Source organism: Salvia miltiorrhiza, chromosome 8 (genome assembly GCF_028751815.1).
Source record: "Salvia miltiorrhiza cultivar Shanhuang (shh) chromosome 8, IMPLAD_Smil_shh, whole genome shotgun sequence".
Classification (NCBI taxonomy): domain Eukaryota; kingdom Viridiplantae; phylum Streptophyta; class Magnoliopsida; order Lamiales; family Lamiaceae; genus Salvia; species Salvia miltiorrhiza.
In genome coordinates, this window is record NC_080394.1 from 23,708,254 (window position 1) to 23,852,432 (window position 144,179).

General features: G+C 37.9%; 10 protein-coding genes, 1 long non-coding RNA gene and 1 pseudogene across 18 annotated transcripts; 9 read left to right on the forward strand and 3 right to left on the reverse strand.

The window, feature by feature from the left end:
• Window positions 1-6,373: 6,373 nt before the first annotated feature.
• LOC131001996 (sister chromatid cohesion 1 protein 1) lies at window positions 6,374-11,691 on the reverse strand. 4 transcript variants are annotated; one of them, XM_057928665.1, is made up of 20 exons: window positions 11,547-11,691; window positions 10,962-11,030; window positions 10,818-10,876; window positions 10,694-10,738; window positions 10,552-10,571; window positions 10,342-10,421; window positions 9,976-10,096; window positions 9,786-9,858; window positions 9,598-9,676; window positions 9,350-9,459; window positions 8,638-8,711; window positions 8,377-8,529; window positions 8,025-8,193; window positions 7,867-7,949; window positions 7,569-7,779; window positions 7,397-7,475; window positions 7,139-7,281; window positions 6,971-7,061; window positions 6,778-6,890; window positions 6,374-6,697 (listed from the first exon to the last, which is right to left on the reverse strand). In XM_057928665.1, exons 1-20 carry the CDS (start codon window positions 11,597-11,599, stop codon window positions 6,615-6,617), a joined length of 1,908 nt encoding a protein of 635 aa, XP_057784648.1. In that variant the 5' UTR covers window positions 11,600-11,691; the 3' UTR covers window positions 6,374-6,614. The 4 variants fall into 4 exon arrangements, with proteins under 4 accessions (XP_057784648.1, XP_057784651.1, XP_057784649.1 ...); XM_057928668.1 differs by having other exon boundaries at window positions 8,377-8,526; window positions 11,547-11,690; XM_057928666.1 differs by having other exon boundaries at window positions 6,971-7,058; window positions 11,547-11,687.
• Window positions 11,692-18,422: 6,731 nt separating this feature from the next.
• LOC131001997 (protein VAPYRIN-like) lies at window positions 18,423-22,647 on the forward strand. The gene is made up of 2 exons (XM_057928670.1): window positions 18,423-19,996; window positions 21,931-22,647. Exons 1-2 carry the CDS (start codon window positions 19,049-19,051, stop codon window positions 22,351-22,353), a joined length of 1,371 nt encoding a protein of 456 aa, XP_057784653.1. The 5' UTR covers window positions 18,423-19,048; the 3' UTR covers window positions 22,354-22,647.
• Window positions 22,648-24,625: 1,978 nt separating this feature from the next.
• LOC130998217 (peptide-N4-(N-acetyl-beta-glucosaminyl)asparagine amidase A-like) lies at window positions 24,626-26,317 on the forward strand. The gene has a single exon (XM_057923646.1). It carries the CDS (start codon window positions 24,626-24,628, stop codon window positions 26,315-26,317), a length of 1,692 nt encoding a protein of 563 aa, XP_057779629.1.
• Window positions 26,318-40,447: 14,130 nt separating this feature from the next.
• On the forward strand, window positions 40,448-42,483 carry LOC131001998 (peptide-N4-(N-acetyl-beta-glucosaminyl)asparagine amidase A). The gene has a single exon (XM_057928671.1). The coding sequence runs from the start codon at window positions 40,571-40,573 to the stop codon at window positions 42,368-42,370; it is 1,800 nt and encodes a 599-aa protein (XP_057784654.1). The 5' UTR covers window positions 40,448-40,570; the 3' UTR covers window positions 42,371-42,483.
• Window positions 42,484-45,541: 3,058 nt separating this feature from the next.
• Window positions 45,542-50,173, reverse strand: LOC131001999 (eukaryotic translation initiation factor 2 subunit alpha homolog). Its single transcript, XM_057928672.1, has 7 exons — window positions 49,543-50,173; window positions 47,984-48,040; window positions 47,798-47,884; window positions 47,566-47,712; window positions 47,354-47,458; window positions 46,183-46,281; window positions 45,542-46,006 (listed from the first exon to the last, which is right to left on the reverse strand). The coding sequence occupies exons 1-7, from the start codon at window positions 49,924-49,926 to the stop codon at window positions 45,851-45,853; spliced, it is 1,035 nt and encodes a 344-aa protein (XP_057784655.1). The 5' UTR covers window positions 49,927-50,173; the 3' UTR covers window positions 45,542-45,850.
• A 2,011-nt stretch (window positions 50,174-52,184) lies between these two features.
• LOC130998218 (protein DMP9-like) lies at window positions 52,185-52,541 on the forward strand. Its single transcript, XM_057923647.1, has one exon. It carries the CDS (start codon window positions 52,185-52,187, stop codon window positions 52,539-52,541), a length of 357 nt encoding a protein of 118 aa, XP_057779630.1.
• Window positions 52,542-53,531: 990 nt separating this feature from the next.
• On the forward strand, window positions 53,532-58,105 carry LOC131002000 (probable apyrase 7; annotated as a pseudogene).
• Window positions 58,106-72,642: 14,537 nt separating this feature from the next.
• LOC131002001 (F-box protein SKIP23-like) lies at window positions 72,643-78,764 on the forward strand. 3 transcript variants are annotated; one of them, XM_057928673.1, is made up of 3 exons: window positions 72,643-73,349; window positions 76,111-76,986; window positions 78,506-78,764. In XM_057928673.1, exons 1-2 carry the CDS (start codon window positions 72,907-72,909, stop codon window positions 76,979-76,981), a joined length of 1,314 nt encoding a protein of 437 aa, XP_057784656.1. In that variant the 5' UTR covers window positions 72,643-72,906; the 3' UTR covers window positions 76,982-76,986; window positions 78,506-78,764. The 3 variants fall into 3 exon arrangements, with proteins under 3 accessions (XP_057784656.1, XP_057784657.1, XP_057784658.1); XM_057928674.1 differs by lacking the exon at window positions 78,506-78,764 and adding an exon at window positions 77,302-78,250; XM_057928675.1 differs by lacking the exon at window positions 78,506-78,764 and adding an exon at window positions 77,305-78,250.
• A 499-nt stretch (window positions 78,765-79,263) lies between these two features.
• Window positions 79,264-80,970, forward strand: LOC131002003 (uncharacterized). Its single transcript, XR_009094100.1, has 2 exons — window positions 79,264-80,531; window positions 80,657-80,970. It is a non-coding gene; the product is annotated as an uncharacterized LOC131002003 (long non-coding RNA).
• A 10,273-nt stretch (window positions 80,971-91,243) lies between these two features.
• Window positions 91,244-92,276, forward strand: LOC131002004 (secreted RxLR effector protein 161-like). Its single transcript, XM_057928676.1, has one exon. The coding sequence runs from the start codon at window positions 91,673-91,675 to the stop codon at window positions 92,249-92,251; it is 579 nt and encodes a 192-aa protein (XP_057784659.1). The 5' UTR covers window positions 91,244-91,672; the 3' UTR covers window positions 92,252-92,276.
• Window positions 92,277-94,244: 1,968 nt separating this feature from the next.
• On the reverse strand, window positions 94,245-101,283 carry LOC131002005 (uncharacterized). 2 transcript variants are annotated; one of them, XM_057928678.1, is made up of 11 exons: window positions 101,083-101,283; window positions 100,583-100,670; window positions 99,708-99,995; window positions 99,187-99,345; window positions 98,022-98,162; window positions 97,879-97,935; window positions 96,495-96,633; window positions 95,460-95,564; window positions 95,172-95,362; window positions 94,776-94,817; window positions 94,245-94,699 (listed from the first exon to the last, which is right to left on the reverse strand). In XM_057928678.1, exons 1-11 carry the CDS (start codon window positions 101,196-101,198, stop codon window positions 94,550-94,552), a joined length of 1,476 nt encoding a protein of 491 aa, XP_057784661.1. In that variant the 5' UTR covers window positions 101,199-101,283; the 3' UTR covers window positions 94,245-94,549. The 2 variants fall into 2 exon arrangements, with proteins under 2 accessions (XP_057784661.1, XP_057784662.1); XM_057928679.1 differs by lacking the exon at window positions 101,083-101,283 and adding an exon at window positions 100,262-100,376.
• Window positions 101,284-129,374: 28,091 nt separating this feature from the next.
• LOC131002006 (ferritin-2, chloroplastic) lies at window positions 129,375-133,008 on the forward strand. 2 transcript variants are annotated; one of them, XM_057928681.1, is made up of 8 exons: window positions 129,375-129,939; window positions 130,048-130,131; window positions 130,232-130,292; window positions 130,377-130,464; window positions 132,133-132,194; window positions 132,323-132,388; window positions 132,488-132,551; window positions 132,725-133,008. In XM_057928681.1, the coding sequence occupies exons 1-8, from the start codon at window positions 129,641-129,643 to the stop codon at window positions 132,769-132,771; spliced, it is 771 nt and encodes a 256-aa protein (XP_057784664.1). In that variant the 5' UTR covers window positions 129,375-129,640; the 3' UTR covers window positions 132,772-133,008. The 2 variants fall into 2 exon arrangements, with proteins under 2 accessions (XP_057784664.1, XP_057784663.1); XM_057928680.1 differs by having other exon boundaries at window positions 132,488-133,008.
• The last annotated feature ends 11,171 nt before the right edge of the window (window positions 133,009-144,179 follow it).

A 144,179-nucleotide genomic window follows, 5' to 3' on the forward strand; every position in this document is an offset into this window, starting at 1 on the left:
ACGCCACCACCACCAGCGTCCTAACCCCCAACTCTCTCTTTCCCCCTTGGCAACGACGAGCGCCGCCGCCTCCCTCGGTCTCTCTCTCGGCGACAGCAGCAGCAACAGCTCGTCACTGCGCCGTCGACGCACAGCCAACCTCTTCCCACCCCTGACTCGACTCATACAAGCAGCAACAACAACCAACCGATTCGACGCCTCAAACTCGAAAGCAAGCTAAATCAAGATCAAGACTCCTCTTTTCTTTCTTTCGTTTATTCACAGACTTGAAAAACTATTTAGTACTTGCTTATGCACATACATGAATGTATATATATATATATAAATATATGCATATATCTGTGAGATGATGAATATGGATTTGTTTCTCTGCTTTAGGCTCAATTAGCACAGGAAGAATTGGGCATAAACTAATTGAGTTAGAATTATAACCTTTTGGTGAGGTTTCGGCTGGTGTTTGTTGTTGTATTTGTTGTTGTTTACTAAGCTTCTGTGAATGGAGTTGTACAAGAATTTCAGATGTTGCTTTATTCAAAATTTGCAAGAGAGACAAGGAAGAAATGAAAGAATTTCAAAGTTCCAAACTTACATGGGCAGTGGCGTTTTTTTTTTTTTAGAGAGAGAGAGCTTGGGAGTTGCTGAAGGTTGTAAGAATTAAATTATGAAATTATGATTGCAGTTCTTACCTCTGCACTTGTTCCTTGGTATGTAGGAGAAATGGTGAGTGGAAGGGAATGGGGGGCAAGGTATCGTGTGTAGTGTGGGTGGAAAGTGTGAGTGAGTAGTGATGTTAACGTTGGTGGTGGAAGTAGTGAATTGGTGAGTAGTGTAGCACCATTGATGAGTAGTGGATTGAGGATGAGATATGGGAGGATTTTATTAGTCTGCATAAATACATGTATGCTATAAATAATCATGATATAAGGTGGCTATTAGGAACATAGATAAAATATTGGGACTGTAATAAATACTTCAGGGTTCGTTAAATAAATAGCTCGTGAAAATACTTAAATGCTAAATTAAATAAATATGCAATGCATATAAATTCAATAACTAAATTTACAAATGTTTTTGTAAATCATTTTTGTTGGAATTAAAAATAAATTCATTTTCTTTATATCCGGCGTGAATCATCTTACTTCTAAATTCGAAAAATTATTCTAAACTTAGCAAAAAGGAACGGGGTATTACAATGATGCACTCGACTCTCAAGTGTTTAGAATGGACGTGTTTACACTCAATTCGAAACAATGCATGCAATCTACCATAGGCTTGCCATTTGTCCTAACTCTCTATGCTTCAATGTGTTATAAATAGAGATCAAAAAGGGCTTTCATTGGGTTGTAATGAGGGCTCTTTGGTAAGGTGAGTAGTTTTTTTAGGCAAAGTGACTCATCCCACAATCTATCAATCACAATGAACAAATCAACTTCACCATTTCTCTTATCAATCAAAAACCAAAATCCCTACATTTCATCTTTTCATCCTTAGTGATATCTATCATGGCTATGATTCAAAAGGCAAATCACTCCCCTTTATGCTCTTTTATTCACATTCATTTTCATTTCTTTTTCTTTTTGAGCTCATAGGGGATTAGTGATTTTCACACAATCAAAGCTTGATAAGCAATTTCAATCATTTCCCAAACTTTTTTCTTCATCAAAGCAACCACTAACACTCTAAGTTCTACCCCTTTATCATTGGTTCATTCAAAGAAAGGCTACAAGGCACAAAAGGGGTAAACTAGGATCATATGAGAATTTGGCACAATTGGGGTCAAGTGGCTAACAAAGATGGCCTTAAATCACTTCAATATTAATAACACATCTACTTTTATTTTCAAGAGAGGACTCATGGCAAGTTCTAGAGACCAACATACATGCTCAATCGATTTACACTCAAGAACAAAATGAGATTGTGATAATATGACAATCAATGGCTCAAATCTTACAAGCTCATTATCAAGTTCTTGGAGGCAAAACATTTAACTCACTTGTCACAAGTTCAAACTTTTCATGCATAATCTACAAGTGATACACACAATTTCTTTTCAAAAGCAACATTCATATCATAAGCCCAACACACATTTCATCCAACTCATGTTTTTCAACAATCAAGCTCAAAAACAAAAGACAAGGAAAAGCTCAAAAACAGAGACAAAATCTCATTATTCGAAAACTAAACTAACTAAATAAATAAACAACGGATAAACGAGATAAGTAACCCATCTTCACCCTCCCCCCAAACTTATTTCACACAAAGGAGAAATAAGTTTGGATGAAGGAGAAAATGGTTACTTGTCTCGTACTCACAAACGAGGTGGAGGCTTAGGCGGTGGCCATTTCTCATCAAATTTGCATGCTCCATCCACCGCGACCCAAAAATATGGTGGCTTTGCAATTCTTGAGACATCCCGGGCGTCATGGTAATCTCGTTCACCATCTAGAGTACCACCACACTCAAACAATTCCTTATTAGACAAATCAAAGTGAAAATCAAAAGATGAAGATAAATAAAAGTGAAAGAAGCAAGCCTTCATAGAATCGCCTGTGGCGAGGTAAGGATCGACAAAATTTTTGACTTTGCTTTCTTTAAAGCTTGTGAAATCTTCATCTTTTTGAAATTGTAGAGGTTGTGTCGGAAAAGTTGGGCTCTCGACTTCAAGGGGTTTGGAGAATTGATCCTCATCTTCTTCATACTCTTCTTCAACTTCTTGAGGCTCTTCACTTAGCATTGGCATTGGTTCCTCATACAAGGTTCCATTTTGAAGGTTAATGGCCATGCACAAATCATCAATTCGCTTTTGATTTTCCATAGTGGTAGCCAAAGACCTTCTTTGCTCTTCTAGCATAACCTCCGATTTTGCTAGACTTTTTTCTATCCAAGCTTGTGTAGCTATGAAGCATTGAAGGAGATCGTCTTTTGAATTTGATTTCTCCTCTTGATAGTATCGATTTCCCCCTTGGAAGCCTTCTTGAGTGGAATAAGAAATTTCATAATTCCAACTATTGAAATGGTCCTCATACTCCAATGGTGATTGCCACTCCATGGCATTGCACCCCATGTCATAAAAGTCACCATAGGAAGGTGTTGGTTGGAAGGCTTTTTGGATCATTGGTTGCCTACAATTTCTTTTGGCTTCCAAAACACGCAACTTAAGTTGCATCAACGCCAATTGTAGTTGGAGTTGCTCAACCAACTCATTCCTTCCATCATCCATTTTTGGTGCCGCTTTTACGGTTGTGGAGCAATTTTCTCTAACAAAAACAAATAAACATATAAATAAACAAACATAAAAACAATATCTAAATTAGATAAAAACAACTTTTCACAATATCAAAAGTAAAAACTCAACCATTCCCCGGCAACGGCGCCAAAAACTTGTTCGCTAATATTTTCACCACGCCGCAAGTATACGGTGTAGTTGCAATATAAGGGAAGCAAGGTCGTATTCCACAAGGATTGGTGAATTTAAACTTCTTTACACTATTAATAAGTTGTTTTTAATCTATTTAGACAACCAAAGTTCAAGAGGTGTTGATAACTAAAACAAAACTAAATAAAGCAAGAAAAGTAAATAACAATAACATAAACTTAGTGAATAAATTGGGGAATGACTTGAATGAAAGTTATCCTAGGGACTAGATTTCGATGGATCGTAATGAACTTCAATTTAAATCAATATAAATCTTGTTATGACTTACTTATCTAGGGCGATCTCCCCACTAGTTTTAGCCCCCTCCCGGACGACTAAAACAGTAGATTACGGGTCATAATTGCCGTCCCCGGTCAATTTCTAACCTATAACTCCCAATAGCACAAAAGATCAATAAGCCCTCACCCACCTCTCAACCTCCCGGTTTATTGAGATGATATGTATCAAACTCCTAATCTATTGTAATTATCCTCTCCCGATTCAAATCACAAATTAGAAATGCACAAAAGGTGGCCAACCAATCATACAAGAGATAAATCTAGGACTTGAAAAGATAACAATAAGCACAATCAAGATATATATTGAACAAAGAAATCAATCCATTACAAATCCATCTAATCTAATCCCTAAGATAAGAGATTTTAGCCAAGCATATTCATAATAAAAGCAAATCTCAAGTCATAAGAAAACATAAATAAAGATATAGAGAGATAGAGATTCATAGACAAATCCTATAATCTTGATCTTCAATCATGTAGTCTTGATGAGCTCCTTTCCAAGTCTTCCCCTTCTTTATTTGATTTTGGTGTTGTTTTTGTGTGTGGAAGAGAGAAAAAATGGTAGAGAATGGAGGCTAGGGTTTGGAATTGGAGAGTTGGGGAAGATGAAGTGGGTGTGTGTGGTGAATGAATGGGGAAAAGAAGAGAAAAATGGAGTTTTGAGGCTAAAATCGCGTTTGGGGTCCACTTGGGGGAGCCCCGCCCTTTTCCCGCGGTCACGGCCCGCGTCCGCGGCCTTCAAACGTGGGGCATGCTCAGGGGACCCGCGGTCCCGCCCCGCGGCCGCGGGTGGTGACCGCGGGTGTCTCCTGAGTCGGGAACAGCTGACCCGCGGTCTTACCCCGCGGCCGCGGGTGGTGACCGCGGGGTACTGGGCGTTTTGCACAGTCCGCTCGTTTTGCTCCGTTCTCCCTCGTCCGGACTCGGATTTGGTCGCCGTTTGCGCTCACGGATTCCTCTCGAGACGTACTTCGATCTCATGTCTTCAAAATCCTCTAATTAATTTTTGATTTTCCCTGAAATCACTCCAAAACTACACCAAGGAATTAAAACTCAACAAAACTCAAAATTGGGATACAAACACATATTAGCAATCAATTCATGGGGGAAAATGACAACAATTCATGCGATATTGAGGTACGAAAACCATGTTTGTCAGTCATTTCGTATCATTCGTCCCAAATGCTGGCGCGACAGAGAATGGGACAAATGGTACGAAATAGCATATTCATACAATTCATCCCAAGAGTTATCGTGACATATCTTGGAATGAATATTATAAAATGACCTATTCGTACCATAGCTTTGCAGTTTTCGAATCAACAAAAAATAACACGAGATAACACAATTTCGAATCAATATTTTATTCATCTTATTTATTTTACTGCAAATCCAACTACAAATACAAGTACAAATCTCACATAATCTTGCAAATCTAACTAAATACCTGAACTAAAAATACCATCGACTGCGGTGGTAAATCCTTTGTTATGGGCACATATTATGGGTAGATTGGAGATTAGTTTCTTCACCAACCCAAAAAGTATTCGCCGATACATTTGGTTCGAATGGTGCGAAATGAAATATTTCGTACCATTCGTGTCGCGTATATGTGTGACGGATCTATGAACAAAAAGAATGGATGGTTCTAACGGGTGCATTTGCACCATCCATTTCTTTGGTTGGCGCGATAGATCTTGAAATGAATTGTACAAATTCATTCCATTCGTATCATTTCGTTCCAGATCTTCGTAGATCTGAATTTACATCTCATAACTCTCGTAGATTTGAAACTCTTGGAACTCATAGATCATGGAGGAGAGAAGTAGATATGAAGAAGATATTGACAATGGCGTACGAGTAAAAATGGAGAAGCAGATAACGACTATGGCGAAAGCAAAAATAAAAAAAGTAGAGGTCATTTGAGATAAAGGGAGAGCAACTAGTTGGGGGGGGAGAGAGAGATGTTTGAGATTTAGGGTTTGTGAAATAAAGAAAAATTTGCCTCGACATATTTTGTACGTACAAAAAAGAAGGGACAAGGGTAATTCCGTCCAAAATATTGAAATATGATTACAATTTATTGAAATATTGTTGTGTGGATTTACGAATAAATATTTCACACCATTAACACTATTTATATTTCATATCTTAAAATACACATATCAATATTTTTTTATTTTGGAAACATATCTTCACTTGAGTCACTCGTCTCTTTGTCTCTCTCTCTCAGATTTTGATGCGTGGTTGATCATTATTTAGAGTGAATAAAGAATGTCTTGACCCCTGCGTTGTGTATCGCATCTTAACCACTGTCTTATGTGTATTTTTTAATTCTGACCACCATGAATGTAGAATCCTTGATGGAATTGAGATTATAGAACTATCAAATTTTTAGCTTAATGATTCTTTAGTATATGCGGTGGTAGTTTGATTATCCTTTTCTCCTTTGGGAAGATAAAGATAGGGGAAAAAGTCATGAAAAAGATTAGAATTTCCATCGGTAAGATTGAATAATCTGCAATTTGATAAAGATGGTAAGGAGTAGGTCGGGTATAATTATCACCAAGTGGGAGTGAGTTTTGCATCTTTTATATCCGCCAACTCTTTTTGGTTTTTTATTTGAAGTCCCGAAAACACACACACACACCCACACAGCCTGAGTTGGTGAATGAAAAAGGCCCAAACCTTGATGCAATGATAATACATTTCTGCTCCCTAATTCCAAGATATATAATGGAGATTAGATTCCATTACAAAACCTCTTATCACGTTATATCCTTAAAAAATGATATTTTATAAAGGTCCTAAGAAGTAATCTTTATAAGTAAGGCTACGACTAAATCTCATGAAAAATAATAATCTTCCACTCCTATATAGATAGAAAGCATCTGCTATTTTCACATCTTTGGACCTCTGGAAATTAGTATGTCTCCATACGGCACCTTCTGTTCAACTCTTATGCAGTATCGTGTAGCAAGAACTGTCCACAAACATCAATCTTTTAGGTTATATAATTGAGAGAAATGGATGTAACAAGTATAGGAATCGAAGCTGAATTACCACAAGTCTGGTAGAAAAGACATGCTGCTCTCTTTCTGTTCATCCCTAAAGCTAATTGGTTTAGAGATTCGACTTTGGCATTGCCGGGAGTGTCGAAATGAGTCTTCAAGTGCCTGTATTCCCCATTAAAACACGATTAAGTTGGGGTCTAATCTGCATGGATTTGTTCTAGCAAGTTCCAGAAGAATATTACATTCGGATAGAATCGGTTATCTGGTCTAGTGGCTGATTAATGATCTGCTGCTTCTGTGTTTGTGTTGGTCCAGTTTCTACCAGAAGATCTGCTAAATTTCACAATGTTTATACTCAGAGATCAACTGCTGGAAACAGCAGAGTAGCAAATCAAGGAAAGAAGAGTTACCAAAATCTGATGTGAACTGATTCTCGGATACTTTAGCTAACTTAAAGTTGGGATCAGGATGCTCCCACGAAAGATCTTCTGCTACGGGTTCGAGGCCATTTCCACTGTCATTAGAAGTAGGAAATGGTCTTTTTTTTCTAGACCTGAACCATGGGAAGGCATACTCCATCAATAACAACTTTATTTGGTATATTTTTTTGATGTTACAACCAATGGATTATGTACTAGAGAGTTACCATGAGTCAATGACAAACTCACCTTCCTGATGTGGTGTCTGAGTTGTGTGAGATAAAACCATGCCCCGATCCTGAGCTGGGGAGTGACCTAATTCCATCACCTGCAGCACATTATACGTACGCAGATGCATGTAATCATTCGGAAGGCAGGAAATCTAGAAATCAATACATGTAGGCATAAATATGTAGCATACCAGAATTTGCTGGGGTTGCCATCAGATTGACCTTGGAGGCGCTCGCTCCGTTAGTCTCTACAGCTCCAAATCCATGGTTTTGTAGTTTGTCTCTAAGCTCCTCAATTAATACCTCAGGGGGCATCTCATTATTTGGCGCATTTGCTCTTTGCTTCTCAATAGAAATTCTCGTTGGAGGCGAGCCAACTCCATTGTGAAAAACTTCATATGGCTTCAAAATCGTAATTGTAAATCAGAAAAGGACGATGCATTGCCCTTACCAAAGAATCACAAATAATAAAAGTAGGGGGTGTTTTACATCTCTAGCTGGTTCTGAAAACTGCATTCTTTCCGGTGGAGATGATGAAGATGGTTCTGGTGGTTGAGGACGAGAGGCTCCACCTGTAATATGATGTAGTTATAGTGCATTGTTTCAAAAGGAAATCGTGCATAGTGGGAGCCAAAAGAAAATCTAACCAGAAGGTGAATCGTGCGGAGGTTGGATACTTCTTATCCACATTTCCAAAAGAGGCGCTGGATAGTGAACTTGTGAGAGTCCATTTGTGAATAACTTCTCCATCAGTACAACAGAAGGATACTCCATGACAGTGCCTATCTTCATCAAGGACAAGGCATCCTTGGGTCTCTGCAGATTAAGTCAGTGCTGTTCATCTTAAGAATACTTGAGCTAACTAAAAAACAAAACAGGTAATGAAACAAAGATGCATTCTTTTGTATATTGATCTGCCTAGAAGATCAGACTGTGCTATGATAGTGCTCAATAGTTGAAGTGTTTAGCGATGGCTCTTGAGCATTGCAAGAGTATCACCTTTCTTCTCCTTTCTCTTACAATATCAGAGGAATCCTGAAGCCAATATTGATACACGTGACCAGTAATGATAGTTTGATCATAGTCCATTGCAAGACCTGCAGGTCTCTTTGCCCTCCCCCTTTGAGCATTTTTCTGCCTCTTTTGATCCTGCTTGAGCATATGAACGAGAACCTCTAAAGTGAACACATTTAAAGATTTTGCATTTATGACATGCAAATTGAACTTCCAAATCTTTTTTTTAGGAAAATATTAGACTACCAAATTAGCTTCCTTGCTTTCTGCAGATTGCTGCTTGACTTGCTCCTCATGATGTCGTTCCGGGACTTCATCAGCTGCATAATTCCAAACCATTAAAATAATGAGAATAGAAACAGCCGCACATTCAGATGGTGTAATCAGAAAGGGAGAAAAATGGTTCTCATCATTGCACATCACAACTCACAAGGGTCTCCAAGACCAAGAGCTGAGGCACAGGTAAGTCAGCAAGTAAGCGAGAGCAACTATATAAACAATGCCCTATTTCTCACTTTTTCAGAAATCAGAAAATTCCTGAAATTGTGGAAATACAATTTTTTTTTTTTTTTTTGCGAAATATATCCTGATTTTCTTTATCCAAATTCCTCCATGCTTAACATCTCTGTCTTTCAATTGAGTCTATGTTTTGCACAAAATAGACAGCCTAATGGTTAAAGGCTAGGCTAATTTCTGCTCTCGTTCTGCTTTTTGACAGTGTGATTAGGTGCTCTAACAGCAACAAGAGAAGGATTTCCTTACAAGTTTTACACATCCCCCTTAACATGTAATAGATGCCTAATTATAAGGATCATCATTGAAGCAACCTCAGCAAAAGTAGAAACTATTATGCTGGTACCAGTTGGTCAAATAATTATAAAGATTAATGGAGTGGAAATCCCCCACATAGTAACTATTTGCAATATCTAGTTACTGAAAATAATCATCATTTCCTTACACTTAGGGAGCTCCTCTTGACGAGGTGGTGATGGTATGATACTAGGAATCCCTGCATGTTCTGGTGGAGTGAAGTTCAATTGTGTCTCTCCATCCCCTTCAACATCAAACCTATTCAAAGGCTCTAGAGTCAGTGAAGATTGCCTTACTGAACATAGCACCAGAATACTCAGAAGAACAAGGAAAACTTGTTGGATATGAAACTTGTTTTCTATACAAATACATGTAAGTTACAGTTTCGATTTTCACCTTTCAAAATGATTGAATGTTGTGGTGTCTGCCTGATACGAATCATAATTGTCATTTAATGTAATATTAGCAGCTTCAGCTGCAATAAAAATCAGATAAGCGTGAAGTATTAGTTTGAGTTTTACCAATTTGAAAACAGTGAAAGAAATGAAAATTATATCAGCTCCAGTGTTCAGTATCACAAATACCTTGATGGTGGTTCTGTTCTTGATCACCTTGAAGATTTTGGTTTAGATAGGGATCATCCAAGTTATCCAGTCTCTGCAGGTAAGAATAGTCTGGAGCATTATAAATTCTTCAAAAGCTGAAGCACAAATATTTGACATCGAGGAACCATCAATATACAAACATTGGTTCAGATGAGCAAAAAGAAAATACCATAGCAAAATAGGAGGTTTGTTGAAAATCCATTATGGTGGTTGTATCAGAATATGGAAGTGACTCCTCGACCTCCCCCAGGTCTTCATTACGATTTGGTGGCAATGTAACAGATGCAAATCTGCAGAAACTATATAAGTAAAAAGAACAAGGAACCAGAAAAGCTAAAAGCAAAAAGCTCCTTGCACTTTACTAGCAGCACTCTACATTCGCAAGCATCTAAAATGCGGTTACTATGTTGATGGTGGCAATTCGTAAAATATCCAGAACCAGATTTCCATCAAAATTGGATCAAACTCAACCAATATCAAACATTCTGTACTACACATCTAACACAATGTCAAAAAAGAGAATGATGAGACTCACTTAGCTTGAGCTTTGGCCTTGGGAAGTCTCGTTGGATCTGATGGAGCACTTTTAACTTTCCAAGCTTCATTGATTTCCACCTGACCAAAACAAAGACAGCACCGATTTAAGTTTCTGTAACAGGAAACTCCTAATTCCCGTACTGAACTACGATCAGAAAACTTCGCAAAGACAGATTGATTACATCAGTGAGAGAATCAGTGTTCTTACCAGCAGACGGGTTACATCATCTGGTAAAACGACACCACACCATTACCGAAAAAAGAAAAAGAAAACTTATGATTATAAGTCATTCTGCTTCTCATACTCGTAATTGTATATGAACAGTAAGTTTGAGGTGAATGAAGCCTACCGTAAAGTAGTTTTACTTTTCTCTCGTAAACAATTACAACTCCACCTGCAAAATTAAATTTAAAATGGATGTTAACATTCTACCAACATTTTTCAAACAACAGAAACTGAAATAAAAAGAGTACCCATGAGAATCCCAGAAAGTCTGAGAGCCATTGGAACAGAAGGATTCAGAATCTCTTCGCTGTATCAAAATCAGCCGGAATTAGCGTGTGTAGACTAGACTGTAAAACGAATTTTAAAAAAATGTTTCAGGGGACGAATTTTACCAGATTTTGATAATATTAAGCTTGTCTAGCTTTCGCCGGTGGATCTTTGCATGCATCGTCGCCGCCATCCTTCATAACGCACCCACACAAACTAATGATTTCTTAATCATGAACTTGCACTTGTTATACTAAAACAGCAATTGAATAAATTAATAACTCAGTAACTCGTAAAGAAAATTCAAAATTAAATCCCCCAATCTCGCGAACCATTTGAATTTCGCCCTTAAACCAAATGTATTTCAAGGAAACAACATTCTTCAATACCCAAATGTTGGAGTTACTGATAAACAACACACGCACACACACCAATCCAAAAAACAAAAAGGAGAAATCTAAAGCTAAAATAGTAAATCACAGATTCAAGAGATAACGATGATCTGAATTCCTGGGCAACAACTCAATACAACAGGAAAACATTGAACTCAAAATGCAGCACAAAACAGAGTACACATAGCATAATTCGCCCACATACAGCTCTCATCAATTTCTCTATGTTTATTTCATAGAGCTCAACCCGAAATCACTACATTACAGAAATGCATTACAAGTACGATAAAAATGGAATAAAGTGAGAAGGAATTTCACCATATTTGTCCGAGAGGAGCTTTGCGAGCTAAAAGCTGATGAGAGTAAAACATCCTGATCTGTTTGGTGAATTCTCAGAGACGGCACCAAATCGCAGCTATACAGTTTTGAACGAATGGAGGGGAGAGAGAGAGAGAGCTTAGGCGTATATATACTAGTGTGCATATACAGGGACATTTCAATGTAACAAACTATTTGCGCGCCAAGCTGAGAGAGAGGGAGAGAGAGAGATGTTCACGCGGAGTGCAATGCAATGCGGAAAGAGTGTTCTATGTGCTACAGTGACAGTGCGGTGACTCGGGTGCATGAAATTTCTTTGTTACCACCTTAGCCTACTGCCTAAATCTAATCAAAATTAATAATGACCGATACAGTAATTATTAGAGAAAATATCAAATTCTAGCATTTTTTATATAGCAAAATAAGATTTATCCATTTGATAAAATTGTGAAAATAGTTATTTGTTATTATTATACTTTTATAAGCTTACATAATTTACACTTATTATTTTTCATATTTTTATCTCCACGACTACATTTTTTTTGTTATGTCATTGACTAATAATAGATGCAGCCTCTTAATTACTCCTTAGCATAGTGTTTTTCGCTTTTCTTGAATTTAAACTTTGAAGTATCTACTTAATTATAATAATTATTATATTTTAAATATTATGTAACTCCTTAGCATAGTGTTTCAGAATATTGAAAATCATGTGTTAATATGATAAAATAATCAAATTCATATTGAAAAGATAACAAGTTACCATAAATGAGTATTAAAAAATAGGCATTTTTTTTTGTTTAAAGTACTATTTTGCTCCTAATTCAAGACTAAAAATCTTGTATGAATTATAGTCAAAATATAATTTACAACTAAGAAGTTTCTGTACAAAATTGTGAATTGTCAGTAAAATAGAATGAATTTACGATTAAAAAAAATATTTTGATAAATATAGATAAATAAGCTTCATGATTGTGAATTATAGATAAATATTCAATATTCAATTCACAGTTAAAAAGCTTAGCGATCGATGTCGTGAATTATTATAATAATAAGGACAAAAATGGTAAGAATAAATATTTTTTATCTTTTTTATTAGTTAACCTATATTGAAATTGTGATCATGTTTTTCAAAACAAAACAATCTAATTCTGACTTAATCAAGTTGACAAATCAGGGCTAAAAAAAATTGACACATACTACTTTTGCATGTAGTATGTATCTTATCCTATATAACCTTTCATTACTTCTAAATAAACTTGTTATTGCAGTAAAAAAAATAGATTTTTTATTAAAAAATAAGAGATTTGTTATTAACCAATGATGTACTCCATATCAGTCTCTCTTTCTCAACTGACATTACCTTCAAAAGCATATATTCTTTGTATACCAATTCCATAGAAATTTAATTACACTCATAAATTTGTTACTTATAGATAATAATACCGTTTCTCAGAAAGATAAGCTATTCAATAATTTTACAAGATGATATATCTAGGCAGAAATGCAAAAATAGTCATCTACATATAGACACATCTACATATGTTGAATTGGATTGGAGTACTCAAATTTTAGCACAGCAACAAGATTTTTCCGGAATAAGTGAAAGCAACCGAGTGTTTTTATTCCTTTTGCCTGGACAAAACAAGGAAAGTGTTTTTTATTGTGGTGTATGCATTCTCATTTTATTTAATCTCTGCTTTAGAGTTTAGTAACTTCTTTTTTAAAAAAAACACTTGAGCAGTTGTATTATCTCGAATACTAAGAGGTTGTTTGGCTAAGAGCATCCAAAGTGGGATACTCGATCCCACTTACTCGAGTAAGCTGGGGATCAAGTAGTCCACTGCAGCCACTGCTTACTCGAGGCCTACCCGATTTTTCAGATAAGGCATGATCTCCTTTAATCCCACCGTGTGCACACACGCGCCCATTAAAAAAAAAATTGAACTCAACAACTATATAGCTGATTTAACTTCTTCTTTTTTTTGTTTCCAACGGCTCTTAGCCGTTTTCTTCAACTTTTTTTTATTTTTATTTTATTTTTCTTTCTATAAATACCCTTCATTTCTCAAATTCATTCACACATCCAAAATATTTCTCATTCAATCTTTCTTTCTTTGTCTACTACAATTTTTGCTCTTCTTCCAAAAATGGCCGAATGGTTCTATGATACTTTGTCGTCTTCGTCCGACGGGGTTACACAAGAAATCGTCGATGAGATCAATAAGTAGAAGCAATTGATTGCTCAAATGTTTTCTCAATCGGAGCCGTAACGTGTTATTCACCATCGGTCTTACGTCTACCGTGATCGTGAGGCTGCTCATTTACGTCTTATGCAAGACTACTTCAACGACAATCCGACATTCAGGCCTACATTTTTCCAATGGTATTTTCGAATGCATAAAGAGTTGTTCTTGCGCATCGTCGATGTTGTGCAAGGTGAAGATGGTTACTTCCGGATGAGCCATGATGCCGTGGGCCGGGACTCTCTCACTCCTTTGCAGAAATGCACGGTGGCTATCCACCAATTAGCCATCGGCGTCAGTGCGGATACTTTCAACGAGTATCTCAAGGTCGCCGACACGACGGGGCGTATAAGCCTAAAGAAATTTTGCAGAGCTGTCATGCGGGCATATGGTGCCGAGTATCTTCGACATCCTACGGCGGCGGACGTCCAACGCCTTCTTCAGATGCATGAGGCGCTACACGGATTTTCCGGGATGCTCGGGAGTCTTGATTGTATGCATTGAGCGTGGAAGAATTGCCCAAAGGCGTGGCATGACGCATATACACGCGGTGATCAAGGGGAGCCCACCTTGATCTTGGAGGCCATTGCATCCCACGATTTGTGGATTTGGCATGCTTTCTTCGGTGTCGCCGGTTCCAACAACGACATCAACGTTCTCAACCAGTCGTCTTTGTTCTCCGACGTCTTGGAAGAAACGTCGGCGTCGGTGATCTTTGAGGCCAACCGACACTACTACCAGATGGGCTACTACTTGTGCAATGGCATATATCCGGAGTGGCGTTGCTTCGTCAAGAGTCCACCGATGGCGATCAATCGAAATGAGGCAAGGTTCAAGAAGATACAAGAATTGGCACGGAAGGATGTCGAATGTGCCTTTGGAGTGCTTCAAGCTCAATGGGGAATCATTCGAAGTTCGGCACGGAGTTGGTACGTCAAGCATCTAAAAAACATCATGATGTGTTGCATCATTCTCCACAACATGATTGTAGAGAACGAAGGTCAAGGAGCTACTCATTGGAAAGATATATGACGACGCAGGACACGGGGCGTCTAGCAGTGACTTGACGGAGAGTGCTCGAACAACCCCACCTTGTTTCGAGGAATACGTGCAAAGAGATGTACTTCTCCGAGATAAGCAGATACATGCTCAGCTCCAACATGATTTGACCGAGCATGTTTGGGCATGTTTCGGACCTCTAGGGCCGAAATAATTATTTTAAGATATATTTTTAAATTTTTAAGATTTATGTAATTTTTAGGATTTTAAAATTAATGCAATTTAAATTTGAAGTAATTTGTGATATTTAAATTTGTGCAATCAAATTTAAATGAAAAATACAAAAATCAAAACTAAAAAGATCAAGTCATTCCATTGTGGATGCTCTAAGCTTATTTTAAAGAGTTTATAAGATGTAGTTTTTTAAGAGTTTATAAGTTGTTAAATTGTTTGGATGATTGAACTTATAAGTTAGAGAAAGAATTTATAGTTAGAGCTAAAAAAACCTTTATTAGAGAAAGAAAATCGAAAAAAGATGAAATTAGAATGATATATTATGAAAATAAAAAATCATAGTTGAATTATTTTTGTAAAATGAGTGTTTCTTATAAGATAATGAGAAAATAAGTTGAAGTAGATGAACTTATTTTTTTTGAAGCTAATAAGCTCTCAAAACTTATTTTTACAGCTTATAAGACCTTCAGGAGCTTATTTTGTCAAACACTTTGAAGGAGCTTATAAGCCTCTAAACTACTTAGGGGCCGTTTGATTTGCAGTTTAGGATTGATTATGATTAAAATTATCTTGAGAAATTAGTGTGGATTAGTGTGGATTTATATTATTTCATGGGGTGGGCGGATTATTAGTATGAGTTAATCCCACAAAATAGCATGGAGAAGTAGGATTAAGTAGGAGTTGACCATATTAACTGCACATGATATCAAACATCACACTAATCTGTATTAATTTAATTTACCCTACCTATAAACCCATATCAAACAGGCCCTTAGAGCATCCGCAATGGGGTTACATGATAGCCTACTTTATGATGGGGGGACCACATGGTGTAAAGATGCTGCAGTGGGGTTACATGATAGAATTAGTTTCCATTTTTATGCTTTTTACTTAAATTTAATTGCTCAAATTTAAATAACACATTTGACTAATAATTAAAATTTCATTCAAATAAAAAACCTAAAAATTACATTAAAAAAAAAATAAAAACATAATTTAAATTACATAAATTAAACTCCTAGTCTAGATAAGGCCACGACGCTTGAGCATTTCTTGGACCATGTGCTCGTGGGCCATCCTCTGTGCATCGCTCATATGCGCTGTATCCAGACTGAGGAGTTGCATGTCGAGCTCCCTCTCCTTGAGCTCGTTCTTTTTGGCATATTCGGCCGTCATTTTTTTCAAGTTCTGATCGGACCGATCCAATGCCTCTTTGTACTCCGATGACTGCTCGGAGCTTGCCGCCGCCTTTTCCTTCCCCTTCGCTTTCGCCGCCCTTGCCGCCGCCTTCGCCGCCTTGTTCCCAATCGGTCGGGCAGACGAGATCTCCTCGCCCGACGCCGAGGTGGTGAAGGCGCCCTCCTCTGTCGTCTTTGTCCTCTTGGAGGAATGCACGTCTCCCTCGAGGTACATCGACTTGAACTTGTGGTTGTTCCGGAGAATTCTCCACGCATTCCAGTAGTTGAAGGAGGCGTTATTTGCGCTCCGACTTTTGAAAAGAGTTTGGGCCTTGTCCCGGAGCATATCGTCAGAATGGCCGGACGGCCACTTGCTGCGCACCTCCACCCAAATAATCTCCCACAACCGCACCTCTTGGGCCACTCGGGTTCAGTGCCCTTGAATCTGACGAACTTTGAGGTTGGCGCCGATGAGGGGGTTGACACGGGCGACGATCCTCTTCCAGTACTCGTACCCCTTTTGATTTGTCCCACGGATGGCGTCGTTTGTCTCCTCCATCCAAATTTGGACGATGATGTCCGTCTCCTCAGTGGTGTAGGTATGACGGATAGTCTTACCTCCGTCATCCTCCGCCCCCTCCTCCTCCGCCACCGACGCCTGCCTGTCATGTCGGATCTTGTGGGCGACTTCTTTCCTCCGGCTGCCTTTCTTCGGTTTGGCGGCACTATGGGCCGAAGGCATCTCCTCGCTGGCCTGAGGAGCATCCCCCAAGTTACATCCCGATAAATCGGGATGATAGTCGTCGGATAGATCGGGGCACCAATTTAGATCATAGTAATTTGAGTTGTTTGGATCCATGGGGTGTAGAGAGAGGAAGAAATGAAGAAGATGAAGTGAGGGTGTAGGGAAAAAATGAGGAAGAAGAAGAATAAATAGAAGAAAAAAAAAGGAAAAAAAAAATTTGAACTGTCAAAAACACGCAAAACGAGGAGTCAACAGTCAAAAAGGAATTTTTTTAAATAGGCGCGTGCATCGCTATAGTGTAAGGCACGCGCCTTACACTATTGAGAAATTGGGCTACACGATAGAACGTGTAGCCCTCGTGTAACCCGAGTGTGCAACGCTTACACGATAGACCTTTTACACGATAGGGCTATCGTGTAAGGTCTAACGTGTAAGCGTTGTGGATGCTCTTATAAATTGTTTTAAAGAGTTATAAGCTCACCCAAACACCCTCTAAGTTGAATTTAGCGTCATCAGTCGTATTATCTCGTGGTAGAGCAGCTGCACCCTCAGCTCTAATAACGGCCTCGAGCGATGCTCCTTAGAGCATCGACATCAGCTGACTCGATGGACTGACTCGAATTAGCCAAGTGGATGAATTGATCGATGCAGCGTCGCCTGACTCGAGTCTTGACTCGATTAGATGAGCCAAGTTTGTTCCCATTTAAAAAAGACAACAATTCTAGTTTTTTTGTCAAGAACCCATTGATGGCGTGCAACATGAAGAGGCGAGGTTCAAGAAGATGTAAGAGGCGACACGAAAGGATGTCGCACGAGCCTTTGAAGTGCTTCAAGCTCGGTGGGGAATCATTAGAGATCCGGTCCGATCATGGTATATTGAGCATCTCAGAGAGATCATGATGGCATATATCATTCTCCACAACATGATTGTGGAGAATGAAGGGAAAGGTGCTCTGAATTGAAGAGATGATGATTTGAGGAACGAGTCCTATGCTCGCCAATAAGCCCCACTTAGCTTCGAAGACTATGTGCATAGAGACTCAATTCTCAAGGGTAGACCGATGCATGCACAACTTCAATAAGGTTTGATCGAGCACATTTGAGCACGTTTCGGACCTCTAGGATTGAAATAGTTATTTATATGCTTATTTTAAATTTTAGTAGTTTAAATTAATGCAATTTTAATTCAAGTAATTCTATTATTTAAATTTATGTCATCTAAATTAAATGAAAAATTCAAAAATCAAAACTAATTCTGTAGAGTCAGCAGAATAAGTCAAGAAGGTCAATGCAATACTTGACTCATAAGTGGTCCTGTAGCATAGTTGAGTCAGAGCTTGACTCAACTAATGTCGCACCCCAGAGTTCGAGAGTCGGCCCTTTCCTCTGCGCCAAATTTGAAGTGGATTTTATATGACTTGTGTAATGCATGCGCCAATATTAAACTTGATTTTTGATTTTTCGAGATTGTTTTTCTGGCCCGAAGCATCCTCATCCTTTTGCAAGATTTGCTTGACAATACCAATCTCTCCTTCATTGGCTCAGCCAAAAATGATGGAGTCATCCGCAAAAAAGAGGTGACTAATTGACGGAGCAGTGCTACAAAGTTGGGTGTAAGCTAGATAAAGTCTCTGCACAAAAGAGAAAGAGATAAAGGTGAGAGCGGATCCCCTTAACAGAGACCGCCGCGCTCGTGCATGAAAGGAAAACCAGGCACACCATTAATCAATCAGCACTTAAAAAGAGACAATAATCACATAATTAACTCAACAATCCCATATGCAACATAGTATTTCCAAGGAAGCCCCATTTAATAATCGTATGGTAAGCCTTGACCATGTCCAACCTAAAACCAAATACCCCTTTACTTCTAGCTTTCTTATGCTGATGAAATAAAATATAAAAATCAAAGAAAGTGGAAAATTTCGAGAATATTTCCAATTGGGACTAAAAGCATGTGATAAGGATAAGTGGAGTGGCTTAATTTTTTGCCAAATTAAACGAATCGAATTTGGAATATTTGTAAGCATGTGATTAGTTTGGGATGAAGTGGTTTATAAAAGAAAGAATGGTTTTGGGTTTGGGTTGTATTGTGTTGTGATGGACAAACTAGTCCAAGTCTCCGACCAGGAGATCCTCATCGACTTCTCCCTGGGCTGCAAATGCCGCACCACCATCCGCCTCAAGTCCCTCATCTCCACCGCCCCACTAGCTTTCAAGGTCCAGACCTCCTCCCCTCACAAATTCCTCGTCAATCCCCCCACCGGCCTCGTCCCCCCGCTCTCCTCCGCCTCCTTCCAGATCGTCCTCAAGCCCCAGCCCCACCTCCCCTCTTCCTTCCCCCGCTCCCCCTCCGACCGTTTCCTCCTCAAAACCGCCGCCGCACCCGACCTCCCCGACTCCACTCACTCCGACCTCGTCAACCACTGGTTCGCCTCCTTCCCTCCCCGCCCCACCCACGACGTCAAGCTCAAGGTCTACTTCGTCGGCCCCTTCCTCCTCGCCCACGCCGTCGCCGCCGGGGACTTCGAAGCGGTCAGGGGAATCGTCAAGCGGCAGCGCTCGCTGGTCCCCGAGTTGCCGCTGCGGGAGGCTGAGTCGCTGTACCGAGTCGCGGCTCAGCACCCCGACATCGCGGGCCTGCTCTTGGAGGCGGGGCTCAGAATCGACGTCGTGCGCGGGGGTGTGAGCGATGACGTCAGGTGGGCGGCCAAGGGGTGGGCGGGATTGCACGTGGCGGCGGCGTTTGATCGGGCGGAGGAGGTTGAGCAGCTGGTGAAGGATGGGGTGGAGTGCAGGGATAAGGAGGGGCGGACGCCGCTGCTTCTGGCGGCGGGCAAAGGGCATCTGCGGACTGCCAAGGTGTTGGTGGCCGCCGGTGCCAACGTGGACGCCAGGAGCAAGGACGGCCGGACGGCTTTGTATAGAGCGGCGGCCGTCGGGGATCGGCCCATGGTGGAGATGCTGCTGCGGGCTGGCGCTGACCCCACTATTGGTGATGTCGATCACTGCCGTTCCGCCATTGGTGTCGCACGAGATAAGGGCCATGTAAGCGCTGTCGTCATTTATTTATTTATTTATTTATTCTTGCCTTTTTCGTTTTCATCTTCTCTTTCTACTTTTGAGGATTACATTATATAGATAAAAATATTAAGGTTAATTCCTTGCCAAGGCCCTTATAATTTCTATCATTTGATCTCGTTTTGCTTGATTTATATGCTATTGAAAGAGTGAAATTGGAGAAATCGATACAAATACTTAATCATGTATCTTATCAATCATGCACAGTAAATGCCCCTACTCTCACCAAGAACTGATGCTGTCAAACTGACATAGTAATTTAGAGTTAGAGTTGTGTAGAATGCTGCATTATATATTATGGGAATTGGAATTGAAAGGTTCAACCGTGAAGGAAAGAACTTGAGGTTTGGCTAGCTAAGCAATTTCAAAGCTATCTTCCTAATTGTCTTGGTTTATGATCTTGACATTTCATTATAGACTCAAAAAACTGGTTATCTTAGGTGATTAGAATTTGCTTGCAATAAGGACCCTTGTGTTCTGTAGTTGGAACGGGGTGCGTATTGATAGCTATTCCTACAAGCCATGCTAATGTGAAAGTTGCTTTTATGTACAAAGCACGTTGTAGCTTGTTTGATTTCTGTGAGTTACTTTCTGCTGTTTTTTTGTTATGTTAGAGTGGAGATCAGTGGTTGGTAGTTTATTGTATACTAGATGATTCCTACATTATTGATTTTCAAGCTGTGGAATTCCATCTTACTTATTGAGCCGAGGAGGTATCTCCCGTTTAGAAAGCTCTAACTCTTTCAATGACATAACCAAACTCATTTTTTAGCTTCAGATCAAATATCTCTGACGAACTTGAACAAACTTTTCTCATGGAGCTGCAAGGAAATTTTGAAAATGGAATTTAAGCCCACATAGATTTTTGTCTGATAATCCTCATATAGATAGACACTTTCAAGCTTTGGCAGCTTGTATGAAAGCTTATTCCATGTGAATAGCATATCTAACACTCCCTGCTGATCAAAGATTATGTCTAGGTCAGTAATTGTCGAGTTGTATCAAAATATTGTAGGATGCCATCTTTTGTTACCTATTATTTGCATGTATTTATCCTTGGCATTCCTACAATCAACTGAAACTTATGGATTTGAGAAGTCAATTTAAGCAAGCACAACTCAATTAAGTTGCACTATATTGATATTCAACCTTTTCTGTCTCCTCTGTTTCCTATCTTGCTCATGACCAGTCCGAAGAATGAACGTTTCTGGATGACGATGTTAAATGTCTTTTGAGAACAATTTAATTATGTAGCTATTTTAACCATAACAAGTTTATTCGTTTGTTGTTGCTTGTTTGCAAATTACCTAATGCTTTTTGCCATCCTTGCTGTTCATTCATCTTTCATAAAATGGCATTCTGCTCCAGGTTCAGAGTGAGAAACTAGAACAAAGAAGATTTTGAGAAGCCTACAGGTTCCTTCTCGTAAAAAAAGAAAAAGAAAAAGAAGAGGAACGAAAACAGAGAGAGAGAGACCACAGGACCACTTTTCTTCTCTCAGGCCTACTGGAAAACTGCCCTTGATATTATCGCTCTTCTTCACTTTTGATCCTTAAAAATATAAGAAGTGTTGTTTAAGGACGCGATGCATAGCGCCAAGCCAACAGAATGCTTGCATGATGATTGGCGCGAGAGTTGCTTGATACTGTGGATTGGATATGATTGAGTACATGCATGGAAAGATCTCTGAGATTTAGATCACAGTTGATAATCATATAAAAAATTCAATCTAAATGGAAATTCTTGACTAGACACCTTGATCAACATTGTATGCTGTATGATCTGTTCTTTCTGTGCTGTTAATATGCTGCCTGATCTAGTCCTTAAGAGCCAAACTTTACTTCATCCTAACTTAACAAAATTCCTGTTTTCCCCTCTTAATCTTCGTTAAATACATGTAGATGGACATAGTTAAAGTACTAGAGCAAGGCGAAGCAGTGCTTCATGCAGCTAGACGTGGGGAGCTCGAAGTACTGGAATCGCTGCTGGAGAAAGGAGCAAATATGAACTTCTGTGATCAATACGGTTTGACAGCACTCCATGTGGCCGCCATTAAAGGAAACAAAGACGCGGTGATGATGCTTGTTGAGTTTGGTGCCAGTGTAGAGTGGCAGGATGCTGAAGGTCACACTCCGCTGCATTTGGCTGTTGAAGGTGGGAGCTTTGAGACCGTTGAAGTTCTTATATGCAGAGGAGCTAATGTGAATGCCACGACGACCAAAGGCGCAACCCCGCTCTACATTTCAAAGTTGATGGAGTACGAGGACATAACGAAGCTTCTCCTCGATAAGGGAGCTGCTGCGCCCCTCAACCAACTCCCTTAATACGTGAGTCGCTGTAGGTTTCAAGCCGGCTGTTGCTGTCGTTGTTCCCCTCTTGGTTTCATTATCGCGTCGCAGTAGCTTGATGGCGCTCCTTGTGGTTGAGTTCTGAATCTATGTAGAGTTTTGTGACATAGCAGTAGTTTTTGGTCTGAGATGAAATTGTTTAAAAACTTAGTATAGGTGTAGGTTTTGTAGTCATCTCGGAGAAAACATTTGTACATGTTCTTTTTGGAATTAAATTTGCAGCTGTATCCGTCGTTATACTATGCTGAAATGGATTGTCAAAGCACTCTATATTCTTGAATTTAATTGATTAATCTCATTCTCTTCCCTATTGAGGCATTTAGAATTAGGGCTATCTAAATCGTAATTGGATATCGGTTAATATCAAGTTGAACTGTAATCAAATCGGGTTCGGTTATTCAATAATTAATTTTTTGATTATTGATTCGATATAAGTTATTTTTTTTAAAATAGTTTGGGTATGGGTTAACTCGAAAAACTAATTGAGTTACTGATTAATTGAATTTTATTAGGGTTAATTACGTTTAAATCATAAACTTTGGTTCAATTTTCAATTTTTATATGAACTTTAAATTTTGTCTAGAATACCATGAATTTAACGGGGCTTTCAATTTTTTCACAACACTATATTTAATGGGGGCGTTAAATATAAAATATTTAAATGTTAAACCATATTTTCGTGTCTTTATTGCTTTTTTTTAGTGCTGTTTATTTTGAGCACAATGCTATTTTAAGTTGGAAATATAAAATAATATTAATTTTTATATATTATTGAAATTATATACAAAAATATCTATTTTAAGCTGAAAAAAATACTAGATTTAAATTATTATACAACTTTCATTTTAGCAAATAGCTTTAAATCTGTTCAACTATTAAAGTCAATGTTATGTTTAACTTAATAATTATTTTATTTTTATATGAAAATGCATCACTAAAGAAATTATTGTAGATTTAATTTTGTAAATAAAATATTGAATCTAATTTATCCCGAATATTAGCTTTTAATATTTCTCTTAAGATTTTTATATCTCTTGATCAGAAGACTGAGAAACATTTAGTTGTCAAACGAGTCACTACTCGTGAGCTATTCGACGTTTGATTCGATAAAAGTTTGATCGGTAATTTAATAAGCAGCTCGTTTAGCTAAACGAGTCAAGCTTAAACATGATGATATTCAACTCATTAGTTTGTGAGCAAGTTCATTAAGTGATTTATCTTAAAAACATAAAATTATTACATTGTTGTGAATAAATATATATTTGAAAATAACTTATCTATTAGGAAAATAACTAAAATTTTAAATAAAAATTCAAATTTAAAAAGTTCGATTTGAGCAAGACACTATTCGGCTCGATTACACTCCTAACTTCAATGCAATATTACACACACACACACACACACACACACATATATATATATATATATATATATATATATATATATATATATATATATATATCTTCCTTTTCATTTTCTAATTATTGAACGGTCATTACATTTCAAACATTATTAACTCCCTCCGTCCCACTCCAATAGACTCATTTTTCATTTTAGGTTGTTCCACTCCAGGCTCAGTGTTAATAAGAAAATGTTTAGGGCTTTATTAAGTAACAACTATCTAGTTTTTTCATAAGGGAGTACTTTTAAAAAGTTATTTTTTGGTGGACCACACCATATTTAACTACCAAAAAGTGAATTTCTTAATCTCTGTGCCGAAAAGAAATGAGCATATTGGCCTGGGACGGAGGGAATATATCTTTATAAAGTGATAAGTATATCGAGATGTAAAAAATTTGTTGACTACTTAAACTATACTATATAATATGACGATGACAATTTTTATAGTAATAATTAACTTTTAGTTGAATGGCATGCAATGCACGCTTTCACGGCTAATTATTTTTTATCATTATACCAAAATTGAGATAAATTAATTATCATCTTCATATTAAGAGAGTAGTAGATAGAGTCTCATTTCGTTACGAGAATCACACGAATGGAGTATTAATCTCATCTAAACATTTGCGTCATGTCTTATGATCCAAAACTTTGGTCAAACGAAGGTTTAGATGAAACACACGTGGATCGGTCGTCAATTTTGTTATAAACAAAAAACATAATTTAAACTTTTAATATGGTGCGAATTTTCATCCAAATCTAACTATTTACTCTATAAAAACGAGAAGAAATAAAATAGTCTCATAAATCCCGGCTTCCGCTCCTCCATACTCTAATCTCAACCACCATGCATCCTTCTCTCCTCCTCTCACTCACCCTAATTCTTCCACTCTCCGCCGCCTCATCGCCGCCGCTCCACCTCTCCAAAACCCACCTCCGGCGGCCTAACTCAGCCCCCGCACCGCCCCAACAATACATCGAAGTGAGCCGCCCCCTCCCGTTTGACTCCCTCACCCCCTCGTGCACACTTCCCCTCCTCTCCAACAACTACTCCTCCCCCACCAACTGCTCCTGGTCGAACGCCGTCCTCCACTTCTCCGCCGCTTCCAACGGCTCCCACCGCGGCCGCATCGCCGGTATCTGGCTGTCCGGCGCGGAGCTCGCCCGCACCAGCACCCCCGACCCCACCCCGGAAGGAACATTCTGGAACTTCCGCAAGGACGTCACCCGCTACGCCTCCCTCCTCCGCCGCTCCAACCTCACCCTCTCCCTCACGCTGCACACCCTCGCCGGCCACCTCACCAACGACACCTATCACGTCAACATCACCTTCCTCTACTACGACGTTACCTCCCTCTTCCGGCCACAACAGAGCTCTGCATCTCTCGAATTAAATGAAAATCCCGCAGACCTCATCATACCCATCTCTGCAGCCGGAGACGAAGGCCACTGGTTCAAAATCCAGAGAGAATCGGACTCACTTCTCCAAAAAATTCAAATTCCATCCAACACATACAGAGCTGTGATCGAGATCTACGTTTCATCGCATGAAAAGGATGAGTTCTGGTACGCCAATCCACCGGATTACTACTTAGAGATCAATAATCTTCCAACCAAGAGAGGCCACGGCTCATACCGCGAAGTCGTCGTGAAACTCAACGATAACGTGGTCGGAGCAGTGATTCCTTTCCCAGTAATCTACGGCGGAGGAATCGATTCTCTATTCTGGCAGCCTCTGGTTTCAATTGGAGCATTCGATTTTCCCACTTACGAGCTCGAATTGACGCCATATTTAGGCATGCTGCTGGAAAAGGGGGATAATCCGCATTTCCTAGGGTTGGAGGTCGCCGATGCGCTTTCATATTGGCTGATCGACGCAAATCTGCACCTATGGCTCGACAACAATGGCGATAGGGTTTTGGCCGGCCCGATCGAGTACAGCGATCCACGCATCTGCCTGGAACGCGAGTCGAAATTCCACGAGCTGGATGGGAAATTCAAGGTGGAAGGAGAGAGGAAGAGCGAGGTGTCGGGGTGGGTGAAGTCGAGCGCGGGCAACTTGACCACCAATGTGTACAGCAAGGTAGAATTCGAAAGCAAGATAGTGTTGAAGCACAACGGGACGAAGATGAGGGTGAAGCAGGAGGTGAAGGTGGTGGATAAGGTGCACGTGAGGTCTGATTCAGGGCAGTCGGTGGCCCAAGTGGCAAGAGAGAGAAGGTACCCTCTGCAGGTGAGGGCGACGGCGATGGCGGGATCGGAGAAGGAGACGTACTGGATCGCGGCGGAGCTGGAGCACTCTTTGAAGGAGGAGAAGAAGGGGAGCGGCGGATTGAGGAGCGAATCCGAGAACAGACAGAAGTGTAGGGGGTGGATGTTTGTGCGAGAGTGTGAGATCCTGTCGGGCATGGCGGCGACGTCGCAGAGCTATTATGCCAAGGATGGGTATGGATGCTATGCGCGGCGGGTTGTGGCGGAGGGCGGCGTTGTCAAGAATGACACGCACAGCGTGCTGTGTGCTGCTTCCTCTTCCTCCTAGCTCTTGTATTCTTTTTGTTGCAGGTGTGTGATTCTACAACAAATATAGGTGCATCCACTTTTTTAATGTGGATTCATTCATCAATAACTGTACGTGCATGTATATCCAATGCATGCACTTTATTCTTTTCGAACAACACTTGTGCCCTAGCTAATTATATCAGAAATTTTGTCACCCGATCTTTTACTTGATTTCCCGAGATAACTATCCATTTAAGATCCTAAATTGCTCAAAATTCTCCAAATTCAGATTGCAAAAAAAGTTATCCACTCACATAATTTTTCTTTTAAAATTAATCACATTTATCTTTTTCATATAAAAATTTTAAAAATTATTCACTTCATTTTTTATATAGTTGTGAATTCACAACCAAGACAATTCGTTGAGAGTTGTAACTTTAAAACTTAAATTCACAATCAATATATATTCGAGTTGTGAATTCTAGTTTTAAAATTCGAATTCATAACTAAGATAATTAGTTGTGAATTTAAGCTTTAAACTTCGATTCACAGCCAACACTAATGATTAAGTTGTAAATTCATCAAATTGATTGTGAATTCAAGAACATTAACAACACAAACTCACCATCATAATGATTTAACAACACACAACTTAAAATATTTATAAAATTCACAAGAGCCAACAAACTACAATTACAAAATGACACTAAAAAGGAAAAGGAAAAAAAAAAGGAAAAAAAGGAGGAAAATATTTTCATACCAAAAACGGTGAATGGAAACTTTAATTAGTTCCATGCGAGGGACTCAATTTTCACAGCAAAATGTCTCACACTGTGAATTGGCAAACTAACCATCGACGACGGCGTGCTATCCTTCACATTGCCGCTATAAAATTTGAAGTTTCATGAAGATGAAGAGCTGACGAGCTGACAGGAATTCAAGCATGAAGACATTTTACAGACCGTGTTAAATGCTATCATATTATTTTGTTGTTGGATACCCTGAGGGTTGAAAGGACAGGCGTGGGGGGGGAGGGAATTACACATGTAGGCTATTTTTGAATCAATGTTATTTAAAACAAACACCTTTGTATTAAAAGACAATTTAACTAATTTGAAAGTGCGAGCTTCAGTTGATAAGATGTCTGTGGAAGAAGGTCACTAGAGATTGTAAAGAAATAGTAAGGCCATGTGCATATTTATTAAAACCAAAATATGAAGACTAATTGGTTTTTGTGCCTTGGAAAATTTAATCCTTTTTCACATCCGCCGTCACTAGAGATATTGTGATGGAATCAAAAGTAGTAGGAGTACAATCTCCATTCCTAGTCAGATCAAAGAGATCTTATTGCAGGGTCATGTGATTTGTTCAGAGGAAGAACTATTTTGATTATGGATTTTCTTCTAATTTCCAACAATATAAGGAGCAAGTATAATTAAGATCTCATGTAACAGATGCTAGTGCATCGGATGAACAGTTAGCTATCATGGAAAATTGCAGCTGTTGCGCACATTAACCGTTGACATTTCCGATTAGACGGAGGCGGTTCGGATTTGACCATTAAATCCGATTAAAGAGTATTTTCGCGTCCGCATTAAACAACTGTCTAAACGTGAGCCTAAAAAGGAGGAGCTAGTTAATACGTACTGATGTGGGTGAACAGTGGAAAGATTTTGAAAATCTTTTTATCTGAATGGTTGAAAAGGGCGGGTTTAAGAATATTAAAATAAAATTCGCACCTTTAGTTGAAAATATATCTTACAACTTTTCAACAACAATACTTAGGATTTTTGACATAGAAACACTTACTCGTCGACTAAATATTGTAATCAGGCGATACCTTTTATGAAATCTTAGGTTGCTTTTTCTGGTTCCCCCTTAACTTATGATTGTTCAGTTGTGATAGCTGAACATTCTTTCAGTTGAAGAACTTATTTAGATGACTGATAGATGCAGCTGGTACATTTGACTTTTATTTCCGATCATTTCAGTTGCATTTCTGACATCTTCTAAAGTGGTTCTTGATCAGCTCTTTTTTCTTTAGATTTGATGAAGCTTGACTTCTGGTGGAGCTAACATCATCCGGCTGAATGAGGGTGTGTTAATGGACTTGATGCAATTTGCTTCCTCATTCCTTTGCCTTTCTTTCTGATGACTGATCCGGTCATAAGTGTGAGTCGACTTTCTTTTTTACTTCAGTCGTTGAGTCGATCTCGGAGAGAGAGAGAGAGCTGAAAGAGTGGATTAGTGACTATGGCAAAAGCAAATATCATAGATAAGTAAGAGCACATAGCACATTAGAAGAGTTTTTGAAAAAAGTTTTGAAAAACTTTTCAAATCTTTTGACAACCCTTTTAAGAGAATCTAGTTCAATAGAACTGGATCAAAATAAATTGTTCTTTTGAACAACCTGCTCTGATACCAATTGTTGGGTCCCCTGAGGGTTGAAAGCACAAGTGTATAGGGGGGAAGAATACACCTGTAGGCTATTTTTGAATCAATGTTACTTAAAACAAACAACTTTGTACTGAAAGACAGTTTTACTGATTTGAAAGTGCGAGCTTCAGTTGACAAGAGGTGGCGACTGATACTGAAACAGAGGTTCAGTAGGTGACTTCAGTTAATCGAGCTGGTTAATTAACTTCAGTCCAATTAAGGCTTTAGTCGTAAGTAAAACAAAGTAGAGTTACTTATTTAACTGACTATCGAAATATTGATCAGTTAAACATATACCTCTAGCAGCGGAATATTAAACTTTAGTGAAATAGCCTTGAAAGATTTTCTTCACAGAGAATCCCTTAGTTACTCTTTTCAGTTAGTCAGTATTATAGAAACAGAGATATGCGTAAATACTGAATATAAAAGCAAGTAAGAACACAAGGGATTTTTACGTGGTTCAGAAAACAACGTTCTTACATCCACGGCCAGATGATCAATCTGACGAACACTCTGGGCATGTGTTTACGGGTGCACAGCAAACCTAACCACGATGGTTACGGGTGCAACGCAAACCTATCTGCAATGCTTACGGGTGCAAAGCAACCTATACTGATAAGGAAACACCTTTCAGCAACCAACTCACTGGGTTGGATTTACACACTTATAAGCTTGCTGGTGCTAAGCAACCTAACTGTTTAGTTTACTGGTACTAAACAACCACTGAGCTTGGTCTATGTCTCAAGCTTGATTACAAACACTCTTCTTGCTCTTTTGAAAAGGGGTATTGCAATATATCAACTAGGATTACTGAGTACAGAATCTCAAGTAATCGGTAACTAGGCTAATGATTTATCTAAGTGAAATTCCTAGTTACGATAAGAGAGTTTAGGGAATCAGTGAAACTGATTTTACAATATTTAAATCCTCTCTTCGTCGATTCAATGCTTAAGGAATATTAAGCTCTATTTGATTTTCTGATGCAGCTTCGGCATTGAGGATTGAATCGGAATATTTTCTTTTCTTTTCTTCTCTTCTCTCTCACTCTCTGCTTGACTCTCTGAGCTATTTATAGGCGTTTCTGAGGAATAGATCCGTTGGCGGAGATCTTCTTCTTCAAATCCTGCCGTTGGGAAATAACGTCTCTTTTCTGGCTCAGGTACACTGACATCTTCTTATTTGGTACATTAAATGCTGATGCAGAAGCATTTAATGTAGGCGAGTATGCTTCTATCCTTTTCTTGACCAGTCGTTGACTTTGATTCAGTCGACCAGTTCTGATCTCAGTATCTTTCTTCAGTTGTTCAGTCTTCAGTTGAGTTTCAGTCTTTGAAAGCTTCAGTTATAGTTTCTTCAGTTGCTTCTTTCTCCTGTAATCTTCAGTTGAGATGTTAAAGTTACGGATTTTGGTATCATCAAAATTAGGATGGATATTTCTTCCAATTTTCAACACTTGTACGTGTTAGGGAGCGTGTTTTTTATATTTACAGACCGCAACCTAAAGAACGAGACTGAAGGATCAACTAATCAGTATAGTGAACTCAGTCTACAATGTTGATAAAGATTTCGCTAAAGGTCGTATGATTTATGAACTGATGAGAGCATCAGCTTGCTAAAACCGACCGATGGTCAAACTGACTCGCGCACAAAGATACATACATGTCAACCCTAAAGTCAGATATTTATAAGCGAAGTCAACCTCAAAAGCTTATGAAGCAAAGCAAATATTTAATACTATGAATTCTGCATTTAATGAAGATCTTGTTTTTTTAGAGAAAAATACAATATTATACATAGATATCATCATAATGTCAACATCCACCTTGTACGGAACTGCAGACGACTTACAACACCTCTCCTTAGAATTCAACGGGAAAATTTGGAATCCAACCACCACTTTTGAAGATGTTCTCTCCACCAGACCTATTCAGAGATAGATTTATGAATACCTCGAGGTATTCAAGCAAGAAGACCACCAAAAACGCTGTCAATTTGTAATCTCTCAAGCATTCAAGCTTTTATCATCTCTCTGCAAACACTCAGCGTATTTCGAAGAAGAGAGTTCTTCACTATTTACAAACTATGTCTAGGCGATAGTATTCTCTGTATCCAAAGCCTAAATTCGAGCACACTATTTTGAATCCACTATTTGTATTGTAACAGTGTGCTCATAGTTGGAAACACCCCGAAAATCCTTCAGCTTTGTGAAAGTTAGGTGTTAGAGTTAATAGGAAATTACACTGGCATTACTAGGATATATATAGCATACAACATTGAAACTGTAGAAATTGCTTAAACGGTCACGGTCGGGTTACACAACTGACTAGTCAAGCTGACTTGCAACTCTAAAATAAGGAATCCAAGGCTAAATGATTCTTTTGTATATTAGGATCCACTACAAGATCGTGGACGCATAAGAGTTGCTTTGAACCATGTTAAACTGCTTAATTTGTCTTTTACTTAAGCTTTTACATTTCTATTTGTTATACTGCTTAATGATTGCTCAACATTCTAACCACACAATATATCATCATCACAAGCATAAAACTAATTTCATAAAATCATCAGATTGACTCAAGTCACTGATCTTGAACTGAACCTTGTCTAAGCTAAAAAGATAACTTAAAATATTTTCTAAGTGAGTTAAAACTTACCACCACATTCCGCACTTGCTTCAATTATTAATCCAACTGATCAACTTACGAGCAATCAATATGATTTCTAATTGAACACTCTGTTAGGCATGATTTGTTAGAACATCAGTCAACTAACATTTGTTTGTTGATCTGTACCACCCAACTGACAAAAGGATAAGAACTTGTAATTTTTCCCTAGATTAATTGCCTGTAAAATACTAAACCTTTTTATTAAATTCTATTTTTGCATATAAATTTTAAAATGTAGTATGGTAATTATTGAATTTTTATCAAATGGTGATTTTACATACAAACTTTAAAATGTAGCGTGACAATTACTGAACTTTCATCAAATTCTAATTTTGCATACAAACTTTAAAAAGTAGTACTCTAATTTTCGAACTATTGATTTAATCTGCTTTTGCTTCCAATCGAGATTCCGACCAAATTTACTACTAATATAACTAGCTGAATAATCTAAGTTTTCATAATTTCGAATAGTGGTTGCGATGTTCCATCACAGACATCATTTTATTCCCCCCATCGATTATGTCACGTTAATTATTTAGCTAGCCATGCCAACATTAAATTGGGCCAAAATCTTGATTGGTAGCAAAATCATATTAAATCAATAATTCAATAATTATCATAGTAATACATTTTAAAGTTTGTATGTAAACCAAAATTTAATGAAAGTTCAATAATTATCACGCTACATTTTAAAATTTATATGCAAAATCGAAATTTGATAAACACTGGCAATTAACCTTTTTCTTGTTTTATTTCACGAGGAGGGTTTTAATTATTTGAATTTTGAAATTGGGTTCTTAATCTTAATTATATTTCATTTAATTAATTAAGTATTGCATCATTTTATACCTAAGTTTGACTGAATCGGTTAGGTGACATATTATTCTAAGTACAGACTTAGATGTCGTTACACATGTAAGACATTCACTATATGTTCATTTGGGTAGTACTACTACAACCTCAAATTACATATACGCCCTCAGATGTTCCAAACCAATTTTGAAAATAAGACATTCGACACAGCAAGAATCTGTACTGGACATATTAATTCCACCATTGGGACCAAAAAGAAATAACCGTAACTTCTAGAGATTCATTAACAGTTTTGACACCACCACACAATTCAAACTATTAAAAATCAATTTTTCATGCTAAAACAAAACTCAGCCACCGGTCCTCACATTTTTTGGACACTTGTCAAAATAAGAATTGTAGACTCTTTATATAATAATTATAAAATAAATCAAATCTATAGATTTATATCAAATTCAAATGATATATAAATAAATAATACTAAAAAATTGTCAATGATATGTACAACTTGTAATCTTTCTGTAAATATTTACATTTCAGACATGACCTACAACACAATACGAACTATATAGTATCATAAGAAACGATTTTTTCGAGCATTTGCATAATAATCACATCAACATCAGTATTTTCTGATATACATAGATAATGTGGTCAAATCATTCAATCCTTTTTGTGAATTGATGACCTTAAATATGTTTTTATTAATTTAAGTTTTGAAAAACTTATTTTAGCATATGTTACAGTTACAAAAAAATTAACAAAATTCTATAAGCTATTGATACATTTGAATAACAATATTTGAAAATTTCAAGAATTTCAATAGTGAATATTATTAGTTCAGCAAGCAAACTTAATCGCAACACTTTCAACTCAAAAATATCAATATATGGAATAATTTGTTTTCATCAACACAAAAAAAGTTCAATATTGGATGCATTAGTGTCACTACCAAATCATCAATTTGAGCATTCTCATTTTTACGTTTTTTATTATCTAAATTTTCAATATTAAATGCATTTGGCCATCAATAGGGTCACTCAATTCATCAATTTCAGCATTCTCATTTTTCACATATTTTTTTTGGCTCGTCTGCGGTATGAGATAAGATTTAATATATTTGACTCGAATTTTTTACTATATATCATTTGATATAATGCATTAAAATAGTTGTAAAACATAATACATTGTTTGGTATGATGTATTAAAATTATATAAAACTAATAATTATTATAATTATGATTTGTATTACGTATACCACCTTCATAGTTGGTATACATAATTAATAACTCAAATCAATATAATATTTTCGGGCTTTTGATTTATAAAGGGCCGTGTGTTTCTTATTACTTATTACCAAACAAGATATTAGTGTGTCATTTATATTGATTGATCCTACTATCTATATTTATTTTGAATTTATTTCTTTCTATATATATTTTGCGAATTTACGAAACGTTGAACATATCAATAATTTTGATGAACATGTCAATAATTTTGATGAACATGCGTATTTTATTTAATATGTTGATGATCTCGTCACTCCAAGATTTGAACCCCAAACCAAAATGTTTGTTCATCAAAATTATTATTTTGTTCAACGTTTCTCAATTTCGCAAAAAAATTAATTTATCCATGGAACCTAACTCTATATATATAGGGGATGACTAGGCTAAAAGCAACTCTAGGAGTATGAAATAGGAATAGATTTACACTATTATTCTATTCATAATCTAATTATTGGGATTTAATCTTAGAAAAATTGTATGTAAATGTATGAATTCTATGTTGAATACTTAGTGTTTAAATTGTGAAAATAAAATTTTCGCTACCTATAATATTTGAACTCATAATCATAAATTATTTAACAAAGTGAAAAATTAACTGTAAATTTTGATGATCTAATATGTAAAAATGATTCATATTTAATTTTGTAAAATTTATTTTTATTTATATATACCCAACTCATGACATCACAAATGCACATTGGGGGACCAATGAGTACGTCCTTACCATTTTGGAGGAGATTTTGACACAAGTTGCTCCAAAACGGCTCATCATAAATGAGGAATTTGGAGAAATCGACACTTCCAAGATTTGTGTCAGATTTAGATTTTTCTCTTTTTTTCAAAAAAATTAATATATATATATATAAGGAGATGTTCAACAAAAGAACCACTAAATAAAAGAAGAACGGAGAACCATTTTCAATCATTTGATCATCAAAATCTACGGTTGATGCATCATCTTGTTGAATGAATGCAAATCCTGGGTTCGAATCTTGAAGGAATTTTTTTTAATGCATTAATTTTTACAATAGATGCATTAAATTTGATGGTTCTAACGTTCTCATAAATAATGTAGTTCTCTCTAAAACCACACTATATATATATATATATATATATATAGATATAGTAAAATTTTGAAGTAGCCAAAATGAAGCATAAAACACAATTTATGGCCACACATTGAAAAAACACAAATTTTGGCCATTTTTATTGATTTGAACGATTTTGCCCTTAATGAGGCGGATCGGGTAGGATCAGGCACGCGGGTCGCGGCGTGCCGGGTTGGGTTAGGCACTTATGGCACTATTAGTGCCATAAGTGCCAAGATTTTACTTTTGTTTTATTTTGGATTTCCGATGACACTTGGTTTTATTTTGGATTTCCGATGACACTTATGGCACTAATAGTGCCATAAGTGTCATCGGAAATCCAAAATAAAACCAAGTAAAATAGTCATTTTGGCACTTATGGCACTAATAGTGCCATAAGTGCCAACGAAAATTCAAAATAAAACAAAGTAAAATGGTCATTTGGGCACTTATGTCACTAATAGTGCCATAAGTGCCATACGTACAGCACAAATACAGAAACAACATCATTTAAACCCTAAATGGAACATCTAAACCCTAAATGAATAATCTAAACCCTAAATGGAACATCTAAACCCCAAACCCTAAATGGAATATCTAAACCCTAGGGGGAAGTGTGCACTTATGGCACTATTAGTGCCATAAATGTCATACGTGCAGCACAGATCAGATCAGATCAGATCTGTCGATGGCTGAAATCGAATGAGGCGAAGATCAGATTTGCCGATGGAGGAGGCGGCGCAACGATCAGATCAGATCCACCGCCGCCGCCTCATCAGATCAGATCCACCGCCGCCTCATCAGATCAGATCTGTCGCCGCCTGTTCGCTAAATATTTTCACCACACCGCAAGTATACGGTGTAGTTGCAACATAGGGAAGCAAGGTCGTATTCCACAAGGATTAGTAGTCAAATTCTAGTGATTACCTTAAGTCATTATGCTAGAGCTATTTAGACTAAACAAGGAGGTGAGTGGTTTGATTAACTAACAAATTTAAAGACAAAATAAGAACAATCAAACAAAGTGGATTAATTAAGTGATGAAGGTGGTTTAGGGATTAGGCAATGATGGATTAGCAATGGACTTCAATTTAGCTCAATATTAGTCTTGATACTCCTATTTATCTAGAGTGATCTCCCAACTAGTTCTAGCCCCCTCCCGGACGACTAAAACGGTAGATTACGGGTCATAGTTGTCGTCCCCGGTCAACTTCTAACCTATAACTCCCAAAAGCATAATAAGATCGATAAACTCTCACCCAACTCTCAACCTCCCGGTCTATTGAGTCAATATGTTTCAAGCTCCTAATCTATTATGATTATCCTATCCCGATTCAAATCACAAATGAGAAATGCATAGAAAGTGGCCAACAATCCATACAAGAAAGAAATCTAGGGCTTGAAAAGATAAAGACAAGGAAATAATCAAGACATATATTAAGCATAATAATCAATCCATTATATAATCTACTAGCCTAACCCCCAAACCAATGGGGGATTTAGCCTATCATGCATGCTTACAATCAAAATACTTCATTCAAGGAAATTCATAAATGAAAGAGAGAGAGAGTAAGAGGTGACAAATCCTATTAAATTAGCTTCCTTCAATCTTCTCTCTTCTTCAATGTTCTTCCAATCTTGGTGGTTGAGTGTAGTTATGGAGGCTAGGGCTTGGGTATGGAGGTAGGAGAGTGTGTTGAATGTTGGGGGAAGATGAAAGATATGAGAAAAAAGGGGGAAAAGGGGGTTTTGGGGCAAAAATCACGTCTGGGCCCACCAAAGGGGGCAATCCCGCTTTTTTCCCGCGACCACGGCATGAACCGCGGTCAAGAACGCGGCCAAAATGAGAGGAGACCGCGGTCGAGGCCCGCGGCCGCGGCTCGGACCGCGGGTGATTGCCAAAAACGTTCTGGACTGCTCTGGAGCAGAGGCCCGCGGTCGGGCCTGCGGCCGCTGCCCGGACCGCGGCTTACTGGGCGATTTTGGAGCAGAGGCCCGCGGTCGGGCCCGTGGCCGCGGCCCGGACCGCAGGGTCCTGGGCTTTATGCGCAGTCCGCTTGTTCGGCTCCGTTCTCCCTCGTCCGGACTCGGATTTGGTCGCCGTTTGAGCTCACAGATTCCTCTCGAGACGTACTTCAATCTCATGTCTTCAAAATCGTCAATTAATCTTTTATTTTTCCTGAAATCACTCCAAAATATACACCAAGCATCAAAACTCAACAAAACTCAAAATTGGGATACAAACACATATTAGCAATCAAAATATGAAGGGAAATGACAACAAATCATGTGGAATTGAGGTACGAAAACCATGTTTGTCACCGCCGCCGCCTCATCCTCTGCCACTTGATCGACCTCCTCCACGCCGCCGATTTTAGAGGACCGGATCTCCTCCACCGCCGCCGCCTCATCCTCTACTCCGACGAAGTCTGCCCAAGCCGCAAGAGCTCCGACGAATTCTCCAAGCTTAGCGCCGCTGAGGAGAGAGAGAGAGAGGGAGATGAGAAAGAGAGAGAGAGAGAGAGAGAGAGAGAGAGAGAGAGAGAGAGAGAGAGAAGGGTAGAATAGTCATGACATACAAAAAATGGCCAAAATTTATATTTTTTCAAATGGTGGACAAAATTTGATGTTGTATGTTGAATAGGGTCATTTGGCCCTATTGTTTCTATATATATATATGGTCACATTTCATGTTCCTCCATCAAAATAGGAAATTAATTTAAGTAAAGTTAAACGTTGTATATATCATATGCTAATGTGCAATCTTTATCCCAATTTGGGTTATTAATTCCGACAATCGTCTGAATTTTGGGTTAGCCATCGAATTATCGGATTATTCAAATGTAGGTTAATCGAATTGAAATTTTTTTGAGTTAAAACTTTTCAGTCTTAATCTTAGATGTTTGGGTTTCGGGCAAGTCCATCGGCTAGTTGGGTTCGAAAATCTATTAAAAAATATTAACTAATGTATTACTCTTGACAATATTATAATTATAACAAACAAATATATGCATAAATAAATAACGTGCCATCATCGACTTATTAATATGCAACTCTTAGAGATATAAAAATGCACACATTTTTGTTAAATGATTATAATTTTCTAATTTTTACATCTAAACATTGTGTGTTAAGTATTGGATTAAAAATACGTAGAAGTGAAATAATGAGTATAACTTTCTAATACTGAATTTATAATATTGAATCAAATTGTATTTCACAAACTTTTGAAAAAATTATTATTATAATTTTTAAAAACAAAGTAATGAAGTTGAAAATCAAATAACGAAAAAAAAAATTCGTATAATCAGATAAACACATTGTTTTCGTGTTAGCCGTATAGGATTCAAACTATTTTCGGGCCAATTCTATTAGGTGTCGGACTATTCAGGTTGTAATGTTATTGGGTTGAAAATTTTCAATTCCCTCTCGAATTATCAATTTAATCAAGTCAACTCATGAGTTTCGGACGAAATTGACATTCCTAATCCCAAGTTTCATCTTCATATTGGGGCATGTTATAATAGACATTGTTTGTCAATTTCCATATATTTCTCTAACTACCACATGTTCCAATCATGAAATTAATATTGATTGTTACATTAAAACAATGGCCGAATTTTTTTTTCATTCGGGCGGTATAACATTTTTAACCTATCGGGCTGAGCTGAACAATCGAATTTGAACATGTCTCCGAACTCAACGAGTCGAGTGCTGTCAAACTCTAACTTATCTCGATAAATTTATCAGGCTCAAGCTCGATTCGTTTACTGTTCTCCGAACGAATTTTTTTCAAGTCGAATTTCTAACAATTTGTGAGTAGCTCTGTTTATTTTCACTCTTAGATTCACTACCATCTCATGTAGATCCATTCGATCCACAAATTGATACAATAATTCTAACTTTTTTCTTCAATAATTATATTGCCTCAGTACTGCTTCGTAGTATATGTACAAGATGATTGATGATCCTCACGTTCAGTCAATTAATGTTGGATTTTATAAGTCATTAACATTAAAAAAAAGTAGTAATATATGAAGAGCTGTTCAAATCAAAGACACACTGACAATGAAGTTGATCTTTTTTAATGGGTAGCCGTTCAGAGCAATAATCAGATCCAACAACTTATTTAATGAAGTACTTTATCAACTTGGAAAATCTCTATTTTGTTATTTTATTCTCTCTGTATATCACGAAACAATAGCAAAAACGAATTCCTGGTGATTCCATTTTACAGTTACCCAACAGTCACTGATCATAATGATAAGGTTGGAATTGACTTGTTAAAAATTTAAAGGATTAATCGTCAAATAATGCACCATCTTTAACCCTATTTATAATGTCAGTATAATTTTTAAATCGTTGTAACTTAAATCTCCCTTTGCATATATAGCAAATTAGACCTCTAAATTTTTTTCTTGTGACATTCTTCACTAAATGATGAGGTAATGCTCTTGTGATATGCCCTAAGCCAAGCTTACAACGACATTTTAAATTAAATGTGTGGTTGCTTTGAGGTATACGAAAGACAGATAAATTTTATTTACTATTTTATATTATGTTTGTTTTGACATAATAAAAATTCGAGCAGATAATATAATTTTTTGAGAAATGTATAAATTTATATATACCTAAGGGAGAGTGATATAATTTTATACCACCTTATAAGGAGTAAATAAATATATTACTCACTATTTTCCCATTTTCTATTTTGGATTGTTCCATTTGAAATGATCCAATTTATAAATAGAATGAAATTTGTCCTTAATTTTAAATTGTCCCATTTAAAATGTCTCATTTTACATTTTTATCACACAATTTTTAATCTTGATACTCATTTTTTATGACATTTTAAAGAAAATGAGGGAATATCATTCAAATCAAACAAAATATAAAACTATGATATCATCATAAAAAGTAAACACACCATACAAGTTAGACAATTACTCGTCAAATTCCACAAAATCTGTTTGCATAAAACATCTTCGTTAGCTCGCCACGATTTACTAAATGAAAAATATCACGTAATTAAAATTTTAGTGATCGAGAAAAATTGAAGGTGTCTAATTAATTTGTTATTAATAGAAAAATGAAATTTAATTGCGATAATTTTAAGTTGGTGTCTAATTAAAATAGAGTAAATGGTAGTACATTATTTAGAGTTAATGGGAAAAATAAAAGGTGGATATATCTTGTTAACCCCGATAGAAATAGCATCAATCGTATGTAAATTCACTTAAATATCACTTTGGGGCGTTTGACTAAGATCTTAATTTTTAATATTCATTTAAAAGTGATACAAATTTTAATAAAATAATTAGGTGTGTTGTAAGTGAATAAGGGTCACATTTTTTATGTGAGTGTAAAAGTAATTAAAATGGAATAAGGATCACACCTATTTTTACTAAAAATAAAAATATATATAAAAAACTGGGACGAACTAAAATGAAAATATAGATATTAAAAATTGGGTTGGAAGGAGCCAAATTTTTATTAGAGAAAAAAAAAAAGAAAAAAAGAATGAACATAAAAGGTACTCCCTTCGTCCCACAAAACATGAGTCATATTACTTTTTAGGCCGTCCCACGAAATTTGTTACGTTTCCTTGTATAACAATTTCTTTTTTCATTTTTTCGCATTTTCACTTTTTAACCTACTACACAAAATACTACTCACTTCGTCCATTTATCTTAGCACTTTTGTTGAGAACAAAAGTGCTAAGATAAGTGAAGAGAATATTTTTTTAAATTTCATGCCCAAAATAAACAACTCATGTTTCACGGGAAGAAGTGAGTATATGATAAAAAAAATGAGGTGAAGGAACTTATTCTTTTAGATATTTATAAGCTCTTATAATTTATTTTTAGAACTTTATATTATAAAGTGTTTAGAGCTTAGACTCCCTCAATCAAAACAAGAAATGAGATAAATAGAGAAACAGAATAGATATATGAAGTCATAAACTAAACCTTCTCATCTTGAAATCCTGAACAACAAAAAAATGATAATGAAAATGCATCCATCTCTCCTCCTCTTCTCAGTCCTCCTAATTCTCCCACTCTCCGGCGCCTTGCCGCCGCCATTCCAGCACCTCCCCTTCCCCACGAGCCGCCTCTCCGCCGAACCCCAAAAAGTAATCGAAGTGAGCCGCCCCCTCCCCTTCGACTCCCTGACCCCCGCGTGCAGCCTCCCCCTCCTCAACCACAGCTTCGGCAACACCTTCAACCTGCCCCCCACCACCGCCAACTACTCCGCCCCCCTCAACTGCACCTGGTCCAACGCCGTCCTCCATTTCTCCGGCTCCTCCAATGGCACCCAGTACGACCGCATCGCCGCCGTCTGGCTCGCCGGCGTCGAGCTCCTCCGCACCAGCACCCCCGAGGCCACCCCTCAGGGCATCTCCTGGAGCTTCAACAAGGACGTCACCCGCTACTCCGCCCTCTTCCGCCGCTCCAACCTCACCCTCTCCGTCATGCTCGAGAACATCGTCGACGACGTCTACACCGCCAGCTTCCAAATCAACGTCACCCTCCTCTTCTACAACATCAACACCCCAACCAATAATCGCCGCTCACTGAAATCGACCGCCAGCAAACTCAAATACAGCCGCCCGCTGTCGTTCGTGCCGAACGCGTCGCTCGAACTGGACAAAGTCCCCGCCGATTTGATCATCCCGGTGTCGGGCGCCGGAGACGAAGGGTTCTGGTTCAAAATCCAGAGCGCGAACGACGCCGTTTACCAGGGGATCCAAATCCCTAACAACACGTACAGAGCCGTGATTGAGGTGTACGTCTCCGCCCACGGCGACGACGAGTTCTGGTACACGAACCCCCCGGATTACTACATCGAATCCAACGGCTTGAACATCACGCGCGGCCACGGCGTCTACCGCGAGGTTCTCGTCAAGCTCGACGACAATGTCGTCGGATCAGTGCTCCCCTTCCCTGTTATCTTCACCGGCGGTATAAATCCCTTATTTTGGAATCCAATCGTGGCCATCGGCGCCTTCAATCTGCCTTCCTACGAAATCGAGCTCACTCCATTTCTAGGTATGCTGCTCGACGACAAACCTCACTACTACGGATTCGGAGTGGCCGACGCGATCCCCTTCTGGCTGGTGGACGCCAATCTGCACCTATGGCTAGACGACGGCCCGGTTAAGGTCCGGGCCGGCCCGATCAAGTACAGCGACCCGAACAACTGCGTCGAGCGCGAGTCCAGCTTCGCCCAGCTCGACGGAAAATTCGAGACGGAGGGGGAGAGGGAAACGGAATTCTCCGGCTGGGTGTATTCCAGCGCCGGAAACCTAACCACTCGCGTCGTCACCAAGCTCGAATTCGACAACGAGATCAACTACAAGAGCAACGGCACGATCGTGAAGGTGGAGCATGAGGTGACCGTGAAGAAGCAGATCGAGATATCGATACCATCCAAGGGCACGGTGGCGAGCTTCAGCGTGGAGTCCAAGTACCCGCTGGAGCTGAAGACGACGTCGACGGCCGGATCTGGGCCGGAGAATTACCTCGTGGCGACGGAGCTGGAGGTGGCGTACAAGGAGGAGAAGAAGATAGACCATTTCGAGAGCAAGCTGGAGAACAAGCAGGAGAGCAGCGGGTGGATGTTCGTACACGGCAACAACGTGCTGTCCGGCGCCGGAACCACAAAGCAGACTTACACGGTGCAGGATAGCCTCGGCTGCTATACTCGGAAGATATCGGCCGACGACGGCGCCATCGTCAAAGACGCCGAGAACTTCCTCTGCGGTGCAGCGCATGTTTCTGGATCCGCAGCCCAGAATTGAGAGTGCTTATGTTTGATTTGTTTTTGTTATTAGCTTATGATGATGATGATTCAGTAATTTTAAATTTCGGAGGTTTGTGTTATCGTTAAATGAGATTGTTTTCAGTTTTAATCTCCTCTGCCTCTTTTTGGGAATTCCTTATTAGTTGTTGTTTGCAGATGCAACTTTAGTATTCCCCAAAATGAATTGAAGGCGCAGACGTAGAAGATTATGCATAATGTGTGTAGTTTCACGTGAAGGAGATATGTGGTTAGTCTTTCCAAGATAAGATCTCAATGGATCATAATGATTCTGGGTGGAATTGTAGGTCCATTCCACTTTTGGATGTCACAGCTTTTACATTTCAAATTATTTTTATCATAATCAAATCTGAAATCATCGGAGAATACAAAATACTATAGCTTATCATGTGATTCGCGTGTCTTATCACTCTTGTACCACATATTTTATCAAATCAAAACTAAGGCCCACCACACTTGACACTTGCTTGTGTTCCATGGTGCAACCATCCTAAGTAACCTGAATTCAAATTTCATCCAACTCTAATTATAAATTAATAAACTTATTTTTTTGCAAGACCTTACATTAATAAACTTTAATTGTGAATTTTGAAATTCTAACTAGAATCCTTTGAGCATCTGCAGCGGGGAGAGGGGCGTGGTGGCTCGGGCCGGCACGCTGCGCAAGTGTGCGCGTTGATGTGCCCCCGCCTCGTGCTAGGCACGGAAGTGAGGAAAGGCAATCGCGTGCTGTGGACGTGTGTACTTTAAAAATAAAAATAAAAAGTATGAAAAAATGACTGTTTGGCTGGAAAGCTATGTTTTTTTTTTAAATTATTGTTGTTGAACGATTCTCTCAACCCTTCCCCTTCCTTATTTCCTTTTTATTCTCGATAAATACCCCTTTGTTTTATTTCCATACAATTTTCTTCTCTTTAGCAAAATATCACCATCATCTTCTTCTTCTTCCTCTGACTCAAGCGGCGACAATCGACATGCTCATCAATTCGTCCAACTTGTGTCGCAATTTTATGAAATTGTTAATGCCGTTGATCCGCTGGAAAGATCTCCTACACGAAGGAGGTCGAAGAAGAAAGCTTACATTCATCGGGATCGTGAAGCCGGAGCACAACGTCTCTACGAGGATTATTTTGCCCCCAATCCGATCTACACCGATTCCATGTTCCGGCGCCGTTCGTATGGGTCGTCTTTTGTTTTTATGCATCGTCAACACCGTGCACTCCGACCCTTACTTCCAACAACGTTCGGACGCACTTGGCATACCCGGTTTCACACCGATGCAGAAAATGCACAGTTGTTATTTGACAGCTTGCAAATGGAGGTGCAGTTGGCCAATACGATGAGTAACTGCGGATTGCAGTGTCTACATCGTTGGAGTGCTTGAGCAAATTCTGTCGAGTCATCGTCCAACACTTTGGCGCGGAATACTTGAGCAGGCTGATGTCCTTCTTGTACCGCACGAGGAAAAACACGGGTTCTTGGATATCCTAGGGAGTCTAGATTGCATGCACTGGGCGTAGAAGAATTATCCAGTGGCGTGGCAAGGAGCATACACTCACGGTTATCAGGGGGAGCCAACAATCATCCTTGAAGTTGTCTCATCCCAAGATCTGTGGATCTGGCACGCATTTTTGGGGTTCTTGGTTCAAACAACGATATCAACGTGTTCAACGCGTCGACGTTGTTTAACGAACGACTGGAAGAAAGGGCTTCATCGATCACATTTCAAGCCAATAGCTCCTACTACACGAGTGGGTACTACTTGACCGATGACATCTACCCCGATTGGCCCACTTTCGTGAAGAGACCTCCATTTCTATCGAACGAGAAGAGTACGATATTCAAGTTGATGTAGGAAGCGGCTCGGAAGGACATTGAATGAGCTTTTAGCGTGCTTCAAGCTCATTGGGCAATCATCAAATGACCAGTTCGTCTTTGGAAGAAGGAGCAATTGAGCGACATTATGTTCATGTGCATCATTTTGCACAACATGATCATCCAAGACGAAAGAGACTACGCATCATATTCATCGTGGAAAGAAGAGGTCACCGACGAAGTTTCAAGTAGCTCAGCTGCATCTCGTCCTCGCATCGGAGCTCCGCCGAAATTTCGAGTGTATGTGGCTCGACAATCCTCCATGCGAGACCGCGACCTTCACGCTCACCTCATCTCATATTTGAAGGAGCGCATTTGGTCTCATTTTGGTCCCCGATTGAGCCATAAAAAAATATTGTAATTTTAATTTTAATTATTAGCATATTTTATTTTATTTTATTTTAATGTAATGTAATGTTTAATTTGATTTTATTGAATTGTTGAATTTTAAAATATAATAATAAAAATGGGATTAAATGAAACTGAATATTATAATGCCTCTTATACAGTCAATGCACCAGATAAGGGAGACGCTATGATGGGGACCACCTCATAGCGTCTCCCCAATGTGGATGCTCTTATTAGTCGTTAGTTAATACTCCCTCCGTCCACGAAATTGAGTCTCGTTTGAGGATGGACATGAATTTTAATAAAATTGTTAAATTTGTTGTAAGTAGAATAAATGTACAATTTTTGTAGAAGTATTAGTGCAAAAAAGTAGAATAAAAGTACCTTTAGTTAAAAAATAAAATATACGTACAATTTATGTTTTTTTTTAGGTTAAGGAGGAGCAGTGGGCCAGAACCTCACTGTTCGCAGACAGAAGTTAAATGAGACTTTTTTTTGTGAACAAAAGAAAAAGAACTAAGTAGAACTTTTTTTCCGTGAACGGAGGAAGAGATATTAAATTAAAATTGACCAACATTTGTGGATGTTTGCACCAAAATTTTCATCTAAACCTAATTAAGGAATCCGGATTACAAATATTAGGCATAAATAAATACAAATTACTCGAGTGGCGATCATGATATCCGAACTAATCGATCCTCACATAGTCACATATATTATTTCAGGGGGATTATTATAAATCGGCAACTAACCTTTGCAAGAAACAACAAATTATCAAGCAGTATATTCCACCATCTACATGGGACAACTTACAATTTCTCATTACTAAGTTCGTGAATTGCACCCAAAGAGGTAAAAAAATAAATAAAAATCAGCCTATATTCCACCACGATTTGAACAACTTGTAATTGTACACAAATACCAGTGATAACATCCGTAAAATAGGATTCATTCAAACATTATTAAGAATTCTAAGTATTGGAATTGTTTGGCATTTGACCAACAATATCCGCATAAACAAGCAGCAAATGCGAAGCTACAAAGTATATTGGGATTCAGAATTGTGGTCAAAATTGGAATTCAGCTACAGTTGTGCATTGAGAAAAAAAATAGACGGAGAATTTAACGAGGAACCATTAAATCAAGTTAAAAATTGGGGAAGAGAAGACTAACAAAAATGTTGACAAATTCCCAAGGTTGAAAAAGGAACAATAGGGGGGAGGGGGAGGAAAAAGTTTTACTCTGTTAACCCCATACCCGAATTCTCAAGATCAATTTCACCCATCCCAGTATCTTCTTCCTCTTCACTGTCTTCATCACCACTGACCTCCTCGTTTTGCTGTCCTAGCTTAGCCATATGTTCTGCAAGTAACTTATCCTCTCGTTCACTCACCTGAACAAAATAATACTCGTCAAGTACATATATGGACATTGATAATAAAGGCAGACCATAACAATCTGCTCAGACGAGGGACAAATTGTGCAACAATTTTCAGATTCAACATATGGGTGTTAAAATCAAGAGAGTAAAATTTCAATATAAATATTAGATATATAGTTATTCCTCACCGCTCTTGGTGGCTCCTTAACAGTAAGTTTTCCTTTTTGGCGTTCAATCTCTTCAGTGCATGCTTGAATTGCCTTAGTAAGGACTGCAATTCCTTGCTCCTAGCATTATAAAATAAAAAACGGGTATTTAATAACTATACAAAGTCCATTTTGGTTTACAACACTCAAAGACTAAAGATGGACATATTAGGCATTAAGCAGTATACCAGCAAGAACCCACCCATAACAAATAGTAAATCTTGAAGACGTGATTGACAACGAGAGTCAAATTTGTCAAGATAAGCTTCGTCACTTCAAACCTCAACCACACAAATTATCACTAGTATTATACTGCAATACTTAAAGACAAAGGACTATATAGTGAAAAGCACCTACTGTTGAACCTCACTCCCCAAGTAATGTCATGTTTGATTATGCAAACAATAAACATTCGAGGAAGTTAACTGTGAGCGGATTAAACTTTTGGACCTGGAACAAATTGTTACAAAAGAATGTTCTCTGGTGATTAATAGAAAATTAATACTCAGCCCAATAAAAACTAAAATTATTAAAAATACTCGAACCTATATAAGTTCATGGTCATCAGAGAAGAAGAAAACTAGTTAACCAAGGGAAGAGGCAAAAATCTAGTCAGATCTGTGCATTCTGTGAAATGGCTGGACAAGTACTAGACAGTCACAGAGGCAAATGAGAATGTTATTGGATTAAGTTCATGGTCATAGAACCTATTTCTGGTTTTTAGATACAAGGTCTGTGTCCATTTAGATTAGAGTAGTTTTGGTGGTAAGATATGGCAAAACAATTAGATATTTAAATGGTGCACAGTGCACACAAGCAGCCTGGCATACATCTTTGATTACTACCAATATATGCTCGAATTTCATTATCAAAGTATTTATCAAGGTAAAGACAACACTTACTTTTATCAATAATGATGAAGTTCAGTTCTTTTATACAAGTGGTATAAGAAAATATTCTAAATTTTAAATGCTAGTCAATCACATAAAGATGGACCACTATGCCATATAGAAAGCACGTAAAACCAAGCAACAGCATTAGCATCCAATGTCACAGATATATTATTTCAACATTAGATAAAATAACCATAATTTCTAGCAGATGGCACTCTAAACCCTTAAAACGACTTGCTCATTCAATTATTAGTGATTACCTTGTCAAGAGTCTGGGTGTTAAGGACATAAGCTGGAGCAGCAACAAGTTTCATTTTAACTGGACAATCGTCATTGCCAGCAGCTTCAGCTTTACGCATTGCTTCCTGTTAACTTCACCACAAATCAGTACTTGCACACCAGAAGTATTGCTTTGAGTAAGATGCAAATTTATTGACAAAAAAAAAATCAAAAGTAATTGAAGGATGAAGACCTTTATGTGCAGAACACCATCAAACTGAAAACATTTCATTTCAATATCTGCACGGATCTTCAAGGGTTGAGGCGTCATTCTTCTCCTAATATTTTTCACTAAAGCATCTTTCACTTCGTCTGATATTGCAGGAACCACTTTCTTCACCTAAAAGAATTGCCACTTGTAAAAGGCCATATAACAATGATGGAAGCCTGAAGATAAATGTAAATATTAATGTAATTAACACTACCTCTTGTCCATCAGGACCAACTTCTGTGACTTCGCGAGTGAGGGAATCAAGAACTGAGTTCGGATCATTAACCATCACTTTAAATGCCTGCATTTATATACATATAATCACTAATAGGCAATAATAACATGCTACTTGAGGCAGGAATTATAAACATAAATTTTAAAATAGTATACTAAGCCTCACCTCAAATGCATGCCCATATTTCTTGTACAATGGCCAGCCAACATGGATATAGAGATCCTACCAACATATACATGCCAATAGTGAAAAATGCATGTTAAGATATATTACAAGATAGGATGGTATGTATCTGTGCGTATAGACAAAACATAGAAAGTAGCAGAAGAAACTCTAATAGCCATAAAGATACTTTTTCCAGTTGTTTGGAGATGAAATTGCTTTCAAGATCTACCAAACCATACAGTTCACAAAGTACTGAAATTAGTAGCACCAATATACAACAAAAATTGTTGACAAGATATATTATGAGTTTAAGAAGCATGAACCAACAATATACCTGAAAAATATCTTTTGCAGATAATAATATGTCTACTTACACAATTAGGCCATCATTCCAACACACTCCAAAAGGCCAATGAAACCCCCAAACTATATTGATTTGTAACTTATGGTGAATAGAGGTGAATTTAATATTCAGAAGTCAGAACTTGAAAATGAAACATCTGTGCAGTATAAAGTATAAACCTCACCATTTGAATTAGCTGAAATAAATCGATGACTAAGTTTACCAGAATTCTACCAAATAAAGGTATATCACTGCAGTAATTTATAATATGGTTATAGCTGAGTGACTCAAGTATACTCTATTTTTTCTTTTCCCATGAGTGAGGGTGGCAAACAGTTTATGAATGTCAATTATTGATTAAAACCTTACAAAATGTTGAAATTATAGAAGATCTACAGCTTCATCCACTTTTTCCATAATAAACCTCCACGAGTTTTCTTCTCTTTATTCGCTTCTCTACCTATTTTTTTTATCAACTTCTATAAAAACAGTATCAAAGATCAAAGAACTACTTCAGTTATTGTGTAGTCAGCCAATCTTGTCTGCACTCAAGCAACAGATCTTAATATTTCGTGATCTTCAATTTGAGTGAAAAACATTGAAACAGCATATGGGCATATAATTTACCAAACATTAAAACAGAGAATCCGCTATCTAAATCAGTAAAAATTAACCATACATTAAAACAGAGAACAGCTACTTCCCGATCATTATGATCATACCCTTATGTTGTTTTATTTGAAACACTAAATTAGTCTTGCTCCATAATCTACTTCCTGAAGATGAGTAATCGAAAGATTCGAAACAAACTAGACCTTAGTTTGGAAGTTAAACTAGAAGACAATTGAAGTTGACGATGATAACATTATATTTTGAGTGTTCCTTGTAATATGGTTAGTTCAGTAACACAGTTTCTTTGACAAAACCTATCAAATAATTTAAAACAGCTACTATTATTATTCATTCAATCTACAGTTTGACACATAAAAGGAGAGTCTATTACGGAGTTTACTCAAACAAATTAACAGAATATTTGCAAGCAGTAGTTTATCTCTTCGGATTCCTCACAATTTGACAGAAGACAAAGTAGAACCATGCCTAATCACCCCCTTTACTCAATTTTACAATAGCAATACGAGCAGTTAAGTTCCCAATCAAAACACACACTTTTCCAATACAAATCGCCAAAAGAAGTTCTAAAAAACATAAAACAAACCTCAAGATCAACGTTCATGGTCTCAGCAACATGCCTCATTATCGAATGCACGAGCTTACTCTTATTGAACCTCTCCTCGCACCCCTGGATGTCCTCCTCGGAGACTCGGCGCTTGCTGAGATCAATATAGCCCTTCTCTTTATCGACACGGAGCACCATTACAGGCTCGATGCGGCCAACCTTGATGAGGCTGCTGATACTCCGAATGCGGCGGCGGGAGAGCTCGGAGAAGAGAATCATGCCCTCGATGTTGTTGTACTCGAGGAGTGAAACGTACGCGCCGCTGTCGGCCATGCTCTTGACCTGAATCATCACTGCCTGGTCCACCTCCGGGTACTTGGCCTCGTACATCCGGCACTCCAGGTTCGGCCCGTTTGTCGCCATGGAAACGGGTCGGATCCTACCGCGGCCGAGATTACGAAATTAGGGTTTCTGCGGAATGGGGTTTTGTACAGAGGAAACTCGAGCAAGAGAAAAGGAGCTTCTACGAATTAAATTTAAGGCAGTAAATTTTTATAGTGAGAGAGAATGGGGTTTTTAGTGTGGAGAGAGGGGAATCAATCACTCTTTTGCGAATCTTTCATTTCTAATAACCAAAAATCATTTTTATTTTTTCTTAATCTTATTCTTTGACAAAATTTTGTAATAATGTTTCTAATTTATGAATCTCCCGTGATTAACTTTATTCTAAAGTAATTTTTCTACTCGTAATTTTTCACACCACAGTGTAGTACTTTTTTTGGGTTAATCATAATTTATTGCCCAAACTTTTAACATTTTAATTTTATAACATCAATTTTAATTTTAATTTTTTTTGTGCAGCATTAACTTTAAAAAATTATTTAATTATAATCATAATTACACCAAAATTATGTTAATAGTCTATTCTTTATCTTAATTACAATTAAAATTATGATCAATTGTCACCAAACTAGAGCATAATGTATTCTACATGAAAAGAAGTTTAGAATGGTAGGTAGCACATGCTCATCAGACTGCCGTTATAGTCGGAATCGCGCTTGAAAATTAGTGCAACGATGCCAATTTTTAGACGCAATTCTGACTTCACCTGTGATTCGATGACGATGGGCTACCTATCGTTGAAAATCTGATATAGTGTAGAATACATTAGTATCTGATTTCATGGCAATTGCTCAACATTTCATGTGTAACTTCGATAAAGATAAACTATTGTCATAGTTTTGATGTGATTGTGACTATAATTAAATAATTTCTCAAAGTTCAGACTAAAAAAAAAAAAAAATCAAAGTTGAGGCTATAAATTGAAATTTACTGAAAGTTAAGGCTATCAACTATAATTAAGCCTTCTTTTTCTATACTTTTAAATAAATATTGGATTAATTTTTTATCTACATATTGTATGTCATACTCCCTCCATCCACGACATCGTTTTCACATTGTGGACGGCACGAATTTTAAAAAAAATAGTGAATAATAGTTGATAATAATGAATATTGGTGTTAGTGGAGTTTGAATTTCACTATAAATGTGTAGAGAAAAATTAAGGGTCATATGGATCTTATTGTTATAAATAGAAATGGAGATGATATTATGGACGGACCAAAATAGATAAACTTCAAACGATATCGTGAGGAGGGGGGATATATGTTTATATGTATTTATACGTTTGCTCTGTTTTTAATGGTATTTAATCACATTTGAATACAATATATTTAAATAAGAATATGTTCTTAAATCCTTGCAAAGTGATCAATTTTTTAAAAATTAAAAGTAATTTAATAAAATTGTCATATTTAGAATTGACTTTAAAATCAATTTTACAAATTAATTAGGATAAAATAATTATTACTTAAATATATATATATATATATATATATATATATATACATATACATAAATATATATTAAAAGAAAATTAGTGAATTTTGAAAATAGTCATTTTAGAATAGTAAAAAAAATGTCCATTAAGATAACAAAAAAAAATTAAAAAATAATCACACTTACCATTTTACCTTCACATAAAAAATTTAAAAATTATCTACGAATTCACAATCAATACTATTTTTAGTTGTGAATTCTAACTTTAAAACTCAAATTCACAACTAGCACTCATTTTAGTTGTGAATTCAAACTTTAAAATTCGAATTCACAATCAACACTAACTATTCATTTGTGAATTCGTGTTTTAAAGCTCGCATCCACAACTAGAAATAGTGTTAGTCGTGAATTCAAGGTTCAAAACTCATATTCACAACTAGCGTTATTTCTAATTGTGAATACAAGTTTTAAAACTTAAATTTACGACTACCACTATTTTTAGTTGTGAATTCAAACTTTAAAATTTAAATTCACAACTAGCAATAGAGTTGGTTGTGAATTCGAGCTTTATAACTCAAATTTACAACTAACACTAGCAACTCAGTTGTGAATTCTAGTTTTAAAACTCGAATTCACAACCAACACTAACAATTCAATTTTAAATTTATCGAGTTGGTTGTGAATTCTAGTTTTAGTTGTTAATTCATATATCTCATTATAAATTCAAGAACATTATGTTGTAAATGCAAAAACATTAATCAATTATCCAAAATCTATTTATCTTTCAATCGAATCTCTCCAATAAAAATCACAAATCATCACTAGAAAAAATATCAAAAGAAATGGAGAAATTAGCGTCAGAGCGCATTGGCATCAGAATCAACACAGCCACTCCCAATGTGGAACCCCTGCCTACACCTCTGCCGCTCTACCTCTCTACTGGCAACCCTCCGACAATCGGACGCACGAGGCAAGCGGTTGTGAGCGGCGTGCAGAAGACGCTCTCGAAAACCTTCCTGCTAGCCAACTTCCTCCCTATCATAACCATTTTGACCTTCAAAATTGTGATGCCACCGATCTACGCCAGCGGCGAGTGCTCCGTCGTAACTCACCGTACTGTCAAATTGTGCTTTGGTTGCTCCACATTTGAGTGCAACAGCGGTTCTCTGTATGGAGATGTACGCGTGAGAGAGAGATAGAGAGAGATATGTGGCGCTGTGAAGGAGAGAGAGAGAGAGATAAAGAGAATGAAGTCAATGATGCTGTGAGGGAGAGAAGAAAGTGACTAATTTTTTAGGACATGGTCCATATCTTTTCCTTATCATTTATCCTTATAAAAACTCATTATTTACAAAAAATAATCCCCTATTCAATCTCAATCATTTATTTCATATGATGGTAAAGATCACTTCTCCACTACATAAAAATCACCAACACTTTTAATAAAATTTGTGCCCAGCCATAATGACATATTTATGGCGGACAGAGTGATTATTAAAGAAGAGTTTTTTACCGTTAAATTTTCTCTCCTCTCAATTTTTACCACCAAAATTTTTTTCTCTTGTTTTTTTTTCTATTTTAATTCCTTTTTAAAAATTCATTAATTTTGATTCATGAAAAAATATTCATCATGGATGTTAAATTAAAGATTACGATAATATCTTTAATTTGATGTAAAAATTATAAAAAATGAATTTGAAATATTATAGTTGGATGATTGGAGTGATCATTGATAAATCAACAAAAAATATAGGTAATTGGGTTGGAATAAATATTTATGATATAAAATTTAGATAAATTAATTAAATATTAAAGATGATTGGATAAATAGGTGGTTGTTGATAAACATAATTGTATAATTGTTACGTTAATAAACTACTAACAATTGCCTATCAGTCCTCAAGGGGACACCAAGCCGTACGAGCTCCTGTCTGTAAATAGTGAGGTCTAGGGATCAAACCCCACCGCTCCCCCTTCCCAAATATATATAAAAAAAACAATTGCCTATCAAATGTTTATAATCCGTGCAAGTATAATTTTGTTTTATTTAATAACCGATTAAATCTGAACGAATAACATAAAAAATATTCTTCTTGTTATTTATTTATTTTCGAGGGAATTTTGTGTGTGTGTGTGTTTAGAAAGTAGAAAATTCGAGAAACAAAACTCATCTTCATTTTTATTTTATTTTGTTTATTTTCTGTTGAATAGAAAAGGTTTCAAACCTCCCTTACCCCATCACAGAACAGAACACACAGAGAGAGTCCAACACTAGAAGATGTTGGCTCTTTTGTTTGTTTCTCTGTTTCGGTAGAAAACGAGAATTCCATTCCCGAATTTGGATCTTACTTTGCGGAGCCCCAACATGGGCAATCAATTCCAACTTTCCAGTGATCTGATGGTAATACAAACTCTTTTCCTACAGCGGCTGTTGTGCTTCTTTGGATCGATATCTCTAATCTCCCTGCATTTGTGCATTTCTTGTTTGTGGTTTTAAGATCTGTGATCTTGACTTTTATTTTTTTGCTGTCCCATTTGGCTGGTTCAGTGATCTCTGATGTGAAAATATATAGCTCCAAGAGATAATTATTTAGGGATCTCGAGGGGTAGGGTGATTGCTATTTGAACGTTGATATAATTGAAAGTAGCAAGTGTGAGAGTTGAGAGCAAATCAGAATTGACTTGAATCTTATATTAAAAGTGCTTTAATGATGAATGAGTTGCGAAAGCGTCAAGCATTATGGATTGGATGGCTTCATCAATGATCTAACAGTTATAAGAAATGAGACGAGCTGCTCTTGATTGATATCAAGATTCCATCTTTCATTTCTACACGACTGGTTCTCTGAATGATTTGCATTGTAGAGCTTTTTGCAACTTGTCTGAAATCAGGGTCGACAATAAGCTTTTGTGAAACTTAATTTATAATTGTCTCGTATCGCTTTCTCCTTGTGAGTGGAACATTTTTCTTGAGTTGTGTTGTACTAAGTTGAAGCTCTATGGGTTGGTTATCATGTGACTAATTTTCAATTTCTAGTTTCCAAATTCAGAATGATTTGGTTTTTATTCATACTGGGTTTGAGTTATTGACCAGCTGTATACTTGCTAGGGATGAGTGGGCATTTTCATAGAGGAAAGGTGAGCTTTGTTAATTTAGATTTGGTTGGAGATATGACAAGTTTGAGAGTGGATAGATGGTTTTCATTGGAATTCAATAGGTCTTCTTCAAGAAGATTTAGGATTTTTTCTAGGAAATGTTGTTATAAGCTAGCCAAATTACGCATCCTTGTTTTTGTAACCCTTTGTATGTGAGTAGCAAGTTGAACACTGCTTTTTCTTACCTTATTTCTGGAACAATGATCTTTTAGCTATGCCTATGGAGGCAGCTTCGTTTATAATACTCAAGAAATGGTTCAGTTCTTATTTGTAATCAAGTGGAGTTTTACTTGTTGCAAAGATGACAGATACTCATAGAAAAGCTAATTTACAATCACGCCTTCTGATATTGATGAAAGGATATTTTAATAGTTGTTAGCTTCTCCCTCCTTCTCGATAGGGACATCAAGCATGCCCAGTTTTGTGGACGCACTTACTTACTACCACTCTGATTAAATTATTATGATCTTTTTAAATTGTTTGAGAACACCAGGCAAGATTTGATTTGGTATTCAGATTGTATTCTAAGATTCTTTTCTGGTAAGTCATGGGAAAACTGGTAACAGGAAAATATCAAGTTATACATTATATCTTTTGTTCATATGTGAAAGCTATAATTTTGTGTACTTTGTTTTAGTCATTGAATGCTTCACCTCCATCAACTGACATGGCTTTTTCTATCATGTGGACTTTGCAGGACTCTTTTTGTTATTTTAAATTTGTTCATTGCATCCCATGAGTGCCAATCTTACATGTGGTCTGCCAACTTCTTGTAACTTGTTCTAGAGGGGGTTGCACCTGTCACCATTGCTACTTTGTCTCCCTGCAAAAATGGTCTTCAGCAAAATTTCAGAATTATTTTCTCCCGGACTGAGTCGTTTATCAGCACTGAAAGCATCTAATAAATCACCCGGGTCGCCAAATCCTGGTTCTCTTAGTGGTCTCCCCAAACCTGAGAAAAAGAGTAATTTGAGACTCTCATCTTCCCTTCAGGATTTGTCTACTTATCATCGGCTTGATATAGAAGAAGGAAATCAAAATGCTGGAGTAGAAAGAAATTTAGGTTATGCATTGCCACCGTATATCTTTCAGAAAGAAAATGAAGTAGCAAGTTTTTCTAAGGAGAAGTTATCACCAGGAACTTCATCCAGACAGAAGAGGTGGATTACAGTAATCTGCATTCTCATTGGCTTATTTCTTATTTCATGTCTGTCATTTGGTCTCCAATATCTTTACACAAACTGGTCTAGAGGAACTACCAAGTTCTATGTTATCGTAGACTGTGGTAGCACTGGAACACGTGTTTATGTATATCAGGCTTCTGTTAGTCACGAAAAGGATAACAATCTTCCTATATCACTAAAATCAATGCCTGAAGATTCCTCTGGGAACTCCGTTTCCCAGAGGGGAAGGGCTTACAACAGAATGGAGACTGAGCCCGGGTTTGACAAATTGGTGCATAACATTTCTGGGTCAGGAAGCAATTAAACCTCTTATTGAATGGGCTGAGAAACAAATTCCAAGAAACTCACATAGGAGTACTTCTCTCTTTCTTCATGCTACAGCTGGAGTTCGTAGACTACCGAGTTCAGATTCTGAATGGCTGCTTGAGAATGCTTGGTTGATCCTGAAAAGTTCACCTTTCTTGTGCAAAAAGGAATGGGTTAAAACTATCACAGGAGTTGAGGAAGCTTATTATGGATGGATAGCTTTAAATTATCACACTAAGGTCTTGGGTTCCATCCCTGAGAAGGAAACTTATGGTGCACTTGATTTGGGTGGTTCATCACTTCAGGTTACTTTTGAAGGTAAACAAGGCGACCTCGATGAGACGAGCTTAAAACTTGGCATCGGCCCTGTTAACCATCATCTAAGTGCCTATTCTTTAGCTGGATATGGTCTCAATGACGCATTTGATAAATCTGTTGGTCATCTTCTCAAAAGGCTTCCTCGTATCAGTAATGCAGATCTGATAAGTGGAAAAGTTGAAATTAATCATCCTTGTTTGCAGTCTGGTTACAGAGAACAATATACGTGTAGACATTGTTCACTTTTAGAAGGTGGGAGTTCTGCTGGAGTTCCAGTTGAGCTTATAGGAGTTCCAAATTGGCCCGAATGCAGTTCACTCGCCAAAGCTGCTGTCAATAGGTCTGAATGGTCGAACAACAGCATAGGAATTGACTGTGGGCTTCATCCATGTGCTCTTGCAGAAAATCTACCTCGTCCTCGTGGCCGGTTTTATGCTATGTCAGGTTTCTATGTTGTATACCGTTTTTTCAACTTGACACCTGATGCTACTCTTGATGACGTATTAGAGAAAGGCCGTGAATTTTGTGATAAGTCTTGGATTGTTGCGAAGAACAGTGTTGTTCCTCAGCCTTTCATCGAACAATACTGCTTCAGAGCTCCATATGTAGTGCTCCTCTTAAGAGAAGGATTGCACATTCCTGATAGCCATGTGATAGTTGGTTCCGGAAGCATCACTTGGACTCTCGGGGTCGCTCTATTTGAAGCTGGAAAAGCATTTCCATATTCTGGTAAATCTCGCGGCTATGACTTATTTCAAGTGAAGATAAACCCACTTTTTGTTTTAGCCTTCTCTTTTGCTTCACTGTTTCTATTAGTCTGTCTCTCATCCTGTGTTGGAAAATCATCAAATTATCTGCGGAGGCGATATCTCCCACTTTTCAATCACAAAAGTGTACCATCGACATCAGTTCTCAATATTCCTTCTCCTTTCCAATCCCAACACTGGAGTCGTCCTGTTCATATAGGTAAACTTCCTCTTATTTTCGACTTGGAGATGTTCTTGAAATAGGATTTATGTATAGTTGCATAAATGTGCATGCTTATACGTAATCTCTCCACTTTGTGGTTGTTTTTCAGTAGATGGAAGGGCTAAGGATCCGCTGAGTCCAGTTCCGAGTACTCAGCAGAACCCTTTTGGTGCTGGAGTTGGTCGCGATGATGGCAGCAGCAAATTCACCAGATCATCGTTGTATTCTTCATCAGGCAGCGTAGCGCACAGCTACTCATTAGGCAGCTTGGGAGAGCTACAATTCGACAACATTAATGTTGGCCCCGCCTGGACCCCCCCGAACAGAAGCCAAACGCGTCTCCAAAGTAGGAGATCCCAATCGCGAGAGGATCTCGTTTCTTCCATGGCAGAGGTAAACCCGAAGCCTTGACTCTTGAGACTTGTTGCTGAAAAATAAATGATCCCCTGGGTAGAAACATCTTCAAAACCCCCCAAGCGAACGCCCAAATCAAGAAAGTGAACGACCAACTGTAAGTCTCTTGATTCGCTTCACCTGAGTAGTTGTTGTGAAAAGGCGAAGCAGAGTGATGAAATGCGGAGATACAAGTACAGATGATTGTTGTTAGGTGATACCAATAACAGGATGTTAGTCTCTTGGTAAGTTTATAAGTAGGGCTGCAGAAGTAGGTAGGATGTAGAGGGGATTGAAGAGGTGATGCTGTATATTCATTAAATGGGGTTATACGTATAGATTCATTGACAAGCCTTGCTTTTAGGGTTGCTCAGCTCTGATTAAACTCACACATTTTAGTATTCTTTGATATATATAACATGCATTTACATTTTTAAGAGTTTATTAAAGATAATAATCCCATGTTCACTAGTTAAAACCTGAATAATAATAATAATAATTCATGGGGGCTTTGCAAAAATACCCAACTTCTCATAAGTGTCTACAAAAAATACCCAAATTTCATATCATCTACATTCTATATCCATTTCTTTTCTTTAATAGTTGTTGCTTACACAATGTCACAGACGACTCAGGAACAAATGGTTACATAGTTGATTGTACTTAGGTTTCATTTTAATTTTATGTAAATATGCGGTTGATATAATCAATTATGCTTTGGCGGTATAATGGATTATGCTGGAGGTATTAATTGATTATGCCAACAGATAATAGATCGATACACATATGCCAAAGATGAGTTAATGTTTTTAAAATGCGCAAAATGTATTTGGAGGTATTAATCGACTATGCCTATAGATAATAGATTGATACATATGTGTGCAAGATGAGTTAATGTTTTTAAAATGCGCAAACTGATATACATAAAATATTATTTTTATACTTATCAGATTCCCCTTAAAAATTAGTATAAATAAGGGATCGATTTCTTACGCCAGAGACACAAGCGAAAAATCATATTTGTTGAAAACAGTCGAGTGTTTCTTCCAAGTTTTATCCTGAATTTTTCTCCTTTCATCACCGGTATGTTTTGTGTCCGTTAACTTATATAGGAGTAGGGATGTCAATCCATCCTGAAACCCATGGGCCGACCCAAATAACCCGACAAAATTAGAGAGTTAGGCTTGAAAAATCGCAACCCGATTATAAATCGGGTTAGCCCGTTCGGGCTGGCGGGTTGAAGCGGGTCAGCCCGTCGAGCTACTGATTTTTTTTTTTATAGTTTAGGCCTTTAGTGTTTGAGATTTTTTTTGAGATGCTTTGTTTCTTTAATTTTAAACTATTGTTGAATATTTTATTTTTATTTTTTTAACAAAGTTGAACATTTTATTGTTATTAACTTATTTTATAGGTTATGCAATCTTGGATATCTTATATTTTTGCATTTTATGCTTTTCTATATAATTTAGGGTTAATTTGTTTTAAATACATAAACTTTACACAATTTTTTATTTTTCCCAAAATAAATAAAAGTTTGCTCTAAATACATTAACTTTCATAATTTTTGAAATTTCCCATAAAAGTCAATTCAGACAAAATTGAATCTGGCGTGACACTGAATTTTGTTGACGTGGAAGATATATATGATCATGATGTTATATACTATAAAACTTGGATATTTTAATTATTGTAAAATAAATTGTACCAAATTAAACCTTTAAGATATTACACGACAAAAAATTCGACTCTAAGACAGATTTAATTTTATCTGAATTGACTTTTGTGGGAAATTCCAAAATATGTGAAAGTTTGTGTATTTAGAACACATTTTTATTTGTTTTGGGAAAAACCAAAAATTGTGTGAAGTTTGTGGATTTTAAACAAATTAACCCTATAATTTATATCTTTAATATCTATGTATATTTTATATATTATACATTAGATCATTAAGAATAATAAATTACAAATGATAATTTTATTTTTACGCCTTTAACCAGATTAGTCCAATGGGCTAGCCCGAAACTCGAACATTTAGAGTTAGAGTTGAAGATTTACAACCCGAAAAAATCTCCAATCCAAAACTCGATGGCTGGCCCGATTGACATCCCTATATAGGAGTGTCAGTTTATATTGAAAATACTTTAATTGCAGTTGTAAGTAAAGGAGATATTCATAGTATGACTGAAACCGTCAAATTTCAATTTACTAGGGACGGCTATACACATATTTACACACATGCACAGTTGCGATCGAGAATTAGTATTCCAAGATATGATGTTTATGTTTTTTTTTATAAACTATTATTTTATTTTTTCTGTCAGTTAGTATTTAATTAGAAGAATAAGGTTCGAAACAGTGTTTCATGGTTCAATTGGAATTATTTACATTATTTTACTAAAGATAATATTTTTTTAATTACATTTAATCTATGAATAGTCTAATAGTCTTAGATTTCAATCTAACTAGCATTTGCATCCCGTGCAATGCACGGAAAAATATTTTTTAATTTTTATATTTATATAAAAAATAATATTAATTTAATTATTATACTCATAAATATAATAAAAATTATTTTTAACTAAATATATTAGAATTGAGTATTAAAAATAAAAAAAATTACAATTATAAAATTTGATATTATGAAAAGTCAATAAAATAAGTTAAAAAAATAAAAAAAATACTAATAAAAAATAATCAAAAATACATTTTTTTCAAAAAGATGAGGGAGGAGAGAGAAATTTATAAAATTTTAATATTTAAACAAATTTAATTTGTACATTTTAAATCAAATACTATTTACATAAAATATATCAAATTAAAGATCTTATCGTGATCTTTAATTTGATATGCATATTAAATGGAATATTAAAAAATTAACGGTAGTTTCTTTTAAAGAAAAGTTAATGGTGTTATGTGTACATAATTAAACGTGCATAAAATTTACAAATATATTAATTTGAGTTTGAACTTTTGACTTTAATTTTTCTAGTATTTACAAAATTGCCACCTAAATCAATTTGAAATCAATTTCAAATTGAAAACTCCCTTTTTAATATAGTATAGATGAGTTGGACGAGTACTGCGTATTTTCGAAATAGAGTAAGGATATTAATAATTAGGTTGTTCTTGAATTAAAAAAAAAAAAATAGTTTGGTTCTTTAAAAGTTTTCGTCTACAGAATCATGTACTTTTCATATGGTTAAAGAATATATAGGTATAATATATATATATATATATATATATATATATATATATATATAGGCAATGGTTCAATGAAAAAGCACTAAATATGAAAAAGAAGGGAGAAGTAATCTTGGCCTATCATTTTACTACATCCGTTAATCTTGGCCCTTCATTTTAATTCATCCGTTGAAGGGCAGGTTTGTAAATTGCTTATTTACCATATACGTTTGTATCCTTATTTAGTGCTAATCAAATCATTATAATATTAGACGATATTTTAGGAAGATTCAGTTACATCTTATATATACATTGGGCATAATTAATTGAAAACATGTTCATAGCTTTTTCGGTTGAACACATGGAGTTCGAAACATAAACCCCCACATAAATGTTTGTAAAATGTTAACATATTGTAATGAGTTCAACGAAGTTTATCATATGTTCAATATATTTTTTGAACTTACTGTGTACGCACTCTATACGAAGTGAGAAGCTCAAATGTCTTAAGAAGTGAGAAGCAATCCTAACCCTTTATTTAACAAAATCAAACTGCTATCATCTAATCTTATACCATACGTCCCTTTTATTAAAAAGGACATTTTTGTAATCTCCAATTTTGATATAACCGTATATGTATATATTGATTGAACTATTTTTGGTAGATTAAGGTTTTATAATCCAATTTTTGATTAAACTATCATTATTATTCTTAGCCAAATCAAAATATTTTAGGAAGATTTTATTGAAAATACGTTTCTTATATTATTAACTTTACGTTTCTTCTTCTCCTAAATTGAATTATTCACAAAATTATATAATGAAAATTATTTGATTTATTGAATGTGTATCACAAAGTAACGAACAACTCCATTGTTTGTTATATTTTTTAATATGTTCGTCAGAAATGTTATCTGATTTTTATTGACCTTGTATCACAAAGTAACGAACAACTCACTTTGTTCGTTATATTTTTTAAACATGTTCTTCAAAATTATATAATGAACGTTATCTGATTTTTATTGAACTATATCACACTATTTAACGAACTTAATTAATGAACATATTATATATTTACGTTGAACTTTCACAATTTGATGAATCTACAACTTAGAATATTTAGAATGATACAACATAATAGATCTACCAATTTTCTTTTCATATTCATCACCTTTGCTATTCTAGCTATCATACTACAACAAAATACAAAAAAAAAAAAAAAATATGTGCAACATTCTTTTAGTATTTATTCATAAAAAAAGTACAGTGTTCACTAAATTACATTAATAAGTGCAACACAAATTCTAAATAACAAATATGCACTTCACATTCATCTCTCTAACACTTCCAATCTTCAGATCACCTTGCAGCACCGGCTAACAAAGGGCTTGTACTGCTGTGGCTCATTGAATCTCCTAACCAATAACCAAACCTAAAACAAAAGAATACAATTATTCATACTTGCTTCAATTTTGATATCAAATTATATTAGATGAATACCACAATCAATCTGAGATGAACATGTTATATATTTCTGATGAACATTATAGATAGAGATAATCTGCAGCCAATTCAGTAATTTTATGAATTAAAATGAATTAAATTCAACACATCACACACCATCATTAAGATAATATTAAAAGTTTATCCTTATATTTTGCATCTAAGGTTTTAAATAATTACACACATTCTGGAACCACATAAAACAACTAAAAAAGTCCAAACAATACATTGATATTGTTTTATGGTTGGACGAAAAAAAGTCAGAATCCAAGGGGAGACGAAAACACTACAAAAAACAACAACTATTGAACATGGTGGACCAATATCAAGAACCACAAAATCACAAAAAAATGATAAAATGTTCATAAAAAGGACCATAAGTTCGCAGGAATGCAAGTTTAAATTGTGGAGAAACACATAATAAAAAGTGTTCGATTCTAAAATACAGAATACGCAAGTTGGGTACCTATTTATTTTCTTACGTTCGATCATAAAACGAACATAGCAATTAAAATACATTGAACTTTCTGAACAATCCATGAAAAAAAATGAAAAACCCAATAAAATGTTAAAAAAATGAAAACCCCCAGTTTTTATTTCTCGAACAAACCCAAGAACTACACATAATAAATCCAAAAAAAAAATTAAGAAATCCATAAAAAAAAAAAACGAAAAAGCACGAACTATACATAAACAATATGGAATCACATGAACACTCAATAATTCCGAATAGAAAACTAGAAAGAAACACACAAATAGGATAGATCAAGAACCCCATAAAGTATGAACCAATATAGTTACCTTCTCGAACAGGTTCAGACGCAGCCCCACCTTCTGCAAGATGTCGCCCTAATTTTTATTTTGTATAAGTTCGGAGGATGAAACTAATGTGAACAAGCAAAAATGACTGCAAAAATATGTAATTTCAGTTCGTAGAAAATCGCTTCCAATCATCATCTACAAGGAAAGTGAGAAAATCTTGGGATTTGATTACAATTCTATAATTTGGTAGAAATCGAATGGACGACTATAACCTTTTCGCATAAAAAACTAATTTAGATGGATGTTATTAATTACAAAAATTATTATTCGAATGAGATCTGAACCGTTAATTATGATTAAATCAATGGATTAAAATACTTCTTACTTCTTACTCTAAGGGGGCTTTTCTATAGAAGCTAATATATATATATATATATATATATATATATATATATATATATATATATATGCGCAATTAGGCTATATATATACTTTAGCGATTATATAGATTCGTTTGTTTATAGGATTTTAGTTTAAGTTATTGTAGGTTTTTTTATTGAAGTATAAAGAATATATAGGTATAATATATATATATATATATGCGCAATTAGGCTATATATATACTTTAGCGATTATATAGATTCGTTTGTTTATAGGATTTTAGTTTAAGTTATTGTAGGTTTTTTTATTGAAGTATTATATTTATTGAATTAGGTGCGGTGCGATTAAGACCCTCATTTCGATTTTGATTTATTAGCTTCGATATTAAGGTAAGGGATTATGTGCTTGTGGTTATATTCATATATGTTTGATTATGTTTTTAATTCATGTTTGATATACTTGCTCAGCCATGTTTAGATACATGTTCAGTTTATCATGTCCAGATACATGATCAGAAATTCAGTTACATGTTCAGTTTATCATGTCCAGATACATGATCAGAAATTCAGTTACATGTTCAGTATATCATGTCCAGATACAAGATCAGTTTCAAGGGCTTTCAGTTCGCCCACCAGATTATCAGTATATGTGTATGACAACATAAATTATTTGCATGTGTAAGCGTATGTGAATTTGCATGGTTTCTCACTGAATATATTTTCAATATATGCTCACCCCTTAGCTTTTCAATTTTGCAGTTTTGGAGTCGAGGTGGCCATGGAAGTCGAGAATGACTAGAGATTTAGTATTTCTATGGAAATTTAAATTGAACTTGTTACTTTTCAGTTTATCGTTTTTATTTCATGTTACAATATTAGTTTTTGAGCAAGTGCGTTTTGAATTATTTTTAACTTTGTTAATCAATAAATTTTATTTTAACTATTGATTTTTTTTTTCAAGATTTTAAATTGAAAAGTTTATGAAAATTGGGGTGTTACATAAGGTTTTTTCAATTTTTGAACTTTTCAAACACATCAGATTAGTTCTTCATGAGAAACACCCAAACCTTCCTAGAGAAATCATCAATCACAGAAAGAAAATATCTAATCCCACCACGTGTAGGAATAGAAGAAGGGCCCCATACATCAGCATGTAGGTACTCAAGCACAGTAGAGCATTTAGACAAATTAGGGAACGATGAAATAAGGAATTGCACATGGGATTGCTTGCCTAGCACACATGAGCCACAAAACGACACAATGGATAATTTATCATTACCAAACACATTATCTTTTTAAAGAATTTCAAGCCCTTTATTACTCATGTGACCTAATCTATTATGCCAAAGTAAAGTCTTATCATTTTGCACAAAATTCACATTATTAGAAACATAGTCATCATGACATATATAACGGTTATTTTGTTTTTCAGCTTTAAACACAACCAAAGACCCTTTCATGAGTTTCGTAACACCATTTTCCCATCTCCTTTCTAGACCTACATCTTCAATTGCAGCACATAAAAGTAAGTTGTAACACAGATCAGGAACATGTCTCACATAAGCACATTACCAGAAGCAAATTTTAAGGAGACATCACCAGTTCCACATTACACTTCTTCTCATTAGCCATGGACACGTGACCATACTTAATGTTTAGCCCTATTTTGTGATGAATCTCTGGGTGTTTACGTGTTATATTGACTTTTATTTTGGTCTCTTTCACTTAAGAGTTGAATGATTTGAGCTTTTGTGCTAATTTTGTTGTCTCAGGATTTTGTGCTCACATTGATTGATATGTGAACAAAATTAAAGTCAGAATTTAGTTGAATGGTCTGAAGAAGAATCAAAGTTCGTCTCGATACGAGTTCGTAGGCGAAAACGGATCTAAAATCCGACTTGAAACGAGGGAGAACGGACCAAAACAAAAATGCTGCGCATTGCAGTCTGCGAAAGGTATACACGGCGGCGCCGTGGCACGGCGCGCGCTGTGCACGGCGGCCGCCGTCCCACGGCGCCGCCGCCTCTGTTCAGATCCGAAAGTACGATTTTTCGATTAAAAACCCCTTTCTAGGGTTTCACTTTATCATCTTCGAACCCAGCAGCCTCTAGAGGCGATTTCCACATTTTTCCTTGGGTTTTTAGAGTTTCAAATCAATTACTTTCGATTGTGGATTCATTGGATTGCTTTGGATGTCAATTAACACTTCATCGGATTGGTTTTCCTTGGATTGCTATGTATTGTAAGAACTCCCTTTGATTCTCTTTGCTTATGAATCCCTTGGTTATTTGAGTTTTTGTTTCTTGTCTTTGATGAATATGATGATTGAAGATCATTGTTGTTGATGCTATATTTTCTTGGTTATATGAATCTTTTGGTTAATTAAGTTTTGTGTTTTATGCTTTGATGAATGTGATGATTGGAGATTATTATTGTTGAGTTTAGATAATCTTGATTATATGAATTCTTTGGTTAATTGAATCTTTGTTTTATACTTTTGATGGATGTAATGATTAGAGATGATTGTTGTTGAGTTTAGATAATCTACGTGATTCGTAGTTCGTTGCTATTGCTTACGTTTTTCCCTTCTTGTTGGTGAAAGTTTAGAGATTTCTTTTTATGGAGATTAAGATTTTCTTTGCATTCGAATCTTATGCTTGATTTAGTTTCTTGCCTAGGTAGTTATTAATCTTTGATGTTTACAAGTTTATGATCGTTTGGTTTAGTGTTGGAGTTGGAAACTCTTGTTGATTTCGTTAATGTTCAAATACCATGTTCTAGTTAGTTCGTCGTTGAGTTGCTTGCGGAATTCTCTTGGATTGTATGTGTTTGCTTAACATTCATTTGATTAAATGTTAATATGTTATTTCGCCTAGATAATCGTTGTTTATGGTGTTGAATTGATGATTGCTTTCTAGATTGCTAGTTTAGAACCTTAGCTTTGTTTTCCTTCTTGCGTTCTTATTGGCTTCCTATCTTTTGCCTAGTTAACTTTATATGCTTTATTTTAATTACGCATTAGTTAATCGGAGAGAAAGTGTCAGACCCAATTACCCGATTAGAGTGTTTAGATTTCTTTTAAGTTTCTTGTGAGCAATACGATTAGAGCCCTGCTAAGTCTTCCTTGTGAGACGACTTGAGTCACCTTACCACCCTAGGACGACCTCGTATAAATTCGAGTCCATCCGTTAGGTGTTTTTGGATGAGTCAAATTTTGGCGCCGTTGCCGGGGAAGGCTTTAGGCATTTGATTGTGTTGCATTGTTTTCCGTGTTTATTTTTGTTTATTTCTTTTGACTCGGTTATTTTCTCCCTCCGGTGCGTTTGATTTGTTTGTTCGTGTTGTGTATGCAAGGACGTAGAAGCTTGAAGAGAAAGCTTGCACCTTACTACGACAACATTCATCGACCTCGGGAGGTTCTTTCAAGCCTGGAGAAGGAGTCCGAGTCCAGTTCGAGAAGTTTTGTGGAATCACAGTTTCGAGAGAAAAATTGTGAAGAGAGAATTGCTTCCAATCCCATTCTGGAAGCTTTTGAGGAGACACTTTCAGTGCATTCTGAAAAAGAAGAAGAAGCTTGGCCCAATCCTGACCAAGAAGCAATGGCGGAGCAGAATGTTCAGTACATGGGAGATTTTTCCAGGCCAGTTATTGGGACCACTAGCATGTCAGCTATAGTGCTTTCCACGGCGGTCCGAAATTATAATCTGAAGCCCAATGATTCAAACCTGTTGCCGCTCTTTTATGGGATGCCCAGTGAGGACGCCTTGCAGTTCATCCGTGATTTCTGCACCCAAGTGCAGACCTTCCCACTGCTGGAACTCACCGAGGATCAGTTGAGACTCAAGTGCTTACCCTACGCACTCAAGGACCGGGCGAGAACGTGGTTGCTGTCCCTGTCGCCGAACTCCATCACTACATGGGGAGAGGCGTGTGAGAAGTTCATGCTCAAGTACTACCCTAATCACAAGACTCAAGAGATTAGGAGCCAAATAATGAACTTCATGCAAGGAGCTGACGAGCCTCTCCACGAGGCTTGGGAGAGATTCCAAGAGCTCCTCCGCCAGTGCCCGCAGCACCAGCTAGCACCCGTCATGTTGATGCAGTTCTTCTATGACGGATTGATCCAGACGGCACAGTTTATGGTGGACAGTACAGCAGGGGGCAACATTGCCCGGAAGACAGCTGATGAGCTCAAAGGGATTTTCGAAACACTTGCCGCGAGTTCTCAACAGAAATCAGTTAGAGGAAGGAGGGTTGAAGCCAATGCAGTAGCTCCCAACAATGAGCTTCAGAAGCAAGTAGCGGACCTGATGAGGCAAGTACAACACCTCACGATGAACCAGGTGAAGGCTCCACCAGTTCATGCGCCACCAGCAGAAGGATGTGGCATATGTGGCGATTTTGGTCATGGAACCAACGCGTGCCATCGCATGGGAGAATGCACACCTGAAGGAGAAGCAGAGGTCTATGCTGCTCAGAGCTATCCGGGGAGGCCTCAATTTGAACAGAGGCCCGTGTTTAATCAAGGGCAACAAAATTCCAACTCGGGTTGGAGAGCTCAGCAGCAGAACTACACTCAAGCTTATCAGCAACAGCAGCCCCCGCAGTATCAGCAGTATCAACAGTTTCCTATACAACAAGGGAATTTTCAGCAGCAGCAGCAGCAGCAATACCAGAATGCTCCCCAACAGTTTCAGAAGCAAGCTCAACCACAGAAGCCGTCTCTCGAGGACACCATGCAGTCTTTCATGGAGATGACCAAACAGAACATGGAGTCTCAGAGTGCTACCATCAAGCGTCTCGAGACTACAGTTGGGCAACTTACAGGAGCCCTGAATCAGCTGCAGCAAGAACAGCCGACCGAAAAGTTCCCGAACCAGGACAAACAGCCGCATCAAGCTCATGCCGTTGAGGTAGTCAAGGACAAGGCCCCAATAACCATGGGGAGATGGAGAAGCAAAACTGTGCAGGCAATCAAGGCTACCCAATGCCCCAGTGAGCCACTGCCACCCGTCACTGTTGCACTAGACCAACCACCACCCAAGCAAGGAGATCCAGGTAGCTTTATTTTTGATATTAGCTTAGGTGGGGTTGAAAAGGTTTTGGGAATGCTTGATTTGGGCGCGGCAGTCAATTTGATGCCGCTTGATATTTTTGAGAGGTTGGGAAATAAAGAGCTGAAATGCACGAACATTAAGATAGAGCTAGCTGACGGCTCCATTAGCAGCCCACGAGGCCTTGTTGAGGATGTTGAGGTGGTCGTGAGGGGGATTAGTGTTTTCACTGATTTTGTTGTACTTGATGAGGGAAAAGGGATTAGAGGCGAGAATGGGCATCTCGTGCTACTTGGCCGACCCTTTATGGCTACCACCCGTACTCGCATCGATGTGGGTACGGGAACTGTAAGTATGGTAGGGGCGGGTAGAGCGGTAACATTCTCTGTTTTTGATCAAAAACCTACTACCCCCACTCGCTTAATTCAAACCTGCTCTTATGTTGAAGCATTTGATGCTTTGGATGAGAACTATATTGTGCAGGAATTCCTTAATCAGCTGCAGGAGGAGGACGAGATCGTGGAGGAATTCCTTGCTAACCTGCAGGATGAGGCTGACATTGAGCAGGAATCTCTGGATAAGCTGCACGAGGAATATGATAAAGAGCAAGGCCTTCTGTGTGCCTTGCTACTGGAAGAGAAGCTGGATGAGGTTGGGTCACTAAATTTCGTTGGATGTGTGGATAGAGGGCCATCCCAGGATATGAGCATGGAGCACTCATTTGGAGGACCCGCAGCTGCAATTCAAGAAGATGAGTTTACAAGGGCGTTAAGGCAGCTGGAGCTTCAATCGGATTTTGGTTAAGGGACCTTCTTAGTCGGGCTGGCGACTTAAAAACTAGCGCTGCATGGGAGGCAACCCATGTTTTCTTGCTTTTTCTGGTTTCATTTTTCTGTCGTTTTGTCTGTGTTGTGTTTTGTTGCATCTGTTGTTTGGTGCAGGTTGTTGCGTTGGAGACTGCTTGTTCTTTGGATGAGAGAGAGGCAGACATCGTGGGACACTACAGACTCACCACTGGATCGATATTCAGGGATGTTTTTCTCTTTCACCCCTATTTTTGCGAGCACTGAGGACAGTGCTAGATTTTAAGTGTGGGGGGGTGTTTGTTGATCCTTTGGGTGCCTTTTTGTTGTGTTCTTGGGCTTTCTTGTGTGGGGCAAATGGTCTCCTTTATCTTGATTGTTGTTTGGCTTCAAGTAATAATGCACACTTTGATGATTTGTTCACAAGTAAATTTCATGCTTTGTGTTGGCTTGGTTGCTATCTTTGTCTCTCAGGCTATGCATATTCCTCTCTTGATGTAAGTTGTTTAATGTTTTGGATGCAACACCCTTATGAGCTATTCTTGACGTGATTTGTCCGGTAGATGCTAGAGGGAGTGTTTTCATTGTGATAGCCTACGATCTTATCCCTTGAGTTTGAATGTTGGTTTGTTGTGAAGTTTTCTATAGCTTTGGGTCTCTGCTCCTCTGACAGTAGTGTTATGAGCATGGAAAACCACGTGAGAACATTTTGGATTACCTCCAAAAGTGTTGATCTCACGAAAGTTGGCCCATCTATTGAGAATGGAATAACATCACCTTTAAAAGAAAGATGTATAAAATTTGATTTGGTTTGATTGTTTATCATCTTCAAGGAAAATGGGATTTGATTATAAAGGCAATCACATTAGGGAATTCACCTCTAGCGGAGAATTGGGTCTGATCGGATTGAATTGTATCATGTGGTTGTTGCTTCTTAAAGTCTTAACAATGAACATCTCGTGAGGAATGTGAAAGGCTAAGAGACTTAGATTGGTTGGAGATGTGAATGGTGAGGAAGTTTTCTTGTGAACTATCTTTTGGTGTCGTGACTTTGCTTGAGGACAAGCAAAGGATCAAGTGTGGGGGGGTTGTTTAGCCCTATTTTGTGATGAATCTCTGGGTGTTTACGTGTTATATTGACTTTTATTTTGGTCTCTTTCACTTAAGAGTTGAATGATTTGAGCTTTTGTGCTAATTTTGTTGTCTCAGGATTTTGTGCTCACATTGATTGATATGTGAACAAAATTAAAGTCAGAATTTAGTTGAATGGTCTGAAGAAGAATCAAAGTTCGTCTCGATACGAGTTCGTAGGCGAAAACGGATCTAAAATCCGACTTGAAACGAGGGAGAACGGACCAAAACAAAAATGCTGCGCATTGCAGTCTGCGAAAGGCATACACGGCGGCGCCGTGCACGGCGGCCGCCGTCCCACGGCGCCGCCGCCTCTGTTCAGATCCGAAAGTACGATTTTTCGATTAAAAACCCCTTTCTAGGGTTTCACTTTATCATCTTCGAACCCAGCAGCCTCTAGAGGCGATTTCCACATTTTTCCTTGGGTTTTTAGAGTTTCAAATCAATTACTTTCGATTGTGGATTCATTGGATTGCTTTGGATGTCAATTAACACTTCATCGGATTGGTTTTCCTTGGATTGCTATGTTTTGTAAGAACTCCCTTTGATTCTCTTTGCTTATGAATCCCTTGGTTATTTGAGTTTTTGTTTCTTGTCTTTGATGAATATGATGATTGAAGATCATTGTTGTTGATGCTATATTTTCTTGGTTATATGAATCTTTTGGTTAATTAAGTTTTGTGTTTTATGCTTTGATGAATGTGATGATTGGAGATTATTATTGTTGAGTTTAGATAATCTTGATTATATGAATTCTTTGGTTAATTGAATCTTTGTTTTATACTTTTGATGGATGTAATGATTAGAGATGATTGTTGTTGAGTTTAGATAATCTACGTGATTCGTAGTTCGTTGCTATTGCTTACGTTTTTCCCTTCTTGTTGGTGAAAGTTTAGAGATTTCTTTTTATGGAGATTAAGATTTTCTTTGCATTCGAATCTTATGCTTGATTTAGTTTCTTGCCTAGGTAGTTATTAATCTTTGATGTTTACAAGTTTATGATCGTTTGGTTTAGTGTTGGAGTTGGAAACTCTTGTTGATTTCGTTAATGTTCAAATACCATGTTCTAGTTAGTTCGTCGTTGAGTTGCTTGCGGAATTCTCTTGGATTGTATGTGTTTGCTTAACATTCATTTGATTAAATGTTAATATGTTATTTCGCCTAGATAATCGTTGTTTATGGTGTTGAATTGATGATTGCTTTCTAGATTGCTAGTTTAGAACCTTAGCTTTGTTTTCCTTCTTGCGTTCTTATTGGCTTCCTATCTTTTGCCTAGTTAACTTTATATGCTTTATTTTAATTACGCATTAGTTAATCGGAGAGAAAGTGTCAGACCCAATTACCCGATTAGAGTGTTTAGATTTCTTTTAAGTTTCTTGTGAGCAATACGATTAGAGCCCTGCTAAGTCTTCCTTGTGAGACGACTTGAGTCACCTTACCACCCTAGGACGACCTCGTATAAATTCGAGTCCATCCGTTAGGTGTTTTTGGATGAGTCACTTAACCTCTTCATACTTTGAAAACAAATTTCAAAAGAGAGACATATGAAAGGTACAACCAGAGTCAACAAGCCATTCGAATTCACATAGAGATCCGGACACAGAGTTCGCAAAATGCAAGTCACTCACATTTGTAACAACAAACACATCACCTAAAGTCTCACTCGTAGAGGCCACATTCGCATGCTTCTTCTTAGGGCATTCTTTTGCATAAGGACCAGGTTCACCACAATTATAGCATTTACGACCACCTTTTGATCTACTCTTAGATCTGCCTCTACTATGAGCTTTCTTTTTATCACCTAATTCATTTTCTTTCTTAGCATATTTTTGGGATTTGTTTTTAGGTCTACTCCTAACATTCATAGCCTTCTCCTCAAGCTTCCCCCCCTTCCCCCGTGCCCTTGCTTTAAATCAAGTTTTTCACTTTTTAAAGAATTAATGACGATATCCAAAGTAATAATATCACGCCCATATTTAATGAGTAGCAAACTTGATATCACTATATGAATCAGGTATAACATTGAGCAGCACCAACATGAGTAAAATCATCAATATGCTTGTCACCAATCAACTTGATATCTTGCACAAGTTTAATAAACACATCAAGATGCTCATCTATAGGACTGGATTTGGGGAAAGATGATTTGTTTGATATTTTCTTTTTGTCTTAAGGGTATTTTAGTCATTTCAATCCCAAAATGGTACATTTTATACATTTTTTTTTATAGTGGGTATATTTTTATTTTTGTCTTTCAAATAGGAAAAATACTACCCATTAACCCCTTTTTTTTATAATTAGTCACCAAAAAAGAAAAGAAGAATAGAAAATTGCTGAAGAAGAGGAGCGCCAATTTGGGTCCCAGAGAAGAAAGTTGTGTTGCAACAAATTCAAAACTCCCTCTTCGCCAACAAATTTATCAGAAATGGAGCGTCCGAACCCTAGAATCGCCGTTCCATGGTCTGATCTTCCACCGGAACTTCTCGACAAGATCGCCAAAAGCCTCGTGGCCGGAATCGACGTCCGCCGCTTCCGTGCCGTCTGCCGTTCCTGGCGCTCCTCCACTCCACCCTACAAATTCCCAACCATCGAGCTCCCTTTCTTTGACGACCGCCGAAATTCCATTCACAAACACAGCGGCGCCTACTTCATTCTGATCGAGAGGATCGTCTACCGCATCCAATTGCCAAACAGCAAAAACCCCGACTTCTGGTTGGTCAAGTTGGAGAACGTTGATAACGACAAAGTGAGGATCATAAATCCGGTGACGCACCGGAAAATCGAGATATCGCCGGCGGTCGAGATGCCGAAGGTGTTGAATACTCTGGATTTTCACGTGTCTGAGGTGTGCAAGGCTTACGCTCTCAGGTACGCAGGGGCTGCTCCTAACTTAAAAAGTACTAGTATAAATTATTAATACATAATTATTAAAAATTGAAAATTTAGAATTCGATGTTATGTTGCATTTTTATGTTTAAAGTTTGTTTTATTTATGTTTATATATAGATTATTATTTTTATTTAAGTGATTAGGTTTAAATAAAGTTTTTGTCTTTAATTTAATTTTTTTAGGGGTTTTAAATCTAATTAATTTAGGGTTTGAATGTAGTATATATTTTATTTAAAATATATTTCTAATTATTTAAATTTAAATTAAAAAAATATACTCTCGTCCTATAAAAGTGTGCATGAAGAGTGTGTTACGAATTTTAATAAATGTTAGGGGAATGTATCATGAAAGAGTAAAAGAAAAAGTGCAAATTTTTATAGGACATACTAGAACGACAAAAAAGTGCATACTTTTAAGAGACGAAGGTAGTATTATTTTAATTTTAATTAGTTTAATTGGTGATACATGATGTTGTGATGTAATGGAGTAAAATTTTTTTAATAGATGAAGATGTTACTTTTATCAAATAGGGAGGATAAAAATAAAGAAATGAGTGATAAAGATGTCTTTTAACTAAGAAAGTAAGATTAAAAAAAATCATTAAAATAGTTTATTAGAATGGTTACAATAATACTATAAATAAATGCAAAGTATAAATTTTCTTTTAGGGTATATTCTTTTTAGTTGTAAATTTATTATGACAAAAAATAAGGGTTACAAATTTTCTTTTATATCCTTTAAATCTCTTTTTTTTTCTTTGTCGTATTTTCTAGTATAAAAAAGAATTTTATATTTTTTCATTTCTCATTTTTAGGAAATTAGGAACAAAAATGAATTTCACATGTTTTCATTTCTCATTTTTTGAAAATAAGGAAAACGAAAGAAATGATTTAAATTTACAATTAAATATAAAACATATTTAAGGATAATGGTAACTTTTATCTATTCTAAAAAACAAAAAATATAAAATAACACCAAAATTAAAACATATACTCCCTCCGTTCCATGAAGCATGACACAATTCTTTTCGGAACGTGAATTAAGAAATTGGTATTTTGTGTGTTAAGTGTGATTGGTGAAAAAGTGAAAAAAGTGAATAAAGGGTAAATTTTTTTGTCATTTTTAGAAACGTGTCATGCTTCGTTGGACATACCAAAAAGGACACTGTGTCATGCTTCGTGGGACGGAGGGAGTAAAATATATTGAGTTTTTATGTGAAATGACAATTATGGCCTTAATAAAATAATATTACTCCATCCGTCTCACTTATCTTGGCACTTTTACTTTGGACACGGAAATTAAGATTAAGGTGTTAAGAGTGTATAGTGGGTGGAGACCACTTATTTAATATGAGTAGAGAAGGTAGGAACCGCATGCTATTTTTGGAAAATGTCATTATAAATGGGACAAACTAAAAAAGAAAGTGTGCTAAGGTAAATGGGACGGAGGGTTGTATAAAATAACCCAAAAGAAAAAAAAAAGGTGAAAATGGTGAAAAAAAGGGACCACATCCGTCTTTCTCTCGCTCATCCTTCGACGCCCATTCCCCATATCGGATTCTTCGCGACGCCTCTATCCCTTTACGACATTGCCTTGCTTTGGTGCCTCGTTATGCCTCGCCTCATGGCTCGCCGCGCCTGGTAGCCGATGCGTCTCTCCTCGCCTCGCGTCGCCACATTTTGTGCCTCACCTCTCTTTGTACGCATCGACACCACCACATTCTTGCCGCGCCCCAACTTAATGCATGGCCTCTCTCTCTCACACACATATTTGGATGTGCTCGATGCCGGTTGACGTTTGATGGTCGAGCAATAGTCAATTCGAACTATTGTTGGACGCTCGATTGCTTGACATCGAGGAATCGAGCAATAGTACAAATTGAATTTATTACTCGATGATCAAACGTCGAGCACCAAACATCAAAATAGAGTGTGTGGTGGTGGATCAGTGATGGATCAGTAAATTGGTGGCGGTGGTGGATTTGCAAAGCACAATGGTCGGCGGTGGTGATCATCGGCCAACGATGGTGGCTTGGTGGTTGTCGCTTGGTGGAGCTCTTTTTTTTTTGTTTATAAATTAGAAATTACAAATATTAAGTCAAATTATTAATATATAATTTAAATGAAATTGGTATACCTGGGCAAAATACTGATAATGGATACTCCTTCACTAAGAGTGTAACACACTTATTCGATTGGGTGGTCCACAAAGAGTGTAGCACCTCCCTTTTTGGGACATGATTGTGCTTTCTTCTTTTAACTACAACCACTCATTTTTATATGGCAACATACTCAATTCAGTCACAATCATTCATTTCTACTTAACACACATCTACCAACTATTTTATGAAAACCCGTGTCCACCAAAAGTGTTACACTTTTGCTGGACAGAGGGAGCATAATTTATACTCCCTCCGTCCGCAATATCGTTTCCACATTTGCCATTTCGGTCCGTCCGCGATATCGTTTCCACTTCCATTTATAGAAGTAGGGTCCACAAACTTCCACTCACAACAATTGTGGGACCCAAACTCCACTCACTACATATCCACTACTATCCACCACTTTTCTTAAAACCCGTGCCGTCCACAATGTGGAAACGATATTGCGGACGGAGGGAGTATATTCTATCAAAGGTGGGTATATTTTGTTTTTTGTTTTTCAATGTGTAGATCATTTTGTCCATTTTCTTTATTCTCATGCAGCCTCATCACGATTTTTTTGTGGCTCCGCCACTGTAGGTACGTGAATCCTTCAAAGAAAAATGATGATTATTATGATTATAGATACGCTAAGAAAGTCGTGTTCTCTGCCAACGCGGAGACTGGCGAGTATGTTGTGATGATAATCGACCTCCGTAGTAGACTGTTGCGCATAAGCTCAGACCGCAAGAAGTGGACTCTGTTTCATGGTAGTGTTGGTGACTATAATTTTGCAGCAGCGAGATTTTATGATGTTGCGAACGTTAAGGGGAAGCTGTGTGCAGCTGATGCCTCTGGAGATATTTGGGCGTTTGATTCCAAGTTTGGGTGGAGAATAGGTAGTTACGATGGCGATCCCGCTTTCAAAAGACGGTTGGTGGAGTTGTGCGATGGGGAGTTGGTTTTGGTTGAGGAAATGGAGAAGGTCAATGGACCCTGCGCTCTCATTTTCCGAGTTAAGCAGCCGGTTGTAGACGTCGCCATGTATGCTCAGTCTAAGCTGTTGACGAATTGGCATGATATCAAGGCGAATCACGGGTGCATTGTTGTTGTAGGTGATGATTGTTCCTTCTATATTCCCAGAAAAGAACTCAAGGCAGCTCGGGTTTTCTACACGGATCGGTACTCGTTTCTTCAAAATGAGATTCTTGCTGCCACCGGCGACTATACCTGTTTCGAGTGTGATTGCAGGGGGGATGTCTGTACTTGCATTGACGAATTAGAAACTGTAGCGGCTGATGATGAGGTTGCGAACGATGATGTTAAGCGTATGTTTGAAGGATTTTGTGGCCAGGATATTGGTGTGTATGAATCGGAAACTGGGGAAACAGGGACAACACTGATGTTCCCTGAATATGCAAGCATATTTTGGCCTCCTCCTGCATGGCTCACCCTTGATGCTTCTTCTTGATCTTGGTAAGCATCAAAACTTTTGCCATCCATTTTCTTGACTGTCTTTCCTTTGCTAATTGCGGTGAGGAATGTGTCTCTTGATTTATAATTGTCAATATATTTAACAAGCTTTAGGGACGTTTACTTTTGGAGATTAGCCTAAATAGATAAAAATATGATTAAATATTAAATACAATCCCAGGGTTGTCTCCATACGGGCAAAAACAACCTTATGGCAACGTTCGTCGCATTTAACACCCTAGGGTGTCGATTAGTGTGAAAATTCATCCGGAAGCTTAACAGAAGTTAACACTGTTTGGATTTATTTTTTTTAATCAGAAGGCAATCGTCGACAGCGGCAGCCTATTGGTCGCTGTTGCTCGCCAGAAATCAAGGGAGAGGGTGGAGGCCGGAAGTTGGGGATCCAGAGATTCAGGGGTAGAGGAAGGGGAGAAGGTGAAAGGCGAGAGAGAAGAAAACAGAGGCAATCAGTGAAATTCCTATCGCCGCCCTCTGATTTAGAGACAAGGGAGGCCGCGATGGCTGCCGTTGCCAAGGAAGGAGGAGGTGCCGGAGTAGGTGTGCGTAGTGGGTTTGGGTGGCACAATATCTATGTCTGGGTGTGTGCATCCTATTTCGAAAGAAGGGAGGGCGAAAGTGGTTGTCGGAGGTGCTGCTGAGAGCGGAGGAGAAAAAGGGTGCGACCGAAATGGAGAGTCATGGTTGTTGTCGGTGGCGGTAGCTTACGGTTGCTGACCGTCCGGCACACAGAGAATGAGAGTATTGATGAGAGCGGCGGCCATGGTTAGTGTTGTGGTTGCCAGAATTCGAAATAGGGAGGCGGGGGAATTGGGGAACTAGGATTTTCAGAGGCGGTGGTGTCGCTTGATACACGGGCAGCGGCGACTGATTTGAGCATGCTTGTGTGGATGGTCATGGAGTGAGATGAGGGAGGCACGACGGTGGCAAGAGGACGTTATCCCGTTGGAGAAGAGAAATGAAGAAAGAAGACGTTGGATGGGCCCACACAGATTAAAAATAAAAGAAAAAATAATTTTTGGACGGAATAGTGACATACGTTAAGCCTCCGGATGAATTTGCATACTAATCAACACCCTAGGGTGTTAAATGCGACAAATGTTGTCATATGGTTATTTTTGTCCGAATGGGGACAACCTTGAGGTTGTATTTGATATTTAACCCATAAAAATAGTATTGGATGGTCTATAGTTTACAAAGATGAATTGAAATTTTAGGATATTTTAGCGGCCCTTGATAGTTTCTATTATCTAAGCTCACTTTCTCGATTCAGATTCATATCCAAATGCAAGAGATAGAATTGGATAAATCCTAGTGATGAATATAAAAATATTCAATCATGAATAGTAAACGCCCCTTGAGGACGTGAGTTTGTCCGGTATAATATATTCATGAATAATAACCTACTATAGCTTTTGATGCACTGATTTAAGCTTGTGATATAGCAGAAATTTTGTATTGGAGTTTGAGTCATTGAACTTTCATCTTTTCTGTTAATGTGCAGGAGTCTCTGGCTTATGCTCTGCTTATTTTTTTCAAGTAATTTACAATCCTTGCAGCTTATTACTCCTGTTAAAATAGTATGACAATTGATGGCCGTTTTAGCTGATTGAGAGATTACTCCGCTAGTCAGGCAGTGGTAGTTTAATGTAGAAGATGATATATAAAGATTTTTCTTCAGTAGTTCTGAACAATGCTGACTAAAGTGCTCATCTAGAACTTGAACATTTTGAATTAATTTCTAATTTATTTTGATTCCTCAAGATATTAACGTATAATGTGCATACTCTTTAGTTCAGCTTATCGGCGAAATTAATTTAATACCCCATTCGTTTAATAAAAATATGAACATTTTGTCATTTTTATCTGTCTCACAAAACATGAACATTTTTATTTTTGTATACTATCCCACCACAATCCCTTTATTTTTTATCTCTACTTTTCATAAAATGTGACTCATTCTCACTCACAATATATTTTTATCTAACATTTTTAAAACCCGCACCACTTTCAAATGTTCATATTTTTGTGAGACGGATGGAGTATATTATAATTAGTGAATGTTTGGCTAAGCTGTTTATAAACTTAGTGTTACAATTTTTTTCGATCTGTTTTATTATTAATTTTTTATAAAAATAAAAATAAAAAATAAAGGTGAATAATCTACACAAATAAGTGAATCATAACACTTATTCTTAAATAATCATGCAAAAAAGAATTAGGTCAAATGATGAGAGTATAATTTATGGTAGAAACAAACTATGGAAAAAGTTTATATTATTAGTATTACAAATCAAAATTCATAGGAAAAAAAAAGTACCATAAAAAAGTTCATAATTTTAAAAACAATTAACCAAAATATAAATTGGCCAAATATTGGTATCGGCTAATCAAAAAATGAAAAGAAATTGGTTGAAAAGTAGGCTGCCACGACCTCTCTAAAAGTCACGAATTGATCCCCCAAAACAAATTGAAAAGTAGCTGCAAAAATTACATTTACACCCTACAATTTCTCATGGGCGAATCGCGATCGATGGGCCAGCTCTCAAAGGAAAAAGGAAGTTATTTAAAATTGGATAATTGGTGTATAAATACACCAACTTTATTCACTTTTTTATACTAGTATTTAACATGAATTTTAAAATCTAGTTATAAATACATAGATTTTAAATTTATTTAATTTTTGACCCATTTTTATATATGATAAAATTGATGCTGACTTGTCAAAATTAAAACTTAGTTGACAAAATTAATCATCTAACTGACACCTGACTAAGAAATTTCCTCCCCTTCATTCAATTTATGCAAAAAAACCCCTTTCACTTTTACTTATCTCTAGACTCGCCCTAAGCCGCCTCACTAAATCCAAGCTTACTATTGTGTTGAGTGAGGGGCTATTCACGACAATTTTTGTTTTGGAGCATCGACGGCGGCGATGGTGTGGACGAGGTGTCGTCCTCGTCGGTTTCTAAAGCAGGGGCAGCGGCGAACCACCATTGGAGGCTGCGCCATTTTCCAGAGCGAGGGAGCTACTCCTTTCTAGACTGGCGCGTGTCGCGAAATCTCCAGATCTGAGATGGTCTCACCGATTGTTAGAAACGGCGGCGGCATATATTTCGTAAGTAAGTAAGAAAACAAAAAAACAGGCCCATTTCTTGATCATCAATTCCCCCAAATCAAGTCCCCATTGCTAAAGATGGGAAGCTGAAAAACCCTAAAATGGAAGCCTACTCAGCAATTGAAGCAGCTCCAAGCTGCCCTCGATGTCTCTCCTCCGACACCAAATTCTGCTACTACAACAACTACAACGTCTCCCAGCCTCGCTAGTTCTGCAAGGGCTGCCGCCGCTACTGGACCAAGGACGGCTCCCTCTGCAATGTCCCTGTCGGCGGCGGTTACCGCAAGACCCGCTGAAAGTGCGAGCTGGCGAAAGAACACTGAAAGTTGACCTCCAAGAATAAACATGTGAATGTCGGACTTTCAATTTGAACGATCTACCATGTTCTCATGCAATTGCAGCAAGCAATTAGGTATGTTTCTCTCTCTCTCTCTCTCTCTCTCTTTTTGCCGGTGGAAATATTTAGGAGTTTCTTAGTTGATACCTACTCCGACTCTATTAATCATCTTCATTCTCGGGAGAATTAAAATTTACCAGATCACGTGGCACAAGGGATAGTCTTACCACCGATTGTGACAAGACAGGCTAGTCGACCAAGGCAATCCTGTAGACGTGGGGGTGGTGAGAGGGCAACACCATCATCTACAATCCATTCGGACTTAGCCATTTAGTAGTTAGACGTCGGGCACCAAAGAAACGCAGTGTGTGCGGCATCGTGGGACACAAGTGTAGGATGTGTGCAGGAAGAGTCACATAATAACTTACCTTATCGATTAATCGTGTTATTTAATAGCTGAAATTGAAAAAATAAGCTCGTAATTTTTTATTCGTTATTTATTTTTTAAAATAAATAAATAAGTCACTCGTATTTCTCGCCAGCGCCGACCTTGCCGCGCTCGGGCGACAATCTCCACAATATTGAACAAGGCAATTTTCATACTCAAAGATGTTGAAAATAACCATTTGCATAAGTCAAAGATTATTATTCAAAGATCATGAATAATAATTCAACGATAAAATCTTTAGCTTTTGATTTTAAGAGATTGTAGTTTGACATTTGATTCACCCTTACACTATAAAATGGTGCATTGTAATCTAAAGAAATATATCAGAGACATTATCAATTCTCTCTACATTTTCTATCATGTTGTTCTTTCTCAAATTACTGTTCAAGTTACTGTTCGAGGTGACGTGGCAGTTACTGTTCAAAGCGACGTGGCAGTACTGTTCAAGGTGACGTGGCAGTTACTGTTCAAATTACTGTTCAAGTTACTGTGACGTGGCAGTTGCTGTTCAAATTATTGTTCAAGTTATTGTTCAGCACTGTATATTTTTTCCTCCCCTACAAATTTGCTCAACATCAAACCAAACCATGTCAGAACAAGAAACTTCAGACACAGAAAAAACTAGCCACACCCCACCAAATTTTCCGATGGAATTTGCTGCACAATTTGCAGAATTCCTCAAACAAAGCCTCAGAATTCCAGATTCATCGGCCCATAAACCACCAAACCACGACCAACTTGAATCTTTTGGAGAGATTTCCATCAAGGCGAAACTCAATGGGGAGAATTACCCATTATGGGTTAACCTCATGAAACGGGCAATTGCGGGAAAAGGTTTGACATCTCACATTAATGGAGTTTCAAAACCACCCGCAATTGACGATCCCAGCTACACGAGATGGGAGCAATGGGATAACTGCGTTTTCAATTGGGTGATCAACAATATCGAAACCGGACTTGTGAATGAGGTATCACAGTACGCAACCGCCGCTGATCTATGGGAAGGATTGGCGATCACTTATGGAAGTGGATCTGATCCATTCCAAATCTATGATCTGCACCGACAAGCCATGACAATCAAACAAGAATCTATGACACTAGAAGGGTTGTGGATCAAAATGCAGGACTTATGGATCTCGATTGATACCAGAGATCCGAGTCCGACAGACATAGAGGGATATCAGAAGAGGGAGGAGCGCCATCGCCTCTATCAATTTCTAAGTGCATTGGATGACAAATATGCTAATATCAAGAGGGAGATTATGGACAAGGATCCATTACCAACTGTTCGAAGAGCCTACGGACTGGTACGAAGGCAGGCCACAAACGAGGATATCCTCAAATCCTCTGAATCGCCGACCGTAGGAATCGGGTCCGGATTCGCCGCGGTCAACCACAGCCGACCACCACCGCTCTCCAATCGACCACAGCAAGGAAATCAAACCTGGAACAACAGGAAAGGGGAAATCGACAAGAGCAAACTCGTTTGCACACACTGTGGAGGTAAAAAACATACCAAGGAGGGATGTTTCTTACTCATCGGATTTCCCGAATGGTGGGATGAAATGAAGAAATCAAGAGCTGCGTCCAAAAATCGGAATCAACCGTGGAGTCCGAATGGACAAGCGACGGTGGCGGTCAACGGCACAAGACCGACGTCAATCGTGTCTGCTGCAACGACTAGCGGGGCGTGGTCAGGCGGTGATACACGAGCCGCCAACGCCGGAACTCCGGCAGGCAACGTCGGACCACCACCGCCACAGACGCGCATTAACGAGGAGAGAGGAGGTGCCCTGGCGGCTAGGGTTCACGAAGGGGAAGGTAATGAGGGGTTATACCTTTTAAACCCCTCACTCATTCACAACTCTTATTTTGTTCAGGCCTTAACATTATCTTCCTCTAATTCTGGAACACCAGATAAAGACTACCATTGGATTTTTGATTGTGGAGCCACAGATACTATGTCCTTTGATGCCTCGGATTTTATGGAAATTTTTCCTACCCAGAAAAAATATGTTAAAACTGCTAGTGGAAATTTAGCATATGTAGAAGGAGCTGGAACTATTAAATTATCCTCTGAATTATGTCTTCCAAACTGCTTATATATCCCGTCTTTATCCCACAAATTGGTGTCTGTTAGCCACGTAACGAGAGAATTACACTGTAACTTACTAATGCAGCCTGGCTTCTGCATTTTACAGGATACGAGGACGGGGAAGATAGTTGGGCGTGGCACTGAATATCGAGGACTCTACTATGTGGATAGGATGGCTCAACAGGGTGCTGCGATGCTAACTCAAGGACTGGCAGATGAACAAACTTGGCTTTGGCATAGGCGGTTAGGACATCCATCCATAGGATATTTACGGTTAATTTATCCAAACCTTATTACTTCACACCCTTTGAACTGTGAGACATGTTTTCTGGCTAAGAGCCATCGTCACTCTTTTAAACTTAATAATACGCGTGTGAAGTCAGTTTTCTCTTTACTTCACTCTGATGTTTGGGGTCCAGCTCCGGTTACTAGTGATAATGGGTTTAGATATTTTTTGCTATTTGTTGACGATTGTTCTAGAATGACGTGGGTATATTTCTTAAAATCCAAAAGTGAAGTTTTTGAAAAGTTCACCCACTTCTATAATCTAGTACAAACACAATACAAGAAAAATATTCAAATCCTTAGATCTGATAATGGGGGGGAGTATGTAAATTCCAAGATGCAAAACTTCTTCACTGAAAAAGGCCTTGTCCACCAAACAACATGTCCTTACACACCTGAACAGAATGGGGTAGCTGAACGGAAAAATAGGATCATTTTAGAGATGACTAGAGCCCTTATCATCGACTCCCAAGTCCCTAAATCTTACTGGCCCGAAGCCGTAGCTACCTCTGTTTACCTCTTGAATCGACTGCCAACTCATATCCTAAACTTTAAACCACCCCTTGAGTTCCTAGCTACTCACTCTGAAATACCCTCATCCCTCACGCTGGAACCCAGAATTTTTGGATGCACCGTTTATGTTCATATCCCTAAACAAAATCGTACAAAGTTCTCACCAAATGCTGTTAAGTGTGTTTTCCTGGGGTATGGCAAAAATCAGAAGGGGTATAGATGTTATGATCCTGTAGCTAATCACCTATACACTACCTTAAACTGTGACTTCGTTGAAACAGAATATTTTTTCCACCAACATGGGAGTCAGGGGGAGAAAAAGGAGATTGTCGACTCCCTAAGTTGGCTCCATACGCCATCCACTGTCCAAACAACCCTTCATTCCCTACCTTCTCATCCGTCTCAAACTAGCTCAGTGTCATTGCCAGGTTCTGTGCCAGACGTTGGTCCAACAGAGAAGGTTAGCACACCCGCCGAGACATCTACAACACAGGTTCAGTTCGAGATGTCCAGCGAGTCGACCCCACTATCAACCCCATCTTCAAATCCTGAGGTAAGTAATCTCAATAGTTCTCAAGTTAATACTAACATTGAGGAACAGAGGGATGAAGACACTGACACATAAATCGGAAGGGATACGGATGAAGATGATGAACGTACTGAGTTAGCAGGTGCCACAGATCAGTACACATTGCCTCCCCGAAGTACAAGGGGAAAACCACCAAAGCGATACTCTCCAGACTGGCAGGGACGGAAGACTAGGTACTCGATTGCCAACCTTGCCCAAGGACAACTCACAGAGATGGCACGGGCCTTTGAAGCAGCTCTTTATGAAGAGGAGGATGTACCCCAGACAGTAGAAGAGGCAAGGAGACATAAACATTGGAGGGATGCCATGAAGAAGGAAATGGATGCACTAATTAAGAATGGGACATGGGAAAGATGTGTGCTGCCAGAAGGAAAGAGGCCAGTGGGATGCAGATGGGTTTTTTCAATCAAAAGGCGAGCAGATGGTTCAATCGAGAGGTACAAAGCTAGGTTGGTTGCAAAAGGATACACTCAGACCTACGGGATAGACTATGAAGAAACATTCTCACCAGTGGCCAAGATGAACACAGTAAGAACACTTCTCTCAGTAGCAGCATGCAAGGATTGGCCTTTGCATCAGTTGGATGTAACTAATGCCTTCCTACATGGAGAATTGGATGACAATGCAGAGATATATATGGAAGTTCCCCCAGGTTATTCCGAAGAGTTCGATGCAGGTCAAGTGTGCAGGCTAAAGAAGACACTCTATGGATTGAAGCAATCGCCCAGAGTATGGTTCGGGAGATTCTGTTTAGCTATGGCAAAAAATGGCTATAAACAGAGTAACTCTGATCATACATTATTCGTGAAACGAAGAGAAGGAAAGGTAACATGTTTAATCATTTATGTTGATGACATGATTATCACAGGAGACGATGTTGAAGAGATAGTAAACCTGAAGAAAAACTTGTTCCTGGAATTTGAAATGAAAGACCTTGGATCTCTGAAGTACTTCCTTGGAATTGAGATTTTAAGGTCGGAAAAGGGAATCTTCCTGAGACAAAGAAAGTATGTCCTTGACTTACTTGCAGAAACTGGGCTACTCGAGTGTAAACCTGCAGAAACACCGATTGTGATAAATCATGGATTAACAATTGTTGAGGGAGCTGACTTAACAGATCAAGGAAAATACCAGCGCCTTGTTGGGAAACTCATCTATCTCTCCCATACACGGCCCGACATCACATATGCAGTTGGAATAGTAAGTCAGTTTATGCACAAACCCCAGAAGGAGCATATGGAGGCAGCTTTGAGAATTGTCCGGTATCTGAAAGGAACCACTGATTATGGGATTTTGCTTGAAAAAAAGGAAGATTTGGAAGTTGACGGGTTTACAGACGCAGATTGGGCCAGTAACCCAAATGATAGGAAATCTACCGCCGGATATTTTACCTTCGTTGGAGGAAATTTGGTCACATGGAGAAGCAAAAAACAGAAAGTAGTGGCCCTATCAAGTGCAGAGGCAGAATTCAGAGGAGTAAAAAGTGGGATAACTGAAATCCTGTGGCTTCGGAGATTGCTCACAGAGATTGGCTTTCCTCCAAGAAGGGGAAGTCGGCTCTTCTGTGACAATAAAGCTGCGATTAGTATATCTGAAAATCCCGTACAACACGACAGGACCAAACACGTGGAGATCGATCGGCATTTCATCAAAGAGAAGCTCGATAGTGGGATCATTGAACTTCCTTTCATACGATCGGATGAACAGTTGGCTGACATATTGACTAAGGCTGTAAACACAAAAGTCTTCAGAGAAGTTCTGGACAAGTTAAGTATCGGAAATGCCATTACTCAACTTGAGGGGGAGTGTTGAAAATAACCATTTGCATAAGTCAAAGATTATTATTCAAAGATCATGAATAATAATTCAACGATAAAATCTTTAGCTTTTGATTTTAAGAGATTGTATTTGATCTTAAGAGATTGTAGTTTGACATTTGATTCACCCTTACACTATAAAAGGGTGCATTGTAATCTAAAGAAATATATCAGAGACATTATCAATTCTCTCTACATTTTCTATCATGTTGTTCTTTCTCAACCTAGCTTCTCTCGATTACCATATTTAAGAAAAGAAGACGCAAGTTCTTAATACATCTACAAGTGAATCATGTAATGTATGAATGATCTCAAATCAAACATAAAAGTGAAATTATAAAACAAAAATACAAGCTCCAACATCTAAATGAAAAGAACGTTCCAACATCTCTTATGATAACTGATAAATTCTAATAAATTCAGAGCGTTCTTATGATAACTGATAAATTCATCTAAATGAACGCATTCTAATTAACAAAAGCTTCAAATACTAGTTACATCATAAGACATAAATTTAAATCTTATAGTACTCGATGTAATTTGTATAAAAATACATACATTTTCATATCGTAATATGTTAGTTTCGAAAAAGAGAGATCAACATCTAGCTAGCTAAAAAAAATTATCGAATAATTTGAAGGATTACCTTGTTCAATGTCAGATCGCCTTGAGTTCTTCTAGCTACAACCGACTATTTGAATCTGCAGTAATGGGCGATCTGCCAAAAAAATTCACGCTTTGCAATTGAATTTAGAGGGTAATTTTGTAAACCAAAAATCTAATCTGTAGCAATGTGGATTAGGTAACTGACAATGGCGGACAGAGATTCGGGTGGAACACGGATTTTGGGATGAGCCTGACAATGAGCCGAATCTGGACCGGATCTCATCGATATCAGATCCAAATCCGTTTTAATTTATGGGACTCAGATCCGTGACGGATCTGAAAATTTGGGATCCAAATCCAGATCCGTCAAATCCACAGGTCCAAATCCATGGATCTACTGTTTTTAAATTAAATTTAAAAAAATTCACAAAATCAACATCTAATTTTCATCATAAAAAATATTGCACAAAACATATTCATGCAATACAAAGTCTTAACATAGAAAAATAAGTCACTAAATATTCAAAATAAACAAATCTCAATGCTCAAGTGAATGATAACAAGTCTTCCAAATTACATTTCGTAAGAAAAAAAAGTCTTCATAGTGTATTGCTTTTAATTTTTAATATATTTAATAATATTAATAAAATATATATATATATATATATATATATATATATATATATATATATATATTAAATAAAATGGATCCACGGGTCGGATCTGGGTTGAATTCGGATCTAAAATTTCAAGATCCAAATCCGTCGGGTCCAAAAAATGAGATCCAAACCCTAAAAAATGGATCTGGATCCACGGATCTGGGTCGAATTCAAAATCCACTGTCATCCCTAGCCCTAAACTCGGGCCTGACTTGTTAAGTATCTAGGCTACCAAACAGATGGATAAGCCATGATACATATGCAATGTGCCTTTAACTGGCCTACCATGTTGAAAAAAATAATAAACTTGATTTATGTAGAGTATTCTAGAATTAACAAGAAACTAAAAGAAAGAAATAAAATATTAGATAGTAGATGAAATAAAATATAGAGAATTCTAGAATCTAATATTAAATGTCTAGTTAGCTAGATTATTCTAGCAAAGTTGGTTTGGCTAGATTTTTTAGGAAAGGTCGGTTTAGTAAACCTACATTAGACAACTATATATATGCACTTGTGGAGTTAAATGTAGTAGTGAAGAAAAAAGGAAAATTGGTTACTATTGTTAAACTCTCTCTCCAAATACACACGTCCACATCTTAATACACTAGTGCACTTACTCCAAAATCTCTCCAATTAACGTCTCCAAATTTCCTTTAGCCAATCAAATAAAATTCTCCATTTATATTCTTAAATTCCAACAAAGTGGTATCAGAGCCATAAAATCCTACCTGTGGAATGGCCAACCTACAATCGTTTCAAGTCCCCATGCTCAACAAGAGCAACTTCGACAATTGGAGCATCAAGATGAAGGCGCTATTGGGAGCCCACGACGTTTGGGAGATCGTGGAGAATGGCTACGAGGAGCCGCAGGACGAGGCCGCACTATCCCAACAACAAAAGGATAGATTGCGAGACGCGAGAAAGAGAGACAAGAAGGCTCTCTGTCTCATTTATCAGGCGCTAGGGGACGATGATTTCGAGAAAATCTCGAACGCGAGCACCGCCAAAGAAGCGTGGGAGAAACTCCAGAACGCGTGCAAAGGAGCGGAGCAAGTAAAAAAGGTACGACTTCAAACCTTAAGAGGAGAGTTTGAGTCTTTACATATGAAAGAGTCCGAATCGATTTCGGATTATTTTTCAAGAGTCTTGGCGGTGTCTAATCAAATGAAAAGAAATGGTGAAAAATTGGAGGATGTAAGAATTATGGAGAAAATATTGCGGTCACTAACCTCAAAGTTTGAGCACATTGTGGTGACGATCGAAGAAACTAAAAATTTGGAGGAGATGACGATCGATCTCTTGTTGGGGTCGCTGCAAGCATATGAGGAGAAGCAAAAGAAGAAGCAATAAATTTCAGAGCAACTTTTAAAGTTGCAAGTAAGATCGAAAGAAAAATAAGAAGGTCCGAGCAATGGCCATGGACAATTCGGGAGAGGACGTGGTCAAGGTCAAGATCGAGGAAGAGGTCGTGGACGTGGACGAGGACGAGGAGGCTTCGTCAACAGTAGTGAAAGAAATGAGTTTACAAATGGTCGGGGGAGGAGCAACCCGCAGTCGAGGTATGATAAATCTTCGATAAAGTGTTATAATTGCCATAAATTTGGGCACTATGCTTCCGAGTGCAGAAGTGAAAAAGTAAGGATTGAAGAGAAGGCCAATTACGCCGAAAGTACAAATCAAGATATTGGTAGTGTGCTTCTGGCATATAAAGGAGAAGCTGGAAGACAAGATGACACGTGGTACCTCGACACTGGTGCTAGCAATCACATGTGCGGGAAAAGAAATATGTTTGTGGAGCTCGATGAGTCGGTAAGTGGCAACGTCTCCTTTGGTGATGAATCTAAAATTCCAGTTAAAGGAAAAGGAAAAATTTTAATCCGCTTGAAGAATGGAAGTCATGAATTTATTTTCAATGTTTATTACGTGCCCAATATGAAAAATAATATCTTGAGTTTGGGACAACTCTTAGAGAAAGGTTATGATATTCACATGAGAGATTATAACCTTTCAATAAGAGATGAAAAAAATAATCTTATTGCCAAGGTGCCAATGTCGAAAAATAGAATGTTTCTATTAAATATTAGAAATGATGTGGCCAAATGCTTGAAAGCTTGCTATAAAGATCCGTCTTGGTTATGGCACCTACGGTTTGGACACTTAAATTTTGGCGGCTTGGAGTTGCTATCAAAGAAAGAGATGGTGAGAGGCCTACCATCCATCAAACATCCCGATCAACTCTGCGAAGGTTGTCTACTCGGGAAGCAGTTCAGAAAGCCATTCCCAAAGGAGTCAAGCTCAAGAGCTCAAAAACCACTGGAGTTTATTCATGCTGACGTGTGTGGACCGATAAATCCAAGCTCCCTCGGTAAAAATAATTATTTTCTGCTCTTCATTGATGATTTTTCTAGAAAAACGTGGGTATATTTCTTGAAGCAGAAGTCAGAAGTATTTGATGCATTCAAGAAATTCAAAGCTGCCGTCGAGAAGGAGAGCGGACGACAAATCAAGGCCCTGAGGTCCGATCGAGGCGGAGAATTTACGTCAAGGGAGTTTCTAGAATTTTGAGAAGCAAATGGAATTCGGCGGCCCCTGACAGTTCCGAGATCCCCCCCAACAAAATGGAGTGGTGGAAAGAAAAAATAGGACAATCATGGAGATGGCGAGGAGCATGCTAAAGACGAAGAATCTGCCTAAAGAGTTTTGGGCCGAAGCAGTGGCGTGCGCGGTGTACCTATCCAACCGATCGCCAACAAGGAGCGTGTGGGGAATGACTCCACAAGAAGCCTGGGGCGGGAGAAAGCCAGGAATTTCCCACCTAAAGGTATTTGGAAGCAAAGCCTACGTGCATGTACCAGATGAGAGAAGGAAGAAGCTCGATGATAAAAGTGAAGCATTCATCTTTATCGGGTACGACTCTAACTCTAAAGGCTATAAGTTATATAATCCAAATACCAAGAAAACAGTGATAAGTCGAGACGTGGAGTTCGACGAAGAAGGAGTCTGGGATTTCAGCTCCAACGGTGACTTCACCTACATCCCACAGTTAGAAGAACAAAGAGCAGAAGAGCAAGTTGGAGAAGTCCAACAAGAGCAAGTGACTCCACCAGCTTCACCAGTACCAGTCACTGAAGACTCGCCACCATCTTTCTTAAATGAAAGAGCCACACCACGAGCAAGGAGTTTGGGCGAGATATATGAGGATACTGAAAGGTTAGAAGATCTTACCTTATTTTACCTATTTGCTGATTGTGAGCCTGTTAGCTTTGAAGAAGCAGCAGATAGTGAAAATTGGCGAGTCGCGATGGATGAAGAGATCAAAGCCATAAAGAAGAATGATACATGGGAGCTCGTGACACTACCAAAAGGGCACAAGGCCATTGGAGTCAAGTGGGTGTATAAAGTTAAGAAGAATTCCAAGGGTGAAGTGGAAAGATATAAAGCAAGGCTTGTCGTGAAAGGATATAGTCAAAGAGCTGGAATCGATTATGATGAGGTATTTGCTCCTGTCGCTCGCTTAGAAACTATCAGACTAATACTCTATCTTGCAGCCCAAAATAGATGGAAGATTTATCAAATGGATGTCAAGTCAGCCTTCTTGAATGGGTATATAGACAAAGAAGTCTATATCAAGCAGCCAATGGGCTACGAGGTAAAAGGGCAAGAAGATAAAGTCTTGAAGTTGAAGAAGACCCTATACGAACTAAAGCAAGCACCAAGGGCATGGAATAGCAGGATCGATAAGTACTTGGAGGAGAATGGCTTCACTAAATGCCCTCACGAGCATGCCCTCTACGTTAAAGTCAATGGAGATGATATATTAATTGTGTGCTTGTATGTAGATGATTTGATCTTCACAGGAAATAATCTAAAGATGATTGAGGAGTTCAAGAAGGCCATGTCAAAGGAGTTTGAGATGACCGATATTGGGCTGATGGCGTACTATCTCGGTGTGGAAGTCAAGCAACTCGAAGATGGGATCTTCATCACACAAGAAGGATATGCCAAGGAAATTCTCAAGAAGTTCAAGATGGAGGACTGCAAAGCAATCAACACGCCAGTGGAATGCGGGATAAAATTATCCAAGAATGATGGAGGAGAAAAGGTGGACCCGACATTGTTCAAGAGCTTGGTTGGAAGCTTACGGTACTTAACTTGCACAAGACCGGACATTCTTTATGCGACATGACTCGTGAGTCGCTATATGGAGAATCCAACTACTACGCATTTTAAAGCGGCAAAGAGAATTCTTCGCTACCTCAAAGGTACGCTCAACTACGGCCTATTCTATTCAAATACTCATGATTATAAGCTTGTTGGCTATAGTGATAGCGATTGGGCTGGAGATAATGATGGCCGCAAGAGTACGAGCGGGTTCGTGTTTTTTATGGGAGACACCGCTTTCACCTGGATGTCCAAGAAGCAACCCATAGTCACGCTATCAACGTGTGAAGCTGAATATGTGGCTGCTACATCCAGTGTTTGCCATGCAGTTTGGCTACGGAGTTTACTGGAAGAGCTTGGATGGCCACAAAAGGAGCCAACAACTATTTGTGTGGATAACAAGTCGGCAATCGCGCTCTCAAAGAATCCGGTGTTTCATAATCGAAGCAAGCATATTGACACCCGCTTTCACTACATCAGAGAATGCATTGCAAAGAAGGAGGTTCAAGTGAATTATGTGAAATCACAAGATCAAGTTGTCGACATCTTCACAAAGCCGCTCAAGTACGAAGATTTTATCAAGTTGAGAAGTTTGCTCGGAATGATAAATCAAGTTTAAGGGGGAGTGTTGGAAAAAATAATAAACTTGATTTATGTAGAGTATTCTAGAATTAACAAGAAACTAAAAGAAAGAAATAAAATATTAGATAGTAGATGAAATAAAATATAGAGAATTCTAGAATCTAATATTAAATGTCTAGTTAGCTAGATTATTCTAGCAAAGTTGGTTTGGCTAGATTTTTTAGGAAAGGTCGGTTTAGTAAACCGACATTAGACAACTATATATATGCACTTGTGGAGTTAAATGTAGTAGTGAAGAAAAAAGGAAAATTGGTTACTATTGTTAAACTCTCTCTCCAAATACACACGTCCACATCTTAATACACTAGTGCACTTACTCCAAAATCTCTCCAATTAACTTCTCCAAATTTCCTTTAGCCAATCAAATAAAATTCTCCATTTATATTCTTAAATTCCAACATACCAAACATGACCTTAATATGGTGTTCAGATTGAAAAGCAACACAAGTGGTAGTGTTGAAGATGAAGTTGAATATGTGGATTCATGAGTGTGCAAGGCTACTAAAGTACAATAAAGAAGACCCCAAGAAAATTGAATGGCATCATTTAAGACATTAAATTGCGTCGTTTAGTTGACTCGTCAAATTGGTTTGTGTCAATAAATTGCCAATAAACGCTAAGTTTGATTCAATTTGGGTGAAATTTAAATGAGAACATGCACTCATATAGCCATATCGAGCAATGAAACTTAATTTTCGGTCACCCATATGAAAAACATAAATTATGATCATTTTTTAAAATTTTGGTCCAAAATACTATTGACCCCCCCCCCCCCCCCCCGGATCCTACTCTACCCAGCCCAACCTGTACACGTGATTCTCCCTCTGTCACTCTCTCCCTCTTTCTCTTGGCATAAATGGGCATAATTGTGTCAAGTGTACCTAATGAATGACACAATTGACATGAATTTACTCATTTGTATCAATTGTACCATCATTCAATTTTTAGTCACATTTGGCACAAATGAACATAATTGTGCCAAGTGTACTTAATGAATGACTGAATTGGCACGAATTTACACATTTGTACCAACTGTACCATCATAACCCGCGCGCCCCAATTCAAACCCGAAGCCCAACTCGCGCACAAATCTGAATCCGGTCCGCCCTAATTAAGGGCAAAACAGTCATAGAACGTAAAAAAAAAAAGTAGCCAAAATTTGTGTTTTTTAAATGAAGCCCAAATTTTGAATTTCATTGCTCATATGGCTATTTCAAATTTGATTATTTTACAAGAAAATTTCTAAAATCATGCGCGAAATAAAAGAGGGAGCAATGTTAGTATATTTATATGAATTTTTCCCAATTATAATTTTTTTAATTGAACTATAAACATTGATACTAATTTTATACCATTATACCAATGTTTATATAATAAATTGCATAATTTAAATAATATTCTTAGCATACAAAATAACACTATACTCCCTCAATCCCACTTCAATTGACACTTTTGAGTTGGGCACGAAGATTAAGAATAAAGGGTTAAGTAAAGAGTTAAGAGTGTAAAGTAGGTAGGATTCACTTATTTTATGTGAGTAGAAAAAATAGGGACCACATACTATTTTAGGAAAGTACCAATTGAAGTGAGACAAATAAAAAAAGCAAGTGTGCCAATTGAAGTGGGACGGAGGGAGTATGATTTTAATTTTTAAAATTTTGATAAGCATGCTTTTTATTCTTCAATAAAACAAAAATGTCAATTATAATAAACCAGGGCAGAAAATAAAATATGGAAAAGGTCCGTGTTATTAGTGTTACAAATCAAAGTTCATATAAAAAGAACGTCAAACCAACTAAACTATAGAAAAAGTTGATAATTTTAGAAACAATTAACCCAAAATAAATAGGCCAAATATTGCTATCGGGTAGTTAAAAAATAAATTGGCTGACAAGTAGGCTGCCACAACACAACCTCTCTAAAAGTGTGATGAGTAAACTCCCAGTCCCAACAGCAAATTGAAACGTAGCTGCAAAAGTAACAATTTACGTACCCTATTAATTTCCCAGAAAGTGCTCTATGAATTAGCTTGTCTTTACGAATCTCTAAAGTGTATTATCAAGTCAGGAAGGAAAATAATGAAGAAAAGGTGCACAGCAAAAAGTAAAGATTTACAGCCAGCAGAGCTGGAAATGAAAAAGAAGGAATTTGAAGCTTATAACATTCTCCGACGATGGCATCTGTCTTATTGAAGTTCTGAGCTTCACAGCTATTACAAAAACTGGTACTGCAAAAGCTGATGCCAACAAGTGTTAAGAGTTGCTCCTCTATCAACCTATAACTCCTCTTTCTGGGCTCGTTTCGCATTGCCAGGGAAAATCCAACTGAATATTTGCCAGAGCTTGTTGGTTGGTGTCGTTTGCGATGATTCCATACTACAAAGATCGTTGTAGTTATGCTTTAAGTGAGGAGCAGCTATTTTTTCCTGCGAGATCAAAACATGTGAAGCAATTTAACAAACATTGTTTCGATTGAATCCAAAGTAAAAAGGTTATTTATACCTTGAAAACCTCAAAAGGGCAAAAGTCTGAATCTCCACACCCCTGTATGCGAAATGTGAAATCAATCATTCAATAGCTTATAGCAAGGACTAACAAAACGCAATTTAGGTGATCGAAACCCACAGTTGATAAATGTTCAGAAGTAGTCAGGTTAAAACAGCAAAGCTTCCAAAACATAATAAGCACTAGAAAGAATTTTTATCACAATAAGGAGGAAAGAAAGAAAAAATAATGCTCCACCAAAATATCAGTTAGCAGAATCAGTATTACAGAAACTTGAAACAATAAATAACAGTTCCTAAACAATTTCTTGAATAAAGTTCTCAAATTTCATTAAATGCTCAAAGCAACAATAAAAATATCATGGACTTTAAACATAAACTACAATATACTTACCGCCATTCGTGTAGGATGTTCATTGTGCAATACTTGCACAAAATATTTGCTAGTATTGTTGGCTGGGCAGCTATATAGAACCAGCATGTTATTTCCAGCAAACGGGGCAACCGTGCTACCGCGCCATATTCTCCTTTGGGGAGGTTTAGGAGGTAGTTGCAAAGGTTCTTCTCGTAATATTTTATCAAAGTCTGAAATCCAGGCAGAAACAGAATTTAGGTCAAATCTAAACTACAAGCCACCAAAAACTGATGAAAAGGGATAAATAAAGTATTACTATTATCTTACCACGTCCATCAAGAAATAGCCCAATCAAACAGGAAAACGGGAGCAGCGTTTCTGCGTGAGCAAATCTTAGTTTGGCCATTTCATAGCTCCCAGGAACTAGTCCGTCTATAAATCAGAAAAAAAAGAAGAGGATTATAGAGCAGAGACAGAGTGAAATTTGAGGAGGGGGTACGCACCAATCCAAACTAGTGTTATCTTTCAGTTCTCCTTTATTCAATCCATTTAGACTTCGAGTATTTAGACGAGAGATAGTAAGTCCATACAGCATACTTTGAAGCAAATAAATAGAAGCTAAACTTAGTAGTACATCCAATGGATTTTTTATGAATAAGCTCTGACTAACTTTTGCTTTTCTGATCTTGAATTAAATGGCATCATAATGGAAATAATAGGCATTAAGAGTTGCTAGTTTAAAATTAATAGTCAGCTAAGAAACCCTTCATGGATAGCTATCAGAACAATAAAGATATTGTTCCAATTTAACATTAATTTCTGCATTAAAGCAGCAGTCAATAGTTTTGCCACAAGAAGAATTGCAATTTTATTTTTTATTTATTTTTATTTAAAAAGCATTCTCAACATAAACGAACTGTTTCTCACACTATAACAAGCAAGGCATTATTTCGTAAAGCATGTAGCTCCTAAGTCGACCAAAACTGTATTCAGTTTTCATCAGATTATCCTTGCTTAGAATTCACATGCAAGGAAAAATATCATTACTTATGCAGAGACAAGCAGTATGTCAATGAAACTAGATAAATACTGAAGGGCACAAAAACAAGTAAGCAGGCCAAAATAAATTAGCACACTGAGTTAACGCCAGCCATTGGATCCGCTCTCATAGTTTCTATAATAGCAATTCTTCTCTTGAAAGCTAGCAAGAGTCACACATATACACATCTATGGAAACCTATAGTTTCTCTGTCGCTCTCAATTTTAAGCTTTAAAAATAAAGGGCCTCCAAGCCAGCAAAGTTCTCCCATCCGCCTGACAGCCCAGCCCAGTATAAGGAAAAGGAAAGAAGAAAGAAAATACCTTCCTTAGCCTTGATAGCTTGCTCCATTGACTGGATAACATCTTCAAGTAAGGGAACTCCCATCCGGTAGTTCAATGAGTTACCATAGCCTTTTACAATGAAAACCTCCAGATCGTCAGTCCACTCCAGCAAACCAATCTACGAAAATTAAGAGAGGGAATGGGAGTGAAAGAAAAGGTCAATACAACATATGATAACAAAAATGAAATAACCATAGAGAAAGCTAATCTAGAAATAAAAAATGTAGTGTAAATTGCATGAAAATACCCGACCTTATTCCAAAATCTAGTTTTTTGTCAAACTTTTTAATTGTAGCAAAAATATTACGACTTTTCAATTGATTGCAGCGTCGATCCGGAGACATTTTCCGGCTAAATTAAATTAGGGTTTACTGCTTACATCACCCTTCCCTCCACCTGCGGAACACGTCAACCTCCACCTGCGCGCAACACGCCACCCTCCCCAACCCCCTCCCCACCCACTGCGCAGACCCCTCCCCCTCCCCACCCCCCTGCGCCGCCGCGTCTTCTCCAGCCACGACCCTATTGCCGACTAACTGAGCAAGAGGGAGGGTGAGAGACTTCGAGCAGCAGCGGTGGGCTTGCCTGCCATTGTTTAGCCGGAGATTTGAAAGGAGGCGGCTGTAGTGTTTAGTGTGCATGCGTGTTTTGTGTGTGAGAGACGAGGGAGAGGGAGATGAGAGAGATAAGACGATGGGGAGAGGTCGAGGGAGATGAGTGAGGGGAAGATGGCGAGGGTTCCGGTTGGCGGCGAGAAGGGCGATGAATTAAGTGACTGGTGTTGGGGCCTAGGGTTCCGGTTGGTGGCGAGAAGGGCGACGACCCTATTGTCGACTAATCGGAGCAAGAGGGAGGGTGAGAGACTTCGAGCAGCAGCGGTGGGCTTGCCTGCCGTTGTTTAGCCGGAGATTTGAAAGGATGCCGGCGACAATGGCGGCGGGGCCTTCGGCGTGGGTAGGGGGAGGTGTGTGTGAGAGAGAGAGATAGAGTGAAGAGTGTGTGTGGGTGTGATTTGGCATTTCTAATGCCGCATTGGCATTCCGGCTTCCACATTGGTGGTCCGGCTGCCAAATCAGATTTAATTTAGCCAGAAAATGTCTCCGGACCGACATTGCAATCAATTGAAAAGTCGTAATATTTTTGCTACAATTAAAAAGTTTGTCAAAAAACCAGATTTTGGAATAAAGTCGAGTATTTTCAATTTTTCATGCAATTTACCCAAAAATGTATGGCATTCTTTTATCTTAGAAAAACTCAGTTTATAACAGACAATCATAGTCAGGCTTCAATTAAGGAAGTGATCTTACCTGTAAAATAAATCCTAACTATTACTCACCACCAAATGATAAGGAAGAGTAAATACCTCAGATGGACTGAAAAGGGCACATGCTTGATCAGTTTTGTTCAATAAAGAAGCTTCCTGTAAGAGAATGCAGCAAGCAACATATTTCATTTAAATGTTAACCAGACTGTGAGATACTAGACAGAAAATGAGGAATGAATTACCTGCTTGCATAGAAACCACAGAGATGATACATCCTGTCTTGTGAAACTCAGACCCCAGCGTTTCACTAATTCTTTAGTTATTTCATCTAGTATGGGTTCCTTTAGTTTATCAACAGATGGTTCCTGACTTTTCCTGAAAGCCTTGTTCATGTATGAAAGAAAGTTGCCACTTTCAGTAATCACATTGAATCCTCAGTAACGAAGTTATTACAGGAACATCAAAATTCATATTTACTTATCATATCATGGTGATATAACCAGACTTATTACCTAGTTTTGTTTTTAAACAACAAACTCACCAGCAAAAGTTCATGCCTCACAACTACTAAAATTTTCAAATGTAGAAAACTGAAACGAATGACTTAGCAGCGCAACAAACAAAATAGGCGAGTCTGTAGAAACATAATGACCAGACTGATAAGAAGTAAGAACTCCAGAGTACTCCAATGACTAGTTGATGATAAATTTCACATAATTAATAATCCCAAATGCTAAACATGCTCTGAGATAAAGGACCATCAATAGAGGCCACTGCAAAAACTACATCAAAACCATATAGTACCAGAAGAAAAAAGAAAAAAAAAGCCGTAAGAATCAAAATAAAGACGGTTGAGCCAACTTACTAAAAAATGCTGAGCATGTTTGCAATTGAAAATCTGGGACAGCTAGTTTGCAATTAGTACTCTGTGATCATACTAAGCTAGTTTTGATATTTTTCCATCCTTTTCTAGTCCAATTGATTGGCAGGCATACAAAGCTCTAGCATTATGGCTTCTTAAGATCTGTCCTTGAATTGGAGACATGTCCACAAATTGCAACTTAAAAGCCAACCATATTAAATGACAAATCTTTACACGAAACGGCTTCATAAGGAAGATTATTGCATAGATTGATGTGTCAAGTTAAAAAAACCAGCCTTATTGAAAGGTAATGTAAGCAATTCCATACTGGTTCAAACAGAGAATTATACGGAGTTACTCATGTTTGAGGAGACCAATCAGCTGGACAAGATGCAAAATTTACTTCTAAAATTTAACATTTATATTATAGCTAACTACCACACAGCTCGAGCTACCATAAATATGCGAAAATGGGCGACATAATTATAAGCAGCATTGGTAGCAGCAGAGTAGTAATTTAGGATGTCTAGAAAATGATATCTTACCTTGTAGTTTTGACAGCAATCATGGAATCTCAACATTATATCACTTGCACGACTTTCACTTATAACTGCAAAAGCTCGATGGCGTCCAGGTCCCAGATTTCCTCGATCACTGAAGAGTCCCATGCCAAATGCCACTGCACTTGCCGAGGCTCGTGAAACCTGATATTTATCCATTGAAGAATATTCAGATATGGATAATCTGCCAATTGAAACAGCCATTACTATTAACTTTTGAGTAATATGCACCCAATAACATCAAAAACAATAATAATTTGCAATGAGATCATCAAGGAAGTTGCTAATAGGACTCATCATTTCTTATCAGTCAGAATTAAGAGGGATTTGACATGTCACTTAAAGAAAGGAAATTAACACACCATTAGATATCCAAGCATTTCTCATCTCATGCAAGAGGCAAACTAAAAGAAAGAAAATGAATAGTCAAAGTGAAGTATAAGTTGGAGGCTTCTTAGAAGCATAAGTATATACGATAAATTAATCATAGATGGCAAACATGATACCTGAGTGGCTTTAATAGGATATATGTCAGGATGATAATCCTCATGAAACAATTGAGGAAACTTTTCTCTGACTCTGATACCGAGCTCATACAGTTCACTTTCTCCTAAGCTAATCAACTCTCCACCTTTATGCTTTCCAGTCCAAGGCGATTTCCATCCCCGTAACCATGCAGGTAGCGCTCCTGACTTCTTTTCTTTAACGTTTCCTGAAAGGACTTCTAAGCGAGTTCCCAAGGCATCCAGTACCTTCATTTTTTTCTTAGTAGGAGCCCGAGTCCCATGTCTTGCCTGTCAATCCAATCATTAGGCAAAGTTATTTACACAGATATCACCTCTAAGAATCTACGAGCACAAGAACACGGTAGAGTGGAAGTGAACCGTGAATACATAATGGGTATCTGAAACTAGTAAAACATAAACTAAGGCAATGATGGAGCAATAAAATTTTATAATTAATAATTTTCTTGAGCTTTAAATTGCTGAGCATTTCCATCATATCTTCTTCAACTTGTGCATTTTCTATTTTTTACAAAATGTCAAGTTTTAGCACTTACAATGTAATGTCTCACATATTCCCTCTGCCATGGCATGGTAAAGAACTTAGATGCTCAAATGTAGTAGAAAACTAAGCTTTCCCCTTCATCTGTACTTCCATTACAGGCTAAAGTACTTCACATTGAAACACCAATTTAAACACGACCACTGATCAACATATAAGCTTTAAAAAAAAAAGAATCTTGAATGGCAGAGTAACAAAAAATCATTCTAGCATGCATTATGTAAACAAAGCATGAGTCAAGAGTGCCACACATAATGGAAACAGACAATGAAATAAGACGATAACTCGAAGCAGGTGTTATAAATGTAAGTATTACCACAAGATTTAAGTGAATAGGTTTACACTGATCGGGAATGTTTGAAGGAACAACTGAATTTTCAGATATTTCCTTCGCTACATGATATCTGCACAGAAGAGCCACATATCATTAACCTAAGAAGAATAACCTAATAAAAAACAATCATAAATCACGGGAAAAAAAATCGAAACATGCAAATTAAAGCTATATCCCGACTCCGATAAGATCTTAGATCGTTAGATAAATCTAATGAATGTCCTCTTCCTACAATCTAATCAATCTAATCGAAATTGGAAAACTTTAAATGAACTTGATCAACAAGAAAATTCAAAAGGGTAAAAAGGAAGAAAAAAAAAAATAGAACCATCCCTGCCTTCCGCATAACTGATACTCAAACACAAGTTGGCATTTCCCACAAGTGATCACCAGGCAACATTCTTCACATGCATTTAAAAATTGAAACTAATTTAATTGATAAAAGCAAGGAAAATTGCAAAATGTTCAGAATAAAAGAGGACCTGGTAACAGTGGATAAATGGCGACGAACGTCAAAATCTTGATTGGCATTGGCTAGAACGGAAGCTGCGTGAAAAAATGTAAGTAGGAGTAATGCAACCTTCGGAGACGCGGCCATGGCTGCTGCAACCTGCGTTGGGTGGTCGAGAAGGTGTCGTTTTAGTTTTGGTGTGCGTACTTTTTGTATCAGTAGCGTGCGTATGAGACACGGGTACATTTTTTTTTAAATCATTACATTTATTTATTTTAATAGGAATAATTTATTATTGTATTTTTATATTATTAATAATAATTCTCTTTCTTTAAATAAATTTTTTATTAAATGATCGGTCGACAAAAAATAGTACTATTATTACTTCATCCGTCCCATTATTTATGACACACTTTCCTTTTTGGACTGTCTCATTATTCATGGCACATTTCCTTTTTGGTAAAAAATAAGGGGTGAATTAAGCATTAAAATACTCTCTAATTACTCTTAAATAAATCATAACTCTATTCTCTCTCTCTTTCTCTCTCTCTCCTCCCTCTACCAGTTGTCGTCTGCCTCCCTTCTCTCTTCAAACACCACCGCCTGTCGCCTCCACCGCCACCACCGCCCTCGCGTCCCCCACCACTCGATCGCACCCGCGTTGCCGAAGGAGGGCGGCGCCGCCGATAAGAAGAAGAGGTGCGCCGTTCATCTTCTCCTTCCTCCAGCGCGACGTTCATCTTCTCCTTCATCCCGTGTCGTCCTTCCACGTCGTCCACGTCCGCCGTCCATCTTCTCCTTCCTCCAGCGCGCCGCCCTCCTCTAGGGCTCCGATTTGTGGAGTTGTGGATTCAAGAGGAGGCCGTGGATTTGGGAATATAGGGCTCCGATTTGGGGATTTAATTTCGAAACTTGTTTGGAATTAATTTCGATCTGGTTTCTGAAAAATTTGTTTGGTTTCTTCGATTTGGTTTCTGCAATTTCTTCAATTTTGGAAAGAATTTTTAATTTTTGTTTGGTTTCTGCCATGGAGAGAGGGAAGGGAGAGAGAGGACGGGGGGACGGAGAGGAGCTGACGAGGCGGCGCTCGCCGGCACCGGCGCCGCCGTGTACCGATGAGGCAGAGAGAGAGGGAGTGTGTGTGACTGTGTGTGTGTTTTAATTAAAATAACACTACACATCTAATTCCCTTAATTCTACTCTTCTTAATCTCCATGCCGAACAATAACGTCCCATAAATAATGGGACGGAGGGAGTATAATTTTACCATTTTGAGATGTTAACAAAAAATTTCTTTCCACTTTTTGAAACCTTTTTATGACATTATGTGTCCATTTCTCCACTCATAATAAATTAATTATCATAATGGGAAAATGGCACCAAAATACACCAACTTTGCCGAAAATCCATATTTGACGCGAAGTTAGGAATTTACATTTTAATACACCAATTTAATAAGTTGTTCAATTTTGACACATTTTTCATTTTCGGCAACCGTAATTTATGATGTGGCACTTATGTGTCACTCAACTTATCCAGCGTGCCTTCCAAACGACATCGTTTTGCGAACGTGTCAATGTGAAATTAAATAGGGTTTTGAATTAATCTAGACGGCGTCGTTTTGTCTACCGTTTAATATACCCTCATGCAAGCAACGTTTTATCTTCTTCATTCTCACTTCCATTTTTTTCTCCGATCAACCTTTTTCTCGCTCCTAAATTTCGTCCTCTTGCCTTATTCTGACGCCGTCGAGTGTTGGATAGTCGCACGAAGTGGCGGCGCACCGTGGCGACATGGCGGATGACAGGTATTATTCGTGCATTATTCTTCCCTCTGTTTTACTAGAATTTTTCGTGCTTGCGTCAATGTGTAGGTTTGTTGTTAATATTTTCGTTGGTTCCTGATTCTATCCTTTTTATGATATGTTTTTTTACAGTGATGTTTTCGGTGTTTATCTCCATTATGGGGGTTCATGGAGGCAGTTAGGGAAGCAAAGAATGTATTTAGGGGGTGAAGTTAAGTTTATAGCCAACTTTGATAAATATAGATTTGATTTTTTTTATATGAAAGACGAAATCACTAAACTAGGGTATGTGGACTATGATGACTTAGAATATAAAGTGCCTAAAACTAAGGAATACTATCCCATATATGATGATGGTAATTGTATGGCTATGTTATCGTTATTGTCTTATTCTTGTAAGTACTTTGCGGCATTTTTACATAATGGGGTGAAAGAGGGTATGCAAAAGGGTAAGGGGAAGGTCCAAAAGGAGGCTGATAGCAAGAGTAAGGGGGAGGTTCAAAAGGAGGCTGCAAGACTGCCTAAAGAGGGTGGTAGCAAAGGAAATGGGTATGTTTCTGCTAAGGGGAACAGAATTCAGATTGAAGAATCAGGAAAGGGGAAGGGGGATGTTTCTACTAACGGGAAGGGATTACAGAATTAGGGATTAGGAAATGGGAGGGGACATGATGCTGATAAGGGAAAATGTATATATGGGATGGGACAGGATGTAGAGGGTGAAGTGCTTGAATGCCAAACTAAGACTGATTTAGAGGATGAGAATTTTGAGCCTCGGGAGGATCATGAAGGGATAGAGACTGATGATAGCTTGGGGGATAGTGAATTAGGCAGTGAAGATAAGGAATACAAGGCTGCAAAAGTTGGGGTTAGATTGCAAGAGAATGTTATTGATGATGTTAACTACAATGACATTCCAGAATCAAGCAATGTAGCTATGATGGGTAGGTCAGTTGATGAGGCTGAGGGAGATGTAGAATCTGGATTCACATCTGATTATGTTGCCTCAGATGAAGATGTGAATTCAGATTCTACTGATGATAATGATGATAGTGGAAGGCAGAAGAGGTGCTCTAGAGTTCTATATGATCCTAAGTGTGATCATAAAGAACTTGTACCAAGGTGTAGGAATATTAAATTTAATTAATACTCTATTTGTCCGATGATCGTCTCTTGGATTATCTTAATTCATCATACATCGATTAAACCTAGCATGCTCCTATTAATTTAATTACTGCACCGAGGAGTTCAGAAATACCCGAAGAATTCCTAAGAATTCATCAATTCGTCGCTGAACAGGTCAGCCAACTTCAACCCTTCTTTTTAAGCCTCAAACGTCCTCCAATCGTATTTTACCCAGAAATACGACTTCTTCCTTTTCGAAAGAGCTTTCTGTGGCCGCCTTTTTCGTCCAAATCCGAGTTATGTAGAGGAAGTTATGGCCGTTCTTCGAAAACTGATAGAACTTGATTTCCTGCGAAAATCTGACTGCAGCTCTGACTTCTGGACTGTATCCCGTTTAATCCCCGACGTCGGATGGACGACGATCTTCGAGGATTCCCCAGAGAAATTACCCATTCAACAAGCGCCGCTCAACTCTCACAGAAAACATAATTTCTGTAATCTGAAATTACGTGAATCGTCTCGTCTATTCTGTTCTGAGAGCTGAACTGTATTTATAATTATAAATACATGATATGATCCAAACTTATAAGTTAGGTTATTTTCTCCTACTCGACTCAGGAGTCTTTGGGCCAGCCCAGGGATCAAATACAAGGAATAAAGATGGGCCTCAAATGAATTAATTCTTATGATCAGCCCAGATCATAATTAATTCATAAATATTAGTTCATTCCACTAGAGAATTAATATTGACTTACCCCTTTATTGTCGATGATGAGTCGGAGCTTGTATTTAGACTTATCGAACCCTCGTATTTAAGATATCCAACATCCATTAATTAATTAAAGCTTCTGATAGCTTATATTAATTAATTTTTTATTATTCCTTAAGTAGTACCACTCAACCTTATTATTGCACCTGAACTTAATCAACATACAGGGTTCAGTGCAATAAACCTTTTGAACTCCTTAAGTGGATGTTATCATCCTATACTGGATACAGTCATCTAATACAGATTACCGAATGTCATATATAAATTGCTATCACCCAAGATACAGAGTACTTAAGTTAATATGTAACTCTCACCCATAGTAAGTCAAAGTGATACACAAATTTATATATACACCTAAAATCTTATTAGGATTTAGGTCCCATTAAGTCACCGAGATCTTGATTCTTCACTCAGGTCAGACAGAATAATACATCTCACTGTGATTCTATCAATACGTTTACACGTACCAGTATAGACAAGTAGTCAAGACAAACTACTTCCATCTATACTGCAGTCTAAAACAACAACTCGTCCTAGAGTCGTCTCGACTGTGATCAATTTATATCTCATAAGATTATTCCAATTATATGGTCTTCTGTGATCTACAACACACCATATAATCTACTTATACAGAGATAATTGGACATACATATGTAATTATGAACAATTCATATAGGAGATTAGATAGTGAACTCAGGAATCATTGTATACAAGCATAAAAGTTCTTGCTTTCGGTATACAAATCCAACACAAGGTTAGGTATGAGATTTGAAACCGGATACCAGTGTAAGGAAGCTTTGAAGACTTGGACAATATTTAAGGGCTATCCACTACATTTTAGGAGAGTGAAAAAGAATAGTTGTGAGGCTTTGTGTACAGCTCCATGCAAGTGGAGATGTTATGAAAGTATGAGCAAGAGTCAGCATGTTTTCAAACTGAAAATACTAGAGGATGAACCACATACTTGTACCTTCTCCATTCATACTAAGCTTGCTAACTGCATATGGATAGCTTGGCAATACTTAAATCATTTCAGGTTGAGGCCCAATATGGATATAGGTGAGCTACAAGCTAACATTATTGAGAGGTATGGTATTGAACCCTCTAGAGGCAGGTTATATAGGGCCAAGGCAGAGGCTTTGGAATTGTGGAGGGGGTCAGTTAGTCACCACTATGCCAGCTTAATGCCATACATACTGGAATTGTTGATGAGGGTTGGCCCAGAGGGCAGGTTTGAGCTATTGACAGATGGTGGAGTGTTCAAAGGCTAGTAAATTGGCTTTAGTTCTTTGAAGAAGGGCTTTATGCAAGGGTGTAGATGGATTTTAGGCTTGGATGAGTGTTTTCTCAAAACACATTTGGGAGGGAAATTATTGAGTGTCATTGCCAATGATGCCAATGACCAAATGTATCCATTGGCATGGGCAGTGGTAGAAGTAGAAAATGAACAATGTTGGACATGGTTATTGAGCATACATCTTCAAGAGTTAGCAGTGGCAGATGGTCTGGGAATCTCTTTCATTTCAGATCAATAAAAAGTAAGTTTCCAACTAACTATAATTCATTTATAAATGCAGGGTGTTATAAAGTACAGTAGTACACAATTAACACTTGATTTCTTTGTGCAGGGTCTTATAAATGCAGTACAAAACTTGGCTCCATTTGCGGGGCATCATAATTGTGCATGCCATTTTTATTGCAACTGGAAGAAAGAGTTCAAGGGACCAACATTGAAAAACCTCTTCTGGAAGGCAGCAAGAAGCACATATGAAGAGCAATGGGAGACTGCTCTTGAGGAGATGAAAGGGGAGAATGAGACAGCATATGAGGATTTCAAAAATGGAGACTACAGAAGGTTTTGCAAGGTATTCTTGCGTACAGATTTTCAGAATGACATGGTTGACAATAATATATCCGAGACCTTAATTTAATGGTTATATAGTTAAAGCTAGAAACAAACACATTGTGAACATGCTAGAGGATATTAGGATTGCTTTGATGGAGAGACAAGTTAAAAAACTTCAATTCATTGAGAAATGTGAAGATATGATATGTCCTGCCATTAAGAAAAAACTTGAGAAGTTAATGGTTAGTGCTAGGATGTGCCTTGCTCATCCAGGATTAGGGCAAAAATTTGAAGTGCAGAGGCTAGATGATAAGTTTGTGGTTAGGTTGGGTGCTAGGTCATGCACATGTAGGGCATGGAATCTTTCTGGAATTCCTTGTGTACATGCCATCTCAACCATTAACTACATGAAACATGACCCCCAAGACTATGTACATGATGCTTACACAGTGGAGAAATACTTGAAAGCCTATTTCCATGCACTTGAACCTATAAATGGTGAGAAAATGTGGCCAAATGCCACTGGAGATCCTGTGTTGCTCTCCTTGGTTAGGATTATGCCAGGAAGACCTAAAAAAAATAGCATGATGAGATGGATCCAAAGAAATGCAGTAGATTGGGGTGCGGATGACTTGTCAAAACTGCTTACAAGTAGGGCATAATGCGAGGGGCTGTAAAAATGAGAAGGTTACTAAGCCACAAAAGGAACAAGTACAGTTAGGACTGTCGATCGGTTCGGGTTCAGTTACCCGTACCCGAATTTTCGGTTACCCGAACCCGAAATTGCCAAATTTCAATAACCGTTCCCGAACCGTTTTAGGAGTTCTGTTACCCAATACCCGCTTCGGTTAACCAATTGGGTTATTTGGGTATCCGAAATACCCATTTAAAAAATAAAATTCAAACAATTTTTGCTCTATCTACTCTAAAAGAAATTCAGCTTGAATTCTTTCAGCAGATTGTTTACAAGAAATTCAGACAATTGATTACAAGAATTCAAACAATTGTTTACATGAAATTCTGAGCTCAAAAATTCGAGTAGATTTAGAGCATAAAACAACTTTCGATCAACAATGCTAACTGATTCGACATAAAACAACTAAAGTTCAACATGAAAACTCAAGTAAAATATTTCATCTGTTGCCCCCAATATAATCGATTAATCCCCAAAATGAAACAAAGGAAAGAAAATCTGAAACATGACAAAGCTCATTCCAAAATATTTACAAGAAACAAGCTATGAGTTTACCGTGTGCATTGAGCAACGGGCGGCGGATGGAGTCTGGCGGGAGCGGGGTGGCGGAGTCGTGGCTGGCGTAGAGCTGTAGATGAAGGGCGGCAGTGGATGGCGTCGCCAACGGGCGACAATGTAGAGAAGAGAGGGTGGGGCTGGGGCGTACAGGCACAGAGAGGGTGGGGCTGGGGCTGGAGCGGCCTAGTCGCACAGCAGTCGTGTGCAGCAGTCACGGCGCTTAGGCAGTCGCGCTGACGGAGGGTGTTCGCTAATATTTTTACCACGCCGCAAGTATACGGTGTAGTTGCAATATAAGGGAAGCAAGGTCGTATTCCACAAGGATTGGTGAATTTAAACTTCTTTACACTATTAATAAGTTGTTTTTAATCTATTTAGACAACCAAAGTTCAAGAGGTGTTGATAACTAAAACAAAACTAAATAAAGCAAGAAAAGTAAATAACAATAATATAAACTTAGTGAATAAATTGGGGAATGACTTGAATGAAAGTTATCCTAGGGACTAGATTTCGATAGATCGTAATGAACTTCAATCTAAATCAATTTAAATCTTGATATGGCTTACTTATCTAGGGCGATCTCCCCACTAGTTTTAGCCCCCTCCCGGACGACTAAAACAGTAGATTACGGGTCATAATTGCCGTCCCCGGTCAATTTCTAACCTATAACTCCCAAGAGCACAAAGGATCAACAAGCCCTCACCCAACTCTCAACCTCCCGGTTTATTGAGATGATATGTATCAAACTCCTAATCTATTGTAATTATCCTCTCCCGATTCAAATCACAAATTAGAAATGCACAAAAGGTGGCCAACCAATCATACAAGAGATAAATCTAGGACTTGAAAAGATAACAATAAGCACAATCAAGATATATATTGAACAAATAAATCAATCCATTACAAATCCATCTAATCTAATCCCTAAGATAAGAGATTTTAGCCAAGCATATTCATAATAAAAGCAAATCTCAAGTCATAAGAAAACATAAATAAAGATATAGAGAGATAGAGATTCATAGACAAATCCTATAATCTTGATCTTCAATCATGTAGTCTTGATGAGCTCCTTTCCAAGTCTTCCCCTTCTTTATTTGATTTTGGTGTTGTTTTTGTGTGTGGAAGAGAGAAAAAATGGTAGAGAATGGAGGCTAGGGTTTGGGATTGGAGATTTGGGGAAGATGAAGTGGGTGTGTTTGAGGTTGGGGAAGATGAATAATGTGAGGAAAAGGGGAAAAATGGGGGTTAAGGGCTGAAAAACGCGACTGGGGCCCACTTGGGGATGCTCCGCTCTTTTCCCGCGGTCACGGCCCGCGTCCGCGGCCTTCAAACGTGGGGGATGCTCAGGGGACCCGCGGTCCCACCCCGCGGCCGCGGGTGGTGACCGCGGGTGACTCCTGGAGTCGGGAACAGCTGACCCGCGGTCCCACCCCGCGGCCGCGGGTGGTGACCGCGGGGTACTGGGCGTTTTGCACAGTCCGCTCGTTTTGCTCCGTTCTCCCTCGTCCGGACTCGGATTTGGTCGCCGTTTGCGCTCACGGATTCCTCTCGAGACGTACTTCAATCTCATATCTTCAAAATCCTCCAATTAATCCTTGATTTTTCCTGAAATTACTCCAAAACTACACCAAGACATCAAATCTTCATAAAACTCAACATTATGGTACAAACACGCATTGGCAAACAAAACATGAAGGAAAATGACAACAAATCATGTGGAATTGAGGTACGAAAACCATGTTTGTCAGAGGGCGGCGGATGGAGGACGATGGATGGCGTCGAACGTCGAAGAGGTGAAGGAGGCGGACGCGATTTAGGGTGAGGAGCTTGAATTAGGGATTTAGGGTTCTTCCGTTTAACCTAAAGAACTGATTTTCTAATATAAAATTCTAATTTTAATTTACAAATATATAATATATTATATATGATATATTGATAATATATATTAAATAATTAATAAAATAATTTTCGATTATTCGGTTAACCCGATCAGTTTTTTGGGTTAACCGATAACCAAAATTTCCAAAAAAAAATAACCGAAACCGACCCATTACCCGAAATTTTCGGTTATCGGATACCCAAACCTGAGAATTTTGGTTCGATTAATTAGATACCAAAAACCCGATAACCATTTAGACAGCCCTAAGTACAGTGTTATGCTTATTCATTTCATCTTTTCAGTTTGCTATCCAATATAACCAATGCCATTGTTGTATAAGGCACAAGGGGAAGGCCTCGGAAAACAGGGGCTGGAACAGGTGCAAGGAATCAAAGTGTGCTACCTGATGGTTCAAGGAAGAGAGCAAGAAGATGGTCAAAGGGAGGAAAGGGTGCAGGGCAACAACAAACCACACAATCTGGATAGGATGCAACCAACCAACCAAGCTCCCAAGGAGAAATTCTAACCCAACATAGTCAAGTGACTGAATGAAGTTTATGTTGGATTGTAATTTTGGTGGGAGTAAATAGGGGATTACCTTTATTTTTTGGGAAACCAAACTGATTTTGTGGCAAACATTTGAAAGCCAAAACAAGGTGTTTTGTTTCTGCTTTTGTGTATCTCCTCCAACTATGGTTATTTAATGAATTTTTTGAAGGCCATTTCAGTTTGCTATTATATAATGCTTCTTATTCATTCATTGAGCATGATCTTAAATGTAGGATTGAGACAGAGGTGTACCAAAATAGGTTCTTTCATTTTATATCATGAACAAATTCATAACACTTACAAAATGTTGGCACCTAACACTAGAACTACCAAGCTTACAATAGTAATATCATGATCACAATCATGAGGATTACAATCAACCAACACATGCAAAACATCGTCTTCCCACAATAAATCTTCATGTCCTCCAACTCTTCATCTTCTTATCCAATTCAGCAAATTTCCCTTCAAGCTCTATCACTCTAGTTAAACAATTCTCAAAGCAAATGGGAATTCGAAACTACATTCAATTGCTTATGTGCCGTGTCCACCCAGAGAAAATAATTACACTGACAATGAAGGAAAGTAAAGAATATAAGGGTTTACAAAATTTGTAGATTAAAAGAGGGAAATCGAAAATTTCATGGGGAAATCGAATTCAAGGGTATATTTACGTCTCCATATTGACAGCAATAGAACTTTCGACCGAGATTTTCCGAAGTTCTTGAGGTCTCCACCTTCGCCGGTCTTTCGCACCGGCATGTAATAACGGCGTCCTTTGAACCAGTCGACCACGACGAAGATGCTGACATGATTATCCCACGCCACTTCTTCGATGCAACGATTCAATCGAACATGCTTGAAGATGAAGATCGATTCGAGCAGTTGAGCTTGCAGAGGAAGAATGGTGAGGATCGGGTTTTACAATTTGAGATGAATTTGTAATTAGGATCGAGTTCGTAAGCGCAAATGGTTCGCAAATCCGAGTTCGAACGAAAAAGATATGGCTAGAACAAGAACGTCGTGCGCAGCAGTGAATAGTGCCCGACGGGAATTTCTGAATTTTCGGGTTTTTGCGGGATTTTGAGATTTTATCAGTATTTTCGAGTTCTACACTATATTTATAGGTCCTTTTCCTGACCTATTAGACACATCTCTTTACCTTTGTTTAACTCCTCTTCTTCCTCTTTTCATATTTTTCAGTTTTAGATTAGAATTTTATAGCTTTCATAGATTAGAATTCTTTTTCTGCAAGGATTGAAGATTTAAATCAACTTTCATAGATTAGATTTCTTTTTCTGCAAGGATTGAAGATTCAAGCTATTACATTCGTTTTATTTTCGATTTTATATAATTATGTTATTTCAATTGCTATCTTTTTTAATTATGTTTATGTTTTTTTTATTATGTCTGGCTAGTTTCTTTATCTGATTCTAGGGCTTGCAAATAGCTAACTGAATTCATGTGATTAATTTGTTAATATTTTTTTGCCTTCCAGTTTATGATTCATAATTCCTGTTGCTTGAATTCTTGTGAATTATCTGATCAATAGTTTGCATGTATAGCTATTCAGTTTGAGACCTGACGAAGATAACTGTTTAGCGGATTCAAGAATGTATGATATGATTTTAACCTTGAGACCTGACGGAGATAGATAATTTATTAATTTACGATCTTTGCTGCTCTGACGAAAGTATTTAATTAAATGTGTGATCTCTCATCATAACTGGATTAAACTGGTAAATAGGATTAATAGATTGATTGTGTGAATTTAGTTTATGAATTTACTTCCCTAAGATCAGTCGTTTATCATCTGAATTTTATATTTGATTTTTATTCGCTCAGTTTTTATCTTTAATCGTTCCTTATTATTTTGCTTGCCTGTCTATTGTGATAGTTTAAATTAATATTAGTATTTAGAATTATTTCGATTATCAGTACATCTGGATACGATACTCTGCTTACTGTTTTCGTGCTACAATTACACTGTTTAGTTACAATTTTTATCGTTAATAAAATAGTGATCAAGTATAAAAGAAAATAGCTAACAAAATTATAACCAACTTCTATTAGCTACAATCTGCTGCTGTCGGACCATGCATGCGAATTGCGAGCACACCAATTACATAGTCTATTTAATATTAATATTTATTTTGTAATATTAATTTTATTATTATAACATATAATCAATTAGTGTAATAGCATATAATTATAAATTCAAATAGATTAAGGTAATTAACAAAAATATTACACAGATTTTAGATAAGAATGAATATATACACACGCACACACACTAGATGGGTTTAGGTGGTTGAACCCTAATTTCATTATTCTTATTAACTAATTGATATTTTAGAAATCTTCACAAATTGAAGATTGTAAATAAATTGGAATCTCACATGTATTTTTATTTATATTCCATTCGTCATAAAATGTATCCAATTTGCAATTTTTTTCAATCCACATAAAATATATTCAATCTATTTTTGGCAGTTTTTCACTCACAATAAAGTAGGATTATTACTCCACTCACAACACATTGAACTTTCTTTATTAAAACTCGTGTCATTTAGAATATGATACTTTTTATAAGGACGGAGGGAGTACTACTTTTCATAAGATCTTCTCGTAATCTTTAATTTATTATTCATATTGAATATTTTTCATGTATTGAAGTTAACGATTTTTTCAAAATAATTAAAATAAAAAAGGTAAAAAAAAGTTAAAATTTAGTGGGGAAATTTGAGAAAAGAGAGAAAATTTGAATGTAAAAATGTCCCCTTTTATATTATACTCCCTTCGTTCCATAACAAGTGTCATACTTTTCTTTTTGAGTCGTCCCACAACAAGTGTCTTATTTTCTAAAATAAAAAGTGGGTTCCGCCAGTTATTTCCTTTTAATCATCTTCACTTTAATTCTATTCATCACCTCACAAAATAAAGTGTGCTCCAGCACTCTTATTTTATTTTTAACTCTTTAATTATATCCGCCTAAATTTTCGTGCCGAAACAAGCTAGGACACTTATTATGGGAGTTATATAAATTAAAATTCTTTTATTTTCCCAATGAATATGATATATGCCTGCACAGTTTCTTTTTAGAGTCTCATTCAAATAATTAATTATCATTAATTAAAGTTATTTTTTGAATTTATGTACTTAAGCTTAAAATGACAAAAAAAGGAATAAGTAGTAGTAATATTTTTGAGATCCTTCAAAAAAAAAAAAATCTTGCTCCATTTTATTTCATCTAACCTAATTCTATATATCACGATTATTAAGAAAAATAACAACGCAATGTAAATAATGTATAGATTCATATTTAACCCATGTTTGGTTGTGTGTTTTTGAAGGTTGAAAAGAAATTTAATTAATTAAAATTTATTAATCGTTGTTTGATTTGGGTAATGAGTTAACCATTTCCATTACTTAAGATTTAATCAAATTACTTAATTTGTTACCTCTCAAAATAGAAGGAAAATAGTAAAAAGAGAATCTCTTATTACTGATTCATTTTCATTATTAAACTAAACACTCAATAAAAATAACAATTATTGTTATCATTCATTTTTTATTTGATTTTATTATCTTTTCATTCCTTTAATTGAATCTAAAGAGCACTTATTATATAATAAAAATTTATTGTTAAATGAAAGAGTTCAAATTGAATGGGGCAGTTTAAAAAAAGAAATCACAAAATCTCTTGTACACCCGGGTGGATGTACCGTACACCGGGATTCCGTACTCAAATCATGACCCGCATGCTAATCCAAATCCGCATCCTGACTAAAATTGCGTAAATGATAGTATTATTCAGTTATACAAATAACACTGCTTATAATTGACACTATTCAATTATATAAATGACACTGTAACATTTTAAAATGTTATAGTGTCATTTCCAATCTTATAATGTTATTTAAAATATTATAGTGTCATTTATAATCTTATAGTGTCAATTATAAGAAGTGTCATTTATATTTCTGAATAGTGTCAATTATACACAGTGTTATTTATAATGTTATAATGTCATTTATACGCAGTGTCATTTGTATAACAGAATAGTGTCAATTACAGACAGTGTTATTTGTATAATCGAATAGCATCATTTATACTCCCTCCGTCCGAATAAAAGTGGCCACCTTTCCATTTTGATTTGTCCCACTAAAAGTGACCACTTTCTAAAAGCTGAAATATTAGTATTTAATTAAGTCCACTTAATTAAAATTAGGGTTCTCTAATTAAATCATCATTTATTTACCTCTCTCACTCAAAACACACAAAACACATACAGAACTCTCACACACCTACTCAGCCGCCTCTTCTCCCCCTTCTCTCTTCTTCTCCGGCGACTACAGCAGCGCCGGCCGTCGGTCGCCGCCCCGCCCCTGTTCCCTTCTCCCTCGTCCTCTTCCTCCCTAGAACACACACAACGACGCAGCCTCCTCCCGCGAAAGGGGAAAATCGTTTCCTGGGTCAAATCGGAGGGGGATAAGCTGAACAACGGCGAATCAGTCGTGGTGGTCGACCACGGCGCCGCCCTTCTCTCAGAAACCCTAGATCTAAACTCACCGCCCTTCTATTCTCTTCTCTTCTCTCGCGATTCTTCTCCGAAATTTCGTCTCTGTGTGTGTGTGTTCTGTTTGGAGCGTCTGGTTTGGCGGCAACCCTAGATCTGAGGGTTGCGTGAATTTCGGGCATGGCGGTGGCGGCTCTGCCATCGCCGGTAAACCAGATATGATGGCGCGATTTGGGGGCTGGGCTTTCAGGCGGCTGGTTCGACGGGAGAGAGAGAGAGAGAGCTCGATGTAGGTGAAGTCTGATGTAGGTGTCTGGTTCGCGATGATAGGACGACGAGGGGCGACCGCCGTCGCTTGCACCGCCATCGCCGTCGTCCAGGTGCGGTGAGAAGGAGAAGAAGTCAGATGGAGGAAGTCTTGATTAATTCCTTAATTTTGGTGGACCACGCTTAATTAAATAATAATCTTTCTTAATCTCCTTGCCCAAAAGAAATGGGCCAGTTTTATTGGGATGGAGGCAGTATAATTTAAATCAAAATACAATTTTGAATTAAAATACGAGTCAAAATTTAAATACAAATCAATTCGAATTTAGGGTACATCCGAATATAACTAAAACCACCTCAAAAGAAATTAGGGTAATTGAAAAGGAGGGAGAGAGTAATCTATATATTATATGAAAACACAGTTTGTGGCAATTTAGTAAATAAAACAACATATAAGGACAAATCTATATCTATCTATTATCTATATATTAAAACACAGTTTTAGAGCCAATTCTTTTGTGTAATTTTAATAAACGTGATTTAGTTGAACTTGAGATAATCATGGATCATTGATCAGTTAGCTAACCCCATTATCCCATAATTTTAGTAACCGCAACCTCTCTTCCTCTTCACAAAACGCAAGGAAGTCGTTTCCATTCTCCCATAATTTTAGTAATTGCAACTCGCTTTCTCTCTTGACGAAAAGCAACGCATCCTCTTCTCACTGAATTTCAGCAAGTGACAATCGCTGCCATATGCATCTTTCCCCTCTTCTCTGTTATCTTTCATCCATAGTAGGAAAGTCGTCGCTGTTAACTCCGCTTCTCCATCTATTTTCATCAGTCACATTATTGAGTAACGACCTCGCCGGTGACCGTCGTAGCAGTCCAGCATCTTGCAGCGCTGTTTGACCACTGATGTCCGGCAAAAAACCCACCACTCTCTCCCTCAATCAATCGATACAAAGACTATCATCATCATCTCTTATTTCTTTTGTATTTTCTATTTCAGTCTCTTAGAATTCGTTTTAAATTTCTTAATTTTGCTAAATATAATGTTTTGATGTGGATTTATAGGTGAAGTTTGGAAGTTATATAGAAGCTTATGAATTTTGTTTGAGTTTTTAAGGGAGCCGAGAGTTTGGGAAAGAGGAAAATCGCTTCACAATGGTCCAATCACTCAACCAATAGTGAAACTCCTACAATTTTTCTTCTCAAAAATCGCTCAATCCCTCTTCCAAGCATGCCTCAAATCAGCATAAGTCCATTCCTTCTCTTTTCTCCAGATTTTTATCAGTACATGATTTTATTTTATTTTCTTCTTCTTCGTCTGGATTCAATCCATTACGAAGAAAACAAACGTGCGAGTAAAATTTCGGATTGTGACCCCACGTGGTCGAGGTGATCCCAAATTCTCACAATTTATCTACCTGAATTGTTGCCAAAGCCTCTGCGTCAATCCTTTTACTTAAAAATTCCTCGCCCCAGGTTTGAATTTTGTGATTTTAGGATTTGAAGTTTTGTTTGGCTTTTTTATTTGTTAAAGTTCAATTAATCATTTTCGAAATTGAGTCTGATGAAATATATTATGGAATTATACAGTGAAAATTAAATTGGTATGAAGAAATGTTGCAATTATTTTATTGTTAACATTTGAAGTCTCTTTTAGCATTTATTTTGAATGAGTTTTGCATGAAGGAGCAGTGTGTGTATGTGTTTATGCATTGTTGTGATGGTTGGATTGATTTGTAGTAGCGAAGATTATGTGGAGGGGCTGCCTCGCTGGATTATCTTGGATACAGATGTTGATACTGATGATTTATTTGCTCTGCTCCCTGCATATATGCATACATATATACATGCATGCACATATTTATGTATATATACATGTGTGTCAGTGTGTGTGTAGTTGTTTTCATGTTTAGGCATTTATGTTAATAATATAACACATGCATTCTTTTGTTTAGTTTTAGGTATATAGGCGTAACCATATTCTTGGAGAGCGATTTAGTGTCTTTCGAGTTTGGACATCAAAGGGCTGTTGAATTTGAGGTCTGCGAATTCAAGAGTTCTATGTTAGAGTTCGAAACGACGAGAAGAGTCCAAATATAGAGACCGACATTCCACACTATGCTCTGCTTTGTGGAAAGGCCAAGCATTAGTCCAAACCTAAATATTTCTGTAATCTTTGAATTTTCTTCTCTCTATTTCCTTTATAGTTTTATTTATGTTGCTATTCTATCAGTTACGAGGGTATGACTGTATGCAAACAACAAGTGTTTACGAAAGATAGAAACAGAGGTACAGAAATGGTGTGCTGGAAATGGAAGAGGAAGAAAGGGATCATCATATTTTTATAATTTGTGATGCCCGTTTCATGAATTGATGGATAGGACTACTTCATTTCAGTACTAATATTATTTTTTAGTTTCAAGTCTGTCGTGCTTAACAATATAAGAAGCCCTCTAACTCGGATTGACAAATCCAAGTTACTGCTGAAAAGCCTCCAATTTTGCTAAAATTTTAGTCTTGATCCCACCAATAAATAAATAAATAAATAAGTTATGATTAAAATAAATAAGTTATGATAAATTTAAATTTTAAAGTATTTTATTTTCTCTCTTTTCATTCATTTCTTTTTTAAAAAAATATATCCCTTCTAATTTCAACATACGAATTTTGTTTTATTTGCTATCTTTTTCCATATTAATTTTATTCTTTTTCCTATATTTCTATTTAAATTAGCACTACCTTCGTCTACGATATTGTCTCCACTTTGTGAACGGTACAAGTTTTTAAAAAGTGGTAAATAGTAGTGAGTGTTATTGTTAGTGGAGTTTGCGTCCGATTATTGATGTGAATGCTATAATTGGAAGTGAAAATAATATTGTGGACATATTAACAATAAAAGTGGAAACGATATCGTAGACGGAAGGAGTATAATTTTTTTTATTATCGGTTAATCTAACTAATAAATAATGACACTTTGATATTCTTACATAATTTAGAATTTTAAAAATAAATAAATATATCGTGCCCCGTGCATCGCACGGGTAAAGTATACCCTGCACTCAACTCATTACACTCCCATACTAAGATCTTGACAAGTGTCCACCATCTTTTTCCCCAATTTCATATAATTTTGATTTGACCTATTCAAAAATATTTATTTACACTTTGAACCCCTTACTTTGCAAAAAGGGCACAGAAAATCCAATTGTAACTCTGAAAATTTTGTAAAATCTTTTGCACCCCGCGCTTCGCCTAAAATGGTATCAGAGCGGGTTTTAATTGAGAAATTATATTATATTTATTTTATTTTATGATGTTACCTTTGGGATTAACCTATGTGGGGGGAGACTCCACTGAAAATATGGATCCGGACAAATGTCCGAGATGTATACGATACAGGATTCCTCTCCAAGACTTGGAGGAAGAAACCAGTCGCCTAATAGGCGATCTCAAATGGAATAATCGAGCCCTCGTTACCAACTTACGACGAGGAGGAGATATCGAGCTAATTCGCGAGATTATCGCGAGTATCCAATTCTACCACGAGCACCTCATGAGATTTGCCGTTACCAGAGCGGCGATAGAACAAAGGAGAGACGAGGCCCATCAGTCACATAATTGATGGAACCAAAAGACAAGGCGGGAGTAGCTTTTCCAAGCTACCACAAGATCGAGCCAAGTTCTTCCGACAACGTCAACTTGCGGGAGATCCAGAAAACGGTAGAATTCTATGGCGTCAAGCTGTACGATCTACCGATGGAGCTGAGCAGAATATCACTCAAACAAGAGGAAATACTAACCCTCTTGCGTGATATCCAGAAAAGAATGGAGGAGATCGAAAGGCGAAAACCATGTTCCGGAAAAATTCGGAATCAATGGTCCAAAGACCCAACGCATCTATCTCTATTCGATGCAACACCCAAGGAGTTGCAGCCGAAGGACATAATCCGAATCATGAAAGGCAAATATCATGAATAGCCTTGACAGAATCGGATTAGAAGATCTACAAGAGTTAGCAGAATCTTTTGCTAACCTCAATATGGTTGAGCTAAAGATGAACCAAGGAGATGAGGTGCCCAAAAACGAGCCTCAAGAAGGAGAACCATCAAAGAAGGGACCAGCTCAAGAAGATACGAGCCAGTTCCAACGAACTAAAAGGCGGAGGCCGCGGATGCAGGATACTCCTGTAGGAAAGGTCACCTTAGAACCAATCCATCCATACGGATTGATTCTCAATCTCGACGAAGCCAGTTTCAAGGAATGAGAGGGTCTCATCGACGAATGGGCTTCATCATTAAATGTCGTGATTTCCACAATAGATTACGACAAAAAAGAATTTGCCAGAATCTTCGAAGCCAGCTTGGCAGGAATGGCAAAACAATACTGGGATAAAATTGAAGTCTCAGCAAGGGAAGAAATGTTTAGTAGCACGTCGATTTATGAAATCATCAAGGAGACTACTAGACAAATTAAAATCCATTTCTTGGGAATGGGTTTTTTCGAAGGATCTGCAGAGGAGAAGCGCAAGAAATATCAACAGGCACTTTACAATCTAAGATTGATGGTGCTAGAGCCAAAAGCTCTCGATGAATTCCTGCGCCTGTACACACTATATGTCCATATGGGGGTAATTGATGATCAGAAGGCCATGGATCTCTTCTTCCCGAAGTTTCCAAGTCCATGGAGGGAGATGCTCATCAATGAGTATGTTTCACCAGGAGGATATCCACTTGATAGTGCTTCAAGAAGGATGTCTTATGTCCATAAGAAACTGTCCGAATGGTGCCAGAAGGCGGCGGACCAGAGGAATCTCAAGAGATTGAGGAGACTCAACAAGAAATCCCCATTGATGTGCGACAACATTGATCTTCCAACAGAGATTGGTGCTGAGTTGCTGTATCAAAAAAGGAGCAGAAAGAAACATAGGTATCAACCCTATGAAAGAAAGTCCAGAAGGAGTTCTTGGAAGCCAAGAACTATGTGGACCAGATAGAAGGCACGCTCCTACAAATCAGGCCAACGGAGCGGACCATCAAGAAACCGATTCTCAAATCAAAAGAGAATCCCGGCAAGAAAAACTTTCAGGCGAACACAGGCCAAAACAAATGAAAGTTTTAAAGATTGCAACTGCTGGTCGTGTGGTGCAAAGGGGCATATCTCTACCAATTGCCCCGACAACGAGAAAAGAAAGATAAGAAGATTCGAATCCACACCGGATATCGAAGATGCTATCTACAACCAAGAATTGATACCCGTATATCAATTCGAAGATATATCTTCCGACGAAAGTATATACGAGCAGGAAGAAGTTATTAGTTCTGAGGATTCGGAAATGACCGATGGATCAACCGGAGACGAGTCAGACTAAAGAAGAACACGAGGTCCACCACATCCAGAAGGAGGATCAGAATGGATTTACTAGCCATTTTCTGATTCCACAGGAAGAGGTGGTAAAGAAGCTCGTGAAAAAACTCAAGAAGGAAACCGAAGAGGTACGAGCATACCAAGGGTTTTCCAATGGGAGACTGAATCGAGTTTTTCATAGCTTGATTCCAACCAAAAGGAAGCATCATGTCTATTTTGGTGTCACAAGCCAAGAAATGGCGCTTCCAATTGAGATCACAAGTAATCAGGTGGAAATTCAATTGGTTCCAGCTGAAGATATTAAGCAGGATCTCAAGAAAATGAAGCCAGAAGTCGCAAGTACGATGAAATGGATTCATATTGGAGCAATTCAGTTGGTAATCAAATCCTCCCTCTTCCCAGGGACAGACCAACCGATTGACGTTGCACTTTGCGACAAAAGGGTCAGAGATGCCAGAAATTCAATTCTTGGAGCTTTTTCAGGCAATCTCTATGCCAAGAAGATTATAACCGAGCTCTATCCACAAATCGCTTATAATCTACAAGATTCATCCTTCAGCCGAGCCCTGACTCTTTATCAGGACTACAAGAAGAAGGAATATATGACGGATGGAAATAGGCCATACTCACTGACTTATCAAGTCTCGTATGCCTTATCAAATTCCCATCACACGGAATTATTTCTGGGAAAGGAATATATTGAAATTCCGGAAATATTCAAGGAGGTTGCCAAGGCAGTTAATCAAGACCGAGTGGAGATTCCTCAGATCAGAGAAATCGACATCGACATTGGAGATAAGCCGGTGCTTAGCCATACTCAGAGTCTCAGACTAGGAGAACCAAGGCTATCATTCCAAGGAAATAGGCTAACTTCAGGGCCTATAACAAGAAGTTTCTCTCATTCGTATGAGAGAAAGGCGATCCAGGAAACACCAGTTTCGGACATGAGAATCAAGCTCAAATGTCCCGAAGGATGGAGACAAGTTTCCACAAGATTTGATACAACAAACAGGGAGAACAGGTTTCCTTGTAGTTCGTTGTATTATTTGGCAAATCCAGGAGACAACCGATATATCGGAACTCTAGAGGTTGGAGGTTTTGAAATCCAGACCGAAGGCCAAGCCGGACAAGAAGCAGACGTCCTGATCTTAGGACGAGATTTCCTTGACAAATATAAACCATGGTCATGGAAATCAGGAAGAATGAAGATCACAATCGGGCGTCAAAGATTGATGATCCAATGACAAGTCCATTCTCGATATACATCTCTGTAGGGATGCTATACGAGAAATTCAAAGCAGAATATTTTGCTGCTTATGTGGATTCAGGAGCAGGAATCTGTACAGCAAAGCGAGGAGTCTTTCCAGCAGAAGTGGAAGAAGATCTACCTCGAATTGCAGGAAGGGATTTCTCCAAAAAGATCTTACTTCTATCAAAAGGAGTAAAACAAACGGAAATATTGATCGGAGGAGCAGGACAGACACCTTGGTATAAGGTCAAGACTCCACCAATTTATTTCCATGATACCGGAGCAGATATATTATTCGGAAATAATTTTCTGCAAAGCTTCAAGAGGTACATACAGGACAATGAAGCCCGAAGGCTAGTGTTCACAACCAATTGTGATCACAAAATCATTGTGCAAAGGCTCAATGGAGCTTTTCATCGCTCAATGCCAATCAACTTTCGCAGCAAGCGTGGTGATGATGGCAGACTCCGGAGACCACAAATGAAGGATCAAAGGAGATTCAGAGAAGTTTTGCTCAAATGCAGAACTGAGGGATTCCCAGATCTCTCCAAGGAAGAAACTCAAATCCTCAAAGTATCTCTGATATCACACAAAGATATTAAGGAAGAAGAACAGGTGTCCATTGCCGACGTCAAAAGGAGAATTCAGAAGTGTTACCACGAGGATCCTTTGGCATGGTGGGACAAGAACCAGCTTAGAGCAACCTTGAAAGTTAAAACTGGAAAGGAGCATGAGTTCGTAAGGTTCAGACCTATCCTGATGAACCCTAGAGATCAACAGGATATGATGAGTATAATCAAGGAACATCTTGATTTAAAGCTGATCGAAGAAGGAAGATCACCCTACAGCAGTCCTGGATTTCTAGTAAGAAATCATGGGGAGATCAAGCGAGGAAAGCCAAGATTAGTCATTAATTATAAAGGGATTAATGACATTCTTGAGTTCGACGGATACTTCATCCCGAGCAGAGAACACCTCATCAACTGCATCAGAAGTGCAAGGGTATTCTCAAAATTCGATTGCAAGTCAGGTTTTTACCAGATTCGCATGGAGGAAGGGAGTAAGAAGTTCACAGCCTTCTCAACTCCACAAGGACATTATGTCTGGAATGTCATGCCAATGGGGTTAGCCAACGCACCCCAGATATTCCAAAGGAAGATGGATAATCTCTTCAAGGATTATTCTTCGTTTATGTTTGTTTATATTGATGACATCCTTATTGCATCAAAGAACATTCATGAACATATCAGGCATCTGGAGATCTTTACAGATGTTTGTCAACAAGAAGGACTAGTGCTGTCTGAAAAGAAGGCAGTCATAGCCACCCAGAAGATGGAGTTTCTGGGTATTGAGATCGATGAATCTGGAATTATTCTACAAGACCATATTGTGGAAAAAGTCCAGAATTTCCCGGAGGATCTCAAGGAAAAGAAGCAGCTTCAAAGTTTTCTTGGAGTTGTCAATTTTGCAGGGATGTTTATTAAAAACCTTGCAGAACACAGAAAGGTCTTCAGTCCGCTACTGAAGAAAGATGTTCCATTCGTATGGAAAGAAGAGCATCGAGAGGGTATGAAGAAGTTGAAAGAGATTTGCAAAAATCTCCCAAAACTTTCAATACCACAAGACGAGGATGACTTGGTCCTCTACACCGACGCAAGTGACTTTTGGTGGGCAGCTGTGCTCACAAAGATCACCCCTTATGGAGAAGAACCTTGCAGATATTGTAGTGGTCTTTTCTCCGACAACGAAGCTGTGCGATGGCACATCAACGAGAAGGAATTCTTTGCAGTGCGAAAGGCGTTTAAAAAATGGCCGCTTTTCTTACTAGCTAAAAAATTCGTTTTGAAAGTAGATAACACTAACGTTAAAGCTTTCTTAACAAAAAAGATAGAATCTAAACCTGAAAAGGCTAGATTACTTAGATGGCAAGCAGAATGCCAATATTATGATTATGATATTGTCATTTTGAAATCTGATCAGAATGTTCTTGCAGATTTCCTTACAAGGGATGAAGCTCCCTGAAGTGGAGGCCATCGAGGCAAAACAGGCGCAGCTCTTTGAAAGTCTAGAGTTGCTACAACAAGAATGGGAAAAGTGTGTTCTACACACCAAACAAGCGGGAAAGATACAAGCGGCTGACGAAGCCCAAGTATCCAACCAAATCATTGCTTGCTTCATGAAGATGTTCAATCTTCAGGAAGTACTCAACAAGCCGCTCTTGCGCGTTATCCGAGATAATCGGATTAAAGCAATGCTTTCCGTACAGGGCGGATTACCTGTAGCAGGGGATTCAAGTACCCCTAGCACAAGTCCTGAGGCGATGGTTTCACAGCCAGACCCTCGAGGAAAAGATGTTGTTAAGGGGTCTGTTAGTCAAAAGCAACAATCAGCAATTGTCAAAAAGGGAAGGCAGCAATTGTCAAAAAGGGGCAGCTCAAATTTCCTTCTATGCTGCCACCTACCACAGCTCCATTGCCTATAAATTGAGGGCTTCATAGCAGCATTGAATCACCCCACAACCAACACCACCTAGCAGAAGTGTTATTTGCTAGAGAGAGAGAGAAAAATCTTGTGAGAGAAAACTTCAGTGTGGAAGTTATACACGAGTGATAAAAGTGAGTTGAGAGATAGCCTCTGCGTAGGTAGATACAAAATACAGTGTGGTATTTTTGTTGTACTCCTCCTTTTGATTCTCTAATATATTGGTGTGGGTCCGTGGACGTAGGCAGTTTGGCCGAACCACGTTAAAAATATCGGTGTCATTTTTTCTTCTCGTTTCATATCGGTCGATATCCACAATATTGAGTCACACTTGATCCCGGGCGGAATTAGTTGTGTCTAATTTCCCAACAACAATCCTGGGCGGAATTATTGGCGTCTATAATTCCCAACAACTGGTATCAGAGCCACGGTGGTGGCAGATATTTTTTCTGATGTTTTTTCGCTGTTACTATTCACGTGAATAGTGAATTCCGTGAATAGTGAAATTTGTCGGCGGTTCCGATTTGTCGACAAAAGGTGTTCTAAACACGGTGGTTAGCTGAAAAATCAGAAACGATCCAAGGAGTCCAGATCGAGTGGGAGCAATGTCGACAGACGATAAAATTTCCAAAATTGATAAATTCAACGGTGTGAATTTTGAATTTTTTGGAAAATGCAAATGGAGGATTACTTGTACCAGAAGGACCTGTATAAGCCCTTGAAGAAAAATCTAGAAGTCAAGGACGTGGACGGAGCAAGTCAAAGAATGGCAGGCAGAGCTCCATGAACCACAAGAATTCCAACAAATCAAAGTCTGTTGAATGTTGGAACTGTGGTCAGGTCGGGCACTACAGAACGCAGTGTAAAGTACCTTCAAAGGGAAACGAGAAAAAGACCGAAGCCAATGTTGTGGCTGAAGGAGAAGTACAGATCAAACTCAATGAATCTGTATGAAGGAGAAGGACGTGAGACATATTCCAAAGTTGAGGAATAACTTGATCTCCGTCAAGCAATTGTCGAGAGAATGATGTGATACACACCTCTCAGGTGATTGTTGGAAAATCACTAGGGGCGCAATGATTCTTGCACGTGGCAAGGATACTGGCAGCCTATACACAGCGATGAATGCGTGTGTGACAATTGCAGTTGCTGATAGCAAGAAGAATGCAAATTTGTGGCACCAAAGACTTGGGCACATGAGCCAGAAAGGACTCAAGTATATGCATTCGAAAGGGAAACTACCAGAGCTTCAGTCAGTTGATATAGACTTTTGCGAAAGTTGTATCTTCGGGAAGCAGAAGAGGGTGAGTTTCAACACAAGTGGTAGAACTCTGAAGCAAGTAAAGCTTGAGTTAGTCCACACAGATGTTTGGGGTCCAGCAAGAGTTTCATCCATTGGCGGAAAGTCTTACCTTTGTGACTTTCATCGATGACCACTTGAGAAAGGTGTGGGTTTACTTCTTGAGACAAAAGTCAGAGGTGTTTGAGGCGTTCAAGAAGTGGAAGGCCATGGTGGAAAATGAAACTGGCTTACGGATAAAGAGATCCGATAATGGCGGAGAATACGAAGATATGGCGTTCAAGAAATTTTGTTACCAGAATGGCATCAAGTTGGAAATACCAGGGACCCCACAACAAAATAGAGTCGCAGAACGCATGAACCGGACGTTGACAGAAAGAGTTAGGAGCATGAGGATACATGCAGGATTGCCAACACAATTTTGGGCAAAAGCTGTCAACACAACGGCATATCTCGTTAACCATGGGACATCTGTACCATTGGAGTACAGAATACCGGAGGAAGTTTTGAGTGGCAAAGAAATTAAACTTTCTCACTTAAAAGTATTTGGCTGGGTCGCGTATGTACACATTTGTGATCTCGACCTCAGGTTCCTTGTATCGAAAGTCTTCCTGATAGTGTGGTCAGGTAGCGAGTTCCGTTGAGTGGTAACGGCGGTGCAAGATATACGAAGGTGTACCCCCAGTGAACTCACGATTGAATCCGGTGGTTCCTTGTATCGAAAGTCTTCCTGATACTGTGGTCAGGCAGCGAGTCCCGTTGAGTGGTAACGGCGGTGCAAGATGTACGGATTATCGTTCGAGGGAGGACATGATGTGGTCCTTGGTTTGAGGGGAGGATTTAGGAGAAGCAAAGCGAATTCTCGGGATGAGAATTTACAGAGACAAGCAAAAAGGTGTTTTGCAGTTGTCTCAGGCCAAATACGTTGATCGAATCTTGCAAAGATTCAACATGAGCAGTGCTAAGCCGGTTAGCTCAGTGTTAGCTAACCATTTCCGCCTATGCAAAGAGCACTCTCAAAAGACAAAGGAGGAAAGAGACTTCATGGCTAAAATTCCTTACGCCTCAGCCGTTGGAAGTCTGATGTATGCCATGGTCTGTACTAGACCAGATATCGCTCATGCAGTGGGAGTTGTGAGCAGAATTATGGCAAATCCTGGAAAGCAGCATTGGGAAGCAGTAAGGTGGATATTGAGATATCTACGTGGATCTACTGATAGATGATTGTGCTTTCGACGAGGTGATGTAGCACTACAAGGTTTTGTAGATGCAGATTTTGCCGGTGCGGTAGATCGCAGGAGAAGCACTACCGGTTATGTCTTTACAGTTAAGACAGAAAGACTGCTGCGTTGATCAAGGTGTGAAGACAGATTGAAATCAGTCTTCAAGTGGGAGATTGTTAGTCAAAAGCAACAATCAGCAATTGTCAAAAAGGGAAGGCAGCAATTGTCAAAAAGGGGCAGCTCAAATTTCCTTCTATGCTGCCACCTACCACAGCTCCATTGCCTATAAATTGAGGGCTTCATAGCAGCATTGAATCACCCCACAACCAACACCACCTAGCAGAAGTGTTATTTGCTAGAGAGAGAGAGAAAAATCTTGTGAGAGAAAACTTCAGTGTGGAAGTTATACACGAGTGATAAAAGTGAGTTGAGAGATAGCCTCTGCGTAGGTAGATACAAAATACAGTGTGGTATTTTTGTTGTACTCCTCCTTTTGATTCTCTAATATATTGGTGTGGGTCCGTGGACGTAGGCAGTTTGGCCGAACCACGTTAAAAATATCGGTGTCATTTTTTCTTGTCGTTTTATATCGGTCGATATCCAAAATATTGCGTCACATTTGATCTTTGATCCTGGGCGGAATTATTGGCGTCTATAATTCCCAACAGGGTCACACCCTGAATCAACATGTCAACCCTCCACCTCTGGGGTAAAAGAGGGAGAGATCAATCTTAGGCCCACGACAGGCCAAGTTAAGATTGATACTAACTTTATTGAAATTTCTCCTTCTTGGCAGATGTACCAGGACAGGTGGGAGAAACTTCTCACAAGAAAAGGCATTAATCCAGGAAATTGCCGGGTTGATGTTGCCGGGAAATATCCAAGAGTTTGGACGACTCCAGGAGCCAATCCAAACGATGTCAAGGAATGGTATGAGTTTGGGGCTTGGCCTCAGTTTATACCACCGCCCCAGCCTTCACCGAAATCAAGGGTCTACCTAAATGGATCCAGAAGACGGTGTTTGACACATGGGAGAACAACGAGTCCCTCAAAAGGGGAGATGTTCTGGAATTGTACTGTTTCAGTGCAGCACCAGAGCCAGTTGGAAAAGGAATCCGAGAAGCTTTCCACTTCATCAAGCTTCGGAGACCTGATACGGGAGCTCTTAACCGGATCAAAGTTCCCGACTTCCAGGCCGCAATCGTCTCAACATTTAGGGAGAAACAAATCTCCACTAGACGAGCATGGGGTCTATGGGTCTGTCTCACAGAGATGGACAAAATGAAGTCCAGATTCAAGTTCTACCAAAGCTCGGATCTGGGAACGTTCCTAGTTAATACCATGACAGGAACAACAACTCCTTTTGCCGAACAATCCTTCGAGAAGAAACGGCAAATGTTGTGGGAGAACAAGATTGCGGGGAGCCAGGAGACTCGTCGCAAGTTTTGCAATATGGCTCATCTGGGCCATTGGATCGAGAAGGTCTGCGATCAATGCACATCGCAGAAGGAGCCAGAATTCGGCAAAGGATTCTTTCCAAAGCCGGATAAAAGGATGTTCCGGTCTGATGAACATGATAAACATCAGACTCCAAAGGGAAGGACACCTCGGGCACCAAAAAAGTAAGGTGGCCGACAAAGCTAAGTGAATCATGTGATTTACAGCAAGGAACGCACCCACAAAAGAAACGACAAAAGTGGGTGGAAGAACAGGATAACCACTTACCAAACGCTCCAGGACAAAAGTGAGTGGAAGGAAAAGCAGCCGGCCCCTACCAGCATTATCATAAAACGATAAAGTAAGGGTCCAGCACCATGTGATGCCACTAACAAGTGTCGGCAATCAAGGCCGACAAAAGAAGGTGGATGTCATATTCAAGCAAGCTGGCCAAGGAGATGGAATCCGAGGCCAACAACCAAGCAATTATAGAGGGGATCAAACCTCTATATAAACGCAAGATCTGGAGAGAAGAAATCATCGGAAAAAACACAACAAATTCACACATCACACTCTCTCTTCAGAAACTATCTTTGTATTTTTAATTTTTGTTTTCAAAGTTTTAAATTTTAGTTTTAGTTTCTTTTATTTTATGTATACAAGAATTAGCTACTATGAGTAGCTAAACAAGTTAGTCTCCTCCCTAAGGGAGATTTTATGAAATAAAATAAGTATTTTATAATTCCTCTTTTAACGCTTTGTTTTTAGCCCAATTTCCGGTTGAGTAAAAATATTTTATTTTCATTTATCAGCAAATATATTTGACGACGGAACACAGTGAAGGAGGAAGGTTGCAACCATCTCTTGCGAGTGCGTGGTTGGACAAAAACCTAGAGGGTGGAAGGTCCGTAAAACGCGACAAGGACTGACTCCTGAAGGTGACCATTCGTCGAAAGGTATACTGTTGATTTTTGTTTTGAATTATTTTGAAGTGTTACGGAAGCATGTTGGGCCATATTTTGTTAATTGCATGATTTTACAAAAGAAGGATTATTCTGCCTAAAATTGAAACTTATATGGGGTTCTTGTGTTTATTTGTTATAATGAGGGGTCAATTTGATATTTCATGGAAAAGGGTATTAAGAGTGAACACTTATCATCATCTTAACATGGAAAGTGTAATGAGTTGAGTGTAGGATATACTGAGCCCATCGCACGGGCGTGCGTACTAGTATTTCATTATTTTGGAGACGGAGTATTTGAAGAGCAGTGAGCGCATGAATATCACTTCAGCGGTCCGGAGGCAGGGTCCCACTCCAGATTTATCCGTTCCATGAGGTCGGCACGCTCTTCTTCACAAGCACTCAATCCTCTCCATCCACGTGTCCTCTTATCCAACGGCCCCCATCCTCCAACCCCCTTCGTTTCCACAAACATACATCATCGCCCACTCTCGCTGTCGCTCCACACTCACTCACTCCCCCATCTCTCTCTCTCCAAGAACACAGATAAAAAAAATGCTTCTCAAAGCTGCGCCTGCGTTTGGTCTGTTGAATTCGCAGGGGGAAAATCTGAGCGCTCTGTTCGTCTCAACATCCTCCTCGCTTGCGCTCAAGAATCTCGACGGAAGAAACAGAAATGGATTCGTGGTGTGCGCGGCCAAGCACACCAACAGCAAGCCCCTAACCGGCGTCCTTTTCGAGCCATTCGAAGAGGTGAAGAAGGAACTCATGCTCGTGCCCAGCGTCTCTCAAGCCTCTCTCGCTCGCCATAAGTATTCCGATGAGTGTGAGGCCGCCATCAACGACCAAATCAAGTATGTGGTTTTCCTCGCTCAATCTTCTTCGATTTTTCTCTGCTCGTATGTGAAGTCTGATTATATTTTCTCCTTTTTTTGATCTGCGTGGTTTTTTCTGAATTACAGCGTGGAGTACAATGTTTCGTATGTGTACCACGCAATGTTCGCCTATTTCGATAGAGACAACGTTGCTCTCAAAGGACTTGCTAAGTAAGCTACTAACACCATGTTTTGGTTTGAGAACTATTTTGTGCCCTTATCTGTTCCAATTCGAGTATAATTTGGGGTTTTTTGATTTGATTTCTTGTAGGTTTTTCAAGGACTCCAGTCTAGAAGAAAGAGAGCATGCTGAAAAATTGATGGAATACCAGGTGTTTGATGATTTTCATCATTATTATTTTCATAGCAACTCAGTCATGAAGTAATCTTCGTAATAAATTTTGAACAATATCCAGAACAAGCGAGGCGGAAAAGTGAAGCTGCAGTCGATTGTGATGCCGCTGTCAGAGTTTGATCATGCTGAGAAAGGAGATGCATTATATGGTACAGCTCCTTTCTTGATTATGATGCGATTTTTTTAGTCTAATATGAAGATATTATTATCGGTGTATGATGACTGGTGGTGTGAATCCAATAATTGAATGACTAATAGATGAGCACCTGTCCAAATTTAAATATTAAACTATTTGTGATGTCTATCTATCTAAATGATTACTTCAACAGTTGGGACCCGAATTTTGTCTTGATCAACTATTTATTTTTGCTGTGGGTAATAAATTAGGGAAAAAGTTGGCAGTCTCTATATGCATGCGGCTTTATGTTTGGAGGTATTCGAATACTAATATCCCGTTCAATGCCATGCTTTCATGAGATTAGCTCCCCGTTACTTGTACCATGTGTGCCTTACAGTTAAGCTTGAGTAGTGATAAGAAGCATTACAATAGTTGTCTCTATGTACGGTCTCTTCTCATCCTTAGACTTGGAGTTACTAGCTTTAATTTCTCAAGTCCATCTTTTTGTTTAATGACCTTCTCTATTCCCTTCTTCACTTTACTGCCTCCATTCACTATTTTTGACACCCTAGGACATCATAAGATTCCTGGCAACCCCTCACATATTTTTATCAACGGCGTAAAATACTGAGCCCCATAGCTATAATATAATCCTGAATACAGAGATATCACTCAAGCAAAGAAGCATTACCATATAATGCATCTATTATAGTATTCCGTATTCATTCTTATGAAATTTCTTTTCAGAGTTCAGACTTTCAAAACTTTATCTCGAGTTCTAATAATTTCAAGACATTTTTATGTTATCTTTCTTTGTTTGCTATTTATATAATTTTTAAAGTTTCAATATATATTTTTAGCCTTACTTACTCTAAAACAAAAATTAAGAATTCTTTGTCCGTCTCTTGCCTGAATATATTGTGAAACTATGAAAAGAACAAAGGGGGAGATATGGACAATTTGATGTCAATTTCATGTTGAGATGAATATTTGATCTGGTTCACTGCACTTCAAAAGCTAACAGGGTTGCAATCTACGTGGTAGGTCTTTTGAGTTTGTGAAACTGACAGTTCAAAGACCTCTTTAATTTTCCAACAATGTATTGCTATCATAGATTTTTCCGTGGTGGTTGGAATATAAGCTGCATATTTAAGTTAGGTTTCTGAATTTGTATTTTCCTTTGTGCAAATTTTTGAGAGAACGGTGATCATGGTTGGCTTTGATGGATTTTTGGGTGTTATTATGGGAGAATGCTTTGTTCAACTAGTAAAATATCTGATAGTTGTGGAGTAGATTTCTATGGTAATTGGCAAGTTGTGGTATGAAACAGAGATGTGCAAGGATAACTTTTCTTTGCTTTACCTTTTGGAGCAGGTCCGCTTAAGTTGACAAGTATAAATAGCTTTTATCTTAGAAACTCATGATTTCTAGTAGAGTTTTTCAGTTTTAAGTGGAAGGAATACGTGTACATCATTAAATATAACAAGTTAACAACAATGCTATGATAGAAAAGCATTTGCTTGTTTCTACTTACTTTGTCCTCATAATGTTTGATGTCTTCCATGGAAATTGCACCAGTGTTTCATTCCTCAAGCTGTCCTATGATGCTGTCTCCATCATCAGCAATTCATACATTCGTCAAAGTCTATATATATGACGTGATGTTTGCCGTTTTCTTTTTGCTTCATTTATACTACAGCTATGGAGTTGGCACTATCTCTAGAAAAGTTGACAAATGAGAAGCTTCTAAATCTACATGCTGTAAGTCATCCTCTTGTGCTTTCTTTAACTTGTTATATTAATTAAGAAAATTGAATAAGTTAATAGTTAATACAAATTCGCATATTAAGTTAAGTTTGATACCGAATTGTTTGTCATTCAAATAACAGGTAGCCTCTAAAAGCAATGATGTGCAACTGACTGATTTTGTTGAGAGCGAGTATTTGGGGGAGCAGGTTTGGATTTTTCAACCAAATCTTGTTTTTCCCAAGATGCTTTAACGTTGTATACTATGGGCGGCTATAACTGATGTTCTTACATTTTCTTCTTTACAGGTGGAATCTATCAAGAAAATATCAGAATATGTTGCACAGTTGAGGAGAGTGGGTAAAGGCCACGGTAAGGATTATTCAGAACAGAACCCCACTTTTAGCAGCAAGTTTTCATCAGTCTAGTTTCTGATTCTTCTATTATTTGTTGAGCATCAATGATGTTAAACTATTTCTTGCATCATTGAGGCTTCTATTTCTGTTTTACGATTCTGATAACTATATGTTTGCTTGGAATATTAGGTGTTTGGCACTTTGATCAGATGCTGCTTGAGGAGGTCATTGCCTGAAAATCAGTGGATCTTTATCCCAGCTTGCCATCCTGCGCAGCCTACGACCCCCTTCGATTTTGCACAGTGAACATGTGTATGCTAGTTCGGTAAAGATGGTATCGGTGCATCAAGTTCATATGAGACTTGTTATGGTTGCTTGTTGAAATGTTAGTAGCAGTATCAGAAATTCTGAGTAGCTGATGCATGCGAGGTTTCACTAGATTTTAATCATCTATACAATTTGACATTTCTATCTGATGGGTTGATATATTTCACTTGCTTATTTGGTTCGCTCTGCTGGTATGTATGTGTCCTTCCAAAAAGGCACTTCAGTTTTAATACTTCGTGGGAGCATTTATTTTGTTGACTGATTAGTTGCATTATTGAGTATTTTTATCATCAAGAGTAGGATTTCTCTAATTCCATCATTTCAATGACATAAGAATCAACTAAAATTAGCTTAAATGATAGAAACAATAAGGGCCTTTGTATATCTTAAAATTTCAATTGATCAAAGTAAATAAGTGATTGACATTATTATTTTTTATCTGTCAGTGCTAATATTTCAAAATAAACATTCTCAAGTATATGTTTGGTAGCCTTGTTGGGATAAGTAAGGATAGATTAAAGTCATATTTTTTCTTCGTCCTAATTTAATATGATGCAAGGGTTGAACACGAATATTAAGAAATAAATAGTTTATAATAAGATAGGAGAGATAAATTAATTTTTTGAGGATATATTTGTTCAAAAAATATGAAAGAGAAAGGAAAATATTCTTTTTTAAATGAAAAGAGTGATAATTATGTATAAGTCACAGTGATATATGATGTAAATAATGAGTTACAAGAGGGTATTTGTTATGCATTGATTTTTTCATTTTAGGAAGTGATCTATTAAGATGAGACTTTCAAATAAGGAAATGTGACATACAAAGTTGGGCCAGAAAGAGTAGAACACAAGATATGTATTGTAGATAAAGTGAGGTTGGTTTCGGATTTATGTGTTTGGTAGAAGAGATATGAAACATAGATAGCATAGAGGGACAAGTTAAAATCAAGATTAAGCAATAAATTTATCAAAATAACCTTTCAATAATTTAAAAATGACAAATATATTCATAAATTAATATTGATCAAAATTAGAGTAAGGTCAAAATTAGAATAAGAAATTTGTTTTTTTTTTTCTTATTTTTTCACCACTACTTCTTTATTTAGATATGTATTTATCTAGTATGTATCACATTTCTCCTTCACAAACACAGATGCACACACTACACTCAAAGACGCACACATTATGGAGCCTGAAGTTTTTTAAGCTGCTGTATGATTCGTTAATTGGGCCCAGTTGATTATGATTTAATTACCACTATCATAAATAGTTGTCTCTATATATTGTATCTTAAATATATCATAGTGAAAAATCTAGTTTGACAGCGCCCCCAAATGTAATTACATATCGTAACGAATTGGGTAAACAATTCTCGTGTATTCTTTTATTGATTTCAGTGATTTGTGCGTGTGTTATCTCCTAAAAACTGGTATCAAAGCCCCGGGTTTGGTGGGAGCAATCACGATGGGTGATGGAAGATGCAGATCGAGGATTACTTGTATGGTACGGATCTATGGCAAAAATACAAAATGATGGATCTGGAAGAGTGGGAGTTACTAAACAAAAAAAGCAATGTGCGTGATACGTATATCAATGTCCAAGGATTTGGCTTATCACACGACTGGAGCAAGGTCGACGAAGGAAACACTGAGCATTCTGGAGAAGATGTACCAGAAACCATTGATGGCGAACAAGGTACATCTGATAAGGAGTTTTATTCACTCTGAAGATGACAGAGGGTACATCGATGCAACGATATTAAACGAGTTCAACATGATTGTCTCACAATTAAGTGCGGTTGAGATCAAGTTCGACGACGAACTACGTGCCCCAATTATGCTTTTTTCTCTACCAGATAGTTGGGTCAGAACGGTGACTGCATTAGTGCCAATAAGCTGCGATATGACTATGTTCGAGATTTGATGATAGAAATTCCCAGGAATGAATCTAGATCTAGTTTGGAGTCAACATTGAATACAAAGAGCAGGGGCAAAGTGAATGAGAAGTAGAATCAGGGCAGGTCAAAATCAAGAGCAAAGAGCCAACCCAAGAAGGATAAGAGTTCAATCCAGTTCTGGAACCTGGAATTATGACGAATATGGACACTACAAAACTCAGTCTCCAACACCGAAGAAAGATAAGAAGTGTAAGAATACTACAAACGCAGCCATAGAAAAAGATGTAGAAGATCTGTTTGTCTTGAGTGTAAGCAGCTTGTTGGAGTCATAGGTGCTAACCTCTGGAGCATCATTCCATTCGTTTAGTAACATTGGAATAATGAAAAATTATATTTATGGCAATTTTGGAAAAGTATTTCTTGCTAACGACAAGCCTCTAGAAATCGTGATAAAAGGAGATTTGCGAGTTACTACGTTCAACGGGTCGGTTCTGAAGCTGAAGTTGAATAAAGTCAAACACATTCCTGGTTTGAAGAGAAACTTACATTCGATTGGGCAGCTTGATGTTGAAAGATATATAGTGACATTTAGCTGCAACAGTTGAAAAATTAGCAAAAGAGCTATGATTGTAGATCAATGAAAAAATAAGAATACGTTGTACAGTACAACTAACTCTAAAGATTACATTAATCTTACATGAGCAATAACCGATGCAACTTTGTAGCATTGCCGGCTTCGCCACATGGATGAGAAAAATATAAAGGATATGTCTTCAAAGGGTAGGTTATCTGGCGTGAAAACTGTTGAAGTTGGCCTATGCAAGAACTGCGTACTCAGAAAACAGAAGATGGTCAATTTCTCGAGAGGCGACAAAACCTTGAAGAATCAGAAGTTGGAATTGGTCCATAGTTATCTTTGAGGACTGACGCATGTAAAATCCTTAGGCAGATCAAAGTATTACATGACCTTCATCAATGTTTCCACATGAAAGGTATGGACTTATTTTCTTAAAAATAAATTTAATGCGTTTGATGCCTTCAGGAAGTGGAAAGCCCTCATAGAAACTTAAACATAGCTGAAGGTGAGAGAAACTCCCTAGCAAAATAAGGTTGCAGTACACATAAATAGAACATTGAATGAGCGAGCAAGATGCATGAGACTCAAAAGCAGGATTGCCAAGATGTTATGGGTAGATACAATAAACACAATTGCATTCCTAATCAATTCCAGCAATTCTGTTGGAGAATCGGATACCTAAAGAGGGAAAAGAGGTAAACTTGTCTTTTCTACGCATTAAGTATGAACGCCATAAGTTCAAATAGTATTGTGCTAAGAATGAGATTCGTATGAAGAAGACCATGAGAGAAACTCCCTAGTAGAACAGCGTTGCATAACACATGAATAGAGCGTTGAATGAGCGAGCAAGATGCATGAGACTGAATGGGTAGATACAGTAAACACAATTGCATTCCAATCAATAGAGGTCCATAAGTTTCGTCGGAGAATTGGATACCTGAAGAAGTTTGGACGGTAAAAAAGGTAAACTTGTCTTTTCTACACACTTTTGATTGTGTTGCTTATGCTCATGTCGATTCTATTGATATAAGTAAGTTGGATGCAAAGTTTGTTAAGTGCACGTTCATTGGTTATAGAGGTGATGAGTTCAGTTTCAGGCTCTGGGATGAGCAAAACCGAAAGATCATTCATAGTCGAGATGTTGTTTTCAATGAACAAGTGATGTACAAGGACAAATTGGAGGTATCGAGTTCTGGCAATTCTGGCTCTCAGGTGGTCGTGTTATTCAAAGAACAGTGACCAGATCTCAGTCTTTGATCTTATCTAATCAAACGGTCACCATTTATTCACGCCATGTTCAACAAAAAATTTTTGTTGAACATATATAGGGTCGAATCCCACAACCTTAAAAAAAATCAGTATTTATTCACGCCATGTTCAACGGAATTACTGATATGTTCAACGAAATTACTGGCAAAACTCCTATTGTGTGTCAATTGTGTGGAAAAACAGGGCATGTTGCAGTCAAATGTTACAAACGCTTTGATGTAATTTTTTTTGGTACAGAATCTGCAAATACTAACACTACACCGCAGGCATATCTTGTTGATAACCAATCCTACTCTGAGCTTGAATATGATGAAGAAGAGGGTGTATGGTATGTGGATAGCGGAGTGTTCGCTATTATTTTCACCACGCCGCAAGTATACGGTGTAGTTGTAATATAGGGAAGCAAGGTCGTATCCCACAAGGATTGGTGAATTTAAACTTCTAAATATTATTAATGAGTTGTTTTCAATCTATTTAGACAACCAAAGATGAAGAGGTGTTGAGAACTAAAACAAAGCTAAATAAAGCAAGTAAACTAAAATAACAACAAAACAATTTTAGTTAACAAATTGGGGAATGACTTGAATGAAAGTTATCCTAGGGACTAGATTTCGATAGATCGTAATGAACTTCAATCTAAATCAATTTAAATCTTGATATGGCCTACTTATCTAGGGCGATCTCCCCACTAGTTTTAGCCCCCTCCCGGACGACTAAAATAGTAGATTACGGGTCATAATTGCCGTCCCCGGTCAATTTCTAACCTATAACTCCCAAGAGCACAAAGGATCAACAAGCCCTCACCCAACTCTCAACCTCCCGGTTTATTGAGATGATATGTATCAAACTCCTAATCTATTGTAATTATCCTCTCCCGATTCAAATCACAAATTAGAAATGCACAAAAGGTGGCCAACCAATCATACAAGAGATAAATCTAGGACTTGAAAAGATAACAATAAGCACAATCAAGATATATATTGAACAAAGAAATCAATCCATTACAAATCCATCTAATCTAATCCCTAAGATAAGAGATTTTAGCCAAGCATATTCATAATAAAAGCAAATCTCAAGTCATAAGAAAACATAAATAAAGATATAGAGAGATAGAGATTCATAGACAAATCCTATAATCTTGATCTTCAATCATGTAGTCTTGATGAGCTCCTTTCCAAGTCTTCCCCTTCTTTATTTGATTTTGGTGTTGTTTTTGTGTGTGGAAGAGAGAAAAAATGGTAGAGAATGGAGGCTAGGGTTTGGGATTGGAGAGTTGGGGAAGATGAAGTGGGTGTGTGTGGTGAATGAATGAGAAAAGAGGGGAAAAATGGAGTTTTGGGCTAAAAATCACGTCTGGGCCCACCAAAAGGCGGATCCCCGCCTCTTCCCCGCGGTCACGGCATGAACCGCGGTTGAAAACGCGGCTGGAAGCAGGGGAGGCCGCGGTCATGGGCCGCGGCCGCGGCTCGGACCGCGGGTGACTGTAAAAAACGTTCTGGACTGCTCTGGAGCAGAGGCCCGCGGTCGGGCCCGTGGCCGCGGCCCGGACCGCGGGTTACTGGGCAATTTTGGAGCAGAGGCCCGCGGTCGGGCCCGTGGCCGCGGCCCGGACCGCGGGTGCTTGGGCTTTATGCGCAGTCAGCTTGTTCGGCTCCGTTCTCCCTCGTCCGGACTCGGATTTGGTCACCGTTTGCGCTCACGAATTCCTATCGAGACGTACTTCGATCTCATGTCTTCAAAATCCTCCAATTAATCCTTGATTTTCCCTGAAATCACTCCAAAACTACACCAAGGAATCAAAACTCAAAATTGGGATACAAACACATATTAGCAATCAATTCATGGGGGAAAATGACAACAATTCATGCGATATTGAGGTACAAAAACCATGTTTGTCAACCCCCCAAACTTAAAGCGTTGTTTGTCCCCAAACAACAAAGAGAAGAGAAATAAAAGATAACAAACATGTGAGAATGAATTGGTGTCATTTCAAGGGCTTCAAATTTTTCAAAAAATCTTTAAAAAGTGTATCACAAGTAGAAATGCATTCCAAGAAATCACAAGTGATGAAGAGTTCAATATTATGGCCTCCAAGCTTGAATCCTCACAAATGTGGATGTTTCAATGATGCACTCAACTCTCAAGTGTTTAGATTGGACGTGTTTGCACTCAAATTGAACCATGTATGCAATCTACCATAGGCTTGCCATTTATCCTAACTCTCTATACTTCAATGTGTTATAAATAATGATCAACAAGGGCTTTCATAAGGTTGTAATGAGGGCTTTTTGGTGAGGTGAGGTGTTTTTAGGCAAATGACTCATATCCCACAATCTAACAATCACAATGAACAAGTCAAATTCACCATTTCTCTTTTCTAATCAATCAAAAACCAATATCCCCACATTTCTTCTTTTCACCCTTAGTGATACTTATCATGATATGATTCAAAGGTAAATCACTCCCCTTTATGCTCTTTTATTCACATTCATTTTCATTTCTTTTTCTTTTTCTTTTTTTCTTTTTCTTTTTAAGCTCATAGGGAACTAGTGATTTTCACTCAATCAAAGCTTGATAAGAAATTTCAATCATTTCCCAAACATTTTCATCAAAGTAACCACTAACAATCTAAGTTCTACCCATCATTGGTTAATTCAAAGAAATGCTACAAGGCACAAAGAGGGTAAACTAGGATCATATGAGAATTTGGACACAATTTAAGTCAAGTGGCTAACAAGGATGGCCTTAAATCACTTCAATATTAACAACACATCTACTTTTATTTTCAAGAGATGACTCATGGCAAGTTCTAGAGATCAACACACATGCTCAAATGATTTACACTCAAGAACAAAATGAGATTGTAAATGTATGACAATCAAAGGCTCAATTCTCACAAGCTCATTTTCATTTTCAAGTTCTTGGAGGTACAACATTTAGCTCATTTGTCACAAGTTCAAACTCTACATGCAAAATCAACAAGTGAAACACAACAAATTCTTTTCAAAAACAACATTCATATCATAAGCCCAACACACATTTCATCCAACTCATGTTTTTCAACAATCAAGCTCAAACTCAAGAGACATGGAAAAGCTCAAGAAAAGAGACAAAATCTCATTATTCGAAAACTAAACTAACTAAATAAATAAACAACTGATAAATGAGATAAGTAACTCGTCTTCACCCTCCCCCCAAACTTATTTCACACAAAGGAGAAATAAGTTTGGATGAAGGAGAAAATGGTTACTTGTCTCGTACTCACAAGCGAGGTGGAGGCTTAGGCGGTGGCCATTTCTCATCAAATTTGCATGCTCCATCCGTTGCCACCCAAAAATATGGTGGCTTTGTAATTCTTGAGACATCCCGGGCGTCATGGTAATCTCGTTCACCATCTAGAGTACCACCACACTCAAACAATTCCTTATTAGACAAATCAAAGTAAAAATCAAAAGATGAAGATAAATAAAAGTGAAAGAAGCAAGCCTTCATAGAATCTCCCGTGTCGAGGTAAGGATCGACAAAATTTTTGACTTTGCATTCTTTAAAACTTGTGAAATCTTCATCCTTTTGGAATTGTAGAGGTTGCGTTGGAAAAGTTGGGCTCTCGACTTCAAGGGGTTTGGAGAATTGATCCTCATCTTCTTCATACTCTTCTTCAACTTCTTGAGGCTCTTCACTTAGCATCGGCATTGGTTCCTCATACAAGGTTCCATTCCGTAGGCTAATCACCATGCATAAATCGTCAATTCGTTTTTGGTTTTCCATAGTGGTAGCCAAAGACCTCCTTTGCTCATCTAGCATAACCTCCGATTTTGCTAGACTTTTTTCTATCCAAGTTTGTGTGGCTAAGAAGCATTGTTGGAGATCGTCTTTAACATTCGGTTTCTCCTCTTGATAGTACCAATTTTTCCCTTGATAGCCTTCTTGAGTGTAATAAGAATTTTCATAATTCCAACTATTGAAATGGTCTTCATACTCCAAAGGTGATTGCCACTCCATGGCATTGCACCCCATGTCATAGTACTCACCATAGGAAGGTATTGGTTGGAAGGCTTCTTGGATCAATGGTTGCCTACAATTTCTTTTGGCTTCTAAAACACGCAACTTAAGTTGCATCAACGCCAATTGTAGTTGGAGTTGCTCAACCAACTCATTCCTTCCATCATCCATTTAATTTTTTTGGTGCCGCTTCTTCGGTTGTGCGGTAATTTTTTTCTAACAAAAGTAAATAAACATATAAATAAACAAACATAAAAACAATATCTAAATTAGATAAAAACAACTTTTCACAATATCAAAAGTAAAAACTCAACCAATCCCCGGCAACGGCGCCAAAAACTTGTTCGCTATTATTTTCACCACGCCGCAAGTATACGGTGTAGTTGTAATATAGGGAAGCAAGGTCGTATCCCACAAGGATTGGTGAATTTAAACTTCTAAATATTATTAATGAGTTGTTTTCAATCTATTTAGACAACCAAAGATGAAGAGGTGTTGAGAACTAAAACAAAGCTAAATAAAGCAAGTAAACTAAAATAACAACAAAACAATTTTAGTTAACAAATTGGGGAATGACTTGAATGAAAGTTATCCTAGGGACTAGATTTCGATAGATCGTAATGAACTTCAATCTAAATCAATTTAAATCTTGATATGGCCTACTTATCTAGGGCGATCTCCCCACTAGTTTTAGCCCCCTCCCGGACGACTAAAATAGTAGATTACGGGTCATAATTGCCGTCCCCGGTCAATTTCTAACCTATAACTCCCAAGAGCACAAAGGATCAACAAGCCCTCACCCAACTCTCAACCTCCCGGTTTATTGAGATGATATGTATCAAACTCCTAATCTATTGTAATTATCCTCTCCCGATTCAAATCACAAATTAGAAATGCACAAAAGGTGGCCAACCAATCATACAAGAGATAAATCTAGGACTTGAAAAGATAACAATAAGCACAATCAAGATATATATTGAACAAAGAAATCAATCCATTACAAATCCATCTAATCTAATCCCTAAGATAAGAGATTTTAGCCAAGCATATTCATAATAAAGCAAATCTCAAGTCATAAGAAAACATAAATAAAGATATAGAGAGATAGAGATTCATAGACAAATCCTATAATCTTGATCTTCAATCATGTAGTCTTGATGAGCTCCTTTCCAAGTCTTCCCCTTCTTTATTTGATTTTGGTGTTGTTTTTGTGTGTGGAAGAGAGAAAAAATGGTAGAGAATGGAGGCTAGGGTTTGGGATTGGAGAGTTGGGGAAGATGAAGTGGGTGTGTGTGGTGAATGAATGAGAAAAGAGGGGAAAAATGGAGTTTTGGGCTAAAAATCACGTCTGGGCCCACCAAAAGGCGGATCCCCGCCTCTTCCCCGCGGTCACGGCATGAACCGCGGTTGAAAACGCGGCTGGAAGCAGGGGAGGCCGCGGTCATGGGCCGCGGCCGCGGCTCGGACCGCGGGTGACTGTAAAAAACGTTCTGGACTGCTCTGGAGCAGAGGCCCGCGGTCGGGCCCGTGGCCGCGGCCCGGACCGCGGGTGCTTGGGCTTTATGCGCAGTCAGCTTGTTCGGCTCCGTTCTCCCTCGTCCGGACTCGGATTTGGTCACCGTTTGCGCTCACGAATTCCTATCGAGACGTACTTCGATCTCATGTCTTCAAAATCCTCCAATTAATCCTTGATTTTCCCTGAAATCACTCCAAAACTACACCAAGGAATCAAAACTCAAAATTGGGATACAAACACATATTAGCAATCAATTCATGGGGAAAAATGACAACAATTCATGCGATATTGAGGTACAAAAACCATGTTTGTCACGGAGCCACAAATCATGTCACCAACACCTTGGCTAACATGCAGCTGAACACCCCCTATAATGGCTCTGAGGCTCTTACTATTAGCAATGGTAAGGCTATTCCCATTTGCTCTATTGGTAAAAGTTATATTCCTTCACATTCCAATTCCTCTTCCCTACTACATAACAATATACTCTACGTTTCTCAAATTACAAAAAACCTCATTAGTATATCACAATTCACAAAAGATAACAATGTTATCTTTGAGTTTCATGATTCTTACTACCTTGTATCAGATTGACTTATCCAAGCTCTCTCCTCAGTCTACTGCTTCAATCGCATCTGCTGCTGTCACTAGGGGTGAGCATTTGGGCGGGTTGGGTTGAAACCGAACCGAAATACCCAAACTGAAACCCAAACCGCCTAAAAAATTTCGAACCAAACCAAACCGTTTGACTGGTCAAAACCGAACCAAATCGAACCATAAATTTTCGGTTCGGTTCGGTTTAGCCAAAACCGTTTTTTTTTTATAAAAAAAAGCTATAAGCAAAAATTAAAGTACTATGAATAAGCAAAAATTACCACATCTAGATAAATCCATTTACTTCTACAATCAAGGGTTTGTAAAAATTAAAGAACAAACACATAATAAAAATCTTATGTACTTTTGAATTTAATGTAAAGTGTAAAATTCTAAATTTAATTTTTAAATATTTATTAATTAATTATTTATAATAAATATTTATTAATTATATTTAAATCGGGCGGGTTCGGTTTATAAACCAAACCGTTTTTCTCAAACCGAACCCGAACCGTTTTCTGGCGGTTTGAAAAATTTCAAACCAAACCAAACCGTTTTCTCTACATAAACCGAACCAAACCGCCCGGTTTGGTTCGGTTCGGTTCGGTTTGGCGGTTCCGGTTTGGTTTTGCTCAGCCCTAGCTGTCACACAACCTTTTGCATCGTCTGCATGTTTTCATACTGTCAAGCCTCAAGGTGTTCTTCCTTTTTCTTGTACTGCTCTCCACACCACATGTACTGCTTCTTCTACATGTACGTACTTGTTCTTCTTCAAATAATGAAATAAATGTTTGGCACCCATCCAATTCGTGTTCAAAATCCTTGATAAGATCCCAAGGTCGCGATTGATGTCGTTGTAATTCTCCTTTAGCTGATCTCTGATTTCCTTGGATTTCACCATGGCCAAGTCGATCACGCTGTTTGTGATGTCTCTTTTTGTCAAATCGGTGTAACTCTGATTTCACGATATCCCAACACACATCTGATCTGTCCCTTTTAGAGCACAAACCTCTCAAGTATTGTTCTGTATTATTCGAGTTCGACTCATATGCTCTTCTTCTATGGCCTGCTGAAATCGGTATAGCAATGGAGATCATCTTTTGCCAATAAGAAGCCATTTTCTCACTAATGTTTATGGTGTAAACGACGTAGTATTAGATTTTTAAATGCTTTTTTTGATGGAATAATCGTGATATTGATTTGTGACTTGTCAGTGGAATTATGCTTCATGTTAAATGCTTGACTTACTAATTAAGTTTCAGTTTTAAATTTTGTACTAGTGCGCAACCCGTCGAAATTCGACGGGAAATTATTTTAACTTATTATATAAATTTATTTAATTTAAGATAATATAGTTGAAATTATATTAATTTGAATCATATTCCTCAATTAAATGTTAACCTTTGTTAGAATATTAAATATTTTTTTTATGTAGATTTTTATTTAATAATATTTTGAAA

Excerpts from the sequence above, each read along its gene's own strand:
- LOC131001996 (XM_057928665.1), bottom strand. The coding sequence starts at position 11,599 with ATGTTTTACTCTCATCAGCTTTTAGCTCGCAAAGCTCCTCTCGGACAA. Across the intron at positions 7,476-7,568 it reads GGCAACCCCAGCAAATTCTG|GTGATGGAATTAGGTCACTC; the intron begins GTATGCTACATA and ends AATGTGCTGCAG. Across the intron at positions 6,698-6,777 it reads TCTTTTCTACCAGACTTGTG|TTCTTGCTACACGATACTGC; the intron begins GTAATTCAGCTT and ends GTTTGTGGACAG.
- LOC131001997 (XM_057928670.1), top strand. The coding sequence starts at position 19,049 with ATGGACAAACTAGTCCAAGTCTCCGACCAGGAGATCCTCATCGACTTC. Across the intron at positions 19,997-21,930 it reads TCGCACGAGATAAGGGCCAT|ATGGACATAGTTAAAGTACT; the intron begins GTAAGCGCTGTC and ends AAATACATGTAG.
- LOC130998217 (XM_057923646.1), top strand. The coding sequence starts at position 24,626 with ATGCATCCTTCTCTCCTCCTCTCACTCACCCTAATTCTTCCACTCTCC.
- LOC131001998 (XM_057928671.1), top strand. The coding sequence starts at position 40,571 with ATGATAATGAAAATGCATCCATCTCTCCTCCTCTTCTCAGTCCTCCTA.
- LOC131001999 (XM_057928672.1), bottom strand. The coding sequence starts at position 49,926 with ATGGCGACAAACGGGCCGAACCTGGAGTGCCGGATGTACGAGGCCAAG. Across the intron at positions 47,713-47,797 it reads TTGGTCCTGATGGACAAGAG|GTGAAGAAAGTGGTTCCTGC; the intron begins GTAGTGTTAATT and ends CAATTCTTTTAG. Across the intron at positions 46,007-46,182 it reads TTAAGGAGCCACCAAGAGCG|GTGAGTGAACGAGAGGATAA; the intron begins GTGAGGAATAAC and ends TATTTTGTTCAG.
- LOC130998218 (XM_057923647.1), top strand. The coding sequence starts at position 52,185 with ATGGAGAAATTAGCGTCAGAGCGCATTGGCATCAGAATCAACACAGCC.
- LOC131002001 (XM_057928673.1), top strand. The coding sequence starts at position 72,907 with ATGGAGCGTCCGAACCCTAGAATCGCCGTTCCATGGTCTGATCTTCCA. Across the intron at positions 73,350-76,110 it reads TGCAAGGCTTACGCTCTCAG|GTACGTGAATCCTTCAAAGA; the intron begins GTACGCAGGGGC and ends CCGCCACTGTAG.
- LOC131002004 (XM_057928676.1), top strand. The coding sequence starts at position 91,673 with ATGGAGAATCCAACTACTACGCATTTTAAAGCGGCAAAGAGAATTCTT.
- LOC131002005 (XM_057928678.1), bottom strand. The coding sequence starts at position 101,198 with ATGGCCGCGTCTCCGAAGGTTGCATTACTCCTACTTACATTTTTTCAC. Across the intron at positions 99,996-100,582 it reads CTATTCACTTAAATCTTGTG|GCAAGACATGGGACTCGGGC; the intron begins GTAATACTTACA and ends TTGGATTGACAG. Across the intron at positions 96,634-97,878 it reads CCCTTTTCAGTCCATCTGAG|ATTGGTTTGCTGGAGTGGAC; the intron begins GTATTTACTCTT and ends TAATTTTCGTAG.
- LOC131002006 (XM_057928680.1), top strand. The coding sequence starts at position 129,641 with ATGCTTCTCAAAGCTGCGCCTGCGTTTGGTCTGTTGAATTCGCAGGGG. Across the intron at positions 130,465-132,132 it reads GAAAGGAGATGCATTATATG|CTATGGAGTTGGCACTATCT; the intron begins GTACAGCTCCTT and ends TTTATACTACAG. Across the intron at positions 132,389-132,487 it reads GCGAGTATTTGGGGGAGCAG|GTGGAATCTATCAAGAAAAT; the intron begins GTTTGGATTTTT and ends TCTTCTTTACAG.